At 41.5% G+C, this 126,367-nt stretch overlaps 1 protein-coding gene across 2 annotated transcripts; it reads left to right on the top strand.

The window, feature by feature from the left end:
- The first annotated feature begins 15,067 nt into the window (after positions 1-15,067).
- Positions 15,068-120,147, top strand: GRM3 (glutamate metabotropic receptor 3). Of its 2 annotated transcripts, none has more exons than XM_030960670.1 (6): positions 15,068-15,752; positions 73,548-74,151; positions 87,008-87,863; positions 109,046-110,112; positions 113,612-113,786; positions 119,599-120,147. In XM_030960670.1, the coding sequence occupies exons 2-6, from the start codon at positions 73,654-73,656 to the stop codon at positions 119,670-119,672; spliced, it is 2,670 nt and encodes an 889-aa protein (XP_030816530.1). In that variant the 5' UTR covers positions 15,068-15,752; positions 73,548-73,653; the 3' UTR covers positions 119,673-120,147. The 2 variants fall into 2 exon arrangements, with proteins under 2 accessions (XP_030816530.1, XP_030816531.1); XM_030960671.1 differs by lacking the exon at positions 15,068-15,752 and adding an exon at positions 54,578-54,705.
- The last annotated feature ends 6,220 nt before the right edge of the window (positions 120,148-126,367 follow it).

A 126,367-nucleotide genomic window follows, 5' to 3' on the forward strand; every position in this document is an offset into this window, starting at 1 on the left:
GCTTGTGGAACCTAAGGTTGAAAGATACAGATGCAGCCCTTGTCTTCTTGTTATATTTGAAGACAATGATCTAGTTAAACTTTAGGTATATCCCCCTCAAGTCAACTGGTGTGACTTCATTGATTTTCACCAAAGGCACAACAGTTTATATAGCTGAACATGAAGCCAAGAGTTAGGCCTTAGAAAGAGATGGGTAAGCTCTTTTCTCCTTTGCTTGCCTGAGATTTTTTTTGAACAACATCCCAAAACCAAAGCAAAAGCATCTACTCATTCCATAGCTAAGAGGACAGCAGAAGTCAATTTTTGTATTTATATAATGGTTCTAACTTGTAGAGAGGTGCACAAGGATTCCTCTTGACTAAGCTCAAGGTAAGTCATATCTGCAGGATAAGGTGAAAATCAACAGTCTGAACAAAAAATTCTGTAGAATTCTGACTGGCTTCTAGCTGGAGCTCCAGAGAGCTGTGGGCCTCTGATAATTCCTATGTATTGCAGATAGGCAGGCAGTTCAGATGCTCTGGGGCATCTGAAATGTCACTCCATGCCTGCATTTAGGTGACTGACACCCCAGGTGCCTACATTCAGAACACTTATCTAATCTACCCTCCCAATCAAAGGAGGTCAAATCAAAACAGCTCATGAAGTCAAGGAAATGAGTCCTGCCATCCTTAAGTTCTGCAAATGGTCAGAAAAACACCACTGAGGAACTCATCTCCTCCCTATAAACAGGCTGCACAATCAGGTGTAGCCATCCATGCTGGAAACACTGAAAGCTCCCATTCTTCCAGCCTGGGATGCTGCTGACTGCTAGTATAGCAAAAACAGCCTCTGGTAGTGCAGTTCATCTCAGGAGTGAAGGACCTGATGCAGGTTCACTCTGATGAGCCCTTAGAAAAATGACACTTCAGGCTTTGGAATAAAACTCAGGAAATACGGGTTTAGGTACTGGCTTTCTCAGACACTTCCTATAAAACCTCTTGTACAGAATAGGGGATTATTCATACACAAAGCTTTCAAGTCAAAAGTGTCAAGAAGCAATTTTACAGATAAAGTTGTGTGCTGGTTTTTGAACACAGTGGTTTTTCTGTTGAGGCCATGAAGAACAGCTGCCATTAACCATAAATGAAGCAGGGGAAAGGAAAAAGTAGAAATATGTTGCAATTTGAACTAACACAGTTTGTAATCCCAGACTAAGTCAAATTGGTGTAGCCTCTCTATTCCAGCAGCAGGATCAAAAAAAGGTCTTAAGATAAGGTGAAGGAGTACAGTAGCCTTCTCCTTATCTTCTTTGTTGATGAGATATAATCATTAAGTTGCCTGATTTGATTTAAACACGATAGTTCTTGCAGGCAGAAAGAGGAACCAAAAAACTTCTGAAGTAACTTTGGAGCTTATTGTCTGCGGGATGTTCCATGGCTGTATTTCCACTTGCTTTCCATAATAGAAGTAATTGAGTAATTGGTCTCCTTGGTATGCCGTCTTGTCTAACTTACCACCACACACATTTGTGACTAAAAGGATGAGTTGAAATTTTCTTGCATGTGAAAACTAAAGAGGCTGCTTCAGTGCAGCAGCACATAAAGACTGTTTACTTACAAACCACCTAAATGTTATATATCCTTTGAAAGTCTGTTTAGCCTCTGGGCCAGATCTAGGAAAATGTTTACCTGCTTGCATTCCCTCTGAGAGAAATAGAAATCAGGCATGCAAATACTTTGATGTATCCATTGCTGTGTGTGATCCACTGGCTTATATAAAAGAGCCATTTTTTGGTAGTTCTTCCACCTCTTGTACTCCTTACAGGGAAGCCTGAAAAACTCTGTTTTCAGGCAATCCAAGGGGATTTGAACAACAAGCATTCAATGCTTAAGTTTAAAGTGCCAGACCTTAAAGGCAAGCCTCAAAATTCCAGGTCAAATTGGATCATCTTGGGACAGACAAGGAAGGAAAGAGGACGCCAAGGTCCAAGACATTGAATCAGGCACTGAAATAGAGTGGCATCTGAAAATTCAGCAGCTGCTGAGTGGCTAAGATTTCTGTGCAGTTCTCAGGTGACTCTGAGGAAATTGGAACTACCACATAGAATCCTATAGTGGTTTGGGCTGGAAAGGGCCTTAAAGATCCTCTGGTTCTCACCCCTGGCTGTGGGCAGGGACAGGTTCCACAGGCCCAGCTTCCTCAGAGCCCCATCCAGCCTGGCCTTGAGTACTTCCAGGCTTGGGGCTTCCACAGCTTCCCTGGGCAATCCTGAACCCAGCAGAAATGAGCCCATTTCTGGAGAGAGGGGCAGATCTGCCTGCCTGCCTTTGCAGGAAGCACAGATGCACAGGAGTAACCCTGAAAGTGTGAGCAGCCCCACAGAGTGACCCATACACAGGAGAAGAGATGGATCCACCTCTCCTAATCCTGCAGGACACACATTTTCACCTGAGCTGGCTGCCTGAGGCTACCTTTGGCAGCAGTGGAGAGGAAAAGGCACCCTCAGAAGTCTCTTCACCTCATCCTTACATATAGAAAGGAAGATTCAGATGAGTAGCTCACAAATATGCCTCCATTATAAATCCCTGCCTTTAATCAGACGAATCCTGCCTATTCTCACAGTGTCTTCAAACAGAAGCTCAAACCCAAGGACCCAAGGGATATCAGATTTTGCACCTCTCAGTGGTGTGGGAGATGCCATCCCTCTGTCTGCAGGATTTGCAGGTGCAGAGTGAACATGCCACAAGCTCCCTGTAGCATCCATCGGGTGTAAAAAGCCCTGGAGAAATGGATTTGTGAAAGGTCACAGGCAAAGCAGATTTGGATGAGGCTTCACAGCTAAGGCAGGAAATGTTTAGCAAGCAGATAATTATTTCATTGGTGCTTCCCCAGGAGGTGGAGGCTGGCTTATTCCACACTGTGCAGCAGCAGGTTCCAGACACATCCAAAATGAGGTGCAGTGAGATGAGATTTTATGAATACCAGAGGAATTTGCATTAGATAACATTTGTATATCTTCAAAGCCTTAGTATCTGCTTGCAAATCTCATCCTCAAATCCCCAAAACACACAAAATTAATTTAATTTTAATAAGTCAAGGCCTTTAAAACTTAAATACTTAGAAGTCTCCTATACTAAAATAACAGGCAGTGATGCAGTCACCAACCCTGAAGGCATTTAAAAGATGTGCAGATGTGGCATTTGGGGACATGGCTTAGTGGAGCACTTGGCATTGCTGGGTTAATGGTTGGGCTCTGTGATCTTAGAGGGCTTTTCCAACCTAAATGTTTCTATGGAATGGTAAATTTTATCACAAAGTCATACCATGCCACCATGTTTCCCCTGGTAGCAACTTCCACATTAAAAGCAAACAATAAGTATGAAACTGGAAGTATTTGTGTAGGGGAGCATGTGTAAATAAATATAAATAGGGTAAAATGGGGCCGTGCTGGATCTTGCTTTTTTTATGTTTGAGAAAAGTGTAATTCTGGAGGCAGAGAAATAAATGAAGAATGCTTATTAAATAAAAAGTCACTTATTTTTGAGAAGAGTTCAGTTTTATTTTGCTGTGTTAGCTGTATAAGGAGTATCTCAGAGATTTACAGTACTGGTGTCTGAGAGAAACTTATTAGGAAACAGTGCAAGTGAAAGGCTGCAAAGTTCATTTTCCATGCAGTCACCTGCACCCTATCCCACTCATTTTTTGTCACAGATATGTGTTTAACATAATTATTTGACAGAGTTTCAGCACTGTAAGAAACAACATAAAGACAATTTATTCACAAAAACAGGTTTTTGCTGAGAGAATGGCTGTTAGCAACATTAAAATTTGAACATGTATGTGTCAGTCAGAGCAAAACAGTATACAAAAATATGTTCTGCTATTTCTCTAACACTAATAAAAAAAACCTTGAAAAACATTCTATCTGTAGCTTTTATTTCCCATTTCACTGTTATTTCTCACACTTCCTATAGGAGTATCCACTGTCACATGGAAACAGATTTTAGATTTTACAAATCCTAACCAGACTTTTTTTTGCATTTTTTAAATTAGACTTCTAAGTACACAATTCAACTTTACAGTGCAGACTTTTCAACTTCCAGCTGGCACAAAAAGATTAAATACATGGGAACAACTAGGATGCCACTCTATAAATCAAGGTGATTCTGGTGTGTCCATTCCTGCAGTCCTCTGCTGCCCCGAGGCAGAAAGCAGTAGGGATTTTCTTTTATTCTTTCCTAATCCTCTCTGTTTCTGTGGCTGACAGTGCTGGCAGGGAGGAAAGGAAGGATCCGTGGCTGTGCTGTGGGAGCTGCAGGGCTGGGAACCATGGGGCTGCTGAGGTGACATGAGGGGAGGATGGGAATTGCCACAGGGAGCCCTCTGCAGACCCCTCTGACCCCTCCACCAGGCGCATTTGGGGTCAGGCACTTTTAGGGCTCAGACAGACATCATCAATTACCACATCTACAGAGGTGCTCATCTGGCCAAACGTCTGGCGTGCAACCAAGACTCATTTCACAATTAGCAGAGGGAGACAGGCAGTTTAAGGATGTGAGTCATTTAACACCCTACATCTAAAATGAGTAAACTTACCTAAAAAATAGGTAAGAGCAATATAAATCTTAAATTAAAACAAAGAGAAAAAAAATATTATTGCTTCTCTCCATTGACTACATCCAATGATCTGCAAGTGGCCAATCCACTTTACCTATTTATGCCATAGATATTTCACACTCTTGAGGTCTTATTTTCTGTGCCACCATTCACAGCTGATGTGTCAACTGGCTTTCAGACCTTTTTCATTCTGTCTCAGTTGCTTTGATCATCATCTACAGCAAGTCAAATCTTTCCTTTGCCTGTCTCACCTGCTTCATCAGTAGCAGGTGTTTATCTAGACTAGCAAATTCAGAAAGTTAAAGTTATTCTGACAGCCACCCTCTGAGCGTGGGGTTGTCTCAAGCACTCGGCAATATGTGTTTACATGCTGGGTACAGGTAGTTGGTGTTTGTAATAAATCTGCCAGGCCTTTTGCAAGCACTTGGTGCCAGTTTTCTTCTTTCTCTTGTTGAACTATGTCAGCAAGTCCCTTTGAGTTGAAACCAGAGGGAAGTGTCTTTTTTTTAAGCAGATGTCCTCAAGCCTTTTTACTCTTTAGCATGCACAGGTTTTCTTTGGGTCTGCCTAGACTGAAGTAAAGAAAGTTAGTTGTAAGCTGAGAAACCACCTAAGCCAACTTCATATTTCTACTGTAGTGCAAAAAAAGACATATATTGATCAGTCAGGTGTAATAGGTTAGATATTTCACTTCATATTCTCCTGTTTTGCTCCCATAAAAGCAATTCAGGAAATATGAAACAGAGAGAGAATCAAAAAAGGGGGGTTTTACTGCTACGGTAATATCTCTGACTTTTTTAATGTTTAGAAGTATGACCAGAAAGGTGAAGAAGTCAGAAATGAAATTGCCAGTCCAAGAAATGAGAGTTCTTTTGAGCAGTGTCAGCAAAGTATTTCCCATTTACTTCTCCACAAGACTTTCCACAGCAAACCTTGACAGCCACATAAGAATTGATGAAGTAAAACCTGTGTGGCTGGACTGATGGAAGAGGTAGCTGCAAGGGTACTTTGATATTCCACTAAACTGAACTTATGAGTCCTGGTATCTACCTCACACTTATTCAAGTCACTTCAGATGCCATCCAAATGGCCACAAATATCCCTGTCTTCACAAACAGCTGGGAAGTTCATCTTCAGTACAGCTCATTTACATCATTCCCTCTTCTGCAGTCAATTGCCTATTGGTCTTAGAGATAAGATTTAGGCAATTGCTTTATAATCTATAAAAGCTTCAGTGTCAAGCATTAAACAGGAAGGAGCTTTGAGGTGAAATGTGGAAAAAAACCACAACTATCAATGGCAATTTTTTTTTTACTTTACTACCTCAGAAGAAGGCTGGCAGAGTTGGAGGAGCAATAAATAGCCCAGGTATAGAAGAAGCACTGAAGGATGTTAAGGCTATAACAGAAAACACAAATTATTTTTTTGCATCAGTGTTCACCATAGCCTTTCTTTAGAGGTGATCTGTCTCAAATCTAGCTGTCAAGAGCAAGAATATATTAAAAAAAAGTGATAAAATGAACAATAAAAAACTGAGTCCCAAGTGATAGAGGGATTCAGATATGAAACTGCTGATCTGTGATCTGTAGCCTCTTTCTTAATTCAGCCCTGCTACCAGAGTAGAATAAGTCAGCTGTTGTTTAATAGTATTTTGGGGGTGATCTGGAGAAAAAGAGATTAATAAGCCTGTCTGTCATACCAGAAGATTGCTAAGAAAACTAGTGAGGAATGCCCTTTAGGAATGTGAGGAAAAATCTGTTGGGAACAGGTTCTCCATACAGAGAAAGCTGCGCTGCATGTGGCTGCAGGAGCATTTTGGCCCCATAAGATACAGGTGACTTTTAGTTGGATCTTTGCAACATTTCTCATATCCTCATAAAAGAGTCTAAAGGAAACTTAGCAAAGACAAGAGCAGGTAGAAGGTGCCTGGAAATGAGGAAGCAAAGGGAAGGGATTCATAGTCTCTTTTCATTATAAAGGAAAGCCTCCCTCCCCAGTGAGTTCCCCAACTGTCTGTTCTGGGACTAATATTGATTAACATAGTCTGGAAAGATCTGGAAAATGGTTGACTAATGAGACACGAGACTTACTTATATAGAGAGAAATTCAGAATAGTAAAAAGGCAAACTAGCAGCTACAAGGCGCAAAAGGATCTCACAATATTGACTGACTGGACAATAGCATGGCAGATGAAAATCACTGTCAGTGAATGTGAAAAACTGCAGATCAAACAAAAAAAAACCTCCAGCTCTGCATGTGATACAATGGCCTCTAAATTAACCACTACTCCTTTTGACAGTTTCTCTGAAAATGCCAGCTCAGCTTTCCTTTGTCAAAATGACAAAGAAAATGTTAGAACTTTTTAGGAAGGAAGAGGAAAAAAAAATAGAAAACCAATATCATCATTATGAGACTGTAATAATAGGCATTTCTCCCACACCTGGAGGTCTCCAAATGGTGGTGTGCTGATCTCACAAAAAGGCAATGTAAAGTTCCAAAAGAATAGAGAAGGGCAGAAATGTGGACAGAAGCAAATCATGAGAAAGGAAAACTGAATAGCCTGAGATTTTTCATCTTTTATACAGGGGAAGGGTATGAAAAATGTCTAAAGCCATGAATGGATTGAAGAGAATGAGGAAGGAAAAAGTATTTGTGGTTTCCCAGAACACAGTAGATCAGGGTTCTTGCTGAGGCAGGATTAAAATTAAAAAAAAAATGGAACTGCTTTTCACACATTGACTATTTTGGTTGAGGGAAATCCCCACAGTAGGGTTTTTGTAAAGGCAAACAGAATAATGGGATCAAAAGAAGATTAAAGTCCCTAAAGCACAGGTTGCTGGAAGCCATAAGTGGTATATCAAGAGAAAAATGTTCTATTTTTTTCCAGTCCCCAGGTTTTTCTAAGTACATGCTACTGACCAGGATCAGACAGAAAATACTCTCCTTGATGGACACTTGGTGTGATCACAAAACACTGTTCTTAAGAAGCTACTTCTGTTCCATGGCCAGGATCTGATAGCTGTCACTACATGAGGTGCTCCTTCTCCACCATAACAGAGCTATCAGGCCAAAATCTGTCTAGAATCTCTACTTTGGGGATCTTCTCTTTTTCCCTTTTTCCTTTCCTTTCCTTTCCTTTCCTTTCCTTTCCTTTCCTTTCCTTTCCTTTCCTTTCCTTTCCTTTCCTTTCCTTTCCTTTCCTTTCCTTTCCTTTCCTTTCCTTTCCTTTCCTTTCCTTTCCTTTCCTTTCCTTTCCTTTCCTTTCCTTTCCTTTCCTTTCCTCTTCTCTTCTCTTCTCTTCTCTTCTCTTCTCTTCTCTTCTCTTCTCTTCTCTTCTCTTCTCTTCTCTTCTCTTCTCTTCTCTTCTCTTCTCTTCTCTTCTCTTCTTCTTTTCCCTTCCCTCTGTTACAACTCCAGGATTAATACCAAGCAGTAGTCTAATTACTGAGCATTTCCCATGATGAAGCTCAGCTTACAACAGCTTACACCCTCACTAAAATTTTGTTGTTGAGATGGGCTTTCCCATGTTGATTCTCTGCCTCTCTGCATAATTTCACACAAAAAGATTTAGTCACTTATGGGAATGAGTCTAAGAAAACCATAATGTTCTCCTAGTCAAACTCTAGGACCAGATAAAAACCAACAGCTGGGAGCACAAATTTAATATAAGGTGAGCACCAGCCACTGCTTCAAGGTATCATGTAAGCTATTCTGAATGTGTAGAGCTACTAAGTGTGAAAAATCAGATACTAAGAAGTCACTAACACTTTTGGGTTTTAATGCATGTGTCTTATCTAGGAAACAGAAAACCAACATACCAGCCCTACCTCAGGAGGGGAGTAAAACTAAATGAAACAAAAAAGTTGGAAAACACTTGAATGTTTTTCTGAAAAGAAATGGACCACTCTCCCTGTAATGCAGAGGAAGATGAGTGCGCAGTATACAAAGGGCAAGGCAGAGTCACCGAGCAGTGCAGGGAAATCAAATTATTGACAAAACCCTATTTCTTTAGGGTGCTGAGTGTGTCAGGATTTTCTGAAAGAGAAAAAAAGACAGTCTTAAACCAATTGAAGAGTGTATCCACATGCATGAGGGAGCTGAATTAAGATTCCACTATCAATGTTTGTTCTCATTGCTTTGCAACTTTAAGTTATTCTCTTAACCACATTTAATGGTGTGCAATTTAAATAGAACAAGCTGAAGAAAAACATAGAGATCTCACAATCTGCTTGTATTTCTTGTCTTTTCTTAAATTAGAGAGGACAACAGCATTCTGGAGGGGAAAGAAAAAAAAAAGAAGAGACACTCAATAAAAGGCTTTTAAACACATCAAGTGCTATTTTTGTTACCATCTGCCCAATTATATTTTATGCTACTAGCAGTTTTCCAAGGCCAGGTATGTCTTTCCTGTTGGAAAATGGTTTGTCTTTGTTAAGGGAAAGTCAAGATCCTTAGCTTGTGACTGATTCGGATTTCTTTGTTTTTTTGTTCCAGTCTCATTTCCAGGAACTTCATTCCTTTTATTTCAGCTTTCTAATTCTGGACTCACTGTTCCTTCCAGGGGTGCTAGCAAAATTAAATGGTTGGAAAAAGAATAAAAAAACAACACAATAATAACCAAAATGCTACTAACAAAAATCTAAGCCAAGATAAACTCTAGAATATCTTTCAGCTGAAAAATACAATAAACTTCCTGTTTATAAATTTATCCATTCATTTTTAAGTAGTGGCAAAGCAGAATCTCAGCAGGACACTTCGAAAGTAGTATATCCAGATGGATTCTCAGTGTGAAAGAATTCAGAAATAAACTCACTGACATAATAAAAACAGGGTTTCCAGGCTTGCAAAGCAGTAGTGCAGGGACTGTGAGTAAATTTATTTCACAGGAAGCCTGGATCTTGTGCTAATGGGAAAATGTAGATCTCTTACATTGCTCTCTGTGTGGTAGGTCATAGATATGATGGGATTATAGAGGAAATGGATCTGTGTGCCACGGCCCCTGACAGCACTGTGCTACATTTCCTGGCCCGTGCCCTAATTCAGAGTCACAAGTAATCCCTCCTATGAGCCAGTCAATGCTTTAAGTGGTTCACAGCTCGACGGTGTCACATCACCCCCCAGGGGCAAGGCAAACCTGTCAATAATTCCTAAGCACCTTAAACAAAATATGTAACTGCAGTAATTCCCACAGAGAAGAGCTATGGGTGAAGGGAAGGTGTTTCACAGAGAAGAAATGTTAGGGGATTTTCAGGGGGGAGGAAGAAGTAGTTTGAAGAAGCCAGACTGCTAGCAGTTCAGACACTAATAAAGAGAATAATAATGCACAGAAACTTAAAGGTGACTTAAAAGAAAAATACGTAGGAAATTCTGGTATCTGGTACCCAGTTATTCACACAGTAAAAGAGATAATAGTCAGTATTTTGTAGAATGGGGTCGTCTATTCATGTTACTTTAAATATGGCAGAGATTAGAATGTGCTGCTGTGCCATGCCCTGTCCTCTGCACCTCCTGGGAAAGGCTAGAGCATCCTCTCAGAAGACAAATAAGACAAGTAAGAAGACAGATAACACCTCCTATATCAGAGACATGGAAGGATGGAGTGAGAAGATACAGAAGGGTGGTGGACCTTGGAGCCATAGTCATGAGCTGGTGCAGATTTAAAGTGTCCTGCACGTGTCAGGCAGATCCTGTGTTATGTTCATCCCTGCACCTGCACAAACTGCAGTAGGATTTTGGCTAGGGAAGGGCTGCAGGGTGCAAGTGGAGTGTGTACACTTGTGCATCTTGCAGGGACCTGGAGGGACCCTTGGTGCTCATGTATTTTTATGAAGGAGCCCCATTTGGACAACATCTGGATGTCACGTGTGTCTCCAGCAGTTTGTTGGGAAACCTGATTTCTGAGAAGGAAGCAGAGGTGGAAGGAGGGCAGCTGGTTCCCACAGTGAAGCCAGACCTTTTCGCCTCTTGTAGCTGATGAAGATGAACAACAGCTGCTGGGTTTTTTCCATGGAAAGAGGTTTCTTTGTGGAGAAGGGGCAAGGAGACCTTGGGGTTAACTGGAGACATGGGTAATAGGCATGAGCAGGCAGCCAGTTGTCTGAAGAGTAAAAGAGAAGGTGAAAAAGGCAGAGCAAGACTGAAGGGAATGGGAAAATTCACTGGAGGAAAGTTGAGGAGGAGAGACAGGTAAAGACACTGATGGTCATGGGAGATAGAGGCAGAAGGTAGGATGCTGCTGCATGTGCACAGACTGTGAAATGAAGTCTTTCTTCCTTGTGCCAGACCATACTACATGAAGCACAGGTTTTTATTGTGTTGAGCCTTATAACCAGAGTTGCCACTGTCCTCAGGCATGAGAAAGGCTCAGAATGCCCCAAAAAAGCCTGAGTATGCAATGGCATGTTCTTCCTGTTGGTACTAGGCCAGTATCCCTGCAGCCAGCTAAGACAGACATCACAGGACATCTGACAAGGAATAACAATGTCACTGGAGGCCCAAGGATGCCACATGAATCAGCCATGAGAGGAACAGCACTGAATGTACATGAGGACTTTCTGCACCATGTGTATTGACCTAAAATCTCTTCAAAGCTGCTTAACAATGAGAAAGGAAGACATTCCATTTTGATGATGAGCTCCATGATGAAGACCATCAGTGTTGTTTGTTAAGAGAAAAGGAAGAGTCTATTTTTGTTATATTTTCTACACCCTGCCCAGCTGAGGAAGTAGAGGGGCTTTGTCGGGTGCTGGTGTCCAGCCAGCAACCACAGCAGTGCATAATTTTCCACAGCAATCCATGAGGTCCTGGAGTATGACAGAGCAACACCCCTTACACTCTTCACTGCTGAGGATCTTCCCTAGGGATCCCATATTCCTCTGAAAACCAGGTGCCACTGGATTGTGCCTTTGGAGTATATCCATGTCCCTCACAACTGGCAGGTAGGATGAGTTAGAGAGTGTGGGGTTTTGGAGATCCCTGCATCAACCATTACGAACTTTTTGCCTTTCTGTCTCAGGAGGCAGAGACTGACATGGCTGTAGGGTTGTGGAGACACATCTAGACCCCTGTCACTACTACCATCCAAACAGGGGTTTGTACCCTGAGACTGGCAGACTCCCAGGAGAACACGGTATCATCTCTAGGTGCTTCTGATGTGTACCCCAAACCACAGAGGTAAGGATTGGCCCTGGGGTGATGACCACAGCTGTCAGCTCAAGCAGAGCCACAGGATGGAATCCTGCCCACTCACATGTCACTACCACACAGGAGGGAGATGCAGAGCTGTTGGAAATCAGGTGGCAGGGAGCAATTTGCTAGAAAAAGCCTCATTGATCTATGTCCCCATTCCTGCCCATTTCTGTAAGGTCCCCAGAAAAGGAGGAAAGACCAAAAGCCTCATGAATTATTCAGGTAGGCCAGGCCCAATCCATAGGTCACTCTCTGGCTGCACAAGCACATTTGCAATTTTTCTAAAGCTTTGCTTTAGTCTTTAATCAGCAAATAACTTGAGTGAGTCCCAAAACAGATTCTTACAGCAAGTTAGGGAACCCTACAAAGTGTTTTGCTGGAACAGTATTTTCCTATCAAATGTAAAATTGGAAAGTTCCCGTGCATACAGTCTTGAAGCTCATGCTAAAATTCTGTGCAGAAAAAGACATGCATCTGTTTATTTGTGGTGATAAGCCTGCTAATCACATTCACAAATTTTATAAAAACAAATTCTTCAGCTCATCAAAGCTTTCTATGAACTCAATTTGGTGTTATGTGAGATCTGAATTTGAAAGAAATAGATCTTTTAACTAGATATAACTACTATTTCACTAATAAATAATTCACAATGGCAAAATATTCCTATTTCAGAAAATTTAATGCTGCTTTACCACCTTTGTTTCACAGGCAGGAAGGAAATAAACACATTTCATATTAAAACCCCTTCTTTGGATCCAGGCCATAGACATTGAAGGCTGTTGGTTGTTTTCTCCAAGCTGTCCCCTGGCAGAAGTTACACAGCCTCATTTCAGTGTCTAACCGTGGGTGTATCTACAATTAAGTGTAGCACGAGGTGCTCAGTTTAGCCTGAAATGAATGATTTGCCAGTAGCACACAAACACAGCTTAGCCCAGAGCTTCCCTGAGATCTTTGTATTGCCTTGCACTGTCCCACTGTGTGTACCTGTAAGCCTGAACCTCTGACAGACTGAAAACACACACTCAGTGCATGACTGCATCTTCAGAGCACCCTACATGGATGCACCACTTGCTATCCCAAAAGAGAATTGAGGCACAGTTGTGTTCCTTACAAAAATACACATGGTTGTCCAGGGTGATTGTCCTGGTTTGAAAAGGAAATTAGGGTTTTTTTGGCGGTCTCGTGAAATCCTGCTTCAGAAAGACAGGGGTAGGTTGTCTTATGGCTAAAATGAGACCCTGCTGTGCCAGGAAAACTGGCTGAGGAAGAACCTTGGAAGAAAGTGGGAATTAAACCCTTCTGCCTTTGCCTACATTTTGTCTGCCTGTTCAGGTTTGTTTTCCTGTTTCTCAGTAGCCATGAATCATGTGTAAATGCAAGTAGTAGCAATGTTAGGGACTGATATCAGACACTGCACAGCAGCAAGGCATGGAAAGGGAGTAAACCATCAGTACCAGTGCTGTTTTTTGAAGCACAGAACAAGTGACTGGGTCACCTCCCCTGCTCTAAATGACCTGCTGCAAATCAGACAACACATCTCAGCCAAATTCCACTTGGTGCCTGTGGTGGCCAATTTCATACACAGTGGGTTTTACATCCTACCCAATGAAAAAGTTACTTTCATACTCACTTTGAGGCATGATTGCTATGTACAAAGCAATGCAGAATCAGATCATTCTTTTCCTTTGTCTTTCCTGACAATCAGCCTGCAGGACTGTGAAAAAATTGTATTCTGAACCTATTTGTCAAAGTGTGGTTTGATTCAAAAGACATGAGACTGATTTCCTATTCATTCCAGTTTACCCTTATGTTACAGTAATGTCTCATGCACATTTTTATCTAATTCTAAAGCAGGGTAAACCTGAGAGGAACTACTGTCTTTCATTCTGCTCCCTGCTTAACTTTAGTCCTTAATGAAACAGTTTTAACAGGCACATCTCTGCCAATGTCCTTGGCTTCCAAGAAAGAAAAAACTCCTAGGATTAGCCAAGTAGCTCAAATTTAATGGTAGATCACAAAAGTAAACAGACGTTAAATAACTAAGCATAAAATATTACAAAGCAGAAGCAGATTCTTTTATTTTATTTCCTTTTACTTTGGTTTAACTCCTTACTGGAACTGTGGCTGCTGAAACAATAGTGGCCCCATGTGAGCTGCTGGATTGCAGCTCCTGACTGCAGTGTCTCTTTCCTTGCTTTAACTGAGCACTGGTGGGGATCTGCCTGGGGTTAAGTCCAAAGGTGGAGGGGAACATTCAGGGAGAAGAGGACAATGGGCTTCTCCCTGCTAAAGAATGAGAAATTCACAGTGTCCCAGCAGGAGCTGTATGGAAAGGGAGGTATTGGGATTTTACAGGCGTCCTCTCCATACTACACCCAACCGGCAGGAAGCAACTGCTCACTGTCCCCCATAGCAGAGAATAAGCAATGAAGCCACATATAACAGCAGCAGTGCCCCATGCAGCATGGCTTAAACTCACCCTGTCTGAAGTCAATGCATCCATCCTCTCTGACTCTTACAGCTCACTCACCTCACCGGGTTTAATTCTTTCTTTAGGACCACAACCTTCTGTTAAAACTTCAGCTGATGTAAACCTACGGTTTTCAAATATATACACCCGAAAAAGTTGCTTTCTTTTTCCCTTTGCATCCAGCTTTGCTGTACCCTGAAGTGATCTTTTCTCAGTAGCTATTTTTCTTCTCTCTTCCCAGTTAGAATATAAAGCAATAATATAAAGATTATGGATAATGCATGTGCATGTATCTGTATATATAAATGCATGTGTGTATATACATATATTTGTGTGCATATATTGGTATATTTTCTTTGTATCTAAATATCTGTCAATCTATCTATCTATCCATCCAAAAACATACATACATACATACATACACACACAAATACATTCTTTTTCTAGGAGATGTAGAGCAGAAGCAAATTGATCAAGCCAGCTGGAAGCGAGAAGACAGGAGGACGGTGCTACAACGCCCTGAACTGCCTCGGCTCTCCCGGCTGCTCTGTGCTCACCCTGCCCGCTCCCGGCTCTTTGAGGATGCGACAAGTCGCAGTGCCGGGGCGCAGCATCCTCGGAGGAGCGCCTGTGCTCCCCCCGCCCCGGCCCCGTCCAATCAGGGCGCTGGGGGAGGGATGCTCGGGGCAGGGATGCAGGGTTGCCAGGCGACAGCAGCGTCCCCGTGTCCCGTCCCCCCCCAGCCCCGTCCTCCCCCCGGGGCCGGGCTGCGCTCTGCCCGCGCTGCCCGCGCAGTTAAACAGCCGCGGGGAGCCCCGCAGCATGGGGCTCGCCTCCTTCCCAGGGCTCCTGCCACAGCCCCGCTCCCGGCCGTGCCAGGAGCGATAGCCAGCTCCGGAGTGAGAATTAGGAAGGCAGTGAATGAATAAATGGTAGGGATAAGGCTCAGCCGGCCCCTCCGCGCAGCGCCGAGCGCCGGGGGAGGCGGGCTGCGAACGCCAGCCAGCTCCCACTCTCTGTCTTTGCAACTCTAGGTCGCCTCCTAATTTAAAGCTTTGCACCAATCCCCTTTGCCCGGAAAGGAGAGGAAATCTAGAAAGATGCCAGGCTGCGAAAAGGGACCCCAATTGACAGCGCCGGTCCCAGGCGCTGCCTGGCTGAGCAGAGCCAAAGTTGGTCAGAGGAACGGGAAGCGGGTGCTCCAGAGGAGCGGGGAAAGGAAGGGGATCATCGCTTGGTGATCACGACCCCTCCGTCCCGTTGTCCCCCTCTTCTCCTTCCCTCACAGCTTACCTCTGACCACTTAGGAAGCCTTGATGAGTTTCCATCGGGATCCGATCCAAGGCGGGGGGGAGAAAGGGTGATTGTTCCCAGAGGAAGCGGCTCACACAAGTTTGGGGGGTGAGACTCCTCGGTGGATGTTTAACGAGCACATCGGGAAGCCCGCGATGCCCGGGGGCAGCTGGAGACCCTCACCAGGACCTATCCTCATTGCACGGTAAGAAGCTGGGCACCGCTATCCCGCGTCCTGGTCCCTGCATCCCACATCCTCCCTCTGCATCCTGCGTCTCGAATTCGCGCATCCCGGTCCTCACATCCCCGTATCCTGCATCTCAATGCTCGCATCCCACTCCCTGCATCCCACACCCTGCAGCCTGCATCCCTGCATCCCGGGTCCCTGCAGCCCACCCCCGCCCCATTCTGCCCTCTGGACCAGACGCAGCCGCTGCCCCGGTGGTTGCGGGTTGAGCAGCCAGGAAAAAGTTTAGAGCGGCAAAATGCAAAGATGTTTCCTGACGGGATTCAGGGGGCAGGAGAAACGGGGAAGGGGGAGCAGGAGGGGAACAAGGGCATTCACACTTGCAGAGGAAGGGTAGGGTCTAGAGGCACCCCTGTGGTCGACAGCTGGGGGGGTTGGGGCAGTGTACAGAAAGGAGCTGTGTCCAGATGTTGTCCAGAGGTTCTTGCTCCCACAGTCTTTGGGGGTGAAGGGATGAGATCTTAAGCTTACCATCCTATGCCCTTCCTTATCCTGGGGTGAAAAGTGCCAAGCCAGCAGCTGGGAAAGCTGTGCTGAGTACCCAGCTCATCTCCCTGGATCTGCTGCTGGGAGAGAGGGAGAGAGAGGTGGGGAACCTTAAAGAAATTGGAAGTGCTTTGCTCCTCTGGGAATATCTCCTCTGCAGGGACCTGGCTTGCTCCAGGATCCTAAAATTGGATTATTTCAAAAAGGAAGGAGAGATTAGCAGGGATGATATAGCCATTGTAACTCTTCCTCAGATATACAATCTGTGTGTCCATGTGAGTACACAGCCAGCTGTGCAGGGGTGTGTGTGCTTCTGGAGCTGTCTATGCCTGTGGATGTGCCTTGCCCATGTCTCTGGGTGTGCAGGTGTGTGTATCTGTGCTTATGCGTTTGCTTGGATTCATGTGGATGTTTTACATGTCCAGATCCATAGGAATGTGTTTTTTATTCCCAGACAGGGTTTATCTAACCCTCTGTAGGTGTGTGGGTACATACTTTCCATCTGTGCGTGTGCCAGCCACACATGTGGGCATGAGAAAGTGTATCTCTGTGCCAGGGTAGAGGTAGGATTTTGGGGGGAGAGTTGGATTTTGGGGGCTTTATCCCCTCATGTTATCACAGAGATTCAATGGATCATTTTATGTACACATCTGTGTATTTCAGCAATCTTGATTAAACTCAAGCAATTGATAAAAAACTAGGCAGGCATCTCACCAATACTGCATTGAACTGAACTAAGGATTTGCTGGTAGTTTGGGAGTTCTTTGGCTTCTCAGTTTATGCCACCTGCTGAAGATGATGTTAGTTCTTTTTGTTCGTGGTGGTGGTTTTTTTAATTAGTTAAATCAGCTTTGAAAAACATCAAATTGGAATACTGTGAAACAGAACAGCCTGGGAAGAGACTGGTACCTATTTCAGCTTGCATAAGTATATGTCTCATGTTGATTAAATATTCATGAAAACAATTTGAAAATCACACAACCCACCTGATCAAATGTATATTTTAGAAAAAATATGTTTTGCATTTTGTTGAAATGCATCTAAATCATGATAAATTCTTCTGCTATTATTTATGTTGATAAATGTATTATAAGAAAAGGTAACTACTCCAGTTGTATTGGGAAAAATTGCACATTAAGCTAATTTTATTCATAGTTAAGGTAGTAGAAAAATTATACTTCTGTAATGTTCATCCTTTGAGTGAAATCAGTAACAATTCATGCAAATCCTTCTTAATGAATCGATTATTTGAAGAGCAATGCAAGCTAATCTTCCCCTACTAGAATATTTCATACTTTAATTTCAGTGAGTTTTTCCTTGTTTGTTTGTTTGTTTGTTTGTTTGTTTGTTTCTTAGGGGTTTGTTTTAAGAATACTGCTCTCCACTACTCTCAATATCTCTAGAGCTCTCCATTATATATAAAATATATAACACACTCCAAAATAGAAAAAAATATTGGTTGCTTTACTGCTCTATAACTTGAAGACAAGTAAAATGGCATTGGTATCAAGTACATTAAAACTAGACTTTCATCCTGGAGCCAAGATGCTTTCCTAATCAGTGTTGATGTTTGCCTGGGTTACTTGTGTTGATGACCTACTTATAAGCTTCTACAAATAAAGGAATAAAGTTTTTTTTGGCAAATGTTGACACCTTGTCTAGGAGTAAGATTCTAATTTTATCACTGAAAGACTGGATCTAAAGCAAGATGCAGGGATAAAGTATCTTTCTGGATTCACATAATGTTTTTACAGTTAAATAAATGTGACAAAGCAAAGTACTAAATCAGACTGGAAAGCCAAAATAAAAGAAATACATTACAAACAATGCTATCATTCAGTTCAGTGGTCTGTGTTACATAAGTGGAGCTGAATTTGGAAACGAAGGCAGCGTAGGGACATGTAGTGACATTAAAGAAAGAACAATTTGGATGTTCTTTGTGAACACAACTTGCCCATGGCAGTGTCCTACAGAACATAAGTTGTCCCGTGGCTCACAGAGTCCTGTATGGAATACTGTAAGACATTAAAGACCTGGTTCTAATGTTGCTTCTGCAACGTTATGGGGTCAAATTACAATTTTACCTTTCAAGCCATGGGCTAAATTCTCTATTTGCCTACAAGAATTCAGGTGGGTGCATGAGTTGTGCACCCACCAAAAGCCTGATTTAGCAGTGCAATTTGAGAATTCAGCCTCAAGATTTCCAGGGTGTGAGATCCTGTCTATGAGGCTGTTAAATTTGCCAACAACATCCTACTGAAGGGACTTCATTCTCTGATCAGTTTTTGAAACCCATCTCCAAAGTCCTATAAAGTTTTATCAGGATTGTTGTGCCTTGTTTGTTCCAGCTTGTTGTACTATAGTTATTGATCAGTTAATATGAATTTTTGTCATTGCTAAAGTCAGTCTCAGGATGTCACAGAACACCACCAAAGTGTTTGACACTCTCCAGGATCAGACAGCATTACTGTCTATGTGGGAATGTATATAACTATGGCAAGCTACATAAACTCTTGTGAAGATGGTGTAGCATTCACTGTTGGGGCATTTTTTCTGCTTATTGGTATAAAAAACTGAGAGCTGGTTTAAAGCTTAATCAAGAACTTAGTCCAGGTCAGAGAGTTAAAGAGAAAATTGTCCTCTTGCTCTCTCCTAGTATGGAGAATAAGTCTGTGCTTTAATCCCTGAGTGGGTTGCATTTGTAATGGAGGGGTATCCACAGCCAACAAAACGGGGTGACCAGAGGGAGAATCACCACCCTGCCCCTGCAGAACAAAACCCTGGAGGACCTGGTGTCCAAAGGTGGCAGGAAAGGAGGGCAGTATCCTTCAGTGGTACCATCCTCCTAAGTCTCCTCCTGTGACTGCTTCTTGCTATGAATTCTAGCTGATAATCCAGCCTTAAACTGTCAGAAAAAAAACTTGGAACACATTTCATTTTGTGAAAATAAAGACTGACTGAAAATCCTGAGTTTAATCTAGCAGTAAGAGTAAAATGACAAAAAAAAATTCCTCCAAGGCACAGTGCTGCCTGGGAATAGCCTCAATGCAATTGTCAGGTGTTTCCACTGGGATAAAACCACAGTTCATTGTTAGGAGTGCTTCAACTATTGCAGATTACTGCAATTTCTTCAGGTGTCTTTCTTCAGGTAAGCCCAGAATGCCATATGTGATCTCAGTGGATTTGCTGGTTTATCTATTGTCTTAAGAGGTTTTCAGACATTAATTTCAGGGATGTGCAGATTTTAAAAAATACTGCAAGAAATATACTGTCTTGCTTCCAGCTGCCTTTTGAGAATAATGCAGTAAATTTTCATGGGGAGTAAATAACTGTGAACCTATCAAAGCCAAAAAGAAGTTACAAGAGCTACAGCAAATTATTTTTAAAAAATGGCTGTAGAACTATATTGCTTTTATCTGATATTTGTCCTCTCAAATATAAGATGATGCAGTTGGAGCAATTATTATGCTCATTTTCAAAGCTGTGTTGAGATTATGGGAGTATTTGCAGTCAACAGTGATACTGCTTGTGTAGGAACATCTGAGCTCCTCATGTAAATCAACAGGCTTTCCCAAAAATGTAAGAGTCAGGTTAGCAGCTTTTCCAAACTGTCTAAGACCCACATGAAAAGCGTGGCCTTAACCCCAGTTACTGAGGCAGCCTTCCTTCAGAACACTTTAAAGTCTGGCAAGGGGCTTGAACTTGATAGCACTGATGACCCTGACCTTCAAAGTCACTTTCCCAGTGCATCCAAAGGGATTCAGCATGATCACCAAGTATAAAAACTAGATCAACTATGCATCAAGCAAGGTGCGGAGAGAGGGAATCGCTGATAAACCCTTCACAGATGAAATGGGAACTTGGGCTTTTGGTGGGTGCTGTCAGACCTTGAAATTCTCTGTTAGAAAAGTGAATAGAAGAGAGAAAAACAGTTGTGAAACATAAAAAAAAAGATTGAGGAAAATATCTCTGTACAAGACAAAATGGGAAAAATAAAGAGAAGCGAATTGCTTGATAGAAAAGGAAAAAATATTATCAGTAGAGATACTCAAATGACTATTCAAGCTGGAAGAGAAGTAAATTAAATGATAAGCCAGTTGTGGGAAGAAGAGATTTTAAGGCAGATGAAGATGGTAAAGTCAATGGAGACATTGTCAGATTCCAGAGGAAAACCAAGCAAGTCTGCACAAGAGAGAATTAAGTCAAAAGCTAAGTGGGAGACCACAAAGCCAACAAATTCATAGGAGAGAACTGTAGTAGGAGAAATCATGGGATAATTGGTTTTTCATGTGAAGAAGGATGAACATGTTAGTTTAGAGTATCCTTTAAGGAACAGGGTACCTGAAAGAAAGGTTGCTCAGTAGTTGAGGTAGAGTATGCCAGTGAGAAGAAACAAAAATGCTCTTGAGAAAATGAGAAATGCTTGAGGAGAGAACAAAGGGAAGAATAAAATAGGGAAGCAAAATGAAAGGATTGGGACTGGCAGGACATCAGAGGAAAAGCACTGACAAAGGCTGGAAGAAGGGATTGACAAAAAAAAAAAAAAAAAGAAAAGAAAAGAGTATCAAAGGGTGTGGGAGGTACAGAAAAGTCATCTCCCACTGATTCAGAGGAGGAACTGGGGCCTGGTCTTGCCAGGAGGAAAGAGCTGAAGGGAACCTGAAAACTGAGAAAAACCTTTGTCTAGAATATGACATGCTGGTGAAAGAGAGAAAATGTGCAGAATGTAGAGACTGACAGCAACTTCAGCTGAGAAATACAGCAAAACATACATTAGCTTTCCAGTCCCGTGAAAGGCTCCACTAACGAGCCCAGACACAAACCAGGGACCATTTTTGTGTTACCTGAATGGTGCACCTGGAGAAGGGACACACAACTGCATGAGCTGGGGCTCTGCAGAGCCTCATCCCCTGTGGGTTGTGGTGCTGGTCCTCCAAAGGACACATTGCTGAGCTGACAGAGCCCCTGCCCTGTGCCCTGGGAAGGAGGATGCTGCGGGCAGCTCACCGGGGCTGGGATTCAGCAGCAGTGGGATTCTTCTCTGGGATGAGCCCTACAGAGAAGCTGGTTGAGATAAGTGGGCAACAAGGGGCTGTCTGATTATATTGAGAGATTCTAAACTGCTTCCAGCAAAATTAATGTGTCAGATGCCAAATCTAAGACTAAAGGGACATTAATGGCTTGCAACAGGCTTTGAACACTGTGTAGTCAAACTAATGGTGAGGTGTAGGATGGCACACAAGTGGAAGAGGGTTTGAAAATCCTTCAAAATATTGTTCCATACCTAAATTCCTAAAATTTATCCCCAAATATATTCCTAAATTTTTTCAGCCCTAAAAGCTCCTAAATAATTTTTCATAAGTGGTGTGACTCCCTGCTCCACAGACGTGTAATAGCAGGGCTACAGAAATCGTCTCTGTTTTAGGAATGCAGGTTAAATACACTCCTCCTCCCTGGTGAGGAAAGAAGCCCTGAAGGAAGCTACTCTGGGGTTCTCTGAGAGCATCCTAGATCAGTACTGACCTTTTTGACCTTGAGCTGTTAAAGTACAGTCCACCTGTACATCAGGATAGTTGTTTTCCATAACATAGCTGTGATTAAGTCTCCCTGGATCCCAAACTGTCCCCAGCTTGTGTGTGCCAGGCCTCCACGATGGGGCACCTGCAGCTGTGCTTGAGGGAACATTTCTACATGTGTGTTTTGGAAGAGGTTTTTGTCTGAGGTATTTTTGGATCCAGTACTTACTGCCTTGCAAATTCTGTATTGCTTTATAATCATTATGCATTATATTGTTATTACTAATTAAATTCACATTGATTGCATCATCTAGTGAAGAAGTTGCCAGGAAAGCATGAGAAGACATGTTCTGCTAGTGTTTAAAAATATTACATTTGTAATGCTTAGCAGAAATTGGCTGCCCTACTGTTAGACTCACATAGCAAGAAATGTGATAAAAGTCAAGAAGAAAATTTTGGGGAGATTTCCAGAACTCATAGAATGATTAATTTTTCCCTTTTATTTATCTGTATTTTCATGACAAGAGAAAGCACATAAATAGACAAAAAGATGGAGGAAAAGAAAAAGATAAAAATATTGTGCAGTAAGACATTTAGGGTTCAGTGTGAGGTATTAAAAGAGTATGTATGGATCAGGTCACATGGCTAAGAAATGCCAAAAATTATATTTCTCTGCAAGACCATTTAAAAATTGCTATTTTTATGCAAAAATATAATTGGTCGTGTCGTAAAAAATCAAAAAGTTTTCAAAAACTCTCTTAAAATTTTTTGTGAGATTATGTGTGTATTTGATTGTTCAGTGTCACTAGTCAAGAATATGACTATGGACTTCTTTGCTTTTTATCACAGATTTTAAATGACATTTTAACAAAACTTTAGTCAGTCAGAAAGACATCTTCACTGTATGTCAACTGAAACTGCATTTGGTTCCTCTGTAAAACTTCCAGATATTTCTGTAATACCACAAATTGTCTTGATTTTACCTCGTAACATATTTATTTTACATTTTATTTAACTCTGCCTTGCAAAAAGCAGGGGAGAAAACCACCCACATGGGGCATCAATGTAGTAATATTGGATTAAACTTTGGCAAAATCATGTGAAAAGGATACCTTACAACACCTAATAGACATTACAGTGCATTATTTGCACAGAGACTATTAAGTTTCTTGTTTTCCTTATTATGAAATACTTGCCCGTAAAATAATATTTTACTAGAAAATCTGCAAAGTTTATAAGAATCTTAGATATTTTCCAAGCCCTGTAAGAGGACACTAAAGTATACTTGCTAAATCTATCTTGTAAGTGTTTTACTGTGCTCCCTTGGGATCTCTTAATTGTGCTGCTCATTTTGTTCCTTGCAGCCACCATGGCTTTAGAAGAGCCCTGACAGTATCAGAGATCAAGCAGACAATGTGTTTTATTAAACAGGTGCAGGCTCATCCTGCACTGACTGATGATGAGGTTGAGTTATCAGGCAAGTCTTTGCTCTCAGAAGTTGAGGAAAAGGAGCGTGGGAATGGTAGACAAGCACTCAAGTCTGTTTTAGCCAAACACTCCTAAACCATACAGCTCAAGCTTCTTTATCACACCATTATTACAAAATGCACTTACCTTAAAAAAAAAATAAAAGGGCATTTGCTTCATAACCAAGAAAAGAAATAAACTGTCTACCTCAGGTCTTAAAAGCAGAACAAACCCCACTGCTGTTCCAACAAAAGCAACGTGCAGCCCATGTCTTTTTCATCCATTCACTTGTCTCTGTAGCTGCTATAAAGGGGAATTTACATATGGCAAATCCCACAGCTGCTTCATTAAGATGATTTTATGGGTGAAAAGGGAGCATGACTTAATGGAGTCGCTCCAGGAATACAAATAAAATCAGATAATTTTCAGAGGATAATAACTTTCCTTTCTGAAGTGGACTTTAAATCTCTAAGAAGAGAATAGCTCTGCTTAAAGCAATCTTTGCTTCTTCACTCAGAAGTGATCTCCGAATAATTGTGCAGTTTAGCTGAACTTTGCTTTCCTTGGTATCCTAGGAGAAAAGCTCTGACAGGCTGGGAATTTTAACTTGTTTGTAATGTAAACTCAGTATACTGGTGGTGCTTTTTCAACACTCCAGAAACTGCTTGGGAGGAAAAAGAAATAAATAAAAAGGCTTTGATCCTCTGAGCAAACAAAGAGGGGAGAAGGAGGTTAAAAGAACCATCATTTGTTAAAGGCAGAGAAGGAAAATGTGGGAAAGGTGTTTCTATTTTAACAGTTTCAGAGACTGAAAGAAATATCAGACACTTCAACAGCATTAGAGGGTTCTGAGGAATAAGATTTGATGCTTTAGTTTTATTGTGTCATCGACATTTTTGAGATTTCTAAGGATTATGAAATTCTCAATAATATCAGTCATCTAAACAAGATTTTTTTTCCCAGAAGCAGATATCCAGGACAAAGTTTAGTGATTAATGCTAATACCTTGAGTATCAAGCTCAGATAAACATATTCCTAGTGGCATTATTCAGCATGGAGAAAGGATGAGTTTAGTCTGGAAGTAACACCAGGTCCTGGGAGCTGAGATTTAATTAGTATATCAGGTTTTTGGCCAAAGGGTAGAATGTAAATTGAAGCTTGCAGTAGCAAGGAGGGGTTTGACCCAGCTGTGCCCTGTTGGATGCTTATCCCTGAGAGATGCTTCACTTCCTAAAATGTAGGTATTTTGGCCAGTAGGTAAGATGAAGTCGAGTCTTACATTACTTCTGCTTATCTGCCTGTGTATTTCACATTTTTTCTAAGGAAAGAAGCAGACAAATAATTCCACTTAGACTTAACTACCTTAAATCAATGTCCAGGGAGCAGCTGCAGAGTAATAGGGTTTCTTAGTCCTGTGATTTCCTGGCGAGGGCACAAGGTTCCAATTAGAACTTATCCTGAGAGAGTGCAGTGTCCATTAGGGTAGAAATGGATGGAAAGAAGCCCTTTTTATGTAAGATTCTTCATTTTCAAAGATTGTACACAGTGTTCCCGTTGCCTGAACGCTGCATTTATAGTTCCACAGATAATGACACCAGTAAGGACCTCATCTGATCCATCTCCCCCCTCCAAAGATTGCATAAACTGTCCTTAAGTCTTTATTAACTGATACTTGCTGAATGATTTCCTTAAAATCTGCAATGACAGACATTTCACAGCCTCTTGCAAAAGCATATGTCTTAAGTGCTTCACTGCTCTTACGGACAGAAGGTCTCCAAAAGTTTAACTGAATCCCACTTTTTGCAACCAAGCCTATCACTCTTATCCTCTCTGCTATGGAAATTTGAAGCAACTCAGTATTTTCTTTTCCATTCCAGCCTTTTATATTGCAAAGGGATTAGATTTTGGCTGTTTAATGCTCATTTAGGTAATGTTCCCCTCAGTCATCTCCTCCTGACTCAGTGAAATAACTGGTTTTCTTTTGACATTTGCTTTTTTAAGTAGCTTGTTTTTCTTGCTGTTTTCCTTTTTGCCTTCTCCAGTAGCTCGTGTGGACCCATAACCAAAAGATGAGTACAGACAATAAAGAGCTTGACTTCCCTTGTCTTGAATACAGCATTTCTCAAAGAAATGTTTTGTACCATTTCTTTCTTCTGCTCTCCAAGCCTCCCTCCAGCCAGCATTTTGCCCAAAGAACCCCCAGGAGCTGCACAGAGCCATAGTGATGCCCTTGTCCTGTCACATTTCAATTTGGTATATTTTTTTCTTGACCCTTTGTGGTCATTCCTAGTTTGCAACCACATCCACCTCCAACCAAGTAACTGTAAGCCCTCACATCCACATTAATATTTCAGAAGAAAAAAAATTTTAAGGCAGTTTGAACAACTTGTTGCTTTGTTTTTGTCAGAAGGGTCTGTGTGGGCCATGGCTTCTCTTAGCTAAAGAGAGGAGATGCTTGGCTGCTCCATTATCTACCATGTGTCATGTGCAGGAGGGGAAGCCTCCAAACCAACTCCAAGCATGAAATATGCTGATGAATATTGCAGAGTGGTGGATACAGATGTGTGGTGGGTACTCATTTGGGTATTCCAGCTGTAGGCCCATGGAAAGGCAGAAGCTGCTCAGGCTTCAGGCTCATAATCACAGAGCCAGGAGGTCTCAAATGAGATGTTCAACCTTGCTGCTGGCCAACCCATACAGAGTTCATCTACATGAAGCCTGATGAATGTGGCATCAGGCAAGAATCCAGAACTTCATGACTCCTAGACACACTTTGTGCCTCACTTGTTTAATTTCTCTTCTTTTATTAAGACTCAAACTTTTCCCCGGCCTAGCATATTTCCCAAAATGTCCAGGACATGGATAATGTCAGAGAGGTCCTAATGAAGCTGCCACAGGTACCTGCCCCAAAAGGCTCCTTAGTGAACCCTTTATATCTGTCAGGTTCATGCATAGGAGAGTATTACCACTCTCTGGTAAGAGTTACCACTAAAAAAAAACCTACAGAAAAAAAAAGAAAAAGAAAAAGAAAAAGAAAAAGATAAAGAAAAGAAAAAGAAAAGAAAAAAGAAAAGAAAAAGAAAAAGAAAAAAAAAAGAAAAGAAAAAGAAAAAGAAAAAGAAAAAGAAAAAGAAAAAGAAAAAAAGAAAAAGTCAGGAAGGAAAAAATAAAAAGCTCGTGTATCTGTAGTAATTCATGGAGCACCTTAATATTCCAAAAAAAATGTTCCCTTGCCTTCAAATTAATCAACATGCTGTTTTAATATACCTCAGTGAATTAAAACACATCCAGTCCAACTCACTTTTTCCTGACCATTAACTTCCAAGCCTTGAATTCTCCCTGAACAGGTAAACAGCTGCTTTGAAGATTTAACTGGCCTGACTCTGCCATAGCACAAGCCACCATTATGGGCGAGAGAAGTCCCTTTTCTCTGCCTAACTTGGTCACGTTGGACAGCTAAATAATCATTCCTGGGATGCACTGGGTGAAAGGGAAGATTCGTGTCCACATGAGACAGAAATGTTTTACCATCTGCGGTAGGGAGACACAGAGAGGCATACTCAGGCAACCCACGAATGCATCTTGATGGTTTTTTTCTCTCCACTTGTAGTATAGACAACCCCAAAAACTCATCTGATATGTTGGCTCTTGAACCTAGACCTTACTAAATAAATCCAGTACCTAAGATACACTGTCTGATCATGGTCAGCATGGCCTGGCATTGTAGTGGCACTTATTGAATGGCCAACAGTGTGTTCCCAAGGCCTTAAAAAACAGTTTCCAGGTAGATTAATCTCTATTTAATCAACAGGACTTATCTCACTAGTATTTTAGAGTGCTGCAATTTTTTGCAACACTTTTTTTAAAGTGCTAGGTAATAGGTCTTCTAGCATGTCCCATTTTTGTCCATTCTCATTTATGAGATAGTTTCCATGCCAATGATTATAATTAAATACTAATATAAGTAGTGTTCAAAAATAAAAGCACATTTGGAATGATCCATGTTTATCTTTAGAGACTAAGAGCAGCAAAGACTAATGGATTGAGAGGGATTAAACACAAGGCTAATTGTTCATTAGGCAACCTAAGACCAATTAAGTGTGCTAATCCATCCAATATTTTTTCTAGCTATTTCCATTATTATCCATGTCACAATTATTTTGCATGTATTAATTCACCTATGCTTATTTATTAATAACAAAACCTCACTTGAAATGAAGGTCTTGCATCCTATAGTCCTTTCTCAAGCAAAACTTCCATGATAGCAGTAGTAGAAGGAGTTCAAGATGTGACTGGAACTCTCTGTACTGCTCTTCTCCTAAAATAAAATTTAAATTCTTTCAATAAGATTAATGTGAGTGCATTCTCCATCTGTATTGATTCCAGATACTCCCCGTGTTTAATTAAGACATATTTTTATGCAAAATTATGCATAGTTCTATGCAGTGTTCAATGAAAGTGGTCCGGACTGTACCTGACCAAAACAATTGATCTAAAATTTATTGCTGATTGCTGACTATTATTATGTATTAGTTTTTACATTATTTTGATGTGGATTGATTATCTGTTTGCCAGATAAGCAGACAGATAGTTATTGATAGCTTACTTGATCATCATGTCTTCCAAGTTCTAAAAAGTAATTTTTTTTTTCGGCTCAGTTACACATTAATATTGTCAGTTTTTGGCTTCCAAAATAATCCTTGGAGGAAAACAGGCATCATAAAATTATTCACAAAGATGTTACCACAAATACAGGAAATGAGCCGCAGGCCATGTAGCAGTGCAACAGGAATAGGTTTAAGGCTATGGAAGCTCAGAAGCAGAACATGACTCAACACCATGGTATCATATTGCTGTGGAAAAAGGAAATTTTCTACTAGGATTAATTAACAGGAATAATGTCTTCAAGATACAGAATGTAAACATTAATCTCTACTCAACACTAGCAGGGCCACTTTCAGAGCATGGTGCCCAGTTTTGAGAATTATGTTTTAAGAAAGACTATAAATCTCTTGGAGTGCACAGAATATCAACATGGAGAATTGTGTGGAACAAATAGATTTGTCACAGGTAAGTAAAAGGCTTAAACTGTCACACAGAAGACTAGACCTCAGGAAAAGCTTTTAATTGTAAGGAATGGGAAAGACAGAATAAACTACTGGGAAATCGAGGAAGTTCCTGTCACCAAAAAAAAGTTACCCAAGACGTGAGTTAGACTGTACATAAATAAAATTGATCTTGATTTGGGTAATAGCAAAGGAAGATCAAGATCATGGGTTTCAGGGTCCCTTCTAACCCTCTTCTCTCAGTGACCTGAACATAATTCAGGGCTCCTATCCCAGGGTCTGCATTTTGCAAATCTCTCATGGTGAGGTGCAGCAGAGGCAGTCAGAGCAGGGAGCATCACACTCCTCTTGGGAAAGAGAGGGGAAAATGGACAAATTGCAGGAGCAAACAAGGTTGTTCTGCAAGAGAGAGGCAAGCTCTGCCATGCGGGGGCAAATCACGTGAATGTGCAGGGCAAGAAGGGATCACAAGTCTCTGCTCAGTTCACATGTAGACTCCTTATGAGTGACTTCAGCAAAGACAGACACATCATGTAAAGACCACGAGCAGTCTCCCCTCTTACCGTAGGGGCTGTGCAGAAGTCCCTGTGTGCCTGCAGAACAAAGCATTAAATGAGATCTAATATTAGGACAACAGAGAAAGAAGAAAGGAAGGAGCAGCATGGCTTGTGCTGTCAACTTTAAAGTCTACTCTGCGTGTTCACAGGCTTTGATACCCTCATGTGTAGGCAGCATGCTACAGAAGGTTATAAACTTATGTATGTTTTTGGAATATTTGCATAAGGAAATGAATGCAGTAAATCTGTTGACGTCGTCAATGCAGAACTACCGTAACTCTGAAGCTTTCTGCACTGCAGTGATGATTATGAAACTAGTAGGTAGTTTATGTTATTAACTCAAGGCTTCATCTTTAATAAATACTCATAAAGCACATCAGCAAAAGCATAAACTGCAGGAACATGAGTAGGAAATTTGTGACATGCCCTCTATCACAGATAAATTGTTAACACTGCTGTTCTGTAATTATTTAATCAAAAGCATACTTAGGGAAAATATGAAATAACAGAGAGATTTCATTTTTTAGACTAAGAGTCCTATCTTCATGTTAATTACTGAAGCAGGGTTATAGTATATTTTAATAAAAGTGTGAGATGGTATTGAAATTCAAATAACTCCTTTGAGGTTTTATGGCTCATGCAAAATGCAAAGAAATTCAGAAAGAAAAATTTTTCCAAATTAATAATTCTTTCTTAAAGAGAGATAAAGAATTAGATGTGGTCTTCTAAAAGGACACTATATTTCATCGTGAGTTTTTGAAAAAATATTCATGTCATGGATTGGAAAGATATGTCATGTACATTACACTCTTATTTTTCTATCCTGAAGTTTTCCTTCCATTCAAAAGAGACTGTATCTTTCATCATTCAAGGCCTCTCTGCATTGACCCTAGAGAATACTGAAATATTCCTTTTATCTGTCCTAAATCAGGTGAACAACAAAAACATATTGATTTTTCATACTGTATAAATAGTTCACAAATGTAATAAAAATTTAATTCAGAATTCAGTGGGTCAAATACTAGATTGTGATAAATTAATGAGAAACAGTGGAGCTGGTCTACGTTACAGCAACTGGAAGTGCTGTTCAATTTGTCAGCAGTGCTGCACTTCCATCATTTAATGGCTTCAACAGATAATAACATCTGCAGTTTTGGGTTTTCAAAGTCAGCTCCTTCCTTCCCTTACTTTTACTCAAGCAGTAAAGAGGACTTTGCAGCAAAGTCTTTGCACTGTAATAAAACATAAAACATCTCACTTGCCCCTCTCACTGAGAGTGGCTGCTCACTCTGAGCTTGGCCATCACCAGTAGGAAGCTGCTGAGGAGCTGCTGGCATGAGAACATGAGGCATGAACGTGTCCCAATCCCCCAACTAGTGTAAATCAGTGTAACTGCACTGTTACAAGCTCCAAGGACAGAGATAGCTTGTAAATACAGGAAATATAGGGGTCGTGCAACATAAATAAAGCCAGAAGAGACAATTCAATCTCCTGCCCCAAAGCAGAGTCAGTATTATTGTGTCACTTCTGGAGAAAAGGTTACTTTTTCTTGAAATCTTGTGACGGTAAAGACTACACAATTCTCCCTGACATCATGTCCCTGTGCCTCAGTATCTTTATGATAAGAACATTTTCCCCTACCGTCTAGCCTAAATATTTATTTTTACCCTTTAAGTTCATTTCTGCTTTAGCTAATGACTGACACCAAAGTTCTTTCATCCCAATTAATTTCTCACACCCTGAGCTTGATGCAGCTTTGCTTACAATCTGGTCTGGCCACAGCTGTGATGAACCTGAGACTGCTGATTGGATTTGGAAAACTGTGAGTCTCAGGCTGGTGTATCTATGCCTTCTCTAGAGGTCTGAAACTGGCACACTTCTCAGTCTGAGAGATCTTCCAGTCTGCTGAACTGGCCATCAAGCCATGAAACATTCATTGCCTCTGGAAAGAGCCAAAGTAATGCTCCTGAAAAAAAACAGAGTCCTAGGATTGTTTTTTTTTCTTTGTCACCTATTACAGGAATATTCTGTTAGGGTTTTTAACATAACAAATAGATACAAAGACATATTTTAGGCTGCATGATTAGTACAAAGGAAAGTAGTATCTCATCAGTGGGATAATGCTTTCTTTCTAGGTTGTAGCACCTCTAATCTTGTGCTCTTTAGTGAGATGACAAACGTCAGCCTGCGCATTAAGTGGTTTTAAATGGCATGGAGTTTTTGTTGCATTATGGTTCCAACTAATGCTTAACATTATTATCTCTTATGCTCATTAAAGGAAATGTTTAGTTTCTATCAAAGTAAAGGACTTAGGTGAAGAAAATAGCATTGGTTTGAAAATGAAATAGAGTATAAGTAAAAGAAAGAGCTATTGCTGGTGAAAAGGGCTTTGATGAAAACATCATTGAGAATGGCAGAAATGTCTTTTTCTCTGATAATTTCTTCTCTATTAATGGCCTATTCTGCTATGATCAATAAAAACTCCTTCAAGGGTCACAGTGCTTCCTAAGCTGATTACTGCAACAGAAACAAATTGGTTCAAAGCCTTTCCTGTGTAAACAGTTACTGATAACACTTTATCCTCTCTGTTCATTGCTCTTCACTAGGGCTTGGTCTTCTCTGGCAAAGCAGCTGGAGACAGCAGCCTTGGCTAAACCTCAGGCTGGGGGGCATTTCCACAACGAGAAGATTCATTATGGCATTTTCCTGGCCCCTGCTCAACCTCACTTGGTACCAGGATCAATTCACTTCCCTTCTCCTGAGATGGAGGGAAGGAGCTTGGCATTGTCTGGTGATCAGAGATCACTTTTCCAAGGCTCTTGTCCTCATTGCTGACTGTCAGCCATGCTTTAGGGCCTGGAGCTCTTCCTCTGTTTGTTTAATTCTCCCATTCCACTCCAGAACCCAGGAACAGAGTTTAACAACATCCTTCTGATGTCTCTAAGCCACTTGCCTCCCTGAAATTTTCCAAGAGCCTTCAGAGTATGGACAGATTTCCTAGCAAGCTCCTTTTTGCCTCCTGCATTTTTAGGGGGTGGTCCTCTTAAACTTCTAAGACCCTTGCTGACTTTTTCAGAGCGGCAGCAGGCAAGAATACCTGAAATTACAAAACACTGTTATTTTCTCAGCTCAGGCACATTCTTCTGGAGTAAAATTGCAATGTGTCAGAGGACCTTTGGGCCTGTAGGGAGGATCTGGATTGGTGCCTGGCACGTAGGCAGTGATCTCCTCACTCTTGCCCACAAACCTCCTGCTGTCTGCAGGCTGAGAACCTTGTGCCCCAAGCCCTTGGGGTCGTGTGCATCTCCAGCCCAACCAAGTGTGTGGAGAGCAACTGCGAAGGCTTAGCTGGTTACACAACTATGTTAATTATTTTGCCTCTGGGTCTCTAGTATCATTTAGCTTTCCTGAGAACTCCTCACAGTTAACCAAATACTTGCAGCTCATCTCAGACACTTCAGACTTACACCACATAAAAACCTTTGCTAAGCAGGCAAGTCATTCTTTCCACTTCAAGGCAAATGAATAGATTTCTGTTGGAGCCTTTGGCTTCTGATTAATACCAACAATGAAAGTAATATTTAATTTGCCTCATGTCCCTCTAAAAGACCAAAACTGTCTTGACTCCCACTCAGATATCTGGAAGAACAAGCAGTCTCTCACCATTGCCCCTTCTACGAGATAATCTTGCTTTTTCAGAAAAAGCTTGTGAACTTTAGGGGACCGGGGGAGAGAGAAGTATTTGTAGTGACTTTTGTAGTGACTTCAGAAATGTGACTTTTCACCATTTCTGCGACTACTAAGGAATTGGTGCTTCTTTTGGTCATTTCATTCCACAGCCTCATTTTTCATACAAAACAAGGGAAAAAAAAACATTTGAGGGTGGGATTTATCTCAGCAGACATAATCTGCAGCCACAGTGTGGAGGTCTACATCTTTGGAATGTCATATTTCATTATAAAAAACAAGAATTACACTTTTAAGGAGGGATTCAACTGATCTGTTTTAGACATCTAAAACATCTAGGAAGAGAAAATAATATTCAAAAATTGTTGTTTTTTTTTTAAATTTAAATAAAGTGACTATAAAAGGGCCTTTAAATAAGCAGATCATATGCCCGACCATGTAATCTGACTGTTCTGACTGTTTCATTAAAAGAATCTCACCTAAATGTCTAGGGCGGGAGTCCAGCAGTTCAGGCTGTTTTATCTATATTTCTCACAGGACTGGAATTTTAGTCAGAATTTTATTCATAGCCTGCTCTGTAACTGAACTCAAGCAAGGTGCAATGTCAGTGAGAGAGGAAAACATGGTGCTGCTGGTTTTTTCTCTGGTCCTTGCCAAGTCGTCCTCCCTCATTTATTTCCACAAGAGTCTGCTCTGTTTCTGTTCCAAAAAGAGACACTCTTCTCTCTGCAATGCATAGGAGGAAGGCAAAATGTGTCTGAGATCCCACAATGCCATCTTTATTATTTGCAGATAAGTTTGCCTTGCAAAACGAATTTTCTCTCCCAGAATTCAGAGTTTGCCTTTCCATTGAGGTTTGACTTCTTAACAACACATGAAAGCAACAACTTGTTTTTGCTGAGGGGGATCTCTTGCACTGTTATAACTATGCTTCCTTAGGTGTGCACAGATGACTTCTGTCAGAGACTGAATAATGACAGGCATGGGCTACAGGAGCTTTTGTTTTAACCCAGTGAAAAGTTCCCTAAATTCTTAGTGCTAAACTGTTAGTCTTGAAGTGAGCATTAATACAGGGAGGTCTTTTTGCTTGCTTTATACAAGAGGCCAAGCTGGAAAGTCAGTTATGGTCCCTGTGCCTTTAGTTAGTAGATATGTGAAATAGTCATCATAATCTTCAGGGATGCCAAATTAAAACTCTCCTAAAGTGAGAAAGAACTGTATTAGAAAACCTAGCAAGCATTCAAGTCTAAGCTCACTGTTCATCTTGATCTTGTTGATTTGAAAGAGTTGCATTTCAGACCTTCCAGAAAACATTAAGTTATTCCTTCAATCATCTCCTAGTGTCAACACATTGGTCCAATATTAAGGTACTCATATATGCAAACTCTTCTCAGTTTACATACTATGCATATGTGATAACTTTCATCTTGGTTATAATAAAGACTGAAGCAACAATTTTCTAAGCCAAAAAAATTTAACATTCTTAAACTAAAACACTGTTTCCTGTTCATAAAGTTGATGTGGGCTCAGAGCTTCTGTGGTTTGAGTGTGGAGGAGGTTGCACTGCACAAATTAAAGCAAATACATTTCCTTCCAAGTGGTGCTGTCAGAAAGTCACTTCTGCTAGACTGCAGTTTTCATGTAGAGGCGTTTGCAGTATCATAAATACCTGTTCTTCCTCCTCATGTCAAGAGCCCCTGAGACCTTGGGTTCCCTAATTTCCTTTTTGAGCACAGATTCCCTGACAGGGTTCACCAGAGTTTAGTTTAGTTTAAATTTGGTGCCTGGTGGGTTGAGTTCTTTCTTTTCTTCCTTTAGCCTTTGCTGCCTTCTGTTAAATCTGTCATGAATATGAAGGTCCCAGATTAAAGTCTCGACTTTGCCTTTTCTGCATAAAACAGCAGGAATCTGAGTCCTATAGCCCCCAGGAGCGGATTCTCATGATTTCCCTTATGTACTCCTTTCTCAAAGCTACCTTTTATTCCTCCTCCTCTGGTGCACTTTGCAATGTCTCTCATTCTGAAGCTGGCTCAATTAGAGTTAGGGGAACTCACTCCTGGTGTTGTCAAAGCCTCCTGGAGATTCCCATGTACCATAATCTTGCAGAGATTTCCCCACCTGCTGGATTTTCTACTTGTTCACCAAATCAGCTAACTTTTAGCCCCGAAAGACAGGAATACTGGCAGGATCAGGACAAGGCCTTTATAACATCCATCTTCTGTTCAATGGATGTGATTTTGGCTAAAACAGTTCATTCCTTTACACATTAAAATCATCCTACTGATTAGTTCAAGATGTTCCTCTGGCTTTTTGTGGCTGAACCAGGTAATAGCAACAATTGCAAGGGCATTCCCCTGCTGAACCTCAAAAGAACACACCATCAGCATTGCTCCAGTCTTACAGCCTGGGCGTATTTAACTTCAGGGATTTGGGAAAATGTCTCACCTTTTCCTTCTCTCCTTGTACCAAGGCTCTATAACCACACCCCTTTGCCCCAATATCTGTTAATGTGGCAGAGGACTGATTACAATACAGGCAGCCACTGCATGTACACAAGAACTGCTCATAGCCCTGGCCCTGATACATTTTGTCCCCAGGACTGACCCACCAGGATGTTGCTGTGGCATTAGTGTTTTTGATGATTTGTTTTTTCCTAATCTAGAATCGAATTACAATAATTGAAATTTAATATTAACATATTCCCGCTGTGCCCCAGGAATGTCATTTTTTTCCTGTTTTTACAGCTGAAAATATATCTCTGGCATGAAATTGAAGGGTCTCCACTGATTTTCACTGAATAGCTTTTGAGTTACAGCACCATAAATATCAGGGAAGCAGCCCAAGTTATTATTTTGTACCATTTGAATTCACAAATCCACTAGTACCCACCCTCTTGTGATCATAGCTGTAGTTAAGTAGACTAAGAGGGCTGTTTTTATACCTAAACCTTTGTTTATGTCTCACCAGGCTTCATATTTACTGCTTAAATCAGTCAAAAAGTACTCACAGAACCAGGAAACAACTCTCCTTATGACTCATATATTACTAGGTCCAAACTGTTCTCAAACTGCTCCAGCCCAGAGTTAACATAGTTTTAAAATAAATCCCAGCTGTCAGTGGATGACTAGAGGTACAGAACTCACGTCTAAAAATTATTTGGTTCCTAATGTCATGTTGTGTTAAAAAAATTGTGAATTAGGCTAGACGTTTCATAATTCTGGACATCTGTCTCTGACAAATAAATATGTCGTAGTCAAGCAAAACAGCCCTAGGAGAATATCAAATATTGCTACTATCTTTTTAAAAAGAGACTAGCATAATTAATTGAAAGAGTTAAGGCCACGTTTTCCAAAAATACAGATGAACAAGCAGCTAAAGATTATTAAGATGACAGCAAAGACTGTAATTTCATAAAGTTTTATCTGTAGCTTGTATCATACATCTGAGCTCTGTAATTTCAATGATCCTCCACGTGATTTACTCAAAAATGTGGATTTTGCCTCATTGTCCCACTGGGTTTTATCTGGTCATTTGACACTCTATTTCCTGGATGATTTTTTCTGTGCTTTGGTTTGGTTCTGAGAGCTGAGAAATGCTGCAGATATTCAGCAGGGTAGGACTTTGAACTCTATTCCACCTACTAATTCTCCATTGGATATTCAGCACAAACATCATCTCAACATGTAGGAAGTGAGGAACAGAGACAACATCAAGGAGAAAGTATTTTCTCTTTTTGTGAACTATTTTTACCTCATAGACTGTTATTCCACTGATCAAACTCAAGATAGGCAAAAGAAAATGCACTATGCAGGCCCATCTTGGATCAGTTGGAATCCTCAATATCTTTAATGTGCTCATATTTTTACTACTTGGCTGGTGATATTGTGTCTTGCAGATTGCTGTGGCAAATCCAGCAACATTTCTTCTATAGACCAGCCATCCTCCTGCATAATAAAGAACCCTCAAAATCTGCATTTTACTAAAATAGATGCCATGATTATCTAAGAACAGCCTGCTGGGAACTTGCAGAGTTCAATGCTACATTTATATTTTCTGCAATAAAAATGGCAGTCTGACTCCAGTTCAGCACTTTCCTCACTACTCTCTGGACAATGACAGTGTCATTGTTGACATTATCAATGATTATCACCATCTACCTTTTCTGCATTTCAATCTTTCCTTGTACAAGGGTAGGTGACATTCCATTAATCAAGGAGTTGTCATTAAAAAAAAAAAAAAGCCCAGAGGAATCTTTATCAATTTTTTCATGTTGAGTTCAAAACCAATGCTTTTGTGCCAGTGGTTTTCACTCTTTATTGCTAAAACTTTCCTATTTCTCCCTGTGGATGCAGAGTCTGCTGAAAGTATATTATCATTAGGATTGTGTTTCTAAAAAAAGCAGAAAAATATAGATGTCAGGGAGTTAATCATGGACCCATGAAGAATCACAGACCACAGACTGAAAACTGGAATTTTACTGTTATTGGGGAACAGCATTAAAAAAAAAAAAAAAAACCAAAAAAAGACCATCTTTACCTTACAAGCAGACTTTGAGCTATCAGAACACACACGGAAAAACAGCATTTCAGAGGGATTTCTGGCTAATGCTTTGGAAGAACAGGCAACTAAATGGATTAAGTTTTTCTTCACCTAAATGCTTTTCTGCAGTATTTTCTTCTACATTATCCTATTGATGTGGGATTTTGCACTCTTGGCTCCCTAGGAATACACCTCCAGCCAAAGGATTTACCCAATGCCTCTTTATCATTTCAAAAACCACCATCATATCTCACTATGATTACACACCCTATCTATGTTCTTAGCTCAGCAGGTAGCTCCCATCCTTTTCCCCTCATCCCAGCAGCTACATCTCCACAATGCCTGTTTCCTGACACAGAACATGGCCTGATTTGGGGTTGCTGGGTGAGATATCCTACACATTTGTCCAATTGGTGCCCCAAAGACCGTGTTCAGTCCTCATTCTGTTTATTACTGAAAAAAAGATGAAGCAGATTTCCCTTTCCATGTTAGTGTGATGGCTTCCCACATCACTTCTTGACAGCTTTTTTCAACCTGTTAAAGCAGAATGATGAACTGGCATGAGAGGGTAAAACTCCACCAGTTTGTTTGCCTGATTGAAGATTTGTGGCAGGTCCCCTGAAACCCCTCTGTGCTATCAGCTCACACAGGCAGCTTCCCCTCACCTCATGCAGGCACACAAAATGTTCAGAGAGATGATATATGCGACGTTGAGCATCCTGATCAGTGTGTAGCTCAGCTTCCAACACCTCACATCTGGCAGAGATTTTCCAGTGCAACCAGTGAAACCCATCAGCTGCCTCTGTGTTATTAAGCCGATAGAAATGTTCTTGCCTCCTTTTTGGAATACCAGAAACTACAAATAGTTCTGCTAATCTTAGGCTGGCCATAGTGACCTGAGGTCATTTTTCAAAGTGGCTTTGGGAAGGAGGAAGCTCCCAAGTGTAGCTGTTGGAAGGGTTTGACATCCTGCCTACATAAGACCAGACGAATTAATCTCCTCCAGCTCAGGGAGTGACAGTGTCCCTGCTTTTTAAGCATTTTTTCTGGGTTGGGATGAACCTGCCTCCCTTGAGGTCTCTGCCTCTCTGCACTGATGACAGAGGGAGCTCTGTTGATACACATGGCTAGGTTACAGGCCTTTGAATTATTAAAATTAAATAGGATTAAGTTCACCCATTTTGCTTATTTTTTTCACCTATGGTAACAATATACTGGGATTACTTAATTTACCTAACCTTTTTTCTTCTCACTAGAAGTTTGGAGGTATTAATTTTTTATCACTTTAAAATTTCAGATTTTTTTTAGCACAAACTAAAATGTATATTACCAGTGGAAATATTTTTATATAGTAGGGACTTCACCACATGCTTCAGTTGTTTTATATCCTTTATTGCTGTGCCATTTTAATGTAATTTTCCACAGACTCCCGTGTTATTAACCTGCATTTATCATTTATATCCCTCTCCTGAGGCTTGTTGTAAGACTCTACAGAAAAAGATAAACAAATTACAGATACAGGAATTAATTGTTGCCTGACTGGAGCGCCCCTCCCAAGGAACTTTTGGAACACAGCTTGGAATGAAGCAGCCCATAGGCCACACTGATGGGAATGGTAGGAAGAAGGTTGAATACAACTGGACAAAACCTTATAAAGGGAAATATTGTAAATCAAAGGCGACTCCAACAAAGGGGAGAGAATGATGCATCTGACTCCATTGATCTCAGAAAGCTAATTAATTACTTTATTATACTATACTATATACATTTCATCTAAACTGAATCTGCCAGGCACTCAACTCTGCACACAACTGCTCACACTGCACAGATTCTCGTGACTGTGAGCCAACAGTCTGACACACACACACTTGGCCCTGATAGGCCAAGGAAACAAAACATCCTCACTTCGGATAAACAATCTCCATATTGCATTCTACTTTGCCACAACACAGGCACAGCAAGTGATAAGAATTGTGTTTTCCCTTTCTCTGAGGTTCAGAGAATGTGAATCTCAGAAATCCTTGGGAAGAATTGTGCCTTGCTTTTCTCTGTGAAGAGAAATGTGGCGACAGGGAAACACATAGATTAGGGCAGATATGAGAAAATGGAAGGCACCGAAAGTGAACAAAATTACTGCAAGCCTCCAAGGAATGAGGCTGTGCAAATCAGACATTAAACACTCCTCCCAGCCAGGTTTGCTCCCTGCTGCACACACAGCCTTTTCTACAAGCCATGCCACCTCTGATGAGCTCTGCCTCTTCTTTCTGTTTAGTTCTCTGCCCACTGAGGTTCAGGCATTGGAATCCCTGTTCCCTCAAAAGGGAGAGGAGACAGAGTGGCTCAACTCTTCCTGCAGATCCTGGGTGTCCCCTGGTCCCAGCTCCATCTCCAGCCCAGGACAGCTGCCCCAGGCTTGGCAGCACAGCCCTGGAGGAGGGCAAGGGGAGTGGGGGAAAAGGCAGAAGGACCACAGGGCTGAGAAGGAAGACATTGCTAAAAGAACAGTAGAGAGAAGAACAGACATGAGGCTGAAGTGAGTTCAGAGGAATGTGAGGGCACATCAAAGAGATTGTGCCTTTTAAAGAAGCATATGGTGCCTTGAACCTCAGGGGAGCTGTGTTGTGCTACAGTGGGTAATGACAAAGAGTAACAGACTGTCCCTTTCCCTGAGAATCCTGTGGTTGAAACACATAAAATACATCAGAGGAGAGGTGAGTGACTGGCCCAGGTGTCCAGCAGGAGCTCTGCACTGGAGGCACTGGAGCAGCCAGGCAAAGCCCAGCCAGGTGTGCCAGCAGTGCTGCCCTTGGGGCATGGGCAAAACCTGGGGGAGAGAAAACTGTGACAGGCAGAGGGTAAGAAAAGGGCAAGGGAAGGGTGCAAAGTTTGGCTCCAGTAAGGTTTTCTAGCCTGACCTCAAGTGTACACAGAGCCCAAGAGAGAGTGAGAGCATGACTGAGTTCTTTGCTTGGAGCAAAAATAGCGGCTGTGAAAGGAATGGGAAAGAGGCAGGCAGATACAAAAGAGAAGAAAGCTGGGGAAGAAAGGAAAAGAACATGAAAACACTATTCTCACAACAAGGCAGACATGCTAACCATATTAATTTCCAGTACAAATGCTCTTCCTCCACTGCAGCTCAATGAGGGGTCTGATCACAGTTAAGTTTAGGTTGTGTATTTTCAATAATAGTAATAATCACAACAAAAAAGTCAAAGCTCAGAATTAAAAGTCAAAGGTTCAGCTTAATTCTGAAAGAGGAACAGAAGGAACAGCTTTGCATGGAGGTGAATGTGTTTTTCTCTGTCTACAGAAGAGTTTTGTGGGTGGTTTTAAGAAGTTTCAGTGGTGGAGCTGATAGTTCTAAGAAACAATCTCTTCTGGTATATTCTACAGTTATTTTTTAGCCACAGCTGTCAATCACACTGCTTTTCAAAGAAGGGAAATGTCAGTATCTCTGCTCTGTAGAGACAACACAGAGATGAGAAGCAGCTTGCCCAGAATCAGTCAGTACAGTATCTGTGAGGCAGCCAGTACCAGTAAGAACGCCACCAACAGGGCTCCAGCCTGGCCCACACCTGCTCTGTGCCCCCTCTGTGAGGGCTGGGGGAGGTTAGTGTTGATCTGCTGGAAAAGTCCTGCACCTCACTCAAAACCACGGGGCAGATTCCCATTTGCCTTGACTGCTGTGTGGCCAAAGGAGAGTGGGCATTTCCATGCCACATCCCAGATTGTGGGGGTCTCTACTGGAAATATCCACTGGAATTACTGGATGCAGGGGTGGGAGTCAGCTTTTTTGGCTTCATTATAGTCATTCAGTGTATGACTGGGAGGAAGCAATTAATGTTTTGGGCAATGATCTCCAAAGCATGAAATAGACACCTCTGTTAAATTTTTGTACTGTAGAAAGAAAATAAATCTACACATAACAGCAGAGCAATCACTGGAAATTAGGGAGATGTTTTCCCCACTTGTGGAAACATGACCTGTTCAGATGCTCTTGCACCTTCTCCTGCAGCATCTGGTGCTGGCCTCTCTCTGACACAAGATGCTGGTCTAGATAGGACTTGGGTGCCATCCAGCCTGAAAATATCTGTGTTCCTAAAGAAGTTGTGAAGTTTTCTCACATTCTGTTCCTCAATCTGTATAGAAAAGCCCAAATAAAGCATAATCTTCTCCTCTGAGAAATCTCACATTACATACTTTCTTATATTCTGAAGCAAAATTCCTTTCAATACTCTCTTCAAAGCACTTGTACTCCTGACAGGGGTTTTGTAGTGCGCTTATCAAGGCTCTGTTTTCCCAGTGGAGGGCCACAGCTCATTACTACAGTCACAGAGTCTTTGCATAATGGTTCTTAAAACACCTTGCCATCCTCAAAACTGTCTGGTCAGTTCATTCTTGAAATGACCACCTAAAATAACAGTATGAGTAGAGATGCTCTATTTGCTTTGCAGTTTTTAGTATGAGATCATTTAGCACCTTTCATACTTTAAATTGTCAGTTTGTTAAACTGGAAAAAAATAATTAGGAGATGAAAACACGGCTCCTGTATCTGAATTCCATCATGTCATGGAAAATTATTTCTTTTAGTGCTAGAAGTGGAGGATAGATGAAAAACAGGTATTTGTTTAAAAACATGAGAGGCCAAACTGGTGCATGGATGAAATTGTTCATTTTCATTATCTCCTAAATTCAGATCAATGCTATTTTAATATAATTTTTAGTATTACAAAAGGGATTGTGACTTCTATTACATGCACCTTGCTTCACAGAAAAAAAATGTCCATGTTCCTTGATGGATGCCATTTCAAAAAAGCTGTGTGATGAATGTGGAAAATGCACTGTCCCAGGACACTGGCAGACAGAGTCCAGTATCTGAAACACAACATCTACAGGGTTAATAGTAAGAGATGTGGCTGGTTTTCTTTGAGGACCAGACACAGAGGTGATGGTCAGTATAAGAAACTGGAAGATAATGGATCCAACCTTGCAGACAGTGGTGAGCAGCCTGGGATTTCAGACAATTCTGTGGGAAATGATGAGGGAAAATTCAAATCCACGTGACAATGGTTCTAGGCAGAAAAAAAACCCCAAACCTTTAAGAAGGCCCTTAAGTTATTGATTTCCAGAAGCTGAGAAATTTATTAGGAAAAAAATGCTAAATGTTTGTATTTTGTGTCATTCCATGCCATTAAAGGAATTATGAAACATACAAAGGACGGTGACAAAGGAAAACAACCAAACCTCTAAATCCAAGTAATGAGACAAAACAGAGAAAGCAATCAGCCAGATTCATCATCTTCATTTCATCCAATTTACACCCACTGTACGGTTGACCCCTGTAGGAAAAGAAAGACCAGCCAGTTATTGCCCAGTCATGTTGGGTATTACAGTCCCTCCCCACAGACCACTAGTGGCCCATACATTGATTTTGCAATCAGGCCAAAAGCAACATCCTTAACACCACACTGGATTATTGCCCTGACTCTGACTCAGGGAACATTTCCTCTAGCTCTTGTGTTTTCCTTGGAGACCTTTCCATCTAAACATTGACCAAGCTCAACCTGCTTTAGCTTTTGAAATATGACAAGGTAATAAATCAGAGCCACAAGCAAGCAGGCAGCTGTGCTATTGCAGTTAGAGGAAAGGCTGCTATGCAGTGCCAGGACAGCTTCCCATTTCACACTACCAGCAGCACTGTGTCCAAACCATACCCCAAGGCCTACAGGACCCTTCCTGTGATCCCACACTCCAGGGGATGGTGGGGAAGGGATATAGGTAGCCAAGTCATGGTTTCAGTGATTTTCAAAATTAACCTTGAGGCCACAAACTTGTCAAACATGCCATAGGACTCTTTAGGCACCACTCTTGACAGGTAAGCCCTTGCCTCAGGTTAGGAAGCATCCCTGTCCTGTGCCCTGGGATGCTCCAGGCAGGAGGGAGGAGAGCAGTAAATCCTGGTATGCAACAGAACTGCACCACTGGCAAACCTCTGGTCAGTGGGCAAGCCCCAAGATATAAATGTTACATGTTGGGGAGGAATTCTTTATTTGAGTGTTGCCCAGAGAATCTGTGGACACCCCATCCCTGGAAGTGTTCAAGGCAAGGTTGGATGAGGCTCTGAGCACCCTGGTCTAGTGAAAGGTACCCTTGTCCATGGCAGGGCATGGGAACCAGATGAGCTTTAAAGTCCATTTCAACCAAAGTCCTTCTGTGATTCTATGAAACTCTCCCCATGTTCAAAGATGCTGCAGCAGGTCCATTTCCTGCCCACCACAGCAGCCATTCCCACATAAACCCTCTGCTCCTTCCCACACTCCTCATTCCATTGCAGTGCTTTTGAGGAAAAAGAAATTGCACATTTGGTGCCCAACACTGGAAGAGCCATTGGGAGACTTCCAGATGAGTTTAGGGAATTTTTATGCAGCACATGAGTATCAGACAGTGGAGCTCTGCTCCACAGCTGCTTCACTGCCAGACTCCTCACAGCAAGGCTGGCAGACCCCAGCATCTTCCTGGAATCCTCCTCCAGGCACTTGCAGCCAGCTTACAGCTGCTGCAGCACTGTTCAGGGAAATCTGTCCCTCCACTGCCAGCACCAATTTGTGCACATTTGCAGGTGTGACAAAGTTGCTTCAGATGACCTCTGGGAAGGCAAAAGCGTTGCCTTGAAAGTGTGTCAGTGATACCACTTAGCACATTTCCTACTTCAAAGTGTTCTACCAACATTAATGAAGTGAGCTTAAACATAAGAGCTGAAAACACCCTAATAACATGAAAATACTGCCCTGGAACAAGTATATAAACAAGAAGGCAACAAAGCCATTATAAAATGAGGACATTATTTTTTTTTTCTTTAATGAGCTTTCTTTACACAATCTAATTTAGAAGTAGCTCATCTGTTTAGCTGAAACCCTCCAGTCATTTTTTGAGAGCACTGTGAGGTGGAATATAGCAACTAGAGATGTAAAATTTCAGTTCTGTGACCCTGGTGACCTGGGAGAATATAGTATTCTATTTAGGAAGATCTTAAATTACTTCACTTATCACTCCAGACTATTTTTAAGATATATGTAAATGTATGGTACAGAGTCCCTCAAAGAAACAGTCAGCCCCCGTTCTGAAGCTCTGAGACTGAGGGACTCAGCTGAGATTTGACCAGGAGCTGTACACAGTCACAGGTGTAGTTTTGTTCTGAAAGCATCATTAGGACACATGTAGCCGTGAATAGATCAGAGAGGTTTGAACAAAGCAAGCAAAAATTGCCAAATCCAGGCTTCTCATAAGTTAGTCTCCCATTGCTTTTAATAGGGTTAGGATTTTGCCTGCTGGACTGAATTCCCAGCTCTACACTGAACTCACTGTAGCAGAAATCCCTTAATCTCTCTGTGCATCCTTCTCTCTGTGCTCTTTCCTATCTCCTCATCTGTGGATAAGGATGATGCTAAAGTCTGCCTCTATGGGTATTATGAGAACTAATTAACTGAGCTTTCAGGAAAATTTCAGCAGCAAAGGCAAATTTCTCCTCTGGAGATAAAACGCATACACACACACAGATAGATACAGATATTTCTGTGTATTGATAGATACACACATATAATCTGGTATATATAATATACCTATCACTTGCCAGACCTCTCTTAATGTCAAGGCTCCTCTTTTCTCTGTCTTGTCTTCCTTTTACAGTCCCACTATTTTTAAATGCTGTACTTTATTCAAAGTCAGTGTAGAGATGTCAGGCAGGTAGTTATTAAAAAAAGGAAAGAAAGAAAAAAGAAAAGCCTTTGCCTTCTCCTTATTTAATAGCATTTTTGTTCTGCAACCATTGTTCCTGCCAGTCAGAAAAACTGCTTGGTTTTTAATGAAAAGTCCTAACAGCAACAAATTGCAACCCTCCCTTTCAACACAGACATGCCCTTTGAATTTAATTATGCCTCAGGCAATGCATTACAACGAGCGTGTGATAAGTGACACCAAAAAATCTTTCAACAAACACAGCAGATATCCCCCACTGGGCAAAAATAGCTGAGTACCAGATTGCCAGGTTTGGTTGGAACTCACTCAGGGCTGGAGCGTGCCCGAGATCCCCCAGCCAGGCTGGTCCTGTCTCGGACCCGCTGATCCGGGAGAGCAGAGCGCTCCCTGAGCATCCCTGCATTGTGGGAGCCCAGAACATCCCTCTGGCTGTCCAGGATGGCCAAGGCCCCTGCCAGGGGGCTCAGAAGCCCTGACATGGAGCCCAAAACACCTGTGGTTTTAATTATGACCTGTGGAGCAAATTACCAACCTTATATGAAGACCAGCAAGCCACGACAGTTTAGGTAGAATTATAGTGACATTATCACGAGGTGGAAAAGTAGATTTTGAGGTTTCTGGTATGGGGGTTCAGGAGGCAAGATGGAGGGATCTGGGCGTGTCCAGTCTTTCTCCTTCTTCTTCTTGGCCTCCATCTTCTGCTGTGATGTTGGCACTTTTAGATTGGTTTAGAGTAGAAGCTCACTGTCTGACATAGGTGATAGGTGTTAGGAAATAATTGTAAATATTGTACATGTAGTTTTTAGTATAAAGACATAACACTGCCCCAGGAGCAAGCAGAGTGCTTAGAACTGTCCTGCTAGACAAACCTCAGCAAACCAAGAGAAAAATTTTTTTATAGATAAGATACAATAACAACCTTGAGACCAAGAAATGAAGAGCTCTGACTCATTCTTCAAGTGCCAGGCTGAGAAAAGAGACTTTCTTACTTTTCTCAGAGTCACTCTGACAAGCTAAAGATCCCGAAACTGCATCCCCTGCATCTCCTGCATCCCAGCTCCAGGAGAGCTCCAGCCTCCAGGGAGGGCTGCAGGACTCTGCCCTGGCAGGGACAGTCCTGGAGGGCTGGTTCAGAGCCCCCAGCAGGAGCCCAGACAAGCCGGGGACAAAGGAAGTGGAGGAGTTTGGGAGGTTTCCTTTCCTCCCGGAATAATTTCTCACAAGCTGTGTCAACTGTCCACAGTTAAACAAATACTTGAGATATCTATCAACATTTCCCATTTGGAGGGAGAGGCAGCACCGATTACCTTTGGTTTTGCTGTCCTGGGAGCTGCCACAGCCAGAGAGAGGAGACTGCCTGGGATTTTTCTGATTGTTCACAGAAGAAAATTTCCTATGCAAACAAACACCCACAGCCCTGCCTGTAATGCAACACCACGGTCAGACTCTGTCCTTTTGCATCCTTCTGGATGCTAACTTGATATAATGCAATGCCCCTATGTTACTTAGATCTTCTGGGATGGCCAGTGACTCCCAAGAGGCAGCAGATCATAGAATCATAGGATCACTAGGGCTGGAAAAGACCTCCAAGAGCATCAGGTCCAACCTTTGACCAAATGCCACCACACTCACTAAACCATATTACAAACTACTCACTTTTTGGCAATCTCTGGTAATACTGGTTGTGCACAATGGTTGGGTCTACTTATTATTGGAATGAAAAGTATTCATTGCAAAGGGAGAAAAGTCACAGACACCTCCTGGCTGCTGGTGGGCAAATATCAGGACAAATATCAGGTTCTATTTAACCTCAAAAATCATATGGATGTAAACATAAAATGAAGCAATTCCAATCCTGCCAGAGGGTTTTGTTATTTCAAAGTAGCTGCATTGGACATGGTCTCTGTCTTCCTTTCCTGACAGTAGAGGTGCCTTGGCTTACTGATATTTTAAGAGAGGTGAGTTTTTATTTTTATACCAGATATAACTGCTCTGGGTCTGAAGACCCTCTTGCTTATGTCAGGGAACTGTTTCCCTGCTGTGGTACAGCTCTCTCGTGAGCTTCTGCAACAGCTGTTTTCATTGAAGTCTTAAAGATGAAAGACAGACAGAGCTTTTAAAAAGAGAGGGCTGGGATTCACAATCAAGTTATTGCAGTTTAATGTGTTTCTGTGCAGCAGCTGAGCCACACCAGCCAGCTGGGTTCACACCCTCAGCTTCAGTGAATGCAGGATTTAAACTGCACATCACCATGGCCTGAGTATGACTCTGGCCAGACATCCACAATAAATCATTCAATTTCTTGAGCACAATAACACCATCATGTAACTGAGATCTCCAGATATTTAAATGCTTAATTCTTCCTTTCACCATTAACTTGCCCTGCAACCATGGACAATAGCACCTCCTTAGCTTTCAGACTTCAAGTGTAAAATGAATATGAGGAGTGCTTACACAAAAGGGTACTGTAAGAGCAAAAATGAGAATCTATGAGGTACTGAGATATTCTGGATACCTGGCCTAAGGGCCATTTTAAACACCTCATTCTGCTAAGAGGAATCAGAGCAGCAGTGCTTTGCTTTTAGTCACCCCCAGTGCGCCTCGTTATTTATGCAGCTGTGGGGCTGAAAAATGACTTAAAGTCCTGTGTTTTGCTGCAGTAGACAGAAGCCAACAGGGCTGCACTGCTCTACAGGAGCTGAGGAGCTGCATTGCTTTGTTGCATGTTTTTATGTGAACCTGTGAGTCACAGTTCCTGTACCAAAATATTTCCAAGTACATCTCCTTTCAAAGACAAAATTTTAGGAGCTGCTGTCATGTGTCACACATAAACAATGTGAAGCATAACATCAAACACTTGGAAAGTGTGCAAGTACACCGAAAGGAAGGAGGGTGATTTACTGAGCTTTAGTTGAATATAACTGCATGAGTTTTACACCTAGAGGACTTGGATTGCTGTAACTGTTACCTGTGAATAAAGCTTCCCTCTGGCAAGTGATAATTAATTCTTAGATTTTAGAAGTTTCTGAATTTCAGAGACCCCTGAGCACATTTGTATGAAGATTAGACATTGTTTCTTTTCTCCTTTTCTCTTTGAAGTCTTTTCTTCAAAGATTGCAGCTTGCTGTTCAGACTGCATAAATCCTCTCTTGACAGAGCCGGCTTTTCTCTGCACTCGCAGAGCTTTGAGTCTGACTCTGCTCTCCCTTACTCTGCTCTGTGCCCCATCAAAGAACAGAGAGATTGTCAGCACCACCTCGCTGCCAGTGGGGAGGAGAATCAAACCCTTTCCAAGTACATCAAGTGAATTGCTCACCCCCTGTGGGGAAAATTTACCACCCAACAGTGTAGTAATTGATATTGATGGTGTGTGTTGTTCACATTTCAATTTTTTAGAAACTTGTTTTCAGGATTGTGAGAAGCCAGGTTACAGTGATCAAAGGTCGAAGCCTTATTTCCCTGTAAAACAACTTCCCTGGGGCTATGCCTGATGTGGGAAGAAATTTGTGGTTTTGGAAAGAGATTTATACAAGGCATGTGCTTAAACTAAAAAAAAGACCGAAGATACTAAATTATAGGAGTGAGATTTTCTTTTTATTTACACACCTATGAATTGTGAGCAACTGCTCAGATGCTGAAGAAATGAGCTCATCCACATTTTTAGTTGGAGTAGTGAGTGCTGGGTCCATAGAAATTCAGCTGAATTCTTAATGTTCACACCTTAGATGAACTTCTTACTTCTCTCTTCTCAAGCTGTGCTCCTCTGACCTTGTCATGAAACAATATTTTGCTACTTTTTTCTAATTAAAAAAAAAGGAGAAGTGTTTGCTTTTCTTTTGTATCTTGTTGAACTAATTTTGGGAAGGGAAAATGGAAGAAAATAAAAATAATAGGGAAGGAAAAGGCAAATATTCGTATAATCCAGGAATTCCTTTTTTTTTTTTTACAGTTTGGGATAAATAACCCCCATTAGTGAGAAATTAGGAAACCAGTGCTCTACCTTTATAATCCACAGAAAGCTCTAGCTGTGTGCAGAGCTGAATTTCAGGGTCTTGGTGTTAAGTAGTACAAATCTTCAAATATTCCTACTGCTGCCTCTGCTCTCAGCTGCCCTCCCTCAGTGACCACTGCTGACAACCTGTGTGTGAGTTAGTGGGTGACTTCCTTGCTGCTGAGGTGAATAAAAGTTTTACCATCCAGTCCAATTCTTGTACATTAAGTTTCTACTCAATGTGATCATGTTGATGACCCAAGACAAGCAACAGGATAAGAGGAAACAATGTTCTACAGTCTGGCCAAAATTGACACCTTTCCACATGGTAACATCATGGTTTTAGCCAAATCACTGCAAGTCATGGCAGAAGCCTTCACACTGAAAATACATGGCTGTATGTTCAGTGATGCAAATTATATTTAATTTTCACACTGCCTTGCTCCTTAGCAAGTACCTTTAGAGTACCCCAAACTCCCATAGGCATTGGAAAGCACCAGAGCAGTGAAGTGTCTTGCCCAAGACATCAGGGCAATGATGAAGAGCAGAGAGTAGAGTACTCTCTGGAGTAGAGCCTGGAGCACACATACATCCCATCTTCAAACCACTCTGTATGTTACACTGCTTCCCAGTTTAGTGTCCCAACTGCCTTCTTAAGCATTCTTGACTTTTATCTCACATAATTTCACAGAAATTTCCTTTTGTAGCCTGACAAAGGAGATATTTCCAACTCTTGTTATGAGTCTTTTATTTTTTTCCCCCAAAATATTCAATGCACAGACCTGAAATTTTGGGTCACTTGTTGGAACTGGCCCTCTGAGCCCTGTATGCCTCCTTCACCCACCTTGAATATTCCCAGCACAGCCCTGTGGTGGCCCAACGTGCCGGATACACAAGTGCAACTGCACCAGCAGAGCTCTCTCCAGGGGCCCCAGGCCAGATGACAAGGAGCCAGGGAAGGAGGGTCAGAGCTGAATGTCTTTGCCCAAGGGAAAGCAGACCAAAGAATACAAAATGTCGGCAGAGGGCATGCTGCCCTTGATTGAGCCCCTGCTGGCTGGAAACCCAGAATTAACAACAGCAACAACAACAAGAAAATTAGTAAGGCTTGCCAGCTGGGGAGAGACATCTGGCTAGTGATCAGAGGGGCATGTGAGTCAATTAATCCATCTCCGAGCTGGATTAGCACATTGAAACATGCTTCCCTTCACTGCTGCAGAGGGACCTGTTGAATGAGCTGTAAAGATGAATGGAACTAAAGAAATTTCATTTAGATGAAGAAAAATGGCTCTGAAGTAGTGAGTGGGTGGTTTTTACATGCCTTATGTGCTGCAAGAATTAAGCACAACTCAGAGAATTTAGGGCATGAAACAGCCATTTGGATACAAAAGCTCTTGCATTTCAGATCTCATTGGTTTAAAATTTGTATCTAGATATCTGCCAATTTATTTCTCATGTTTATAGCATATCCAGGAAAAAAGATACTACTACTCAGGAAAAATAACTCTTTCAGTCCATTCTTTCACAACTGTGGTAAATCAAGTTACTGTCACCACAGAAGTTATTCCTGGATTCTTTTGCTATTAAATGGAATGACAGGACTGTTGCTCAACAGTATCTTGCTGCATTTAGATCTGGAGAGATTGAGACTCAGTCTCCACCTTCTCTGTCATTGCAGATCAATGGGACATGGTCTTCTTAAATACTTTTCAGATTGTCAGAGATAGGACCTGAAGGGATGAGTTTGGTCACTGAGTTCAGTTCTTGCTGTCATGAACCATCAGGTCATATTATCCCTTCTTTGGAATTCTTCAGCTCCCTCTTAAATTTTGCTTTTTTGACTGTTATTCCTGCAGTCAGAAAGCTTTTCCAAACTTCATTCCTCTGCTGTTTAGAAACTTCTTTATAATTTCCATTGTCTGTTTATTCAGGACCAGGTTACAGTCATTTGTTCGAATTCCAGAGATGTTTTTTACTCTCCTCCCTTCCGAGTACTCAGACCCCTGAGGTGTCCATGGATAGCTGTCAAAAACTTCAGTTTTCCTTTCACTAAGCTAAACACGTGAAGCTACATTTTTTCTCCCCTAAAACAGCCTCATCAGTCCCCTGTGTTTTGCAGTAGTCCTTCTCTATACCTACACCTACACCTACTTCAATTATGGTTTTCACAATACATGGATTATAGACAAGTTTCAAATGATATCCTGTGCAATGGCAGCAACACCGCCTTGCACCTACAGAAAATACCCATTCTGTCTGTACTCTGGAAGTTGTATTCACTGACTAGGAAGCTTTCAACTTCTGGAAAGTATGAGGAATTTCAGTTAGCACCTGGAAGTTTATACTTGAGACCTGGTAGGAAGAGGCACATGAGTTTTCTCAACAGGGGGATGGTGCCCAGGGACAATCTTGATGCAGCTATTAGCAAAGCAAATTGAGTGCTAGGAGGCATCAGGGAAGATTTCTCCAGCAGAAGTGGTGAGAACTTTTTGTATTACTAATGAGCTAAACAGTGCCAGTGAAAAGACATTGACAATATAATCCTGATTGCCCATACTGAGAAATTGCTTGAATGATCCCTGGAGATCTTTTGGGATGTGGCATTGTTCTGAATAATTCATTGATGTGTGTGGGGACTTAGCACATAGTGGGGACCATTCACCAGATACATTTCCAGCATGGGCCCCCTTTTTCAGAGGCTGGCAGAGGCAGCTGGATGAGTGCCCACTACTGTGGCCCAATGATCTCCTTGCCTCAGGATGGTCCCACAGAGGTTTGATTTATGAGACCAGAGATAGCTATGCACATGAGGGTGCAGCTTCTCATGTCAAGGACTGTGCACAGTTCTGTTCATCTGTACTGGCGGCAGAGGAGCTCAAAGATTGCAGCTACAGCTCCTAAACAGTGACAGACACCAGAATATTATCATATCATTTAATGGCTAAAACAGTCTCCAGCCACAGAAGTTTGACCAATTTAACTCTCCCAACACAGCTCCTGGGAAGAGGCTGGAGACCATCTTAGCCTCAGCAGTATTCACATCAGATCTGTGGGATGGGACCTTCCAGTTCTGGAGCTCCAGAGATTTTCTCTGTAATGGCACAGCACAGCTGTGTCAGATGATATCCAGATCAGAGTGGTCCATGACCCATCCTATTTGCTAAGATCATTTCAGCCAAACTGGCTCAGATATACTGAAGAACTACCTTGGTGATCAAAAGAATCCAGAATTAACTCTATGAGAGCAGGAAAAAACGATTTTGAATGCTTTTGAAAAATCTCCTTTATACTCAAAGAGAGCTTTATGTACAGAAACTGTCCACAGCCCCTGGGAATTTGGTTCTCAATTCCTTTAACTGGAGCATGTCAAATAATTTCAGCTGTCACATGTCATGTCTGAGAGACCATGAGCTTTGACACAATATGTGTCAAATATACCTTCAAAGAATGTAGCATTTCTCTGGGAGGTAATGACAATTGCTGAGCATGATTTCCTTCTGAATAAATATGAAAACTCCACAGACATCAGTCAAAAAAATTAACTCTCCTTGAAGCCATTTCATAAGAAATGCCTCCTTTCCTCTGTCTCTGCTACCTCTCTCCTCTCTTATGGAAAATGCCAAAGTGGATAAGTTCAGGACTTACCTCTCTGAAAAGGAAGGGGCCTAGAGTAATGAAAGCTAAAATCCACAAATATCTGTACATAACTAGAGCTTTATGGAGCCTATTGCTGCTGTGTCACTCAGTGTCCATTGCTTGCTATTGACTGTTCTCCAGGTGACAGTCCCAGAGAAAAAGAGGGAAGGACTCCCTCTTGGCAAGTGTATGAAGCCTATTGCAGGGAGCATGTCACCCCTTTAGGACCCCTGCTTACACTTACATATTGCTTACAGTATTTGTCAGACATTCAGTTATCTCTTCAGAGGAACCAGGAAGGAGAAGAGAAGCACTTCTCCCATTTTCTCTTTAAGTACAATGAAAAGACTCAGACCCGGTTCCCAGTTCAGGACCTGTTCAGATCAGAGATCCAACAAAGCAAATCCCTCTTTGTTAGGGGACCACCAACAGTTCATTCAAAAGGAAATTTAATTTAAAAAGTGGTCATAAATAGATATGTGTACTTGAAAATAAGAATTTCAACATGAAATGCAGTTAGATATGAATAGCAGACAATCTAAATTTGTGGACTTTATAAATACATCCAAACTTACTCTCAAAGCCCATGAATGTGGTGAAAGGACTCCAACATTTTTTACATCACCAGTGGGGAGTATGGGACTTACAGGGACAAAGAAATGTCCCTACAGTCACACTTGACAGAGACCTATGAATTCCATTGAGATTTCATGATCAGCAGATGATAAGTTAATCATGATGAGAGAAAAGAGTCAATTAGGACAGCTCTAGGAGCATGAAATAGATGTAAATATCCCATTATAGCCATTAAGCAATATTCCTTCAATATGGCACAGCAAGAGGCACAGGGAAAAAACCAAGGAAAGACAAGCCTGGCCAAGCTGGTTGTCACCTATGCCAAGTGCAATTGTGGAACTGTTTGCTGCCAGCAAACACAAACCACCAGCAGTGGCTATCTCAGAAGTGAGAAGTCCCTTACTCAAGAAGGAAAAACAAATGGGTGTTTCAAATTTACCTGCAAACTGTCCTGATTTTACTTGTCTCTAAAATAACCTGTGTATTCTAAAAAACAAAAAGTGCTCTTGAGGAGAGATTTTTAGCCTGTTTGATAGGATATTCAGCAGAAACTCTGGGAATAATAAAGGAGTGTTTAAAGCAGATTGCCTGCCTCATTCAGCTGTGTTATGGAGCTGATCCAAAGACACCCAGGAACTTTAAAAGGTGCTGGAGCTGGCCCATCAGTTTCTAGTACTAATAGGAACCGAGCTGTTAGTGTTTTTGCATGACATCCTGTAAGGAAAATCACTGGCATTTGGCTTACTCAGGAGATTTCACCATCTGTTATTGTAGAGACCCAATAATGATACAAAACACAAATAAGCAGAAAAACCCTTAACACTCTGTCAAAGTTAGTGAGGTCTTAAAATATTCCTGCACAGGTAGAGAATTTGCTGGAGGAGAATCAACAGAGCACCCGGCTCAATTACATCGAGTTTCCTGTGCAAGACCTGTCAAGCAACTCCCATCATCACGTCTGTAAGTGAGTGTGAGTAATGGGTTTTATTTAAATTCATGTGGTGTTTGCTACCTACACCCAGACAGATAATGGACAGATAGCAGAACAATGATCATTAAGAGGCTATCACTTAATTCTTGTTTTGTTCTGCAGCTTGCCTGCCTTCATCTGTCTTCCCTTCTGAAGAAGTGAACACGTTCCTTCTGTCTCAGATGGAAATGCAATGGCCTATTATGCATTCATCACAAGTTTTCCATTTTCCATCCAAAATCATGACAGTGATACAAATATGAAAGCCCACAGAATTTGTTTACAAAAGCATTCAGCTCCACGCATATATGTTTAGCTTTCTGCAATTGAATTTCTTATCCCCCAAAACACACAATCAACTTCCTTCTAAGTGGCAAATATAACATTTAAGGAGTTTATTTGTCTTACTGGAAACAATAGGTATTAAGTGTGGTGGTAAGGACTGAGCATCCTACAAAATATTGAAGAAATCTGTTGGTTCACTGCAGTTCTATTGATTTAAGAAACACAAAGGGAATATGCTGAACAAGATGAAATGGGAAATTAAGTAGCATCATGTGAATGTAGTAGTAAAGCATCCTACGTACTCTCATCACTGTCAGCTTCCTGCAGGACAAAAATGTGTGTTCAGCCTTGAAAACTATGTCCTTCCAATGCAAGTATTGGTAAGCATTCATTGCCTTAGCTATCTGAATTCCTTTGGGTTTAAGGAAGCTGTCAAAGCCTTACAAGTTGTGAATGCTGTTGTGCAGGTAAAATTAATGACTCCTGTTCTGCTTCCCATATTTAAAGCTTTAAATGAGTCTTATTGCTGTGGAAAACATGAGGAGGAGCAGAGGGGCTGTCAGGATGGAATTGTAAATCTTTTGGCATTTAAAATCTCAGACCTGATTGACCTCATGACAGTGCTTCAGACCAGTATTTATCTTGGTGTTGTAAAGCAAGCAAATTACCTTTACCCAGGCATGAATCCCACTTTGCAGTCTGCTGTAGCTAACTGGGGTATGAGGCTCAAGTGAAATGCTCCAGTCAAGCAAGTAAACATTGAAAAACAAACAAAAACACTTGCATTTGAGGAAGTATTAAATGTATTCATCATCTGCCCTTTGAGTCTGTGTAAGTGCTGGAGTAAGGAGACAGTAATATGAATAGTTGTAACTCAGTTATTAAATAAAATGGAAATACATGAATAATTAATACAAATAATAACTGGTGCTTGCCCAGCTGGTGTATGCTGAGGTTTTAGCTGGTGCTTGGCAAGGTTTTAAGGGTTGCTTGGGGAGGGGGCTTCCTTGTAGCCCAGATCCCCAACACACTGTGAGCTGCGACATGAGCTCGGGGCTGGCTATTTTCAGTGCAGTGAGGAGCTCCCAGCAGCACTCTGCTCATGGCTGTGGGATGAAGCCTGGCCTCAGAGAGCAGATTCAGCCTGCCAAGCACTCTGCCTACGGTGTCTGTCTAAGCAGCAGCTCTGGCCCGGGGGAACAGAGACTCAATAGGTGCTATTGACACCCTCATATTTCAGCTGGCTTCCCTGCCCTTCCCCACAGCCATTAGAAAGGCTCTCCAGAAAGCACTTTGGAGCAGCAGCCAAACTCACATTCTCTGAAAATCCCATGGGATTTTCCTAAAGAACACCCATGTGCCCAGAAAGTAGAGGGAGCCCCGGAAAAACAGCAAGCTTATGGTTTTCTCTCAATGTGCTTGCAGCAGAGATGACCCCACATGCCCTATTGGATTGTTCTTCTGCCAGCCCTTTCAGAAGGGAGCAGGTGATAAAATTCTGCAGAGGGTACCTCCAGTTTTACCAGCATTTCCTTAGTTCCTGCTTTGCCTATCAGCATCCTCTCCCACAACCCAAAAGCAACCTTTCCTTGCAAGCTATGTCACAGCACTGAAGTTAGGTCTGAGGCATGGTGCCAGCTGAATGGACCTGTCTAAAGCCTGGAGATCATGGGATTCATCCAATGGGGCCAAGTTTCTGCTGCCATCGGAGGCACACCTAATTTACCTCCATGCAAAGAGGAACAGAGTGTACTCACTGACCTGGCTGCTGTGCACTGCAGGAGCATGTAGAGCGTTCCAAGCACTAATCCTTAGGACACAACTGCAAGGTCACAAAGTAATATTATCTTCTATTTTCTATAGGTACAGAGAGGTGAGCCAAAGACAGAGATGAGACTGGAACCAAATTTCAGTGATCTGGTTTACCTGCTAGACTGAAGCCTTTCCAACAGTTGGAAGGGGATTTTTTATATTATATTGTGAACCTAAAGCCACCAGAAAAATATAATCTCTTGTGCTTTCATGAATGTAGGAAATATGTGATGTACATGAGTTTTTCTGAGATTTGGGGAAGTCAGTAATTAAGTTAGATGATTGTCATACAGTCAAAAAGTGCTGAAGGACATCTTCATAGAAAATTCCAGGGTTTGCTCCTTCTCATCAACAACACAATGAGTATTCAAGGCACTTTAAATTGTTCTGACCTATTATCACAGAGCTCTTTTCTCTTGGTTCTGCTGCTGGCTATGCATTTCCCCACAGAAATTAATTATTTTTATGAACAAATAGCTTTGCAAAGGACTAGCACTGTGGCCACAGCTGTCTAGTTTAAGTGAGGCAGCATAGGTAAAGAGAAAGGGATATTCAATGAACGTTTTTGAGGGGAAACAAATTAGCTTTGGATGATGAAGACTTGAAAAAGTGTTTTGGTAACCTATATGGTGTTTACTTTTAGCAGCTATATCAGTCTTTTAACAGGAACCATTTCTTCTTATGTGTGGACTGGGCTGCAATGAAGGTAATACCCCATTGCCTGCAGCTTCTTGTTCTCATCATTGTTCTCAGGCATTCATGATCTCTGAGGGTTTTATGCTGACACTGGGAAAAAAGTGATCTTTGCTTCTTCTGCCATTGATTCAGGCCATACTTTGTTTTCTCCAAAGTTTCTCATTGCTAAAATACAGGGATGGCATTATACCCTGTAATAAAGGGAGTTGTAATTGTGGAAAAATACAAAATCCTGTTTATTGGTTCAGCTGCTGAAAAGGAGAGAGCTGTTCATAATTTCATGCAGAAAAAAAAATAAATTCTCAGTGTAAGGGTTAGGTGTTCAAAACAGGAGGAAATTAGTTGTGTTGTAGGTTTAGCTCCCTGCTGCCTTGCTGATCCCTCTGGGACGCTCTCAGTCCCTGAGTGAAGATCATGCCATTGCTTTAGACTCACAGTCTGCACTGAAGCACAGCTAATGCTCTCCTGTAATTGTTTCCTGAATGCTGAAAACAGCAACAAAGCCCACATGCATGCATGCACATATATGCTCACTGCTATGCTTAGCCTGATGGAAATTTTGTAAATTGCTAACCCTGTCTGGAACTGTATCACTTCCAACCAAACCTCAGCACATCGGTTTGGGCAGCAGAGCTGAGTGTCAAAAATGGGTTCTGTGGAACAGCAGGCTTAACAGCTGAAACCATCAAAGCTCTGAGCCTCCATGCTGGCCAGATGATGAGTTTTTAATTTCTTCCCTGTGGGTCCTGAGATGCAATAGATAAAATAGGAAAAAATTCACACATCAGTTTTGTTGGCCTTTAAATGTAAATGGAGAAAATCTGCAACTTCTATCAGAAAAGAAACTAATCAATTGATATATTTCTGTGGACCTACAATAGTTATGTATCTCTCACATGCAGATATCTATCAAAACGCTCTGAATTTCTTAGTACACCTACTCAAATTCCATAAACTTTGTACTAGATGCATAAAATCAGAGAGGAAAGGAGGGAGGAATTTAATTTTACACTTGAAAAATTATGGATCTTTCATTTCTATGCCTCCCCACATTACACTCATATTTAATTTAAGATCTTAAGTGGCTCTAAATAAGCTTCTAAGATTCAGTTTAAGCACAAAACATCCATTCAGGATGAATGGATAATTCTGAATATCTGGAACAAGAGAACAAAAAGGGTTTTAACATTAACAATGGGACAGATCCATCAACAAGATAACTATGATTGACACAAATGGAGCCTCTTTCACTGGTACTTGATTTGGCCATTGCATTAGACAGTGTTTTACTCCTTGTGATTAGAGTCCTAGCTCAAAAGAGTCTGTTCATACAAGAGAACTTGTAGTTCAAGTCTATAATACCCTTGACTCACTGAACCAGTGGACCAGACAAAAGTCTCATGTTGATAACTGACACAACTTCTTGAATTTATCTTGAAAAATGTACAAGTTTTCCCTGACTGTGGTGCCTCAAGGATTTCCCATCATGTGGTTGTCTCAAGCCCTAGGTGAGTGGAAATGTAGAATGTTTTCTGCTTGAGGCTCAGTGCACCAATAACTTGGGAGAAAAAAGCTGCCGGCATGAAGAGGGGGAAGGCTTGGAAGAGGAACACAAAGAGGTCACAACTGGAAAAAAAGGAGTGGGATACACCTGGGAGCTGCTGAGGGGCTCAGCTGAGCAGTAATCAATGAAAGCAACAGCTCACAGACTGAAGAAATGGAGCTTTCAGCATTTAAAATGCTATTGTAGCAAACAAACCGCCTGCATGCCAACACCCTGACAGCAGAGTGCCAAGTTAACTCACCAAGTTCATGCTGGACTAACTGGGGCATGCTGTGAAGATAATAAGAGCATTTATCTGTCATGAATGCAAGCTTATGGATTGATAGATCATTTGATCTGTATGACTGTATTATGGATTTGCCATTAGCTTTTATCTTTAGCCATGCTGACAGAATCAAAAAACATATTTATTACACTTGGTGGGTTTTAATCGACTTTGCATTTTCCTGTGAGTAGAGTTGGAACACAGATAATCTGCAAAATACACTGACAATCTTCCAGTTTATTCTGGTTTATTCATATTTTTTCCAAAAAACAGCTGAAGAGCATATCACAGACGCATTCTCCTGTAAAAGCTTTACATAAGATTTGAAGGAGAATAAACTAGCATTAGCCACAGAAGGGAGAAAGATGCAGTGCAGAAAAAGCTTATCCTCTGGGCTTGATGAAGAAAACAGCTCAAAGCCAGCAAATCAATGATCTCAGAATGAAACTGAAACACTGCCCACAGAAAAAATGGATTTGCAAAATGTGAGTTCTCCCTATTTCATATGGTACTGCTCCTTTTCACAGAGGAGAGCTTTTAGTGCTAAGGCACAAGGTCTGATACTACCAAGGCTTGATAACATCCAAATAATGTGACAGAGGGACCAAACCTCTGCTGCACTGAAAATCTGAGAATGGAGTCCCTCTTATGGAGATACCTTTGTTGTTGATGTCTCATATGACCCCAGTGACTATATGTGGATTTCATCAATACAGTCAATAGAGTGCAGGGTGTGAATCAGCCTAAAATAGAAAGGACCTGGGGCTTCTGGGGCACAGCAAGCTGTCCATGAGCTACAATGTGCCCCAGGAGTCAAGAAGGACAACAATATCCTGGGATGCACTAGGAAAAGCATTGCCAGCAGGTCAAAGGAGGTGATCCTGCCCCTCTACTCACCCCGAGTGAGGCCACATCTGGACACTGTGCCCAGTTTTGGGCTGCTCAGTACGAGTGAGAGGGTCCAGCAGAGGCCACAGAGATGTTTAAGGGATTGAAGATCTCTCTTACAAGGACAGGCTGAGGGAGTTGAGCCTGTTCTGCCTTGCAGCAGGACAAGAGGCAAAGCACAGAAACTGATGCCCAGAAGTTCCACCTGAACACGAGGAAGAATTTCTGTCCTGGGCAGTGACCGAGCACTGGAAGAGATTTCCCAGAGAGGCCGTGGAGTTTCCACTGGAGATAGTCAAAAACCATCTGGACACAATCCTGTACTCTGGGATGTCCCTGCTTGAGCAGGGAGTTTGGGCCAGGTGACCCACTGGTCCCTTCTAGCCTGACTGATTCTGCGACTCTGTGAAATTAATTGCATGCCAACAACTTTTGGCCATGTTGACCTCACTGACTAAAGGAGAATCTAAAGAGTCCACTCCACCCAGGAAATTCCTTTGTCCAGTTCTACAGACCCTGTTGACTGTCCATGGAGAAAAATAGATATAGTAGGGAAATATATATAGGAAAAATAGATATAGTAATTTATTTCATCCTATTGCAGTGTCTACAATATATTTGATGAATCACGTTCTATAATTAACAAATTCCAAGAATAAAGCTGCGCTTACATAACAATAGGGGAGGTGAAAAAGTTAAAGCCTGGGACCCTGCAAGGATAGAGGAGTTCAAGCAGCATGCCCTGGTCTTTTGAAGGCCGTTTTCCTAAGGAAATAGGGCTTATGCAATTGCATTAACTGTCAATTCCAATAAAGTTTGAATGCTAGCCAGTGTCAACAGAATCACACAAAATACAGACTTTGAAGATATTAATTTGTTACAGGTTTCCTTTTTGGGGAAAGGAAGGTGGCTGAATAAAGCAATGAAAAACGTGATTAACATCCCTTGATAAAGAAAGGCTGAGGAGTGAGCTCAGCCACACAGCAAACACCAAAAACTCCCCTGCAGGAAACCACAGGAAAAGAGGCTTTCCACAGATAGGCTGTATCACTATTGTAACCTATCTTACATCAGCTGGAAACTGCCAGATGATGTATCTGTCTTGGAAAAAAATAAAATGCCCTGGTCTTATTCTATGTCAGAAAGAATACACTCAAACTGGAGCACAAATGTCACCTGGGGATAGCCTGTGTTTGAGTGACATCAGGGAAAGCTTTGCTCTGAATTCAGTAAACCCTGATTTCACGCCTTGCAGACTTGTTTTAGATAGGAAAGTTACAGGTAGGGCACAGTCAAAGCAGTCAGCAGCTTATCCAAACCAGTGAGAATTCCTCTGGTCAGGAGTATTGGCCACCTTTGACACATTTTTATTGCAAATGTAGATGTCACTTCTACAACCTGCTAGGATGTACCAAAAACGTGCAGCCTGTGATAAGAGTAGGCTGTTACTCAAGTGTTGTCTTCATTTTATATTGGAGAGATGCCATAGGAGTTCCCATTTTAAATCTTGTCACCTGCTTTCACAGGCCTCCCGTGTTTTCCATGTGTATTCCTGGGTGGAATAAGGAAAGGCAGATGCTGGCTATGCTGCTTTTGCTTTCCTGAGAAAAGGTAGCTGGGCCTGAGCCATGAAGGGAGGGTGTTTCACTGCTGACAGAGTGTGTTAGCCCCAAAAAGCACATAAGGTCATTCAATTTAAAACTTAGGGAACTGCATTTCTTTCTACCTGCAAGCTGTCATGTAGCTTAAAGGTCTAGAATTTTGTCAAAGATATCTGCCCTAGAAAATGAATTTCAAAATTTCTCCTCAAGTTCCTTCACTTTTCTATGCTTTTTATCCTTCTGTAATTCCTCTCTTCCCAGTCACTTTTAGTGAGACCCCCAGAACTTGTCCCCACTCTCAGCACACCCTGAGCTGTTTGCTTCCTGATTTTACTCCTTGTTTCAAGATCCCTCTGTAGTTCATCAAATGTGATGTAGGGCCCTTTGCCTCCCAGAGGCACGACACTGGCATGTAGATAACACCACAGCCCCGGGAAAAACAGACAATCTCCAGAAATGGTTCTCCTCCATCATCTTCCTCTCCATGAAACAAGCTGTGGAACTGGAAGAATATGCCCTTGAGGGGAGTGCAGCCTGATTCACAATCTGGCATGTACAATTCCTAACCTACTTTTTTTTCTCATGCACCTGATCTTGTGGTTTCTCAACTCTCCTTTTTCAATTGCTGCCTGACAGGAGAATTTGAGGCAATTATGACAGAATGGCTTTCATTGTCTGCCTGCTGCCATGAGGATGGCTCTGCCTTCCTGTGGTCAGTAGAAATGTTGGCAATCATGAAGTTCCTCCCCAGTCAAAGCCAGAAAGTGCAAGCAAAGCAATGAAATCTTCACCTCCGGGTTCAGTTTTGTTAACAAATACAACTAGTGACTCTTGGCCAGTTCTTGAATTCCTTAATGGGATTATTATTCATTCATGCTGGCCTCGGTGAAATTTGGGATACAAGTATTAATCTTAGATTGCAATGAGAATTGTAATAACAAGACAGCTTGTTATTACAAGGCACACAGGCCACACAGAAAGAATATCCAGTCCTGATCCTCCCAAAATAATCAGATCTAACTCCTCCTGCAGTGAGGCAGGAGTACATCCTTACTGAGGACTGTACCTTCCAAGAAAATATAAGCCTCTATACAAACATCCATGCAAAGCAGTTTTAACTCTTCCTTCACCAAAACTCTTTGTCTGCCTCTAGTGAGGGATGAAAGGAGCACAGCTAACACCTGGGCTCATCCTGCTTAGCTTTAGGCTCCAAAGAAGGACCCTCACTTTAGATGGCTAAAATTAGATATGAACGTTTCTCTGAATACTTTTTGTCAATTTTGTGCTTCGTCCAAAGCAAAGGATCGTCAGCACAGGATAACCATAGAATGATTTGGGTTGTAAGGGACATTAAAGACAATTTAATTTCAACCCCCCTAGCAAGCCCCAGCCAACTGAACGCTTCTAGCAATGGGAAGTCCTTCTCTGGGCAACCTGTCCAAGTGCCTCTTCACTCTCACAGGAAATAATTTCTTCTCTATATCTAATGTAAATCTACTCTCACTCATGCCCTCCTATAAAGTCCCTCTCCTCGCAGACCTTTCATCTTGGCTTATATAAGAACATAGGACAAAGTTTGCACAGGTTGTAGAAAAACATGGATTCACTAGGAATTGTTGAGTTTATTCATGTTTCTCTTTCCTCTGCTTTGTCATTATGTCGGAGATTTGGCAACTCCTTGCAAGGAGAAGTGTCACAGACATGCACTGTGCTCCATCCAACAGCTCAGCTGGGCCTTCATCAGAGCACTAGCACTGTTCCAGATACTCTAAATAGGGCCTGTGTCTTTCCTTCCCTTCATTAGCAAGGAATTCCCCATCACACTCCCAGGACATGAATTATTCCGGCAGAGGGATTGAGGACCAAGCTGGGCTGACTGCAAATTCAGTTCTGTGGCCAACCAGATGGCTGAAAGTCCATTTACTGTCAGCACAGAAAATAAAGACAAAGGCAGTGCTAGAGAAAGCTGTTTCCTGCACAGTGCTGGGCAGAAGGTGACAGAATACAAGTGGCAAGGTCCCCAGGGTGTCCTGAAGCAATCAGTGAATGGAGACACAGCAAGCCACCAAACCACGCATGGCTTTACCCAGTGTCTCGTCTCTTCTTTCATAATTTGTGCTAAATGCCTCTCTAAATTTTTGAGTTAAGCTGTTGTTGCCATAGCAATGTCCATTTAGAGTGGGAGGATGCAGGGTATGTGTTGGGGGTGTGAGGTTCTGGCTCCTCTCATAAAAATATATGTCTGCATGTACATACACTGCTGTGGAGCTGGATGGAAGGAGCCAAGCAAGCAGTTTGCATCAGATCTGAGGGAGGGACAGGTGGTATGGAAAGAGGAGAAGCTTGGTGCAGGTTGGAGCTGTTTGTTCCAGGATGCACCTGCAAAGAGCTGAGTACACTAAACTGAAATGAGCCTGAGTGATAACAGACTGACTTTTCATTTCTTAGCAGTAGAAGTCACTCCCTTGCTCAGGACAAGGCATGTTCCTTGCTGCCTTTGTGAAATAAATCTTTGCAGAAACAGGAAAAATTTTCTTTCTCTGGTTTATTTTCATTAAAAATAACTCTTGCTGCTAGCTCTTTAACAGGAAATGCTTTTAAGCAATCTACTCCCACTGTTTATACAAGTTCATTTACCAGGGCACAGGCTGAAAAAAAGTCAATAAATAATCCAGGCATTATATTACCTAATTTTAGATCCACTTCTAAGATTTTTCAACACACTTCTAAGATTTTTCAACACACTTCTAAGATTTTTCATCACACTTCTAAGATTTTTCAACACTCCTAGCACTAGCATTTTTAGTGGTCACAGCAGGAGAGATTCAGAACTTGTGAGGTTTATTCCTCACTTTATGCCTCTCTGTTGGGTGAGGAGACTTTTTAAATAGTTACAACTAGGGCAAGATCCTGCCCACATCCCTGAGCCTGTTTCCCTGAGGTCTTTGCCAGAGTTCCATCTTCCTCCAACTAAATTTGGCTTAGAAGTAGAGTTAAGCATCACCTTGATCAGCAAGTGCAGGCAGGGTCTGAAGTGTTTTGGGAATTCTCATCCTGAGTGAGATTTAGGTACCTGAAGCACTAACTGATGAAGAAGGACAGTCCATTTGTGTCACTGGCTGGGCCTCAAGCCCCACATTTGAAGTCCTACATTTGACTGATTGTGAACAGCATTTTTAAAGTCCATAAATTCATAGCAGGGAATCCGAGTTTGATAATGTAGCCATAAACTTCTGTGACATATCTTGTCCCTCCATGAGCCCAGACAGGGTCATGAATCAGAATTAACATTCCAGGTTCCTGTAAGAAAACCTGATTTAAGCTTTGAAAATAATCTGGGGCCCAAAAGAGAGCCATAAATGTGAGTATTTTTGAAGTATAGCTCTGTATTTGCCTGTTTCTCAGTAAATAGCAGCCACCAGCTCCTGCTCCATGTCAGTGACATAAGGACACACCTAGGGCATGGCAGACTGAGCTATGGTTTCCACTTGCAGTGGTATTTTCTGGTGGAGGTGAGGCAATCTTGTGCCTCTCTTTGCTGACTGGAAAAGAAAAAGGCAAAGAGAATCTATCAGCTAGCAAACCCCACAGGCTTCAGTAGTTTACTGATTTACAGCAGCTGCAAAACAAATTCTGTAAAATTTTTAGTACAATCCAGTTCCCACAAATAGCTGAGGGCAGCTTTTGTTTCCAGCAAACTTCTGAGACTTTTGTGATTAGAACTATGAAGGCAGTAAGCACAATTCACAATCAATTATGTTTTATTAATGTTTTTTTAATACACGCCACAGCCCAGTAATCATGGAGCTGTTCAACAATGTTGATCTGAAGTCAGCTAATAGCAGGATGTAATTTGTGGCCGTCTCTGCTCACTTACAAAACACTTGCTCCGTTAATTGTGATTTCACACTCTGCTGAATGCTGCTGCCTGGAGGTAACATTCATGTGATGGAAGAGTTACCAGTCTGGGCTCTGAGGGGGAGGGTGTAGGAAAGGATCATTTCAACAGAGGCTACTGTTGTTACATTTTTAATTCCTTTTATATTTAAAAAAAAAAAAGGAAAGAAAGCAACTAAACATCAAAAAGCTGCAACCCACTGCTAAATAGGTCTTTAAAACCTGAACGTTCTTTCCATGTTTTGATCCCTTTCTATTGCTTTGTGCTGTTACCAGGATCACAACAGAACAAGTAGCCAGTAGGTGAAACCCTGTCAGGGTAATCAGGAACCTACCTTGACCTCATATTGTAAATGCTGGGCAAAGCCAAAGAAAAGTCTATATTTTCATTAGAAATGTTTTCATGCCTTTGGGGAACCCAGAGACACCTGGTGACTTGCTTAACCAGAACAGGCAGGAGAGTCTCCTGGAGAAGGTCAGAAGTGCCTGAAATGTTGCCTGATGATAGTGAGCAAGTTAAGCAGATGGAATCTCATCACTGAATGGTTGGTCAGGGGTGATGAGCCAAGAGTTCAGCCCTGCACAGGCACGGGCAAGGCAGCAGCTCCTGCTCTAAGTGCTTGCAGTGAATATGTCAGAGGGAGAGATATTACCTTGATCAAATGAGAAGAACCATCTTAACCTGGAAAATTACCAGCTGAGCGCTTGGTATGGCTGTGGCAAACTGGGAGATACAGCTCAGATCAGACAGGGATGGGAGCACCAGCCTGGGAAGGTTTTTATTTGACTCATCACTAAGTTGGGGCAGGGAGAAGGAACCACAGAGGGGACTTTGCCCACTGCTTGCCATCACCTCCGCTATTCCAGTTTCTCCCATCCTGAGCAGGGATGTGGAGAGCTCCAAGCCAGGTTTGAGTGCTGCTGCTTGGGGGTCCAAGCCAGGATTGGGTCCCATCAGAGCTGGGTGGCAGCAGAAGTCACCACACATGCAGCCAGAGAGGAAAAAGGGTGCACACTGCTGCCCTGTGAGTCTGGTGTGGCTCTGAGGCTGCCTGTGCTGCCAGCCAAAGCCTCAACAAAAACAAAGGACTCTCTGCTTTCCACATATGCAGAGGCTCAGCCATATTTTCTGTATTGCCAAAATATGGGGAAAACATCTTGGCACAATAGCACAAGTGAAATCTGGCAGCTCACTCCGGAGCGAGCCAAGAATGCCCAGGCAGAGCTCCTCAGCTGGAGCACAGGTTCAGGGGAGATCCAGCCTCAAGGAAAACCCTGCAGGCATTGCAGAGAGCTGAGAAGTGATTAGGGGCACAAAGCAGAAACGATCTCTGTGTGGGCAGAAAAAAAAATAGATGGTTAAGAATCAATTAAGAGGGAAAGGTTAAATACGTGTCTAAAGCGTAAATGCACAGATACTCCTTGGGGGACTGTACTTTGGATGGTGCTAACTTCACTTAGTTAAGCCTCACTTGCATTAAGCACAAGTGTTAAAGCTTCTCTTAGCTAAATATTTCATCCCCAGACATGACACTGAAAACATCATGGTTTGCTCTGGACAAGACTGCTCCACACTTGTGCCATCACCTCTCTCACCCAACGTTTGACATTGCTGACCTTAGCCTGGTGCTGGTGCTCCCACACCACCTAGGAGGAATAATTGCAGTGACATCCACAGGTCACAGAAGCCAGCTGCTCCTTTGTCCCCAAAGGCTTTCTACTCCCATTTTTTTCCTTTTCCATGCCTTTCTGGGATCACAGGTGAAGGCTGAGACTAAAGCCAACTAATACACAATCAATAAGCACACAGCACTTGCCTGCTCATTGCAGGCACTGCTGGTGGGCTCTCAGCTGTCACCAGAGCCTGGAAGAAATGAGCAGATGGACAAAAAGCAGTAGGATTCAGCTGATTCCAAAGGAGACAGAAGGGAAGATGGTGGGACTTTCAAAGGTCTAACCCTGCATTACATCAAGATCATTACACCACAAATTGTCCAGATGGCACAGAGCCTCGGGCTCACGGCTGGACTTCTCAGTGCACTTGAATGTACTCATTGTCAGAGTAGGGAGAAACTCCAATGATTTAGGAGCCTGCATGGCCTGACCCAGAGGTTCTGCCTCTGGTGGTCTGCTCATTGTAACTCCCTCTCCTGAGACCAAACTCACTCTGGAAGAGACAGTGCCAAATGCTCTCATGTATTTTAACAAATAACAAAGACTCATATTTTCACTCCATATTAATGTCTGGAGATCTTCAGGGGCTCCTTGTTCCACACCAGGCTAAATTAATACTTCTAGTTCTAATCCATAGAGTTATTTAATATCTGGAAACTTAAAGAGTAACACATCAAAGACATCTGTTTTCCCGTATGATTAATATTTTAAATCCTTCTTTTCTGAAACAGGATATCATAGATCTCTGAGGAGAGGGCTGGGCATCTGCTCTATGTTGACATTGTAGAAAACATAAAGCATCAGATGTTGATGCTAACACAGTGCAAATAGTAACACAGTGTTCTGAATTTTTCTTCTTGTTCTAAAGCAACAGAATATAAGTTTTTATTTTAAGACTGGTGATTTACTCCTACTCTGATGTATTATCACTTGCTTTATATGTCTTTATACTGAAATTTCCCCGAAATTTTTAGGGCTTTTCAAACTCTTTTACAATATACTAGACATGGCATGAACTTGTATGGTTTGCAGCCTCATGCTGCTGCTGGTGCTAATTGCAATAATTAATGTTTTTCATGTACAGGTTTTCAAGATGAAATGGAATTCACAGAAGTACCTAATTGGAAAGCCATTTTTGTCATATTTCACAAGGCAAGAAAAAAAATCTGAGATGTAACAGCCAACAATTGAAATTTAAAGCACTTTCATTAATTCAATTAATTTTTAGCAAATTTATATGTCAGTACCTGATTAACATTTCATGAAGGAAATTCTCCATTTCCATAGAAGAAATTCACTTGTTTTCTCCAACTCACCACGTGTTCTGTAACTTTTCCCTGGTTTGTTTGTTTCTTTGTTTTCTTTTATGTCCTGATTGAAGCTACCAGATTTCAGCCAGCCAGAATCAGGGTGTGAGCAATTTGTGTGCTTGGCACAGGTCTGTCACTGTAAGCTTTGGGTCACTTTACAAATATTTCTCTTCCAGAGGTGACGACATCTCTAATTATAATAGGCAAGGAGACCCAAGCTTGTCTGTCACTTTTTTCTGATTAAATAAGACATTATATTTCAGTGCAGTTCTCATCAGGTGTTAAGGTCAAGCTCTGCCAGGGCACATATAAATGTGATAAATGTGTTGGATGATCTGTGCTACTGTGCAGGTTACCCATGATCTCTGAGAGAAAGAAATCTTGGCATTCAGCTTCTTGTGTCACTCTTGAAAGACACACCAGAATTTTGAGCTGAAATTTGAATTGTTTTAGAAATTTGCTTCCCTAAGATAAAATTTTTAGGGCACAGCAAAGGCTCAGGGAAAGATACTTCTCTGATGGGTGACCTTGGAGAAAGATCTATTGATGAAACTATTAGCTTCAATATTTGTAAAATGCCATGAGAGCACAGGTGTGGTGGGAACTTCCTCTGTGACCTTACACTGGGCATGGTTCTCCTCCAAAGAAATTTTACAAAGGACAGCAGGTGATACTGAGCTGGCATATGGCTCCAGGCACCACAATAACACGTTATAGCTCTGAATAATGCAGTATAAATCCTCAACTGCCAAGGGGGAGCCACCCACAATAAAGCTAAACATAATCTTCTCCAGCACCCACGTCAGCTCCTGTTGCATCCTTTGTCAGGAAGCTGCATAAACAGATGAGCCCTGCAGAACACTGTGAGGGGGAGCAAATGCGGGGAAATTTAGGATAGAGCACATGGCAGGGAGGAGAGGAAACCTCTCCAAAGTTTTAGCCCTGTCATGTAGATTGTCCTATTCATTAGTTAATGGTGTTGAAAAATAGCTAGGCAATCTGAAATGCCTCAGCTCTGTAAGGCTTCCCATTCCATCCTTATAAATGGCAGGTTGGAAAATGCATGGCTGCTGGGTGCTGGATTGCCAGTACCAGGCATTGGGGCTGGTATGATGGAAGGCATAGACAAAATTGCCACCAATGTATGAGCAATAATGTTTGATTTATAAGTCATCTGGCCAAATGAAAAATTCAGCTGCAATTCTCTTTGAAGTTTGACGCCTACAAGACAAATAGGCTGAAAATTCTTAGTCTGAGAAGAATTCATCTCTGAACCAACAGCACAGGTGGACCTGCTTGTGAGCTGCAGACACGTGCATATAGCCCTGGAAGACAGATTTAGTTTTGGAGATTATATCAGTGGGATACTGAACACAGAAACCTCAGACTCCAAACCCCAAATCTCTTTCTCATTTTAGTTGCTTTCACAGAAACTAGAATGTGCCCATCCTTAGTGTGGCAATCATATTTTCTGGAAAAATCCCTTTGCCCAGGATTCTTCTCCTGGGAAGCTGAGAAGCCTCTGAGAAAAAGGAAAGCAAATTCTTATCTCATTTGCTTCTGTCTAGTGCTCACATGTGGAATGTGTTTGGAGGTTGTTTATCCAACAGGTGATTGTTTCATTGGTTTCATGTGAATTTTTTTGACTTATTGGCCAATCGGGGTCAAGCTGTGTCGAGGCTCTGGAGAGAGTCAGGAGTTTTCATTATTATCTTTTTAGCCTTCAGTAAGTATCCTTTCTGTATTCTTTAGTGTAGTTTAGTTTAGTATTCTTTAATATAATATAGTATCATAAAATAATAAATTAGCCTTCTGAGAACATGGAGTCAGATTCACCATTCCTTCCTTTGTCTGGGAACCCCACAAATACAATGCCTTAGTAAATAAGAAAACTCACACCAAGAAATAGTAAATCTGTGCAATCAACTTTTCACACACACAGAAATAATCCCCAAAGCTGATGATTCAGACCTAGAGGCAAGTGGATTTCCAGTGAGAGCAGCACAGCTGCTATTGTACACAAGTGAGTTGCTTTCAGTAAGGGATGTGCTGAGTCTCCCCCAAGGGCAGATGCAGCTTCCCCCTGTGGGCTTCTTGTAGTGGAAAGAGAAAGGGCTCTGGAGTGCCAAATGAAGATGTTTCACAAGTTCAGATAGAGCAATGCTGGCAGAAACCCTCTGATGCAGATATGGAAACTTTTCTCCTTCAGCCTGTTTATTTTCCATGTTGATGTTTACATTGCTTCTACACCCAGACTCTACTTCTATTTCCACCAGAGATCCAAAGGCTATAGGGCAGGAATGCAGTACTAACAGAACACCAAGAACAACAAAACCCTGCCTGTAGTTGACATTAAGACTTTAAATATAAACAAAAAATAAAATAATTTCCACTTGATCAGCAAGCACTTCTTTTTGAAATATCCCAGAAACATGCTTTTAGTAGAAGACAGCTCTACAAAAGCCAATAGCAGTGGTCAGTGTAGTGAAATCACTTCAGGAAGGATATGATCAGTGGTATCTTCACCATGTTCAAGAGGAGGAATATGGGCTGTATCAGCCTGGAATAGGTATGAAATGTTTGTATATATAGTCCTGAGTTACACAAGCTGCAGAGAAAGCATGTGGGAGGTGCACACCAGAGAGAACAGGAGAGGAACTGAGCTGCAAGCCCATCTCTGTGATCTGCTTTAAAATAGTCTCCATCCCACCAAGATGTCTGTTCAGAGTCTCCACAGTGATGCTGCTCACTGACCACCCAAATCTGCCTCACAGCTTCCTCCAGGAGTCCCACCCATGAGAAACCCCGCAGGCACCCATCCCTCACAACCCAAAGGGGAATCCTCCCCTGACAAATCAGCTTTTGCATGAACACCTTCACTCTGAACCTCTGCTCAGCATCCTTGGTGCCCAGCAGGACACTGCAATGCCACTACATGGACAGCAGTGCTGCCAAGTCTGATGAAGAAGAGTGGCACATTTTATACCACAAGCTGTGGTTTTCTTTAATGTCTCCCATTTATAAAGAGAGGATTTGAACACATAAAATAGGATGTTTTTCCTGGGAAGCAGGACTCTGCATCCGTGGTGTCACCCTGTAGTCTCAAAGCCCCATGACAAGCTCAGAACCACACAGTCCCTGGGGAAGGTAAGACAACCAGTGGAGGTGGGTGGCCCCTACCCATGGACAGCCTTTACCAAGCTGTGTGTCCCCAGACAGAGCAGGACTGTGGGGATCAGTCACCTGTGTTCTCCAACCTAAATGGGGCTCCCACCACCTCCTCCTTTCACATCCCTGGATGCCTTCAGGCCAGTGCTGTCAGCACAAAGTGGCAAGGAAGAATCAGAAAAATGGTCATTCCCAATCCTCACCTGGTCAGATTGGCCCTTGGGCTCTGCAGGGACTGATCCCTTGCTGTGCCATCACCGATTTCAGTTTCCCTCAGCAGCACCACCGTAACAAGCATAGGTGACAGAATACAGAAATCCTTTGCATTCTTTGCTGAGGAAATCAGTTGTCCATGTGCAATTTTGAAATAATTTTTAGTACTTTTCTATCCTTTCTTGCTGATGTATCAGAGACCCATGCATTCCTGTGACATGGAGGAGATGCAAGGTGAAATGTGATTCCACTTGCAGAAATCAGCACTTATGAAGGACTCAAGGGAATGAGAGCACCCTCCCTGCTGTAGCTCTAGGTCTGTCCCAGGGTAGTTTTAGAAAACCTTCTAGAGGGCCCCATTTTAAAGCCTTTTCTTGGGGAAACTCAGTTGTTCCTGGTTGTGTTGAAGAGCTGTTGAAAGCAGATTGGTTTAATATGACTTTATAAAAGAGTCACATAAAAGCCAGAGGGAGCAATAGGAAACAAGGGAGGTTTATTGCTAAGGTATCAGAGGAGCACTGGGAAAGATCAGTTTGATTCTTGGCTGTGCTGATGACCTTAGGTAAATCACTAAAGGATAGGCTTGGAAGAACTTCGTTAGGAAGTTTTTCAGACTCAGTGATTCAGTGGGAACCAGGGGGTTCAGGGCACAGTTGACCTTTCCAAATTTTGATAGTGACTGTGAGTGCCGAGAAGATCAAAATCTGAATTTAGAATCTTCTGAGAATCTCAATTCATCTCTCTGTCTCTTTTTCTCCCAAGTGTGAAACAGGGAAAACAAATATTTTGCCACTGTTATAAAGCTTTGTGTATGAATGTTTGCTGAGATACACTGGCAACAGAAGCCACAGAGGTAAATAAGATGGATATTGCATTAAAAAAATCCCAAGCCCTGTTTTTATCTGAAGAGTGGATTAGTGATGAAAACAATGTAACTGAATTATTAACCACACAGACATTTATGTGACAAATGTCACCTTTTTGTCTGATAATGATTTCCAATGGGGTAGTGCCACCATTTCATATGCCCTCTATACAATTCAATAATGTTTGGTAAATTAGAGTACTAGGTCTGATACAGAAAGTACTGCTGAATACAGTCAAAATCATTTCTTCTGTTAAAAATTACCAGAAAATCTATTTTCTGGACCTGTTTAATAATCCACATGTGATAAACAAACTAGCTTACTTAAAGATCATTTAGGGATGAGGAAGCCTTTTTTCCATTGACATTTCTGAATGGAAAATTCTGCTGAGACAGTCTGCAGCTCAGACTGTTCAGATAGCAGAGGGAGACCTTTAACAGTGCATCTGACCCATTACTGATTTATGAGAGAACAGTGTTGGAATAAATATGAACAAAAAAGCTATCCTTTCACTCAATTTGGTACAGCAATGTTGAAATTGTACTAGGATAAACAACTGCTTGGCAATAAGCATGCTCATTCATTATTCAGTGTTAAATCTTAATTGTTGCTGATTTCAATTTCTTTGTGCTAAGTGTTTCTAAATTATAGATAACCCTGCAACTCTAGTATATACTCTGTTAAGGAAAAGGTAAGTACAGAAATAAATTATTAAAGTGTTCTGCTTAACTATTGCCACACAATTCATCTCAGGATTGGGAGTTCAAGCAGCCACTTTGATAAATTTGAAGAGATATTGACAAGGAGTCCATGGACAGGTCATGCATCTGTGCTGCATAAACAGATTTTGCGTGTGCATACTTATTCATAAAATTGTTACATTGCGATCTTCACTCTGAGGTTTGATTTTTCTCCTTTTCAGGTCATTGGCAAACTGTCCTGACCTTAGTGAGAGTAAAATCATATCCTAAGCACACACATCACTGCTGTGTCCTCCCTTTGATCTGAGCCCTGAGCTGCGATTAACATTAAAGAGAGAAAGTCCAGCCGCAAGCATTTTCATGCTCTGAGCAAGCATCAAACACGAGACTCCTTCTTGTCATGTCTCTTATTCTCCTCTTTCATGTCTCTCTTACTTATTTATGTATTTACCTTAATTTGCTTGGAAGAATTTTGTTTGCCTCAGGGAGGGATGGTGGTGTGATTAAGGCATCTCACATCCCTGTGTCTCCTTTTGCCTTTTCTAATTCTTTCCATCTCTTCTTTAGAGGCCCAGTGGAAAGACTTGTTGGCTTGTTCTTCACTGGCTTGTGGGACAGCACTTCATATCTGGCAATGGATCAGAAAAACTGAAGAGTGTTTTTGCTCCCACCAATGTTTCTTAGAGCTGCTAAAACAGGACCAATGAAGATGTTCACCAGACTCCAAGTCCTTGCGCTAGCTTTATTTTCCAAAGGAGTTTTCCTTTCCCTAAGTGACCACAGCTTTGTCAGAAAGGAAATTAAGATAGAAGGAGACCTGGTCTTAGGAGGCTTATTCCCAATCAAGGAAAAAGGCACTGGGATAGAAGAATGTGGGAGAATCAATGAAGACCGAGGCATCCAGCGCTTGGAGGCCATGCTGTTTGCAATTGATGAAATCAACAAAGACAATTACTTGCTGCCGGGAATTAAGCTTGGAGTTCACATCTTGGACACGTGTTCCAGGGATACATATGCCTTAGAACAGTCTTTGGAGTTTGTCAGGGCATCTTTGACTAAAGTGGATGAAACTGAGTACATGTGCCCTGATGGCTCCTATGCCATCCAGGAGAATTTGCCACTGCTGATTGCAGGAGTCATCGGTGGTTCCTACAGCAGCGTCTCCATACAGGTGAGTCACAGCAGCCCCACCAGGTGAGAACTGTTTATCTGCAGCTCCAGTGAGAGAACCACTGCTTATGTAAGTTTGCCAATAAAGCAAGTCTTAGCTTGGTCACTTTACCCTAGGGGTCAAGCTAGCATATGATTTTTACTGAATTTACATTAGTTCGATTCACTCTTTAAAATACTCACTGTACTTCCGAACTCCAGCAGCTGTCCACTTCTTCTAGTTATGGTGTATCCTGCAGGCAACCGAAGTTTCCAAAAGTCTTAGTATTTATTTTGAACTTTGCATTTCATGACACTTTCTACAGCTTAAAGTGCAGATATTTGTTCACATCAATCATAAATGCTACCACCTATGTGTCTGAATACATGTGTTCCTGGCATGCTGCATGTTCATAACATTTGTCATTTTAACAACAGATATTTAAAATTTAAAAATAAATCCTTGTCTTCTAGTTACTAGTGGGGTTTCCCAAGGCTCAGTACTGGGGCCAGACCTGTTTAGTAATCAATGACCTGGGTGAGGAGATCAAGTGTACCCTCAGTCAGTTTGCAGATTACATCAGCTGGGCAGGAGTGCTGGTAGGAAGACTCTGCAGACTGAATCAGTGGACTGAAGTTAATGGTATGAAGTTCAATAAGGCCAAATACAGGTCCTGCACTTGGGTCACAATAACCCCCTGCAGGACAACAGGCTGGGGGAAGAGTGGCTGGAAAGCGTCCCAGCAGGAAAGGACCTGGGGGCGCTGGCTGACAGTGGCTGAACATGAGCCAGGAGTGCCCAGGTGGCCAACAAACCAATGGAATCCTGGCTTGTATCAATAGTGGTGTGTCCAGCAGGACCAGGGCAGGGACCTCTGTACTGGGGACTGGTGAGGCCACACCTCACATCCTGTGCCCGGTTCTAGGCCACTCACTGCAACATTGAGATGCTGGAGCATGTCCAGAGAAAGGCAACAGAGATGGTGAAGGGTCTACAGAGAAAGATGCTGAAGTCTCTTCCTGAAGGAGCTGGGGGTGTTTAGCCTGGAGAAGAGGAGGCTCGGAGGGGACCTTATAGCTACAAATACCTGAAAGGAAGTTGCAGCCAGATGAGGGGTGCCCTCTTCTCCCTAGCAACCAGTGACAGGTTGAGAGAAAATGGCCTCAAGCTGCACTACGTGAAGTTCAGGCTGGACATCAGGAGAATTTCTTCACAGAAAGGGTTGTTAAGCATTGGAACGGATTCCCCAGGGAGGGAGGTGGTGGAGTCACCATCCCTGGATATTTTAAAGAAATTACTGGACGTGGCACTCAGTGCCAAGGTCTGGCTGACATGGTGGTGATCAGCGAAAGGTCAGTCTGTGATTTTGGAGATATTTTCCAACCAAAATGATTCTGTGATTCTGTGCTCACATTATTTTGGGTTAAATAAAACAAGCTAGTTCACATGACTCATAATCACAAGTGGGGGCTGTCTGAAGCCCAGACTGACACAGACTAAGACCCTGCATCTGGTATTTCCTCATGGGCAGCTGCAGGTTTCCAAAGGCACCAAGTCTTGACAGTGCAGGATGTTTTTTCAGACCCAGTGTGGGACATTTTTCCAGACTGAGCACAAGCCTTAATGGCTGCACCAGTGTCAAGAGCAATAAGAGTTCTTGTGTACTGCAGACTATCCCAGCAGTGACAGAAAGCCCACAGAACCTCATTTGCCTGTTCATAAATAGGGCAAGAGTTCATCCAATGTTCGTTTCAATCAGAATTACTCTGGGGAGCTGGTTGCTGCTCTTGTGAAGGCATTAAATCCCATCAGTTGGGAGCATGGTCAGATCCCATAGGACATGCACGAGCGCAGAAGAATTTAAAGAAATTGTGTTTTATTTCCTTTTGTATTCCAGTGTGTAACTCATCTGTGTATTCATAGTAGGGAATACAAGGGCAAATCCTTGCCCATACTGCAGGAGAACAGTTTCTGCAGGGCAGAACCTCAGCCGTATCTTGCAGTAGAAGTGGTTTTATCCCTCTGTGGACCAGCTAGCAGAGCAGGAATGTATCCTTCACCAGTTATGTGGGTCTGATCACTTGGAGCACAAAGAACAAGTTTCAGGCTGAAAAGGAGATATCTGAAGGGGGAAAATAGTAGCTACAGAACCTTGGGCAGCACAAACTGTTAAGGAAATCATTTTTCATTGTCTCTCTCAATCACACAAAGAGTACATCAAATGAAACCAGCAAATGGTAGGTTGTTGTGGATGCTAAAAGCTGAATGAGTTCCAGAAGTGACTAGAAACAAAAAGAAGAAATTCTGTAAGATGCCTCCTTTGGTTCAGCAGTTCCCAGAGCTACAACTGTCTGAAGGCTGGCAAAATATTTTGAAGCATCATATGACTGCCTTATCCCACTGGTGGGGGAGTGGGAGTTTTTTTGCTGTGCCTTTGGTTTGTGGTCAGTGTGTTTCTCAGCCCACCCTAAGTTCAAGTGCATCCAAAGGACATGAAGATATAAGGTAGCCTAAAAGACATATCTATAGAAGTAGTTACAGCAGAGGAGATGGTGCAGGTATTTCATTCCCTCCCAGAAACCCAGAGGGAGTCAGATCACATTCCTAAAGTACTCAGTGGCCTCTTGTACAACATCTGTCAATCTATCCTTTTGAAGCCAGTTTCTGGTGATCACTGATCTAAGACTAAATCCATATCTGAGGCAGTAGATTGGATGAAGCACACATCAAATATACATTATTTATATATGTATATAAATACATATGTGTGTATATAGATGTTTCATATTCCAAAATCTTAGGTTTGGAGCAGCTGTGCAATGGAAATTTGAAGTCCTGATTAGAGATTTTCTCAATCAGTACATGTAAAAAATGGTACTATAGCTGTATGAAAATCTGTCGGTCATCGAATTTTCAAAACCTAAGGAGGATGATGGAACAATACTTATAGTTAATATTACTATATGATCTTCCCTAGACTTGTCAATAATTTTTCAAAAGTGAGATCTTTCTTAACACAGTTCTTCAGAAAAACAAATAGTTTCACAAATCATTCAACTTGTCATCAAGCATCTTCCATTTCTTCTTCTAGATAAAAATATTCAGTTGTTTATTTTCTCTTTACATGAATTGTGTTGGCCCTCCTTCAGTCTCTCTTTGCTAGCTTTCCTCTAGATTTCACACCACCTAAAAAAGATGTAATTAAGCCTAGAAAAGACATAATTAAGCCATTGACTCCTGTTGCCCATCCTGTTAAGATAGTCAGTCACAAGTTCTCTTTCAAAAGAAAATCCCTGTCAAGAATAATAGACATTGCAGTCTCAAGCCTGAAATTGTAAGGACTTTCAAGCATTGAAGGCAAGAATTTTGGTGCCATACCAATTTCAGAGCCAGTCACCTGGACAGAGTAGATCCAGTAACAACTGGAATCACACCACTGCTGAAAGTCAAAATATTTCACTAGGGGTGTGTGTGCAAGGCTCAGCACCCCCTTTCCCTGAGTTTTCCAGCAGCATCCAGGGTGCTAGATGCTTCCAGATGTAGCCCTGGCAAGCATTTTTCTTTTGCTGAGAGCAGTAAACACCATAAAGTCCACAGTGCAGTTTCTTAGCCTTAAAATAAAACATGCTGAGTTCTTCAGACAAAAATTATTTCTGGCTTTTTTTTCCCCCTCCTGTGAATTTGTCTTTATATTTCAATATTTTTTCTTCCCCTCCTTTCGCCCTCCCTCTCCTGCTTTTTTCTGGACAGCTGTCTGCCAAATCGCTTCATGATCCTCCTGCTGTTAGATTTGTACTCCTTTCATTACCTTCCACTAAGGAATAAAAGATTTTGCTGGTAAATCAGCAATGAACATCTTCCCCACTGAGTCAGTATGTGCGATAGGCACTTTTTGCAGAGACTAAAAACAACAAGAGAATGCAGAATGCTTAATTATTTTCTGGTCAGACTAGGCTATTATCGTTAATGATGATCTGGATAATTAGTTTTTAGATGTTGTGTTTAAATTAGCAGCGAGCCCAATCTGCACAGCATTTGATTCTTCAAAACTCAAGCCAGGATTCTTAGTCAATGGAAAAGCTCATGTTTAAAAAAAATTTTAAAAAGCTGTTTTCATGAAATAAAATTCTGACTTGAGTTGAATCTAGCACCAGGAAGTGAAGAATTCCAAATTTGGAGAGCTTTCTTTTGGGCTTGTGGTTTTTCATCTGAGCAAGGTTATCCACTCTTTCTTAGTTTACAACATTTCAAACATATTGTCCTTGGAGAGATTGACACAGTAAAGATAATAAGAAAAAGAGGCAGTATTCATTTGCAGAGGAGCACCTGCATAGCCAATCCCAATTCCATGTTTGAGACACTTAGGTCAGCTTTTTTCAGGAATATGCATGTGGAAGCAGGAATACCTTTATTCAAGGTATTTTGGCTGGATTTGTTCTTCCCTGTTTCTGAAAACTGTATTCTTCTTCTGAAAATGAAGACTAGGGTCCATTCCCTTCAGTCAGCTCTTAGAAAAATCAAAACATTCCTTTAGGTAGGCTGGATTTTTAATGTCTATATATACTATATTGACATGGATGTAAAGGCTGTCACCTGGCTGTCAACCCACAAGACCTCCAGATCACGACCATGAAAGGTATTTCCAATTTAGAGCCTCATCCAGAAAAAACAGCAGAACAGAAATCAGTGCCCTGCTGTCTTCTCTTCAGTTTCTAGCTGTGTCTCAAGTAAACTGTAACAAAACCACTGCAGCAGGTTTAACAGTGCATTACTGCTATCACAAAAGCTAAAGCCACTCCTAAGTGAGTGACCATCTGGCATGAAATTCAAAATATTATTTACTCATTTACTGGCAATCTTTTCCTGGCTGTCATTTCTCCTTAGCCACAAATGTCTGCCAAGGGCTCATGGAGCCTGAAAGATAATCACCTCCATTTCCTTCCTCCAAGAATAAACCATCTTTCAAACAGAGTCTTAACAATAGCTTTTGACTTCCATCACCACTGAAAATAGTGTAAAATTCTTAAATGAACCAAAAAATAAATGAAACATAGCACATGGGTCTCTGTCCCACAGGGATGTGGGCAGGAGACATGTTTCAGAAGTTTGCCAGGCCACACAAGCCATTTTTGCTGTGCACTGACAGCCTCTGGTGATTTTGTGCTTGTGAAAGTAAACAAAATCCTTATTAAAAAATCCATTCTGTAAGATGGACCACCGACCACCAGCATTTAAGCCACACATGCACTTGCCTGCTTCCATCTGTGTCCTTTAAACTCTCTCCTCTTTTATCTCTGTTCTTCCCCTCTTTCCACCACCTCTCAGCCAGACCCTTGCTGTTTGTTCCCCTCTTTGTTTCTATTCCACATTCAGAACCTGAACAGCCACTAGGCTGAGATTTTCAAATGCCCAAACAACACTGAGCGTTTCTTTCCTAGAGATTTCAAAGGAATATGGGTACCACCCTCTGGCTTCTCTGAAAATCCCACAGTAACTGATTACTTTGTAGTCATTTTGATTTGATTTTGGGCTATAATTTTTATTTCTTAAGTGTGTGCATTTTGTCCTTTTGCTGAGGGGAAATTGTAAGACTTTACAGGGATAGATAAGTAACCACTGAGATCACAGGTAAGAAGGAAGGAGCTCTACCATACAATGAGAGAATCATAGAATTGTTGAGGTTGGAAAAGACCTCTAAGATCACTGAGTGGGACCTTTAGCCCAGCACTGCCAAGCCCACCATTAAACCATGTTTCCAAGTGTCACATCTAAGTTTTGTGAATACTTTCAGAGCTGGTGAATCCATCACATCCTTGGGCAGCCTGTTCCAATGCCTGACCTCCAGTTCAGTGAAACAATTTTTCTTGTTATCTAATCTAAACCTCCCCTTGCTCAACTTGAGACCCTTTCCTTTTGTCCTATCACTTGTTAGGGGAGAAGACACCAACCTTCACCTGCTGCAATCTCCTTTCAGGGAGTTGTAGAGAGCAATAAACTGTTCCAAGTGGGAAAGGATGTCACTACAAGAGAAAGTGGCCAAGAATAAGAACTAGCTAGGGTCACCTAGACATCCCCTATACTTATTCTACCCCTTCTGACTGGGCCTTACTCTGCACTCATTCTACCCCTTCTGACTAGGATTTACTCATCAGTTAACGAGTCTCAAATTATCATATTTATCACTGATAGCTCTTTTAACTCCAGAAGCAATTCCATGTTCTTTTAGAACCAACAGCCCCAGTTTTAGCACCTTTTCTGATCCTGTGTGAATGGGACATGAGTCACAGGCAGGTTTATGAAGTCTCAGAGAAGAGTTACACTCTCAGGCAAAGCAAGATCTTTTGCACAAGTCTCTTTTCAGGGTGCAGGTTTGGTGCTCAGCTTACTTCACTGCAACAGTAATGCTGCATGGAGGCAGAGTGCATATGTGACAGCTCACTGTGCCATCCCCTGCAGGAAAAAAGAAAAAAAGATTTCCAAACAATTCCTTCAAAGCACAACATTTCTCTGCATGGTTTGCTTTTCATTGCACTGGACAGACACAAATATAAAAAGAAATTCCCAAGTCCTGTGCAGAAATCCTAGCTGTTATTCTGACAGTATTCCTTATTTCTGATGTTCATTTTGCAGATGAAGTTATTTCACAGTTCAAACACTACTTCTCTCTATGTGGCAGCTACTGAGTCCACTGCAAACATTTAGCTATATTTTTCCCAGCTTCATTGCTCCTTATTCTCAAGAGAAGACCAAGACTAAAAATAATGTTTCCTTCACCCCTCTTCCTGCTAACAAAAGATGCCAGATATTTTTTATTCATTTGATAGTGAATTATCTTTTCCTGAGTTACCTTTTGGAAGCCATTTTGTTAAGGAACAATACCTACAAAGTAGGAAACAGGCTTCTTAATACCAAAGAGTGAGAAAGCTGATGGAAACCACTGCTTCAGTCCTGCAATGCACCAGAAGATTTCACAGGAGAACAAGCCAGGCTGGGACTCCTAAATAACCTCACTGCATCTGGTTGAGTTCCTTACAACTGACCTTTAATGATTTAAAGAACTGGGATATTGGCATTCCCCGTGACCTTGTGGGGTCAGTGCTTGGAGTTCTGCTGAAGCCAAATTTGTGCTTTTTGCTGCAGGTCATGACACAGCCCCTGTGCAGTCACTGCCTTCATTAGCGCTTATTCTGATATCCCAGAGTTGGCACCCTTAGTTTAAAAATGGGCTAGGGAGAGATGATGCTCCAGGCTGATAAAGGTTTTTCAGTTCTGAAAGCAGTGAGGCCCTTAAGGTCCTAATTTCTCTTTGAAAACAAATTAGCTTGGAGTGAATTTTTTCTTGGGTGCAAGGTGAGCAGCTGCATTTGCATCACTGAACTCTCCTCCTCCCAAATACTCCCAAATTATGTGAGTTTGCCGGAAGTGTTCAGACTGAGTCACTCTGGGTCACACTGTCCCCAGGTAGGAGCCTAATAAATCCCAAGAGAAGAGGGAAAATTGTGGTGGAGCCCAGATTTACAGTATTGCTCATGTTTATTGCCAGTGATGTAGTCTGGCAGCTCACAGCCTCCTGAGCTGTATCTGCAGAACATGGCCAGTACATAGATGGAAATAAATATTTCTGTTTACTCTATTCTCATTGGACCACACCTAGAATGTTACCTCTGAGTCTCTTGGTATAAGGATGATTCAATAAATACAAACATAATCATGGGGAGGAGAATCTGGAGCACAAACCTTACAGGAAGAAATTGAGGGAACCGCACATGTTTAGCCCGGAGAAGGTTTGGTGGGAAACTAATATCAGCTTTTCAGTATGTACAGATTTCTTCTCAGGAACACAAAGTAAATGTCTTTATCAACGTGATGCAGGACCAGAGGATAGAAGAAAATTCTTACAAATTGAAAAGGAGGAGATTTTAACCTGAGAAAAAAAATGTACATTCCAGGAGTTGAGATCATGGGAAGACTGCACAGGCCAGTGGGGAATGTTGGCTAGAGAAGTACCTCATTTAGTCTCTGCCTTAGGTTTATGCCTGCCACCTACCACACACCCACAACCCAGCCCATTCAGAACCAGTGTTTCTTTCCTGCCTTTCTAAAATAGCTCTTTCTACCAAACTTTCAGTATATTTTTGTATTTAAGAAACAAGAAAACTTTAAATCAGGAAAAAACCAAACAAACTGTGTTATATATTGGTATGAATGTTTTGGATGCAGTTTGACTTCCAACTGCCCAAATAATAATAAAAAGCCAACAAGGTAGATCACTATCATTTAGGAACTGGATAAAACATACACTAGCTGAAGTGAATGTTTTTTCAAAGCAAGAGCTCAAGCCCTGTGTTATAGCAATGAAATTAGAAAAAACCTTGGGACATGGCTTTGTCATGGTCTTGCTGTGGGAATCTGTACTTGCAACTTATTCCCAGAAATAGAAATACTTTCTCAGGAGACCAAAGGCAACAAAAGAATCTCCATTAGGACAGATTGCAGCTCAGAGAGACAGAAATTTGCCCAGTTTCTCAGCAGAGAAAAACTCCTTTACCTTAATGTTATTCTGCTCCACAGCCTAATTTATATTCTGTTCAGAGTAGCTCTTCCCTGTCTCAAAGGAGCTCTGTGAAATTAGATTCATTAAGCCATGTTAAGTGCCATGAGACTCTCACATGGTTAAATTTCAGAAGGGCAGAGAGCACTGTCATCTAACCAGGGGCCTTCTCTGTCCAACACATGTGCAATATGCACTTGTAAATTGTGGTAAAAGCATCCTACTTTTTTTAACACTTAAGAGATTTATCTTTCCTTCTTTTCTCCAAAATTTCCTGTGTTTTCCAGTTCCATACACATTCAAAAAAATCCAAGTAATAATCTCAGGGCCATTAAAAAGGGAAATTTTTAACAAAAACATCAGAATAAATCCTACTGTCAGCAAAAATAAAAATCTTATGAAGGTTAAGAAAATGTTCTATGAGGTTGAATAAATCATAAGATAGATCAAGGTTATTGAGACACAGAGGTGTAACCTATCTGTCCCCATTTACCAGCAGGATTCTTGCCCACAAATACACCCAGAAACCAGGTTCATGTGTTTGATAGCTGTATCTAATTCATGGTTCCTTGCAGGTGGTTGTTATGAAGCCATTTTCAGTGTTTTAAACAAGATTGGCAATACCCCACAAGCATTTATCCTGTCCCTGCAGCTCAGAGAAGCAGAAGTGACAGATGTGGAGAGGGAGAGGGACTCTGGTCCCCCCTGGCACTGCCACAGCCACAGCCACTCCGTTTGCAGGATTTGCTGGTGCCAGTGTGTCCCTGTGGCTGGCACTGGACTTACTGCCATGCTCAACAAATCACCCACCAAATCACCATCCCAGCAGCTGAGCGAGAGCCAGGTTTGCCTGGGAAGTGGCACCTGACCACAGGATAGTGGCTGCACTAATAAGCCCAGCAGCACAAGAGCAATAAAGGTTTCCCATCTCTCTGAACGCAGACTCCATGGACATGCTTTCTCCACAGCAAGCTCTGCTAAGTGGCTGGTTTAGTTTGCAGATGCAGAACATCCAGACTTATCTTCAAAGGTGTCTGCAAAACCCACCAGTTTTGACAGTGAAAAAACCTGGCTACTACTGCTGCTTAAGTGCCAACATATGGATTTCAGGCACTAATTGCATGCACCACGGCTTGATTAAATTGCTCCCTGGAGCTTTGCCAGAATAAATTATTTCACTGAGGAAAAGCTGGATCTGCACTGCAATTTTGAAGCTGTTCCACACGTGTCAAGGCAGCATGGAGCTACACTGGAGGTGTGCCTCAGGTGGCTCAATCTCAGTGCACATAATTCTGGTTTACATCCCACTGTCCTCTACTACCCTGAGCAGACACAGTCTTAGATATCAGCTCTTCTGCAGAACCTGCTAGATCCTGTTAGCCTCTTAACCAGGATAATATTTTTATGATCAAATGCTCAGATCAACATGAAAATGGCTGGAAAAAGGGACTGTTCTGAAATCAATTGCATCAGCTAAGTGCCTGAGACTTGAGCTTTTTTGAAAAATTAATCCCTAATATCCCTAATGTTACAATATTCCAGAAAATCCCCACTTGAGAATTTCAAGAAGAGTGTCCTGATCTGAATGAATAACAGATACAGCTTCAGTGAACTCCATGAGCAGTAATAGTGCTCAGGGATGATTGGGTCACTATCCTTTTGTGATTAATCAGACTTCCTTGTATTTTTTTAATTTTTAGTCCATTAAAAATCTACCATCTGGACAGGTTCATAATGAAGAGCTTTACAGCAAACAGCTGTAAACACATGAAAACTTTCTTCTCCCAGAGCACAGGAATGAGAATTGCAGGTGTTTGCAGGGACCCTGGAAGTAGTGTGGCCTCCAAGGCTGAGGGCCCCCATGTAAACAGAGTAGTTCTATAGATAATCTAAGCTTTTGCTTCTTAGACTAAAAGGAAAAAAAAATTAAAAATTTTAAAAAGGTGCAAAGAGAAAAAAAAAGAATTAAACCAAACTAACTGTAAAGCTGCTATATGTGTTAGGAGCAACTTTCTGTGAGTTGAAGGCTTGTCAAGTCACTGACCAGCATTACCTGAGCTGCTGAAAATGGACTTTTTCTTCAGCCAATTTGAGAGGGAAAATGCAGAATGGTATGTGTGCATATCTTCATTATGGTTTAGCACAAATGAAATAACTCCTGCTAGAATAAACTGAGACAAGAATAGCAATTCCAGCCCACACAGTTCTGCAGGAAATGTTCCAGAATAGCTACATGGAGTACATTCTCATTACCAAATCGGAGTGCTCTTGAGAGAGGACATGTGAACCAAACCATGTGGATATGTGGGCATGTAATCAAAGTTACAAAGCCACAGGGACTTAACAATGCTCAAAGCATCCATTGTACCTTGGTGGCAGAACAAGCCTCTCTGCCCATCCTGTTGCTTTAAAGCTGTTCATTTCCATCACCAGATGCAAATTAAATCCCACACTTCCAGTATAAGGCAGTTTAATGACTGTTACCATCCAGCAGGGAGGTTGAGAACACAAAAGTTGCTTTCTGAGGGACAGTAACTCGTTCAGCTGCAGCACTTCCCAGCCTTGTGCCTGTACCCACTGGCAAAACTGCAGTGTCAGCTAAAACCCAGGATACTCCTTCCAAACACTGTAGGAAAGGTTTTGTTTTGGCTTAAACTAAAATAAACCACTACCAATGGTTTTTTTGTGAAGACAAACTTCAACTCAACAGCTACAGCTGAGATGTCAGGACACCTGGTCTTTCCTGGTGTTCCAGAAGGACAGGAGGATAAGAACCTTCTGAGGTCCTCAGTTCCATGTGGTCCACAAAGTTCCTGTACATATATGGCTCACAGCAGAGTCTGGCCCGGATGAGATGACACCAGTTTACAAGGGCACTAGTTCAGTGTCTGCAGCACAGATAAGACAGAATCTAAATCTATAAAATCCTAAGTCATACAGGTTGATGAAAAACAATAAAATTCTTCTGTTTGGTTTTTGGGCTTTTCTTTACCAGACTGTCTAATTTGCTACTGATGTCTGAGCCTTCAAAATTTGCCTCTTCTACAACATTTGTTTCAAAACAGTCCTTTGCCTTTGAATTCCTCCAGACAATCTGTGGTCAAAGAAACATCTGGGGAAGATTAAAAAATTAAAGGATTGGGCAATCTTTAATAAGTTTCCCTTGGGAATCTCGAGTACACTGCTGCAGAAATCTCAAGCACACTGTTGCTTTTCAAATTATTTCATCAGGATGTACTCTAAGATTAGCTTCAAATTTTATTTACTGGACAGAACCTCCAGTTACCCATCTTCTCTTTGTCATTTAAGAGACTAAAATAGGAAAATAATGCCATAACCTTTTCTCATTTCTTTCCAGATGTGATCAAGACTGGCACTTCTGTGAGAGCAGCAGAGTATATTTGGAAATATTTAAGTGTTGGACATAGCCAAATAAAAAAAAAATTAAAAAGCAGGACTTTGGACCGCATAAATCAAACTGGGAGGACAAATAGAGATTATTTAAATTTTTTATTTTTTATTAAAAACTGTAGGTCAAGATGACATTAGCTCAGTTGGACAGGGCATGGTGCTTATAATTCCAAGGTCATGGGTTTAGTTCCCACATGGTTCACTCACTTGTAAGTTGGATTCAATGATCCTTGAGGGTGTCTTCCAATTAAGACCACTCTATGCTTCTGTGAGTCTGGGATTCTGTGATTCTGTGAAATTGTGAAACACTTGAAAAGTACTAACATGCAACAAATGGGCCATTACAGCTGGTCTGCAGCCAGAACATCTCAGAAAAAAAGTTTAGATGACTAAAAAATAGGAGAGGTGGGGACTTACCTTGAATAACTGAGGTTAGAAAATTCTGCAAAAGGCCTGTATATTTGTAATATTTGCACATAAAAGAAATTTATGTCTTATTAGTGCATTTGGTCATCAAATACAACGAATCTTGGAGAAGATGAATCCCACTATGAACAGCAAAGGCATGCAAATCCCCAGGACTTAGTAAGGAACACAGTCTGAAACTGAAATATATTGTCCATTTGTGTCTAATTATCTGTTGTTTAAACAGGCTGAGTTTCATGAAAATAAAGGTCCATTACAGTCCCAGCAGGACCCAGGGAATTAACTGGGCATCAGAACAGGTTTTGTGCATATGCTCAGTGCATTGCTTTCCCTGGAGTTTGTTATTAACATCCTCTATCAACACCCTCAATCTGTGATCGCCAGAACATCTCTCATTAAAAAAACACTGTCAGTGCCTTCCCCTAAATATTTCTGTTCTGTTTTATAAATACCCCTCTTTAATAACCCGTGCACCCCGCTTTTCTCTAGGTGGCAAATTTGCTCAGACTCTTCCAGATCCCCCAGATCAGCTACGCCTCCACCAGCGCCAAGCTGAGCGACAAATCCCGCTATGATTACTTCGCACGGACGGTGCCTCCGGACTTCTACCAAGCCAAAGCCATGGCTGAAATCTTGCGGTTCTTCAACTGGACGTACGTGTCCACGGTGGCTTCCGAGGGAGACTACGGCGAGACAGGCATCGAGGCCTTCGAGCAGGAAGCTCGCCTGCGCAACATCTGCATCGCCACCTCCGAGAAGGTGGGGCGGTCCAACATCAGGAAGTCCTACGACGGTGTGATCAGGGAGCTGCTCCAGAAGCCCAACGCCAGGGTGGTGGTGCTCTTCATGAGAGGTGATGACTCCCGGGAGCTCATCGCGGCCGCCAACCGCTTCAACGTGTCCTTCACCTGGATCGCCAGCGACGGCTGGGGCGCACAGGAGAGCATCGTCAAGGGCAACGAGCACATTGCCTCCGGGGCCATCACCTTGGAACTCGCTTCCCACCCAGTTAAAGAGTTTGACAGGTACTTCCAGAGTCTCAGCCCTTACAACAACAGGCGCAACCCCTGGTTCAAGGACTTCTGGGAGCAAAAATTCCAGTGTAACCTGCAGAACCGGAAACCGCACAGAAAGGCTTGTGAAAAGCACTTCACCATCAACAGCTCCAACTATGAGCAAGAGTCCAAGATCATGTTTGTTGTGAATGCTGTGTATGCAATGGCTCATGCCTTGCATAAAATGCAGAGGACTCTCTGCCCAAACACCACCAAACTGTGTGATGCCATGAAGCATCTGGATGGCAGGAAGCTGTACAAAGATTACCTCCTGAAAGTAAACTTTACAGGTAATAACTCCTCTTTTGGTACCTACAGAATGTAATTAAGCACTGTAATTAAGGAAATGTTCATCAGTCATGATAACAGCCAGCCAAATTCCTGGTAGCAGCTATTTACACAGTTTAGACCAGGATGGTACACAGGCAAGGTCACTCCTGTCAGAAGAAGGTAGAAAGGAGAAGGAAGAGGAGCTTGATGAGAATCCTGAAAAAAAAAGCTGATCCTCCTCCTGCTTCCATCAGAAGGAAGAGGTGAAGGTGGCAACAGCTAGTCTTGGCAATGTTGCACTCCATCCTCTAAAATTCCACACACCAACACCCATTTAATTTACAGCCAGTTTGGGCATGTCTGAAAGCCAATGGTCCCTTCACCACCTGCTACACCAGGCAGCCGCCTGCTAATCCCACGCCAAGACTTGGCCTTCTCTTTCCAGCTTTGCTACAAATTTACATAATTGCTGGACCATGGCCAATGTCCTTGCAATAGTAAAGTAATAATTCCTGTCATAGAACCAGATGCATATAAACTATTTAAATATATGGGGTAGTGCCATTACCTGGGTTACAGAACTGCAGGCTTAATGGCAAAGTATAAAAAAGCTACATTAAACATGTGCAGGAGATGTGGAGGAGGGTGATCAATCTGGAATGATATAAGCAAACTTCATGGGGACTGGCTGCACAGCACATGGCATCTCTGTGGTTTTGCCACCACATAAGGCTGAGTTTAGCTTTTTTATTAATACTATTCCATAACAATATTACATCTCAGCAAAGCTAAATAGATCTAAAGAGGAAAGAAGTAAAGCATAGAACATCCTGTCTTTTTGTTTCTTCATGTCTGAGTTTCTTCTGAAGCATCTGTGTTGAACATGAATTCCTATGTATTATGAAACTGATACTCTCAACTGCCTGAGTTGATAGTAAGGAACCATCATGCTGTGCTTTGAGTGAGAGCTAGCTCCAAGAGAAATTGAAGGATAAACATGTGTAGGATGCAGCATGCTCAGTCCCAAGAGACCTTCAGTAATTGTACAATGCTAATAACACTGAAAACTACATAAAACTGTCAATTTGGAGCTTGAACTTCCCCCTCCTTTAGAGATGTTCTCAGCCTTTGACTCAGATGACTTCTAGATATTACCAACCACATCCCTGGTGCTTCTCCAACTCCCAGTGGGATGCAGCTGCTGCAGCCAAGTAGTCAAGTCAGAATAAAACAAACTTCTTGGGTTTAGACCTCTAGAAATTAAGAATAATCCTTTCTCCTTCCCCTCTTCACAGCACTTACAACGTAGAAGCTCTTTTCTCACTTGCCTGCACTTATCATCAGAGATACTTGAATGTCTTTAAATTGTTGAAATCAATTGGTTTTAGGAGGACAGCACTTCATGGGAGCTGATTCCTGGCATGCTGATCAGGAGGGAAGGCAGTGGTGCGCTTCTGTCCCTGCTAGGGAAATGCTTCAGAAGTGTAATGACCACCTAAATGAGTAGGCACTTCAATCTTTTAAACTTCAATTATTTTGAAGATTTTTCTGACAATACAGGTATTTTCATGAGCTTAAATGAAAACACTATTGAGTCCAGCCTTAAGACTAAGCAACCTTTGTTCAAATATAGGATTCTTAATAATTTTTCTAACATGCAGATATTTTTAAGCACCCAAGCATTTTCCCACTCAACATCTAGATATAAAGTCAAAATAACTCCAATTCTCTTTCACTAGAATCTCAGGAAAATTTTTATTTATCTAGAGCCAGGAAAAATAGCTTTAATTTTAACTGAAATAGCTTTTATTTTTTTATGAATTGGGAGTTGAAGCTGTTCAAGCTGGAAAAAAATTGAAGCCTGTAAATTTTCAGTTTTGAAAATAGAAAGCTTTTTTTTTAACAAAATTATTTATATTAAAAATCAGCATGGAAAACTTTGAAACTCTGAAGAGCTTTATTTCCCATGAATTTTCATTTCCTATTTAAAACATTAAGAAAACTGTCAAGTTCTTTTCCAATGGCTTTGTTCCATATACATTTTTTAACAGCTTACAACATTATTTGCTCATCTTCTTTCTTTATTATTAGTTCTTCCATTATAATGTGAATCCTTTTTTTAATATAAGTTATTTCTAAAGCAGGTGAGTGATTTTTATGTAGTGAGATATTAAGCAAATCTTCCACCCCTTCCTCCTTTCAGAAGGGTGTGAGGAATTAATACGCACGTGAGATTTTAATGCATATAAGTCTTGTCATTGATTTCTATGGGATCAAGAATTATTCTTTGCTCTTTCCTGGCTGAAGAAAATCTTTGTGTGTGTTGTTAATGCAATGTGAGTACCTTGTTGCGTGGTACATTTGATTAATGACACTGTCATATTTCCACCTCCAAACCTGAGTATTGTATTTGCAGGGTGCCTAATGAAGGAAGGAATGGTGAATCTGACTCCATGTTCTCAGAAGGCTAATTTATTATTTTATGATTCTATATTATATTAAAGAATACTATACTAAACTATACTAAAGAATACAGAAAAGATACTTACAGAAGGCTAAAAAGATAATAATGAAACCTCCTGACTCTCTCCAGCATCCCGACACAGTTTGACCCTGACTGGCCAATGAGTGAAAACAAGTCACAGCAGAATCCAATGAAACAATCACCTGTGAGTAAATAATCTCCAAACACATTGCAGACAAGCAAAACACAGGAGAAGCAAATGAATAATAATTGCTTCCCTTTTCTCTGAGGCTTCTCAGCTTCCCAGGGGGAAAATCCTGGGCGAAGGGATTGTTCCAGAGAATCGGAATGCCACATCTGAGAGTGTTTTCCCTGCACAGAGAGAGGGTGGCATGGAAGTTACCAGTCCAGCAGCTACCCTGCAACCAAGTCAGGCTGTGGATGTTCTCTCTTCTTTAGCCTGGGTAGCCATCCAGACCCACCACAAGGAAGCAGGCAGGAAACAGAGCAGTGATAACCATATTTGCAAACACACAAGCAGCTATTTAAGCAATGCCTCCTCTGCTAAAAGGCAGGGGTCCACATAAGCCCTGGAAGCATAGAAATCAAGAAAAGAAATGGTGGAAGAAGCCAAGCAAATGGCCCTGAATATCTTGTCCCAGTTTGCTGAAACATGAATTTCACACACACCAGTCTGAGTAAACGATTGAGTGCGTTCCTATGACTGGGATGGGATGGAGCTATTTTGGACATTTACCCTTCAGACTCAAATTAGTTTTGATTAGTCTTTGATTACAGTTAATGGAGGGGATCAGCACTTACAGAATGTGCTCCAGCCCATGTGAGGTATGATTTGCCCCTACCTCTCTTGCTACTGACTACAGATGGAGTACGGAGTGATTAAGGTTTATTTTCACTTTACCATTTAGCTGAAAGCCTGAAGTGAGACTCCCAGGAACAGCAATAATGTGATTTGCAAGGAAATACTCAGGGACCAGCTAACAGCAGGGTGGTTGTAGGGGACTGGCAGGATTTGTGCATCCTTGTGCTGCCACTGCTGCTGACATGTTGTGTGACAGGTAATTTCACTAATATCTCTGGGTTCCTGCTTATTTCTCCTTTTTCATTAAATCGAAATAACTCCACAGAAATGCAGTGTGGGATGAAGACAGGGTGAGATTTCACTCCTTATTGCCTGTGAGATACACCAGGCACATAATTTTCTTGCAAGTCAGTAAGACATATATGACAAATGTCGTGATATTCTGAATCTTTTTAGTAAAGGAAAAAAGATACCTGCGCCTAATTCCAGCTTCCAGCAGCAGGATGTGAGAATGCAAAGCCCAGCCCCTAGATAAATGCACTCACTCAATTTCAGTGTTTGTTTGGCCTTTCAAAGAGATATAGGCTGGTTCATCTTCTTGATCTTCCCATCCTCTACATTCCCTCCTGGGGGCACAAGTGCAGCACTTGATGTTCTAAATCATGATGGTTTTCTGCTGATAGAGATGCCAGTTCAAGAGGCTGTAAACTTGTATTACCAGAACAACAAAGAACTGCTGAACAAAAAGTAAAGGTCTCCCCGGCAGAGAGCACAGAGTAAACTCAACTTCTCACCATACCCAGCCATTGCCTCGTGAAGGGCAGCACACAGAGGGGCTCCTGGGGGAGCTATGAATCCAGGGATGAACCCACACATCCAGAAGCCTTGTTCCCCCACAGAGGTGGACGGGACAGTGCAACAAAAAGCTTTGCTGACTAATTTAGCTTGTTTAAGCCACCAGCAGGACACAGAAAAGCAGTGTTGTCATTGCCCACAGCACTACTGCAAGCCTCACGTTTGACAAGTGCCAGGACAGTGTGAGAGGGGTGTCCATCACTTGGGATAAAAAAGTGACAAGGTCCTTCACAGCTGTGTCCTACATGTTTCTGCCTGGTGTAGCTGCTCCTCCGGGACATTGGACTGGAAGGGAAGGGTGAGGAAGGGCAGCCATGATAATGAAAGACCAGCATTAGTTCCAGGGCTCCTTATCTGATTGCGCAGGATAACCCAGGAGTGTAGGGCTGGACTGCAGCTTTTCCCACTCCAGTTAGCAGAGCTGATGCTGTAACAGGACTAACTCTGCCCTCAGTCTAGTGGGGGAGCATGTGGACAGAGGGGGACTGGATTTTGGGATGTGTGTACGTCCACATGTCTCATGCAGTTTTCTGAACCTGCATAGCTAATAGTTGGAGGAATTTGGCTAAAGTAGTAGACTTGGAAAAAAGATCATTGAAAAATGTAGGCAATGCGTATTTAAAGTGCTCAGTGTCTTTTCCTATTCTTTTCTCCCTCCTGAGTTACCAGAGTCACTGTCATGACCGTTTCTGTCCTGCGTTCAGAAATCTATCTCTTCTACAGCAAAGCCTGTGTCATCAAAAATAGTTTATCCTGGGCAAGTCCTCTCCCCTGGCTAACAAGAATGACTACTCCAAATGAGAAAAGGGTTGTAAGTCAGGTCTGATTTGTCCCCTTTCCTCCACTGGACTCTATGACAAAACTTGTATTCTTACCTTGTTGTGGTGTGTTCTGTTGGTTTGTTCCATCTGTCCCCCATTTCTGTTAATGGTTCTGCCCCAGTTCTCCTTCCCGCTTTCCCAGTGACAGTTTTGTGTCAGTTAGTCCAACCCCGCCCTCGTTTCCATGGCATTCAATGTATCTTTTCTCGAAACTCCTCCCAGGCACCCTGCCAGTCACTCCTTGCCCCTGCCCTTTTCTCCAGAATCTTCTCCCTAGGGCATGGAGTGATTGGTTCAGGAGCCAGAGTCCCTCCCTAACTTGGTTGTAATTGGTTCTCCCTTTATGTCATTTATCTGTATCTTATATTTCATTTGTCCAAGGATGGGTGCCACGTCTGTATCCCTTCCCCTTAAAACCCCATTGTGCCCTCTCCTCAGGGCTCTTTGTCTGTCAGCTCCCCTTGGATTTACTGCTCTTCAATAAAGCCAGCACTTTGCCACATCGGAAGAGTTGCTCTTATTTCTGTTGGCCATAGCAGACTTTGGTCCTGTCCCAAGGAGGGGTCGCCTGGCTATACCGCCGGGTGATCTCCTTAGGCGCTGTCCCTTGAGCCGCGGCTCCCGAGAGTGGGACAGTGCCCCCAGCCAGCTGTGGCAGGTGCTGGACACTAGCTGGGGCCATTGGTTTGCCGCTTCGGCGCTGCTACTTTACCTTGTCTTACATTTCTATGTGGGTCGCTTCTTTCCTTCTCTTCCTCCTCACTCTGCCCCAGTCAACACTGAAATAATATGAAGTAGAAGCACAAATTCACCTTCTCATTTATTCTGGAGCACTGGTGACTTCTGTTTTGGGAACACAATTTCACAGACCATTTCCATCGTATCTGTTCCATCCAAGTAAGAGCTGAAGTCATGGTCTGCAACAAGCAGATGTCACCTTACTTCTGAGCGCAGCAGCATTGCATGGTCCCTGCTCTGGGATTTAGCCATAAATATTTCCTGTCAGAAATGCACTTCAAAACTCAGTGCTAGGCCAGGCTGCATGGAGAACAGACCAAAGAAATGCTGCACTTACTATCACAAGCAGATCGCAGCTGACGAAACTTCAAAGGCCAGCTATGAATTCACAGCAGGGAATACCTGTGAAGGCTAAAGCCAGAGCTGAAAGCCCAGGCTCTGCAGCAGGTGGCTCTGCTACTCCATCACCTCACCCAAGGAGCTCCTTCTCATCAGGTCAGACCCCCCTTGCCTTCAGCACTCAGTCACAGTGAGGTCCTCGTGGCCTTCCTGGTGATGCTTATTTGTAAAATAAACCAGAACACTCTTTCAGATGAAGGCAAAACTCACATGGGCAGAAGGCATCCACTGCCTTGTTAATCATAAAAGTTGTAAAAGTATAATACATGATGGATTTGTAGCTAATAAAAGCAAGGAAAATGAGTGAATTCCCCCAGATACTATTTAAAGATATACATGAAAAAGATGTCTAAGATATATAGGAAAAAATAACTGCCTTTTCCTGGGACCACAAATGTGTCACAGTGTTTAAAACCTTGCAAGCAGCTAAGGGACAGTCTCTGAAAGCACGCTTGAGACTTGCTGTTCCAGAGCAGAGGAACAGCTGAACATGCACAGTATTTTCCCATATTCTCTCTGTATTGGAGTTACACTGGTGTAAATATACAGAGAACTGCAGTAAAATTTTGATGGCCTGGTAATCCTGATGGCGCCATCTACTTTCTCCTTCCTCCTCTCTTTAGAGGCCTCATGGGGTCTGCTGTTCCTTTACTTTGGGTAAACCTACCCTCCAAGACTAAATAAGCCAATCTCTACTTAGGCCTCCTGAAGATTTTAGTATGTGTATATACTAATATATTTTTATATCTATTAATATATGTGTATATATATTTATATATATAAATTTATAATATATATAAATTTATAATATATATAATATAAATTTACCCTCCAAGAGTAAATAAGCCAATCTCTACTTAGTCCTGCTGAAGACTTTAATATGTGTATATACTTATATATTTTTATATATTAGTGTGTGTGTATATATATATATATGCATTTATATGGATTTAAAATGTGTATATTATAGATTCATAATCTATAAAATCATAAAATTAAAGAATAAAGCAGGTTGGGTGGTCTCTAGGCTAACTTCCTGAAAAGTAAGGCAGCTATGGAATCAGACGAATTTGCTCAAGCCTTTATAGATGTAAACTGGTTGAAAATAAAATACTATAGAACCTTTTCAACATCCAGTTTAGGTTTGAGGTATCATGATGGCAAGCAACGGTCTGCACTCTGGGTGTGTTTTGTGTCACTCACTGCACCCTGTGAACTGGATACCTGGGCTGGCAGAGGGGCACAGGTGCCATCATCTCTGGGGCACATGTTCCAAATAAAATTCCCATTAAAACTTCTCTCACCATGATGGCAGGTCAGTGACCTACCTGCTAATGGTGTCTCCTATCAAGCCAGAGACCATGATAAAAAGCTGCTGTTTCATGCTTTCCTTTGTCACTGAGTCACAGTAAATAGCCTGAGTGAGCAGGAGAGGTTTAAATTGTGTTTTCACCCCCCGAGATAAGCTCCAGCAGCTGAGGCCAAGATGTTCTGGGCCACTGCTCCCCATCCAACTGGGGGCAAAGTACTTTTGCCTGGTGTCACCCCTGTCACCACTGCTTGCTGCCACCACTGCTGGCTGCCACTGCTCTCTGCCTGACGTGGGCACTGAGCTCCCATGGACAGAAAGATGGGAAATGCAGCATTAGCAGGATGCAGAGCAGCAACATCTTCTCTTCACAGTCCTCAGGAAGTCTCTGAAGGATGTTGCCTTTGGCCTTTACCCAGCTGGGTGTCATTCCTGGAAAGCCTGCAGAAACCACAGGCAAGCAACAGCCCCAAACTTGTTATAGTGGCATATTTAGGTGAAAGTACTTTGGCATCCCTAAAATTGCAACTGGATCTCCATCTCAGTTTCCTCTACTTGAATATTTAAACGACCCACCACTTCAGCTGAGCTATGAAATACTGAACATAAAATGATATAGTCTATGCCTTGTATGTAATTTATAGTCAGCTGCTTATCTCCTGTTAATAATGTAGCCTTTAGGCAGCCATAAATCTCTAGATTTCACAGCATCCATGGGAGTGTGTAAATGAGGATGAGATTAGACACCCTGTGTTTGTGGAGAAACACATGACTGGCAAACAGCAATGATTTTCTTTCAGAGCACATATTTGAGAGACAGAAGGCTTGGTAACCCAATTTCTCTAAATCACAGGCTCCTGTGTTTCCCTGCTGCTTGTTTTATAATAGTTACTATTTTATCTTTTGTTTTTTTGGCAAATGATATGTGAATCCCTAACACCAAGGGTCAGTACAAGTCCTCAGAGGAGCAGGAAATGCCATACAACCTTTTCATCCCCCAACTATGCCGATTCCCTTTCCCAATCCTACTGGGTTTTACAGTAGGAGGGCAACCCAGGACATACCATGGAATTATATTCTTATTTTTCATGCAGATTTACCTGGGAGAAATGTTTACACATAAGTAAAGAGATGTCAGGTCTACTTTTTCCTGTGGCCTTGAAGGGGAAGATGTCAGGTAAGAAAGAAGACTTTGGTTCAGGATTCCTATCCCTTACATTTTAGCATCTAATTTGGCTCTGAAAAGCCCATAGAAAGACCAGATCCTTCTCTACCACCTACTACAGAAGAGCACTTTGTCAATTCCACACCTGATATGAGTTAGTCTCACTTGCATGCAGAGATGATACAATAGGGGCTGACAGAAGCAAAGGCTGGGCTCAGAACATGAGCACAGAAGTGTTGAGGATGAGGACAGCACATGAGAAGGTGATTCCATTTTATTCTTTTGAGTAATCCAGGTGTGCCCTGGACTTCCAGTGAGTCTCCAAGAAAACTCATCTTTCCAAAGGTGATGAAGAAAACTACAGATAGTCACAAATCCAGATGTCTTATCCCAAAGACAACTAAATGTTATTTTTACAAAATCCATATCCTTGTTGGCAGCTAATAATTATACTACAAGGGCAGAAGTGAAAGCATAATCTATAAAAAAGTATCTTTTCTCCTTTATATAACCTTAATTTCACAAGATCCCTGGAAGATAATTTCTTCACCCAGTAGAGCACAGTGCAAAGATATTTCCAGGTTAAACAGAAGCAGGGACAAGACCAGTAGAGCTGCATTAGCGAGACCCTGACACTCAACCCAGCCTGGTGCTGCTATCTAGACCCAGATCATGGCCTGAATCCTACGCTGATTCCACACAGCAAGTTTGCAGACAAACTTGTCCCACGCAAACTGCTGTATTTGTACTTGTAAACTGCAGCCCCTATGAGCATGAGAATCTATTTCAGCTCTCTGCAAAGCCTGAACTATTCCCTTCAAATTTGTTTTTTCCATTTCTGATTCTCAGTGCAATAAACCCCCATCATTCAGCAACACAGGGACAAAGAAACTCAACCCAAACTCAAAGCAGCCATTGTTTACATTTTCCACTAACATATCTTTCCCAAAATTCTTCCAATTTTTTCAAAAAAGCAACCATCTCTACATCTTCATGGAGCAGAAACTCCTTTTACATATGCATGCTTTTCACAAACTGACCTTCTGCACAGCTCCCATCAGGTGCAAACTGGATGGACCTGACAGACAAATGTTCATGACTTTCATTTCCTCATTTGTCAGAGCCAAGTTTCTAAACACCTCTAAAAGCATCTCTGAGAATATCTGCCTTGGCATCACTGCAATATTTATGGTTATTTAGTTAGCAGATATAGAATATAATGTAAGAAGTACATTTCATTGCTGTTATCTGGGTGAGTCATTTCCTTTTGTTTCCTTCTTCCTGCCTTGAAAGTGTATTTGTCTGAGCATATAACAAGTGAAGACAAAGAATATTAAAATTCTTCAAGGCAAGGAGAACAATTCATCCACAGAGATATCAGAGGCAGAGAAACTTCTAACAGAAATGTCCATGAAATCCCAGCTGTAGCATGGCTATAGGAGCAATCTTTGATTTGCTCTTTTGCTTTTTGCTCCATCCATGGACAGCTCACCTGCTCACTCTTGGGATGAAAAGGGGTTCAGCGCTACGTCAGAAAGGACCATGTCTCCAAATAGAAATCCTTAAACTTAAGGCATGTATTTTTGAAATGAATTACCAAGATCAGTAATTTGGGATGTAGGGTCTCCTCACAAAAACTCACCCTTTCCTGAATGCTTGTGAACAGCTCAGAGTCAGAAGCTGTGCGGATGGGAACGGTGGTTGCAAACACCCAGTAGATGGAAAGAAGAGGTTATTGTACCTCACAATCTGAAGGCCCCTGCCCTCAATCTTGCATCTGAATTTCATCTCCTAGAGTTTTGCTTTTCTTGCACAAGCCCATCTTGTACTTGGCAATATATTAATCATCCAGCCTCTTCTAGAATAATGACAGATATACATCTAGCACATTTCTTACAAGAGAAATTAATGAGCATTTCTGAAGGCTGAGAGATATTAACTTTCTAAATGTGTATCTGCAATTGCTCCTCAATTCAATGGAGGTTTCATGCAGTACATTTTTCTACCTGCTGCTATGCACAGATGCCAGACAATTTGATGGAATAAGCTAAGCAAACTATTCCTTTGTACATAAGAAATATTTACCTGGTCTGTGGGTGAAATATGAGGGTCAGTGCAGAAAACACCATAGATTTTCTCTAGGAAGGGAAAGCACTGTGCTCAGAGGAAACAGGGAAGCTGCTGCTGTGAGAAAGCTGAGGGAAGCCCAGGCCTGAACAGAGTCCTCATGCAGAATGTACATGCCACAGAAATCCCATGTAACTCTGTAGCTGAGAGAATATGGATTTTCAGGGTGGAATGTGATTCCTAAGGGCTACATCTGATATCACTATAATTCTGTGATCCAGTATTAACCACATTTGTTGTATGGATTGGAAAACACACAGAGAGGCATGAACATGCACATTCACAGGAGTACTCACCCACTGTTCTTTAAAGTTTTACTTTGTTTAACCCAATTCTGTAATAAGAAATAATTCTTGATGTATGACTGTTAAGATTGCATTTATAAAGAGTGAGCAGCAAATCCAAAACCAGTGATCTTTACACACCAAAGGGAAGGGGGAACCTCCTGGTGTTCAGGTAGCAGCACTGGTGAGTTCCAGCATCCACAATCAGGGGACAGTCCGAGTTCTTTTTCTTGAAAAGGCTGTTACTGGCCTTGTACCTTCTTGTTACTGCATTTGTGTATTCACCATTCACAGGATGTTTTGCACATGCTGCAGACATGCTCGTCTTTCTATATTTATGCCCCAAAAACCACCTTCCCTTCTTCCCAAGGTTTAATCTGTGTAGTGATCAGTAGCTAACTGTTCATGTTCAGCTCTGGAGCCTCAAGCTTCTGTGTGCTTCTGCTGCAGAACTGTCCTGCTCTCTTCCTGTGGGAACACTTCCTCTATGGCTCTAACTTTTACAAGAAGGCTTAAATTTGCTTCAAAACACCAGGACATGCCTGATTATATGCAGAAATGTATGGGATGGGGTTCCTTGACTCTTCTAGCCTAAGCAGCAACAATATCATTGCCTGTAATAGCAAAAGGTTGTGCTTTTGTGGTTCCTTCCCTTGACATAAATAACTATACACCATATGCCCCAAATAATAAATTTTACCTGTGGTTTCTGTAAAAGTAAAATTTTTCCATGACACTTCTCTATTGCCCTGATGAGTGCAGCAGGTGATCACTGCTCTGAGTGATCAGCTTGGTGTCAAAGATTGGCCTGCTGTACCAGGATAGGTGTCTACCAGACTGTGGCTAAAAAAAACCTATGAAACTGGTATTGGGAACTGAAGAAAATGTGCTGAAAAAGTTTGTTAAACTTCCTCTATTACATTTGCACATCCATTTGAATAAATAGCTAATGGCTAGTTAATGCTCCAGTAACTGAAAGAATAAAAAGCCCATCTTTAAAGGCTCTTTGGAGAAGAAATTATCTCAAGTCAGAGGAAGGTTTGAGGCAGTACTGTTAATGTCTTTTCTAGATCTCTGAAACATTTTATCAGTCTAATCCTATCAATGTGTCTCTGCTTCCACCATAAAACAGGCAAATAAATCAACATTTTCATTTTACATTTTCCCCTGAGGTCCAATGATTGCTGTTGCTGAACTGATTCAGTGGAGAAAAGCATTAGCAAAAATGATTCTCTGCTCTCATCTTTATCTTTTATCCCTGAGAACAGAAGAATTTGCAAGTATTAATAGGACAGGCAGGTTGTGCATTGTAGCATAACACATGCAAATGAACACCAAAGATGCTGGGAGAGATGACGTGTTACCTTGGCAGCTTGTGTGTGATATTCAGAAATAACCTTAAAAGCCAAGAGTTATCCTTTTTCTGACTCTCTTTTAACTGAAATTCATTGTTGTGGGAAGCCCACTTTCCCCTCTCTGGCTGACTCAGCATTTGGTCAGCTGAGATGGACTCTGTTGAATACTGAATTAACTTGCAATTTCAGTAAATGTTCATTTCCAGCCACTGCCTTATTATATGGAAAAGAGTAAAAAGAAAATCCAGGCTTATACCTTTACAAGAGAAGATGAGCATATTTAATGTATGTGGTGGGCCCTACTGAAAACATTGGTTTTATTTCACCATCAGTGGAGAAATAAAGTATTCTTTGACATACTTTTGTAGTATAACTGGAAAACTATTGATGGAGGAAGTTACCCACCTCCCTGGTGGCACCTCACATTAGCCAGAGCCCACCTTTGGAGGTGCCAATTTCTTTCCACTCTCCATAGGAGGTCTGTAAGAAAACTGCACTCCCAAAATAGATACTCCAATTAAACTTCTGTTCATGAAATATAGGTCATTTTTTTTTTCATTCACGTATTATATTCCTAGAGAAAACTGATCCACTCCAGAATTTTACACCATGTGATGTGTGAGACATTTACCTTTCCAGCTGTACTCCAATTCTTTGTCCTTCACCTGCATGTCAGATGTGCCAAATGCTATAACTGAGCTGCATAATATGTCTGAGCCTAAAGGTTCCTGTGCTTCACTGTGGTATTGTGTCTTTATTCCAGCTCTGAGGCATTCGACATCTCCTTTTTTCCCACAAAATGTTCAATAAATTTGAGCTGCAATTATTTCAAATACATGCACTCCTTAGAATTCACTACTTAGGGTTTTATTTTCCTACTGCAAATACAATTTCATTTTGCAAATTACCTCATTATTAGCAATTTATAGGGTGATTGCCTGGAGTTTTCAGTAGCTCCTTAATAAAAATAATAGCACAGAGTCATAAGATTTGTAAGAAGAGGCAATACCTTTATTAGACTGCCCACATATCTGCAAAAAAAAAAGAAGCTTTTGGCATAACATCTCTTTGTCATATCTTGTCTTGCATCTCGATCAGACCTTCTGTTTCTGAACTCTATACTTCTAAAGAAGTGAACAAAAAGCTTTCAGCAATTACTCTGCAAATGGATAGTAATGAGGCTGTTTGCAGAGGGAAATTGTGTTTCCAGCAGGAAAAAAAAACCTGATATACTAAACTCAGAGCAGAGTTGTTCCTTCTAAATAAATGGAGGTCAAATTTATTGAGCAATGGTGCTGGTGACCTAATGGAGTGACCTTGGGCCTGAAAGCCTGTGCACTTCTTCCATCTGTGAGACAAATAAGAAATACTGTCTTTCTCAGACGCTTGAAATTTCTTGTATCTTGGACTGTCACAGCTACAATATTACTACTACTAAATAATAGCATTGCAGTATAAGTAATTAAATCTATGTAAGTCCACCTGATTTGGGAGTGTCTTCATATCAAGTCAATTAGGAAATAACAGCCAGAGGGTCTATTTCATGGTTCGTTTGCTTCTGATCTCTAAGGGCAAACTATCTAACTAAATTATTCAGAGCTGTGTCTGGAAACACGTCTCTAATCCTTTAGTCCCCACAGAGGAGAGAATGTTTTAACCAACTTCCTTTAATATCTTAATAACTAAATCTATTCATATTTCCTTCAGGCTGACAAAGAAGGGCAAAAATATTATTAGGTATTTAACACTTCCTTAGACAGCTATGTACTCAGTCTGGGGGTGGAATTAGCACATCATGGAACAGTGCCTCCAAAAAGAGAAAGACTCCTGCCCCTGTGATATAACCATGTCCCAGATTTAGTCCAAAAAGTAAATTTTAGCAAAATTAAAACACAGCTTCAATAACTTCCAGCTGCACCTTGGATATACTGGGAAGAGAGGGGTAAAAGACATGGCACCAGTGCCCACCTCTGAGGTTACATGGGAATGTCCCTCAGCCAAATGTTCAAATTGGACACAGGACACCCATAACACCTGAACTGGCAGAAAATCACAATCAAAAAATCAATCATGTTCTCTGAGAGCAACATTAATGTTCAGCATCTGACAGAGAACTCCAGCCAACTCAAATTTTCCCCAGATCAAAACATTTCAGAAGCTACCAAAGGCCAGCCCAGAGCTCACAGTTCCAGCTCCTGAGCTGTGCTGTCACCCCAAAGAGTGGCCATAATTCTTCATAATGTGAGTGGGTTCCCCTTGCTTCTGTGTACAAAATAGGGAGCTGGCCTGAGGGGGGAGTTAGGCAGTTTGAAGTCATGGTTTAATTTCCTTTGTAATTGCAAGTTGATTGCTGGTTTCAATTACATTGCATGCATTTTGCCTCTTGTGACAACCATTTCCTTAAGTGGATAAACTTAAATTAAAAGAATGGTATCAACTGAAAGGCATTTCTATGTTGGAATCTCACAAATTACTCATATTAATTATCAACTTAGCATACTTATTTTTAAAAAAAGAAAAAAACCTTGGATGATTTTCCATACGTATTTATTTAAAAGTTAAACTGAAAAACTGCAAGAAATATTCTCAATTTCAGGGGAGATTGTTTGTATTTTTAACGAGAAATACAATGAGTGCAGAATTTTCACGTGCTTTTAACTTCCATGTCTCAAAACCCAAATGCTTTAAGAAGAAATCCTTTTTTTACTTCCTTAAATTTCCTTAAAAGGAGTAAGGGCAATTTCATAGTTTTCTTAAAGAAGGTTTGTAACTTAGCATCTATTTCATTCTCCCCACGTCCTAAAGACCACACCTATGTCCAAGAGCTGCACAAGCAAGAGGACAACACATACCTGGAAATGTAAAACATTGAGCTTGAGGCAAGCAATTCACAGGAAAGGTAGCCTGGGAGTTCTGTGCTCAGCCAGGCTGAGGATAATGAGGATAATGACAAGCTGAAGAAATTATTCTCATTTTTCAGATTTTCAGATCCTTCTTATCTTATTTTGCAAATGTTCCCAGACTGTTCTCTCTGATAGCCCCCACAGCAGCCTGTGCAGGCAGCTTGTGAGACACCTGCTCTCAGGTACTGCAGAGAGCTTGGACATGCTGCACCCCTTGGTGCTCCAGCTGTGAGCCTTTCTGTCCCAGGCATTGGTGCTATTCATCTCACTTGGCTTCAGATACATAAATAGTGGGTGTATTTCAGATAGTCACACTCCTGGTGGTCAACAGAAAAAGAACAGTTTGGCTGGGCTATTCTACCATTCTACAGTGAACCCTGGAAATACTCAATATTCATTCTCTTTTGTAGGATGCAAGTTTGGGATAACTAACTCATCTACATATATCCCTTGATAGATCTTTGCAACAAGGCGTGAGGAAAACATTTCTGTCTCTCCCTTGTGCAAGAGTTGTGGGGGTCTATGACTAGTTTTAAAACTCTCTAGAGCAAGTGTCTAGCCTAAGAGAGAAACCATAGACCTGAATGGAAAATCTGCAGACATAGCTATGAAAATGACATTTTTAGGGGACTAACCTGTCTCATTTGTCTCATTCATATCTTAAATGAGAAGAAGCAATGGTGCCTATGACCCAAACACATCCAGAGACTGTGGTGCAGAGGTTAAAAGTGCTGGTCTCTGTGGAAACTGGTATTTTGTTAATTGTGGAGAGGTACAATCTAGTGACACTTCACTCTGATCTTTCCCCACACTAACTTCTAAATTGCCAAATTTCAATGTGCCTTCTGCCAATCATGTATGAAACCAGCTGTGCTGTGCTGAAGTTGAAACAGGGGTGGGTGCATCAGGTCTCTGTTGCTTGGTCTAAATGTTCAGCCAAGCAGAAATAAGTCACTTTGACCTCAACAAGCCATATTGAGCTAAAAATAAAAGAGAACAAAAAGAAATGTGCATTCTCAGGATCTTTTCTGATACTTTTCAAGATAAGGCATCATACACATAGATGAGTCTGTTGGACAAACACAACATATCCTGTGATATTATTATCTAGGCTCTCCATGAAAGTGTTTTTAAAAGGCATTGCCCTCAATATGTAACAGGAAGAGTAGGGGGGGATTAAAAAATAACTATATTTTTCTGTTACATAAAAAAATTTCTTACTTTTCAACCTTAAATCATGAGTTTGGAGTTTTTGCAGCACCACCTAGTGAGACTAAGGAGGTTTTACTCAACTTTTCAGAAACTCCAGCCTGTTCCCTCTTTACTTTTCCATTTCTGTTTAATCATGATCTCCTCATAGTCTTTGGGGCCAACAAGCTGTGGAAGAAGGTACCTTCAGTGCACCCTTTTTACACCTCTTTCTGAACCACATGAAATCTCCCAACTGCCAAGCTGAAAACTGCAGTGCTTTAATCAAGCCTTGCTATTAATGAATTACCTCCTAGCTAGTGAGCTGTGCCTCTGTGATCTGTGCCTTGTTTAGAAAGAATGCACTGTGCAAACAAAGAACAGATGCATGTTTCAGTGGACATGAAGAATGTTCTTAGATGTAGGGATATCTGTCGTCATTCCTACCAGGAAGTGTTACTGAGGATGTTTTCTACAGGACAGCATCTACACACTCAAATCTGTGCCAGACACATGAGAGACTCTATGCAAAATATCCTTCCTGGCCCAAAGATGTTGCTGAGAAACAAAACCCAGTCTGATTCCAAGCCAGTTAAGATGACATACATCTTTCCCTCTTAAAAGATTTCCAGTGCCTAATTAGGATGAAATCTGCTTTGTTTTCCTCACCTATTCATTCCTTGTTAAAAAATCCTGGAGTGTTTTTCACTCAACAGAGGCATTGTGCAGAATTAGAAGTATTTAAATATATTTCTCATATTGCCTCTTCAAATAAAGGTTTTGCCCAAAAATATAATAATTCTCCCATCCAGAACTTACTTTCTGAATTTTTTCATGTCATCAAGAGCTGTACATCACTGACACTAAAAATATTAAAGATTTCTAAATAAAAGCAACTCACCTGCTTCCAATAGCAGATAAGCACATTTTTGCAAGTTATATGAATGTTGGAAAAATTGATCCCACTTAGGAAGATGGAAACAAATGACATAATTCGCTACATAAAAGCTATGATGTTATTTTATGTTCTTATCTATATCTGCTAATAAAACAGTCATAAATCTGCAGTTATTCCTCTCTTATGTGAAGCTGAAGGAGTTTGTCCTCCACTTGCACAATGGAATCCTCTCCTCCAGTAGGATTTCTCCAGGGAGCTGACAGAGTTGAGCTGCCTGCACTGGGGTTCCAAAGATTTCTGCCTTCTGCCCTGCTGCTCTTATAAATGTCACTGCTGCTGCACCTTCATTGCTGAAATGCTGCAAGCTGGAGCACAAAGCATCACTGCTTTAGGTCTTTTCTAATTATCCTTGCTTTTCCTTGATAACTCCTTCTACAAAATTCCTCTTGGATAACTGCTTTACACAGGACTAATTCATTTCATGAAGTGCAAGGGAAGGAGAAGATTCCGAGGCTCAAAGGAGGCAAAGTTCATATTGTCACTCAGCCTCTTAGCTAGCAGCTGATGGGATGCAGGGACTCTTGTCTGTCCTCTCCCAAGGGATGAATGTAAAAGAGCTGAGCTACAACTCTGAAATAGACCTGCCAGAAATACCTGCTATAAAAATTGTAGGTTTCTCAGGTCTAAAACTGAGATATATAAAAGAATTTGCAGAGTGATTTACGACAGCCTGACATCATCTCCGGGAAAACCAATTTGCAAAAACTGTTATTTTTACTCTAAAACATAAGATCCTGCCTTCTTGTGATAAGCATCTTTCCTGCCTATAAACATCTTAATTTTATGATTATTATGGCATCATATTTTGTGAAAACATTACTTTTTCAAGTGTTCCTACAGGATCTAGAACATGTTGATAAATCATACGTTAAAATGCGTTAGTGATTTATTTGTAATCAGTGGCTATATTAATTACTGCCACCCAGTGGGCTCATTTATAGGCTTTGGCTCACCATACTATAATTTAATACATCATTGTTTGGTTAAATGATTTCATCCTTTCCATCTGAAAGAGGGTGATTTATTTTCCTCTATCAGCAGCCACTAAAAATGAATGTTTCAAGCTGCAAGCTTTGGTTAACTTAGAACATGTTGTCCTACAAAAATCTTTTGTTTCTTGTAGCGTGGGAACAGCCTTATGGAAGGCAATTATACTTGAGCTTCAAGCTAGGTCTGTGTGAGATTACCTGCTTTGCCTTGTGAACCTACCTGCAAAATCCAAGGAAAATAGTTTTCTCTATTTAAATGACAAATATTGTCTCAGAACTTCTATAAAAAGTTGTTAAACATGTTATACACAAGGAATTCTTTCCTGAAAAGTGCTGGTGTTTCAGACCCTCAGGTAACTTGCACTGGGATGCTTGTGGCCTTTGAGCTATGCACTTGACAGGAGATGTCAAAGAAGCAGCTTGCACTTTGTCTTCCTGACCTGCAGCTCCATTGGTGCCAGCAGCAGCCAGAGGCTCTCAGCCCTCCTCAGGAGCTGGCCTGGAGAACACTGAAGTGAATAAACTGGCTCTTAAAGCTGGGCTGCCGTGTTAACAGCTCCTACAATCTATATAAGTGTTATGAATAATGAAATAAGATCCTGGCAGTGACAGCACATTATTGAGGAGCTGTTAAGTGCTGCATTATGATTTTGTTTTAATGCTGCTCCTGGATGAGGGAGCTTGCATGCCTGTGCATGAGGAGGAAGTGGGAGAGGAGCAAAGCTGCTTCATGTTCTTCTTGTTGACCTATATTTTGAATTTATCTACCTGTTTAATTTAGAGCATGTCACTTCCAGCAGGACTGGCCATTTGGGGGAGGATTATGCTGCTCTTAATTTTTGTGCTCTCAGAGGTCTTGTTGGACTGCAGAGTGTTACAACTAGGTGCCAACAGTGACAAAAAAAAAAAGATAAAATAAACTTCTTACAGATTCCTCGGCTACCCAGTCCTAATTTGTGCAGTACAAGGAAGATGTGGAGCTCTTGGGGCAAGTCCAGCAGAGGGGTATAAAGATGATAAGGGTAGTGCATCATCTGTCTCATGGGGAAAGGCTGAGGGAGTTGGGCTTGCTCAGCCTTTGAAGACACAGCTGAGAGGGGACTTCATCAGTGTGTGTGGGTGTCTGAAGGGAGCCAGGCTCTTCTCAATGGCAATAAGACAAAGGCAAAGACAGAACTGAACATGTGAACAAGAGAAGCAACTTCTTTCATGTGCAGTGACCAAGCACTGGTAACTGCTTGAGAGGGTTTGGAGCCTCCCTCACTGGAGATATTCCAGAGCTGTCTGGATGAATCCTGTGCCATGTGCTCTGGGATGGCCCTGCTTGAGCAGGGGGATTGGATCAGAGGGTGGTCCCTTCCTACCTGAATTATTCTGCAATTCCACCATTCTGAAATCCTGCAAACCAAGGCTGTCCACCACTGTGGCTGACACAGCTGAGGTGGGGAGGAGCAGGAGAGGGCAGGGATGAGAACAAGCAGAGTCTTGACTCAGAAGAGAGTATAGGTGGCTGTAAATTATATTCTAACTCTGCCCTACAATAAGCAGAAATCTGGGGGAAAATGCCCTCCAAGTGCAGCACCTGAGGATGTTCAGATCACAATTTCAACCCTCCAGCTGGGGCTTCTGTGCCAATACCCAGTGTCCCTTTCACTGACCTTAGCCAGAGTCCTGCAAAATAACGTAACGCTCTGAAGGAATAAAGGTGAAAGAAGTTGGCCCCAGTGTTTTGAAGAAGGTAAATAAATCTACCAGAGGAAATCCAAAGTGTCTGGAGATTGGAGTGGAGGAAGGTATTACACCCTTATACGATATTGCTCAAGCTCAAGCGCAGTATGGGCACAGAGGCAGGGAAAGAGATTTATTCCAGCAATGACAGTGGAACCCTTCTATGGCCAAAGACACTGGGAAATAAAATCACCTTTATTGTTCATCAGTGGTAAAAAAAATCCTTTTGCTTCCTGCCTGTAAAGCTTTTTGCCTTTGATGCTACAGCAAATGACCAATAAATCACATGGTAAATGCAATTTCCTCACAGATTTTTAATATTTCTTCATTCCCTGGGTAAGCCTCAGCTGGAGGAAAAACAAAACTCTGCAGATCTTACCAGTTAGAAGTGTTACAAAATTTATTTCACAGAATGTCCCAGATCCAGTTTGTACTTTTGTCATCTGTTCCCCAAACAAGATACAGGACCAAAGCAGCACGTGCTGGGGACCTCAGACCATACAAGAAATATCAGAAACTGGTAAAACTGAAGCAAAATAGAAGGTATTCAAAACTTCCTACAATACAGGGAGAAGAGAAAAAGACACAGTAAGAAATTGTTGAGGATTTCACTGTTATTTCTCCATCATCCTAAAATGAATCCTCTATTCAACTGCATTCCAGACTGTTGGCATCAAAACTGTCATTTAATGACCCAACTGTTTAATTTTTCTTATATCATGGCAGCCAAGTTTCACCAAAAAATGCTGAGATTCAGGAGCAGACCTCTTTCTTTCAAGAGAAAATGTGAGAGGCAGCAGTGATGCATACTGGGAGAAATAATTAGGGAACTTATTCGTATTCAAGACAAAATAAAGTGAGGACATTGGTCATCTTAGATTCATAAATGTGGAGTGAAATAGAGTTCCATTATCTGAGCTCTCGTTCCAAGTTCAAAACTGAGACAGACACAAATGTCTTGATGTACCTGTTGACAGTTGAATTGTATTCTATAAGCTGTCAGGTGCCTGTGCTTGCCAGATGGAAGAAAAAATATAATATGTAGCTTTGGTAATAACATTTCTCTATTTCTTTCTTTGTTTGTTTTTCCCCACAGCTCCATTCAACCCTCCCAATGATCCAGACAGTATGGTCAAATTTGATGCCTATGGGGACGGGATAGGACGATACAACGTGTTCAATTTCCAGTTCACTGGAGACAGATACTCCTACGTGAAGGTTGGTCAGTGGGCAGAAACTTTGTCACTGGAGGTAGACTCTATCCACTGGTCCAGGAGCTCTGTCCCTGTCTCCCAGTGCAGCGACCCCTGCGCTCCTAATGAGATGAAGAACATGCAACCAGGAGATGTCTGCTGCTGGATTTGTATTCCCTGTGAAACCTATGAGTACCTGGCTGATGAATTCACTTGTGCAGACTGCGGGCCTGGAAAATGGCCCACAGCTGACCTGACTGGCTGCTATGACCTACCAGAAGACTACATCAAGTGGGAAGATGCTTGGGCAATAGGTCCCGTTACCATCGCATGCCTGGGCTTTATTTGCACTTTCATGGTCATTGGAGTGTTCATCAAGCACAACAACACGCCCCTGGTCAAAGCCTCTGGCCGTGAACTGTGCTACATTTTGCTCTTTGGTGTCTTCCTGTCTTACAGCATGACTTTCTTCTTCATAGCCAAGCCCTCTCCAGCCATCTGCACCCTCCGCCGTTTGGGGCTGGGAAGTTCCTTTGCCGTCTGCTACTCCGCCCTCCTGACAAAAACGAACTGCATCGCCAGGATATTTGATGGCGTGAAGAACGGCGCTCAGAGGCCCAAGTTCATCAGCCCCAGCTCTCAGGTGTTCATCTGCCTGAGTCTCATCTTGGTACAGGTGGTGGTGGTGTCCGTGTGGCTGATCCTGGAGGCGCCGGGCACCAGGCGATACACGCTTCCCGAGAAGAGGGAGACTGTCATCCTGAAATGCAACGTCAAAGATTCCAGTATGTTAATGTCCTTGACATACGATGTCATCCTCGTGGTTTTATGCACTGTGTATGCCTTCAAAACCAGGAAATGTCCAGAGAACTTCAATGAAGCCAAGTTTATCGGTTTCACAATGTACACAACTTGCATCATTTGGCTGGCCTTTCTCCCCATATTTTATGTGACCTCCAGTGACTACAGAGTAAGTCTTTGGACATCTGTTTCCATAAATCATATGCAGCACTTTAGAGGACCATGTCAGCATACACTAAAGGCTTTTTCTCACTTCTTTTGGCCCCTGGATCCCTTGCAAACCAGTTCTCTTTCAATGTTACCAGATTTTGGCTCACCATACTATTATTTCAAAAATAGTACGTGCTGTCAGAGCTAGAAGGGATTAACACTCTTAGTCTAATTGCAATAGAGGCATAACATATGGATCAAGCATTCATTTGGGTTCATTACTATCTGAAGTCTCAGTCCTAACAGAAAAACCCAGTAAATGACCTAAAATCAGTCATCATGAGTAATTTTGGCAGAAATTGAGCTTAAAATAAAATCTGTACTAACCAGTCTCCTCTGCAAAAGAATCTGCTATTAAAACATAGTATTTCCTTCAAATAAAAAATATAAGGATCAAATTTCAAAATTTCCTATGAAAAAGGGTTGTTTAAAAAAAGTTCAACAACCATTCTATTTAAGTACAGAACTTTTTATTCTTTCTGCACTTTATAAAACACCTCACTGAGCAGCAAATATTGGTCAGCCTTCACTAGCAAACTTTAGAAACACTAAACTGTTTAAATTGTCAGATAGTGTTGCAAAGCTTCAAGTTCAATAAAATCGTATTTTTAAACAGAAGGAAATTGTCTCAGAAAAAGATTCAGATCTGCTCCACTGGAAATCTCACAGTTATTACGATGTGAGAAGTGACTGTGGGAGTTGGCCCTTGCAGCAGTTTGCAGAGAATTAGTTCAACTTTCTGCCCAGAAGAAAGGTAGATTACCTTAGGGGGATGTTATTGCCAATAGTGTGTACATGAAACAGCATATAAAACTGTGGAGTTAATAATGTCACTTAACATATTTTTGGTGTGGCCACCCTGGAATAATATATTTAGTACTATTTTACTCATCTGGAAATGTACTGAAATGTACTGAAAACCTCTAGAAAACAGGGATAAGTAACAAATGATGCAGTGAGACATGGAGAGTGACAGTAAAAGAGCTAAATATATTTAGTCTAGACAAGAGTAAACCCAGGGAGACGTGATCACAGACCATAAATAATTTCAAGGCAACAAAACGAGAGGAAGGGATTATTCAGTCTCAGGAGAAGTTAGAATAGCAAGTAATGGATTGAAGTTAATGAAGGAAAAGTTTAAGGAAGGCACTAGGGAACAGCTCTGGACACACAAAGCAATCAGGAAGACAGACACAGGAGGAGGGAAATATCAGTGCAGACAGTCACATGAGTGGGCAGCACAGACATTAATGGCCAAGAGGAGCATGACTTGATTGTTCAAGCAGAGTTTTGCGGCCTTATCTCCTGAGTGGAGTTTTCAAAACCACTTGTAGGCATTGAATTTATATACAAGGTTCCAAATAAACCAACTCAAGTACTACAAAAAGAGCAGAAAATGCTTTTAACATCTTTTTGATACTTTCATGACAAGTCTACACTTCTGGGGTTCCTTTTAAAAGCCCATATTTAAATTCCATGCAGTGTCACACGTTGACTGAATCAGCTTGTGCCATCCTAATGTAGCCCTAGTCTGGTAGCATCACAATAAACAGCCTTAGAAACAGCCCTACTCAGCCAGGAGTTATCTGCAAATTTGGTAAGGATACACTTGATCCCTTCATCTATGTAATTTATGGTGATATTGCATAACACTGGTCCAAATATGGACACCTGAAGGACATCACTTGTCACTGATGCCCATCAGGACTCCAAGCCATAGTCCTCTGAGTGTGACCATCCAACCAATATCTTATTCACCTAACATCAAATCCAAATCTGTCCAGTTTAGAGAGAATGGTGCTGGGGGGCACCTATCAAAGGCTTTACAGAATTCCAGATAAATGGCATCTGCAGCCCTTGGCAAAGCCATGCTGGCTGTCCCAAAACCCCTCCCTGTTCTCCATGTGCCTTAGCATAACTCATGGTCTAGTGGGATTCCCTCCACTCTGCCAGCACACCAGCCCAGTCTGTGAGGCCGGGTTACACACTGAACCACCAGAGTGACCTGGATTAAAAGGAACCCTCTGGGATGGAGCTATTTTTAACCCAAATCATTTAATTGATTGAGTGTGTAATTATGCCAGCACAGCTGAGCTGCTCCAGGCAGCACAAACACTAGGAAAAGCAGGGTGGGGGAAGAGGGCTTTGATAGTGAAAAAAATGTAACTCGAAACTAAGGAAAATAAAGGTAGCTTCATTTACTCTTGTTTTATAAGAAAACTCCTTTCTTATCTTACCTACACAGCACCCAGTTCAATATCCACCTGACCTGACAGCACAGGTCTGTGGACAAAATGCAGAGAGGTGAAGGAGAATGTGAAGCTAAGGCGTCCCTTTATCATGCAGGCTCTGTTGGATCTTCCATATTCACTCACCCTGTGAAAGCTGAGCACATTCCATGGTGCTTGCAACTTCCACAATGTGCAAAGAGCCATTATTAAATGACCACATTAATTATCCTAATTGATGACAAAACACCAGTTGTGCTCAGTATATATACAAAGCAACAATGTCCATTCCCTACTCTGTTTTCCAATTTGCACCAATTATTTCTGACAAGGAGATATGAGAAGCATTCCCATGGAAGAAGGCTAATCTCAAAGAACTGCTGGAGTATAACTAAGGAAAAATGAGCCATAGATGTATAATCGTTCAAATTAAGCAATAGAGTTTAAAGCAATTTAATTCAACATCTTAATTAAGGAATCTGCTCGGAAGAAAAGAATATAAACTGAAAATGAGGCAGTAAACTGGCAGCTAGTTATACTATTGAATAAAAAGGATAAAAGATAGACAGTGCCAGCAAAGCTACACTAACAAATACCCCAAGGCAACTATTCTTAAATCCTGCAGCCTTACAAACAATTCATTTCTGAGCCCAAAAAGTGATGTCTCAAAATCAGGACACCTTTCAGACCCAGTCTGAAAACAGTCACCAGATATTATCTTTACTCCAAATCACACCTATATTTCTGAAAGGCCTTACTCAAGTTCTCTGATTAGGACTGGAGCTGGAGACTAAACTGGTTTGCAGATGGATGCTTTGCATGAGACAACTGATGTAAACCCACATGATGTACACTCTGTGTGAGCTGGTTCCCACTGCAGCCAACATTGCTCAGATATTGCATGACAAGCACTACAGAGGGTTCTGTCATCAAGTTAGAGATCAGGGGCAGGAGAGAAAGAGAGCAGATCTTTCCTTTCTGTACTAAAGCAAGGGAGAACACAATCAATGACATTAAATCCTTGACATGCAGAAACACAGGGCACCACCACCTCATTCCCATTATAGTGGGATTGTGGATGATAAGGATGCAACAGAGGCTCACACCAGCCTGCTCCATTGCAAACCCCCAGGACTGTGCTTCATGCTGTTATGTAGTAATGTTTCTAATATTTGGCATTTCAGAGCTCTCCATACTGAAACCCAGTGCTTTGTGCCCACTCTCTCCTAGGTGCAAACCACCACCATGTGCATCTCTGTGAGTCTCAGTGGCTTTGTTGTGCTGGGCTGCCTGTTTGCACCCAAAGTGCACATCATCCTTTTCCAGCCCCAGAAGAACGTGGTCACTCACAGACTCCACCTCAACAGGTTCAGTGTCAGTGGGACCGGGACCACTTACTCCCAGTGTAAGTAACAAATCTGCCACCTTTCTGTGGGGCTGTGCTGGGTTTGGGTAAAGACAAGGGGGGCTCAACTATGTAATGTAGAATTTGCAGGGAAAGCCCCAAGGAAGGGGAGAGAATGATAAGGAGGACTCCATCTTATCAGAAGGCTAATTAATTTATTTATTATGCCGTATTTTAATTGCTTTATTATACTATATTATTCTATATTATATTCCTATATTACTTTACATCTAAACTGAATCTGCCAAGCACTCCACTGCACTCCTCTCGTGAGTGTCACCCGACAGTCCCGACACACACACACACTGATAGGCCCTGATAGGCCAAGGAAACAAATCTCCATCACTCTGGGTAAATAATCTCCATATTGCATTCTACTTTGGCACAAACACGGGCACAGCAAATGAGATAAGAATTGTTTTTCCTTTCTCTGAGTTCAGAGAATGTGAAACCCAGAAATATTCTTGGGAAGAATTGTGCCTTGCTTTTCTCTGTGAAGAGAAATGTGGCGACAATGTAACCCTGTGAAAGCATCATTTCCTCTGTGTCTGGAGAGGAAAACTCATCCCCCTGGCATGGGGGTCAGCTCAGAGCCTGCTCTGGAGCTCACTGAAGTCAGCAGAAAGTTTTCGCAGGCGCTGGCTCCAGCCTGATGCACACACCGAGCAGACCCCGTGTCCCGCTGTCGCTCTGGCAGTGTGACAGGAGCAGATTGCCTCGGAGAATTCCTGTCAGAGCAGCACACTGACAGGATCTGGGCCACAACACAGCGTGCTCTCAATGGCTCATCACCTGCATTATAAGGAAAGGCCCCAAGTCTGCAGAAAATGCATCCAAGAGATGCCATAAACTGCATCTGTATGCAGAGGGTGATCAATGGCCTTTGTCAGTGCCACAGCCTGGAGATGCAATCAGTGTTCTGTTGCAAGGACAGCTCATTTGCTCTGATTCCCTTCTTCCCTTCATCTTCACTTTCTTCATCACAAGCTGTGATTTTGTTTTGAGGCTGTCACTGCTTTTCTGGGTGAGTTTCTCAGAGAGTTTTATGGACTACAAAGGAAAAAAAAAAAGGTCACCTGTATATTTGTTTGGGATTTTTTCTTTGTCTAGCTTAACTAACTTAACTCATCAAAGATGGTAGCACACAGCACCCCATCCACAGAGCTCTCTGGACAGCATGTCCATCCTGGAAATCCAATTGAAACTCACACTACAACTATAAAAAGGAGGGGAATAAGAAACAGAGGAAAGGGGGAGCACAGAGCAAGGCTTTTCCAGCAAGTCCACAATAACCTAGCCTGAGGTTTTTGAGTGTCACTTAAATTTCAAAATTGTCTCAAGCACTTCAGATTTCAGACAGAGCATGGCAGCAATTTGGCACCCTGCTGTGTATCACATTTGCAGGATTAGGAAGAGAAGGGATCCCAGCTATTCCTGGCTCTCCCATCCCAAAACACTCTGCAGGAATTCCCAGGGTCCCCTAACAAGAGATCAACCATCTGGCTCTATACGTCCCCAGTGTCATCAGCCAGAACTGCATCCGGTCCTGACACCAGAGAGCAAACACTCCTTGCTATTTTGGAGAATTTAATGAGATGGCACTATGTGCCTGAAGTGCTGAACACTCCCAAAAGACCAATCATTTCCCAAAAACTCTTACAAGTGTGGTCCCTCGGTGAAATGGGAAGCCCAATGAGATTCTTTTCATTCCTTATCAATTTTGTGTAAGTGGTCTTTCCAAGTTTTTTAACATTCTCATGCTATGGAATGAGCTTAGTCAGAAATAATTTTGATTCATAAATACTTTCTACTGGATTCTGGATTGCATTTTGGAATTTGATACTTTTATTTTAATGGCTGAATAACACATGTGTGTAAACATGAGAGGCAAGTGAGAGACATCCTCAGTGCACATCTTCACATTAAAACCTGCATTATCAGGCTTGTGAACAGCTTGAGAACATTAAGAAAAGCATAAAAATCCAGACTTGCAATCTCTTACAACTTCATTGTCTGGAAAGGTTGCTGCAGTTATTTACTTTTACTGCTTCCACCTAATTGAATCAGGGCTGCTCACCTTGTTGGGTTTTCAGACCATGGGAAGACATGGAAGTAGGGCTAAAAGGTCCATCACACACGAAGGAAACAGCCCTATAGTTTCCATCTAGGACAATTATTTGGGAAAATAACACTGTCTATCACAGTGACAATATTTTCAAGATGAAAAATCTTCCCTTATTCCCTTCCATTAATTTAAAATTATTTAAAATAAATGGCCATCATTTTTCTTAACTATTTAGTCCTTTATAAAACTCCAAAAAGGTTTCTATCCAAATTGGTTCTAATCTTTTTCTAAAATATTCCTCTCATCATTCCTTGGGACAGTCAGCTTGTTTTCGTTTTGGTCTTGATGGCATTTTTCATCATTCAGAAACTTCTTAATATCAAACTCATCAGAATTAGCTCTAGGGCAGTCTAGAAACTTTGAAAAGCCATCTCTTAAACATTATCAGAGCTCTAGAGGTCAGTGCTTTTCCTATCTCCACAGATTGCCACCTCCATTGCATCTCAGGGCTGCCACCACCTCTTCACTCCACTGATCATGAATGCCTTGAGCACAGTGGCTCTTGAACAGCAGGTGACACACAGACAGTTTTTAACACAGCTTCCTGAACCATGAAATCTGGTCACTCTGAGAAAAGGTGACACTCATGGTGCTTTTGGGTAGTCACTAAATGTTAGTGTCAAGCTTTGTTCATTTTGATAGCTGAAATTCTGATCTAAAAAAAAAATAAAAATATAGATTTAAGCCAAATAGAGGCAGGTTAAGAGTGTGCTTGGGTATATGACATGTTTTGAAATGCATATATTTGTACACACTGTTTTGGTTCTGAGAATTCCCATTTGGCAGTGTGCTGCATAAGTTCTGCTACCCCAGTAGTGCCTCTCCCGTTGGGATGTTCCCCTGTTTTCCTCTCTTATGGGCTTCAGCATCCATAAAACTTCATGGAGAACTCACCTTCCTGAATTCATAAGCACCTTCATGATTCAGACTAAGCTTTTACACCCAGATGTCATTTATCCAAGTTAGGTCCACGTGGAGAGCTGCCCCCAGAGCTGAGCTCCTCCAGGTGGCCTGCACAGGGGTCACAAGGAGAATTGAACATACTGTTTATAGCCAGACTGGCAATTTTATTCCCTCTGAATTTATTTTCCTGGGCCTGGCTCCAAACTAGCCCTGATATAACAGAGATTAACTCACAGTTGTCCTGCTGTGAGCATGAGTAGAGGAGACAATGCTCTCAGGCACATGGTGTGGTTCCTGGGGTTGCTCAGTGCACAGAGGGGAATTGGACTCAGTGACCCTTGTGGGTCCCTTCCAAGACAGAAGATTCTCTGGCTCTATGGCTCCAAGTGGCACACAGGCAGCAAATTCAGATCTGCCTGTTCTTGGCTGTGTAGGCAAAGCTGCAAGGTCACCACGGCAGTGCTGGGCTCTTACATTGTACCTCTGGTTCTTTTCCTTGGATTGTCTAAGCAAAATGAGGGACAGCCAGGAAAAGAGAGATCAAAAGCATGAACTTGAGCCAAAGCAACTTCTGCTGATGTCACACTTTTGTCCTTGGTCTCAACACAGAATGAAGGTGAAGTGTCTCTTGCATATGCAGCAGTATTCCAGGAAAGCCCTTGGTGGCTGCTATCAGACACAGAGTGGAGCTCAGAACCCTGCAGGGCCAGTGATTAACACTGCTGAGGTCTGTAATGAAAAGCAAGGTCTTTTGTTCTGTCTCAGGGGAGCTGGATGCTCAGTGTGAGCACTTTACTCCACCCAGCAGAGTTAATAACTGCATCCCAGCACTGCAAGAGAGCTACATGCTGTGCAGGAAGCCTGGAAACTTAAAAGGCAAGGGCACTCATTTCTCGCCTACCACCATATATTTCTGTCCAATTTTGATATCCTCCTGACCCAGTTACCATAGTATTTGAGCTATTCATGCTTGTCAGTGTGTTGGACTTCAAAAAAAAAGCCTGAAGCTAAAAAATTTCAGGTTAAGTGACTGATATTCATGGAAACAAAATGCTTTTGCCTGTAGCCAAACCGCAGTAGAACAGGGATTTGAATCAGGTTTCCTGAGCCGAACTGATTTTTTCTATTTTCTAACAAAAAGTAGAAAGTAAAAATAACAATTAAAAAAAAAAAAGTTTAGGTCATTGTGCTGCCACATTATACCCAGTTTAAAACATAATACAAAACCAGAATACAAAATACAAATTAATTTTTAGAAATCACAGACATGATGCCCTGTGGTCTTTTACATACAACAGCTCCTCCACACCTGTGACTCACAACACACATCCATGTTGTGAGAGATCAAATTCCATTGACCTAATCCAGAAGAGGGGCTCATTTTTGGGTCTCCTGTTTCAGGAAGATGTCCTGCCCTCTGAGTAGTAGATTAGTCCCCTAAATTAGCTATTAGCAGATGCCTCTAAATTTCTTTTGTTACAGCATTTCTGTTTTCCATTAAATATTTATTCAGTCAATGAAAGAATGAAAAATACCAGCTGATTTGAAGAAAAATATTTTTCTAAAAATTATACTGGGCATCTTTACAGAACCAACTGAGAGTGCAGCCAGCAGCAGATGTGGAAGATTGAGCATGCCCTTGTCAGCTGCATAAATTGCTTTTTACGCTGGATGATTGAGTTTACTAAGTCATTGCTTGCCATGTGTTTTCTGTGATGAAGGCATCGCATTTCTCTGGGTCGCTGTTACCATTAACCTAAGGTATCTTTCAAAAAGCAGCTTTATGGTGCCCAGAGCAGAGATGTCACAGAGTATCTGAAAACACATTCCTGATGCCCAATGGATAATTTTGACAAAGATGGGCAAAACAATTTGCTTTTAAATTAAAATCTGCAGACTTAAGCAGAATAGGGTAATATATTCTCTGCTCAAAATACAGATACATTTGGAAATAGATTGTTGTACTCAGATTTAATTGTCACCTAATAAGACTAAAGCAATGAAAAACTGATGTATAAAATGTTTTACCATGTAAACAAGTCTATCAGAATCTGGTCCTCACCTCTGGATGCATACTGAATCCTGATCCAGAGCTCCTAGAAGTGAATTATAGGCAGAAATTATTCTGGGATTAGGTGAGAAATAATCTTGCTTTTAAATTCAGTAATTAAAAAATTTTGTCACCCAGTATGTTCTTAGAATTCCTATTTTTATTAATTAAAAGGTGATTGACACAGAAATCTAATATGGTAGATTATCCCCCGGATTTAAAACTACATATATTTTCTTCATGAATGTCCACTCCAATTATGTGAAAGCTCAAAGGATCAGAACTTAGCATTTCTTGCCAATAAAACACAAAAAATCCAAAGGTTCACTTTTCTCTATGGAGGTATTTTGATACCATTATAGCTGTATTAATTCACACTACCATGCAAAGTGCTACAAAGTGAGACCCAGTGGCACAGAATCATTGGGGGAAAAAAAATTCATGTATTTTATTCCAACACTTCTTGGAGAAGTGTAATCACCCTCTGTGCTCCCAGTGAGCAGCAAAGTGAAATCAGATTTCTTCAGAGGATACTTCAGCCTGAGGTCTGAGTTGCCATGTAGAGATGCAAGCAGCACTTCCATCAGCTCTGCTGCTGACACATGACAAATTTTCATTTGGCACCTTGGTTAAACAGGGTGAGGTGGTCCAGACCAGCAGAAATTCTAATCCTGTGTGTTGCCCCTTTTTGCTGTGCTGAAATCAGCTGATTTTGCCCTCTCTTTCTCTTCCAGCATCTGCCAGTATGTACGTGCCAACCGTGTGCAATGGGAGGGAAGTTCTGGACTCCACCACTTCGTCTCTGTGATTGTGGCTCGTGGTTCAGTTCTTGAGTTTTTAGACTGTTAGGGAAAATTTTGCACATGTTGTGCACTCCAGAGAACACCAGAAAACAAAAGACATCCAAGCAAAATTAGTACCTTTTTTTAGAAACAGTGTAATAAATTATTTTTGAGGATTGTACAGTATTTAGTGACGTTCTGGAACTTTTTAGACTGATTTTAGCCCTTCTGTTGTTAACGGTTGTAAGGGACATGTAAATAACCATGGTTCACAATGTGCATAGTCCTGCAGTGAGGGGGTGATTGTTGCAAGCACAGTTGCAATGTTAGGTGACTTCTTTCCTACAAATTTTTTTGTAGCTCCTTGTTGTAATTAACTTAGACTGCATTTCTATGTTGTATATTACAGTTACCTTACGTGTAACAGGTTGGTTTTCTCAGCACAAAACAGCAGTATTAATGTAAAGGCACCAATAATAAAAAGATAAAAGTTTTTCAGCATGGTTTCATTTTTGTTTTTTACTCCTTCAAGGTCATTACATTTTTCTAGAGAGGACGGTAGGTAAAAAGCATAAAAATTCTGGAGCGTGTGTACACAGGCATTTGTGTGTTGGTGGGTGCCTGTGTTACAAAATCCATATCACAATATATGTGCTTATGATTAATGCTTTTTCAAAGTCACATAGAAATTCCCTCTTCTTAAAAAACTCCTACATTATTAAAACTCCTCAATTTCTTTTCTGTTATTAAAATAGAGGGTAATTTTCAAAAGTGAAAATGTCTAATTTCATCTTAATGAGATACTAGGAAAAAATTTTTGACTCCTGGTTCACTCATTTGGCACAAATAAATGCTGTCATGCACAGAATAGATTGGTAGCATATAAAAACAAAGAGAATTTAGATTAGGTTGGAAGAAAATCTGTCAGAAAATTAGCTAAGACCGTTTAATATCTCCAGCCAAAACAAAGCTGGTTCAGCTTGTCTGCATCAACAGTGCTGTGAAAGGTAATTGGAGCACCACAGAGACCAGAAAGTCAAAAAAGAGAAATGCAGGAGACATTTACACACCTCTCTGGGGTGACCTTTACGTTGAAACCAAATGCTTCAAGACATACATACCACCTACTTAGACAATTGTAAAATACCTTAAAAGTCTGGCTTTTGAAACTGCACTCTTAAAGCTGCCCTCACTCTGTTGAAACAATCTGAAACCCTCCCTTCTGCCAGGTCTAAAAAGTCATTAAGGAAACAAACACACCTTTGATTAATGTGTCTGAGCATATTTACCTAAGGGTTTGTTCCCGTTGATCTCATTCCAGCTGAGGTCAATAGCAAAATTCTCATTGACTTCAAAGGCAACAACAGCAAGGCTTGAAAGTCAGAGACCATGGATACACGGTGTGGGATGCACATGTTCTCTGGAGCCCAATTCTCCTGCACTTGCAGATGTTTCCACACATTTCTGGAAAGCTGCAAGTCCTTCAGGGCTGAACTGGCAAAGGAAGTAGCTGCTACTCGGAATGCAAAAATTAAAGATGCAGGTTCTTAAAATTCCTAATTATAAACGGATGCTTGTATTTTCTAAACATCCACATGTCCACCAGCAAAGACCACTTGATGTCAACACTTCCATGACAGAGGCAGCCATTTAAGCCTCTGCATCATGGAGCTGTCCAGAGCAGGAATCCCTGTGACTTTCCCCAAAATGGGCATAGATCAGCCCACCCTACCTGCAGAGCTCTGCATTCAGCTTCTTCCTCTCCACAATCTCTGGCATGCCTGATGTTTCAGGCTTGTTTGTCACCTCATGCAGGGCCCAGGGTCAAGTTTTGACAGGCTGGGAGTCTTCCTTTCCAATCCAGACCTCTTAAAGCACCTCAGGCTGGGCAGCTACATTCATTTGACTTTGGTGTGCCCTTTTGTGGACTAAAAGGCTGGTCACCTGTGACAAAAAGTCAGAATATCTGACCATAATTCTGATGTCTTTATGGAGCTCTTAAAAATGCCCAGGCCAATGAAAGTTTCTTCTCAATTTTTATGGAAAGCCACAACCAGGGTCAAATGCACCTCATCTAACACTCACTGTTTACAAGGACTAAGTAAATAGCTACATCTGAGATTGTCAGCCCCTCTCCCTTTGTACTCAGTGGAAGGAAGTAGGGATAATTCCCCTGGCTTCTCTCAGGCAGACACTCCAGGCAGGGATGAAACTCTCCAAATAATGGCGAGCACAGCTTGCTCAGATCACAGAGTTTGCACTGAAAATTAAGGCATTGTGTCAGATGAATTCCAGCCCCAGAATCGAAATTGACATTACTGAAGTTAATTTATAGCAGGTGAGGATCTCACTGTGCTGGAGTTTTCATTCATTTTGATTGCACTACTGAGAAAATGACCCAGTGTCTGTGTCTAAACACCTGCTATGAATACTTAGTTGGCTTGAAAGCCACTTGCACGTGGAGTTCTCATACAAAAAAACCCCAACAACCAAAACATGCAGAGCTCTGGACTTCCATGCCCACTGAATGTTCCTGACATTCTTGTCTTTTATTTGGCTTTGTCTTGAAAGCCTTTTAGTACTTTCCATTAGAAGTCTAAGGATGCAGATTGTTTGGTATTGCCTGATGAAATAATCCAGTTTCAAAACACAGCAGGACAGAAAAGGAAAATGACAAAGCAGAGGTTTTCCACAACATACAGGCATGGAAACCTTTTAAGAAAGGGAATTTTTTTTTTTTTTTCCTTTGCTGTTGTCTCACATCACTATTTTAGTTTTTCTATTTATAACAGCTTATAGTTTTTGTACCCATTTATGTAAAACTTGAATTTAGAGTACAAACCTCTTCCAGTATCTTTATTTTACCATCATTTTTAAAGATTTGAGCAATTCACCTCAAAGCAGAAGGGGTCCTATCACAGTTCCTCCCAAGTACCCTGACTGTGAGCCTTGAGAGTAATCACACTGCTCTGAGCCCTGCACACTAGGGAGCAAAATGCTGAAATCAGAGGAAATGCTGTGAATGAGAGCAAGGCTTAACCCAGCATCTACAATGCCCAACTGGAGGCTGAAGAAAACTTCAGTTTTTTACTCAGAAGTCGTAAGTTCCAAGTACCTCAGCTCTCTGATAAAAATCACAATTGCAGAAAGGTTTGTGAACAACTGATCACATTTTATTTAATAGCAGAATAGAAAAATAAGACCAAAAAGTTTATTGCAGACCAATCTGAAACAAACAAGGTTTGTGGTGGTTTTTGTCTTTGTTCATGGGTTTGGGTGTGTTTTTTGGTGGTTTGGTTTGGTTTTTCTAGAAGAGTTGTTTGGTTTTTAAATCTTCAGTGAATTTTGAAAGCAAGACCAAAGTCTACTGCGAAAAACCAAAATATTTTATTTTTTCTTCCAGCAATTGTTTTTCCTTAATTAATTGAACACAGATGGTTTCACTCGTAGCCAAACCAATTTAAAAATGAATTGTCTTTTCAAATTGAAAAATTGAAAGCTATTTAAAATATAATATGTCCCTCCGGAATGAAACAAATTCTGGAAATCAGAAAAAATATGTCCAAAATACCCTGACCACACCCAAAAATTTCAGCTCTAAGGACATTTCCACTGTAATCTTTCACCCAATTAGCACAATTAGAGCAAGGGAGACCAAAGCAAACCCTTAACTCATCACCACATATAGTCTGAAGTCCATAGTGTCATTGCCTACTCATCAATGCCGGCAGTCTGCAAGACAAAGGAAAGAAGCTGTTTATCCAGAGCCACCTCAAAGCTTCTCAGCAACACAAACACAGGCAAAACTGAGCTTTCTTGCTGCAAGAAGAGAAGGCCAGGGCCAGGCTGGGCTGGCTCTGCAAGAGGAAAAGGATGGGGTAGCAAATACACATCACGAAACACTGCTGTGGCTCACAGTACATGGACCTTAGAGAATTCCTGATGAGCTCCTACTCCACAGATCCTGAGGAACAACCAAAACACGATGGCAGTCTATGATCACCTCTGTTCTTGTGTCTCCCTTGCTCCTGATGCAGGAATTCAGTGTGGGCACTCCCAGCCAGGTGACTGGGGATGTCACTGCACACTGTGACACACACTGCATATTCTAGGATGAGCTGACTTCCTTTTATTTCTATTCCTCTCCCCTTACATCTTACCAAAGCAGCACAGTTCCCAAGTCTTCAACAGGAAAGAAAAACAAGGGAATTCAGTGAATGGAGCACACAAGGGGAAATACTAAGAGAGAACACCGCCAAAGATAAGCAGAACATCACAAGAGTTCTCTTGAGGTTATCACTGAGAAGAGAAGGCTCTGGGGACCCCTCATTGCAGCCTTCCAGTACCCAAGGGGGGGGACTTATAAAAAAGTTACTTTTTATATGGGCAGGCAGTAACAGAACAAGAGTGAAGGGTTTTAAACCAAAACAAGGGATGTTTAAATTACATTCTAGGAGAAAACACTCTGAGGATGGTGAGGGACTGGAACGTGCTTCCTAGAGAGTTGTCAAATATTATCTAGAATGGCTATTTAAAGCCTCCATGCCTCATGATATGGACCAACCAGCAGCATTCCTTGCTGAGGAGGAAATCCCCACTGGTGTGCCAGCATGAATTGTAGCTCCTTCTACATTACATTGAAACATCTGTGTTGGTCACTGCTGGAGAAGAATCAACAACCACTGGCTCCTAAATGGTGACATCTGCTGCTATCAGATTATAATTAAGTACCCTGATTTCACAGGTACTACTGGTTCTGGAAGGACAAAACCTGAAAACTTTCCCCTCTACTATCAAAGAATTCCAGAACCTATTTTTCAAAAGCAAATAGTAAAATCCTTTCTTTGAACAAAGATTATAGATCACTGAAGCTACTCAGTAATTTCCTTCTGTGGCTCTAAGACATAGTTTTCCCCAAACCTTAATCAATTGTATTCAGTATTACAAACACCAACTAACACAATCAGAGCCAAGCCAGAACACATTCATTGTGCATTTCCCCCCTAGCAAGCACTGTCAAAGCTGAGACAATGACGTTCTGCTAATTTGCCAATAATTTATACAGACACCACTAAAATGTGCTTAATCCTCAAAGAGATTCAGTTGCTTGACTCCAGATTTCAAAGAAAAGCATGCAAATGCAGCAATAAAATGTATTCCATTTAATCAAGTGAACACGTAACAGACTGATTCACATTGTTTTATGGCATCAAATAACAGTTTTCTAATGTGATTCCATGTGGAAAAAAAGGGGGAGTTTGCTGTTAAGTATATTTTGACAGAGCACTAGAAAGAGGCACCTATAGCTGACTTTTTAGCGAACTCTTAAAGGCTTCCAAAATTTGTCTTTTATGGGAAAATGGAAACTTCCCCTCTCTACTACATCTTTAACAGAAAGAAATGAATAGCAGAAGTCAGCTCAAATATTTCAATTTACGCTTGCTTAATTCTTGGAAAATGCAGTTTTCTTATTTTAAGGTAAATGAAGTCTACAGCATTGGTTTGCTTCCCACTATGTTAGTAGTGCACCAGATACACCATTAGACTGCCTGGGAGAGTGTTCAACAACATCATGATAAGCCATTTGGAAGCAGAGCTGAGAAGAGTCATACAGCAAAGTCTGTCACAGCTGTCAAAAAAATCCACTCCATTTTATTTGGAAAATATAATGGAAAAAGAAGGAACCAATGAAACCTGTGCGGTATTAAGTCAAATTAAATATAGTTCATAAAAATTAAGGCATTTCTGCATTACAGGGATATGGGTCCAGTAATAAAAAAAGAAATGGTGTTCTGGAGAATGAAGTGTAATTTTGGCTGAGAAAACATATGGAGAGAGAAGGGGAAAAATTAAAGGAGAGATGTAGACAAATACAACTTGATGGCAGTGAAAAGCTCTACTCGTTACTGAAGACCAGCAATGTTCAGGCAAGATTACAGTGCCACCAAACATCTCAAGTCCAAAATTTCAAATATATTTTTACTTTATTTTATGAATGTCCGTCAGATATATATCTTTGATGCTACAACACACTAGTTGAATAAAAATCAACAACATAAAACCCCTCATCATAAAAGATTCAAGAAGTGAAATCCCAAAGCCATAACCATTTACTCTGTGAGCATATCATCTTTGACAACCATATATAAATGACACCATGACAACAAATACAATGTACAATAATAAGTGTGCAATGGTACAAAATATACAAAAAGGAATGTGTATTTAATATACATTCAACATTACCCCATAAAAATCTTTGTTGGGAAAGTGAAGTGCCTTTTCAAGACCAACAGAAAATGTACACCACTTCAGTTAAGATGCCTGAAGGATCTCCCATCAAAAGAGTAAAGTGTATGTTCTTTGACTGGAACTATAAAATAACAGAGCTGAATTTTCCCTAATGAAAAAAAAATCTAAACTTCATAAAATTTTTGTTCACATCTAGAGTATAATAAAATATTTAGAGTGCAGAAAATTCAGTTTTATTTAAATTTTACTTAAAAGTGGGCCCTCTTTTAATGATAGACCTCGCTCAGTCATATAAAATCAAAAATCTATATTCCTTATAGTAAAAAGACCATTTCTACCCATGTCTCTTTTCTGGTTTTGATGCATTCCACAATTCACATAAATTTGCTGTAATGGAAATATGAGTCTGACCAGAGGTCAATACAAGAATTGTGACTCATTTTCTCTGGCTCTGTACAAGCCTTGCATA

This window comes from Camarhynchus parvulus, chromosome 1A, assembly GCF_901933205.1.
Source record: "Camarhynchus parvulus chromosome 1A, STF_HiC, whole genome shotgun sequence".
In the NCBI taxonomy this organism is placed as follows: Eukaryota; Metazoa; Chordata; class Aves; order Passeriformes; family Thraupidae; genus Camarhynchus; species Camarhynchus parvulus.

Bases quoted from the DNA above. Each gene is read 5' to 3' on its own strand.
- GRM3 (XM_030960670.1), top strand. From the start codon at position 73,654: ATGTTTCTTAGAGCTGCTAAAACAGGACCAATGAAGATGTTCACCAGA. The intron at 74,152-87,007 runs GTGAGTCACAGC...GCTTTTCTCTAG, and splicing joins ACAGCAGCGTCTCCATACAG to GTGGCAAATTTGCTCAGACT. The intron at 110,113-113,611 runs GTAAGTCTTTGG...ACTCTCTCCTAG, and splicing joins TGACCTCCAGTGACTACAGA to GTGCAAACCACCACCATGTG.